At 33.4% G+C, this 144179-nt stretch overlaps 1 protein-coding gene and 1 pseudogene across 3 annotated transcripts; one reads left to right on the top strand and one right to left on the bottom strand.

The window, feature by feature from the left end:
- Window positions 1–17048: 17048 nt before the first annotated feature.
- Window positions 17049–19072, bottom strand: LOC308498545 (PC4 and SFRS1-interacting protein-like; annotated as a pseudogene). The gene is made up of 3 exons: window positions 19051–19072; window positions 17339–18585; window positions 17049–17266 (listed from the first exon to the last, which is right to left on the bottom strand). The product of its transcript is annotated as a PC4 and SFRS1-interacting protein-like (transcript).
- Window positions 19073–81655: 62583 nt separating this feature from the next.
- On the top strand, window positions 81656–143724 carry TFPI (tissue factor pathway inhibitor). Of its 2 annotated transcripts, none has more exons than XM_081051307.1 (8): window positions 81656–81969; window positions 110136–110258; window positions 115710–115907; window positions 123203–123244; window positions 125660–125836; window positions 126455–126550; window positions 140413–140592; window positions 141305–143724. In XM_081051307.1, the coding sequence occupies exons 2-8, from the start codon at window positions 110138–110140 to the stop codon at window positions 141400–141402; spliced, it is 912 nt and encodes a 303-aa protein (XP_080907433.1). In that variant the 5' UTR covers window positions 81656–81969; window positions 110136–110137; the 3' UTR covers window positions 141403–143724. The 2 variants fall into 2 exon arrangements, with proteins under 2 accessions (XP_080907433.1, XP_080907434.1); XM_081051308.1 differs by having other exon boundaries at window positions 81734–81969; window positions 140413–140567; window positions 141305–143673.
- The last annotated feature ends 455 nt before the right edge of the window (window positions 143725–144179 follow it).

Here is a 144179-nt window from a genome sequence, read left to right as displayed (position 1 = left end):
CCATGAGCACACTACTTATTTACCTTCCTCGTTCCTAAAGATATTTTACTCATCCACTGTAAACAGGTAACAAGAGAGATTGCTCAATAATTCCCTAAATAGCTGTCACTGCCATTGATTCCCTTTATCTGGTAAAAGACCCTTGGCCAAAGACCCTTGCTGGAACACAGAATTCCAGCACATAAATTGTTTCATACTAGAGCTGGTGAGTCCCTTTCCTCTCTGACAAGGGAGTTTTCAGGATGTAGTTGTCTACGGCCATGTCTCCAATCAAGAAGCCAACAGGTAGAGGGGAGCAAAGATGAGAGACCAGGTAAGTCTTCACAGTGAATAAAAGCTTATTTGCATTGCTACTGACATTCATGACTTTCCTAATTATGAGGGTAACATATTTTATTTTTATTAAGCTAGGCAGAGTTTGTTTTCCGGTAAGTTGCAAAAAAAAAAAAAAAAAAGCATCATTTATTTCTATTCCAAAAGCTTGTTTATTTTTATTTAAAATATACAAATATAAACAAAAAGCATATCTCTTTCAGTGAAATAATTCAGTACCTTTCCTCTTCTGGTTCTTTTATATTTAATCTTAAGAATCATGATCTTTTTCTTTATCTAACACTTTCTTTTATATTCTCCTAGAGAAAAAGAGAGTGCATAAATATAAGAATGTTGGAGGAAACTTTAGAAATTATCCTCTCCACCTTTTTAATTTTAGAGAAGTCTGCTATGATCTGAATTTTTGTGCCCCTGCCAAATTCATGTGTTGAAATTCTAACTCTTTTTTTTTTTTTGAAATTCTAACGCTTAAAGCCTATGGTATTAATAGTAGGTGGTTCCTTTAACAGGTGACTAGGTCATGAGGGTGGAACCCTCATAAATGGGATTAGTGCTCTTCTAAGAGATCCTACAGAGCTCCCTAGCTTCTTCCACCATGTGAGGATATGACAAGAAGACTGTGACCTGGGGGAGGGCCCTCATCTGACCATGATGGCATCCTAATAGTTTCAGACTTTCAGCCTCCAGAACTGCGAGTTGTAAATTTCTGCTGTTAATAAAACACCAGTTTGCAATAGCCTGAATGAACTAAGACAAAGCTCATTTGTTACAGCAGCCTGAATGAACTAAGACAAAGTCACAGAGAGATTCGATGACAAAGCTGTTCATACAGTGTGGTACTGAATACAATTATTATTTTCTTTGTATATTAAATTTCCTTTCATCCCCTTTAATCTCATTTACTCATCTAGTTATTTTGTCTTAACCCTTATTTGGGGTGGGGGTATTTGGTGGTGGTCACTGATGATTGAAATGGAATCATTTATTCATTCTTTAAGAGAGATAATCCCCTTCTCTTATGACTTTACAATAATGATAGCTAACTTTTACTGAGCACTATTATAAGAGCTTTTTTTTTTTTTTAATAGTTGACTTTATTTATTTATTTATTTATTTATTTTTTTGCCTTTGTGTGTGTGTGTGTGTGTGTGTGTGTGTGTTGAGAGCCCACTGGCCCATGTGGGAATCGAACCGGCAGCCTTCGGAGTTAGGAGCACGGAGCTCTAACCGCCTGAGCCACCAGGCCGGCCCCTATAAGAGCTTTTAATGTTGTTGTTTTTTTCCATTTAATCCCTGCCACAACTCAATGATATAGGTACTGATATAATCAACATTTTATAGATTTGGTAGTCTTCCCAAGGTAATTCCCATATATTGTAACCTTATTTTAAAATAGAAAACTGTTTTTTTAGCTTATTTTTATTTTATATATATATTGTAAATCACTGAAAGTACTTTTTATAACCAGGCAGATTTCAATAAATAAAGCATAGATTCCATGAGTTACCCAAGATTACACTGTCTGATGAAGAGCAGATCCAGGACGTGGACTCAGATGGCCTAACCTCAAATCCAGAACTATTCCATAGGGAAGCTTGATATAAAGCAGAAGTGTCTTTAAATTAGCAGTTATGAAATTCTTTAACATTGCATAAGCTTACTGCAGGTTTGTCATTCTGGACACATTATTGATAAATTTAATGCATATCACACTATTAAATACTTTAGTAACTGGTGAGAACTATTCTAGGAGATGGTAGGTAATATTGATGTTTTACTCCTAGAGTTAATGAGACTTGGAAGAAGCCTATTAAAATCTCTGAACTGAGAGTGGTCAGTACATCCAGTTACAACATTTCAGGCTATTTAAAAAGCATTTTCTTAAATGATTTTTGACCTTCATCCCTTGTTACTAAAAAGGAGGGAGAGTGTGTGGAAGATAATCATAAGTTAAATTATTGGAAGCATATTTTAATTCTAGACCAGACAAAAAAAAACATATAAAACCCTTTTCTTCTAAAAAGAAATAGAAAACAAAGCATCATAATATCTATACTATAGTTATTCCATACTTAAAGTTGTAATTGGTTCTCCATTTTCTAAGTTGACCTTGGCAAGAAAAACATTCAGATTATTATTTAATGCAAATTATTGTAACTAAAACTTTTGATATAAGTAAAATACATGTTACTGAATATAGTATTCTACTAGAACTTCTGTCCATTGTGGACATTTATATAAAGCAATTAAGAATAAAGTGGAATATTAGAACCAAAAATTGAGTACCAGATCTTTTTAATCAGATGTCAGTCTTGTTATGTATCTAATAAAATGAGGTTAAATGGTCAAGCTATTCCCAATTACATAAGCCTTTTGTACTTTAGTTCTCTTGTCCTCATCTTAACAAAATATCCCTGATATGGTGTAAATCTGGCCTATGGCATCTAGCAGGTTATATTTCCTGAAAAACAGACTCTAAAGCAAAGGTTTGTGTACAGAATGTTTATCAGGGATTATCACTTGTAAAATGGAAAGGAAGGAAGCAGAACCGTCTAGGAGGAGAAGCAGAGCTGCTATGCAAGTCCAAAAGTTTCATTCAGTCCCACCAGGGAGATCAGAAGCTGAAATGGACTGTCAGAGTTGTCTGGCGTCAATATCAATCAGTCATTGTATCTTGGCCAACACAGGAAGGACTTGACCTGGGGAGAGGCTCTGCTCTACGCCTTTTACTATATAGACTGTGTTTTCTCCCACTGATTTGAAACATTACTTTAAAAATATAGTTACATCTTTGTCCATCATTGGTACGTAAACTCTGATTTGCTTTGGCTGTTTTTATGGTTTTGGCTAAACTCCAGTAAAATGTATAAAAGCTGTGGTAGGAGATACCCTTGCTTTTCTCTTAATTTTAACAGGACTGTTTCCAATATTTCAACATTAAGTAGGGTGTTTGTGATAGGTTTCTGGTAGGAATGATTTATGAAGTTGACACTCCTATTATTAATCTGTTAATACTTTATTATAAATATCTGTTAAATGTTAGCAAATGCTTTTGAAAATTTATTTAGTTGGTCATGTGCTGTACTACTTTCATCTATTAATGTAGACATTTTTCTAATGATGAGGCTCTCTGGCTAATGGAATTAATTGGTAGGAACTTTCAATTCTTTATACTCATACATCCACTCTTCCCATGGCCTCATTTTGGGAGAAGTGTATTTCACCACCTATTGACTTTAGGCTGGGTATGTGACTAGTTTTGATCACTAACAAGTGGGTGAGAGTCATTGTGTACCTTTTTGGAGTCTAACCTTTAAGATGTATTATTTTCATTTGTCTTCATGTATTTCTACTTCTGCTGTGAGAGAAACATTCTGTCTAACCTCATGGCCCGAAGAGAATGAGAATACGAGATATAGGGAGAAGAATTAAAATCACATATGATTTTTGTTTTTATATTCAGAAATAAAATTGGTCTACACTTTCTTTGTTCTATGATTGTCTGTTTTGGTATCAGGGAATAATAACCTTATCAAATGACAATATATCACATGCAGTTTTGTATGGCCTATGACAGTTTACACAATATTACCAATCATTTGGCTATATCAACCATTTTTCATAACTTTTATTAATTATATTTATCTGTATTATCTTCCTTCTAGTCTTTTGAGTTTGTTTTTCAACTTTGGTTATTATTTTTAAGATTCTTGAATTTAAGAATATATTGTTCTTTGAGAACTGTATTGGCCTATTGTATCATTTTGCTATTTAATATATTGTAAATCAATTTTAAACAATTTATTATTCTATTTATTCCTCTTTAACTGAAGATATAGGTAGAAATATATTCTTTCATTTCCAATGGAAAATAAACTGACTATATACATTTAATCTATTTCTTTTTATTGACTTTTGCAAGAAAATATGTGGCATTCAATATTTTTAATTTATTGAGATTTATTTTGCTGACTTCTACATGCTAAATATTATAAATATATTTGAAAGTAATATGTATATTATGTATTCTATTTCTTAGATTCATAATTCTATATGTGTTTGTGTTGGTGTGTGTATAGACCCTCATAAATTCATTAAAGGAGCTTTTAAATCATGACATTGGTATTCTCTATATTTCTTCATTAGTTTTTTAATCACTAGAATTAGATTCAGAGAGAGATACTATAAATATCTATCTATTTTCAATATGTAGGATCTATTATTTGTAATATATATGTTTAATTGATAAAAATATATGAAGAATTTAAGTTTATGCACTTTAATCCTGATAACAAATATTAATATTTTTATAAAATATTAAAAAGTAAGATAAAATTACTCAGTGACCCTCCATGCATTAACAATATAATCTAATTATACTAAGGAGAAGAATTATAGATGATGGAAGTTGTAATTTGACTCTTTGTTGGCACATCTGTTATATTTTTTGTCAAGTTTAATCCAGACTGGCCTACGTATGATGAGCATCGAGTAATGCATGTGTCCTTGTCAGTACAAAAATAGACATTGTGGAAGAAAAGGAATAATTATCTGAGTGCTGTCGCATCAGATGAAATACTTAATTTAAACAATTTCAAAACTCTTTGCTTCTGAGTTTATGTTCCTGTCAAACATGGGACCTTGACACTGTCAAAAGAGAAGAGACAAATACTTTCATCCTCAAACTTCTATTTTCCTCATCAACATTAAATGCATTGGGTTTTAGTTTATAAGCCAGTCTCTTTAATGTGTAGGTTGTGTGAAGCATCTAATCATCTCTTTAAAAATTGACCAAAACCTTTAAGAAACAGATCTCACAGAGGTGCCAATCATCTGGTACCTCTTGGCCTCCTCTCTAATCCCACCTTAACTGCAGATTTATCCATGTTTAGTAATACAATTCTAATTCATGGGACTCACCACACAGAAAAAAAGAGTTACAGACCTGTTGCAGAGCAAAAAATATGATTGGCAGTAACGGATGTCCACAAAGACTGTCAGTAAAGTGTGATATGTACAAGGAATGCAGTTCACTCTTGATTAGTCATGTTAATTGAGATCAAAAATAACATAATCTGTTTGAACCTAAAAATAAATTCTTAATGTTTCATTATGCAAATAACTCAACTCTCTTTCCCAACCTAACCTTTTAATGGAGATTCTAGAGAGTTTTACATTTTTTACGTTTAGTAATTTGGAATGCACTTCAACTTTCTGCCCCTATCAACCTTTTGGTGGAAGCCTAAAATCAGTTATAAGACCAGGAGCCACCAGATGCCAGATAAAAAATCTTTATACTTTCTCTAATAACTCATGGTGATAAAAAAAAAAAAAAGATAAATGTGCACCTTTCTCAGGTGAATTTTGTAACTAGACATAATTTGACTAACCTGTTCCACTTAGGATCTCATTGTTTCTCATAGACTGTGTGGTATGACACTTCGGTCTTCCACGCTGTCCACTTGATGTTCCATTACACCTTTGTAATTGTTCCATTTGGAGAACAGAGACAATGGCAACTAGAGGAATAGAAGTAGAGAGAATGTGCACATGTGAATAAAATACTGCAGAGGAGAAAAGATGTCAATATATATCTGGTTTAATGATTGTTTGTCCATAATTGTCTCAGAAAGTTCACTATAATTTCAGAGAATGATATGTCCAAGGTCTGACAATGAAGTTCGTGAACTTGTTGCACCAATGTTGCTAACCTTTTTTTTTTTTTATATATTAGAGGAATTATTTATTATGAGTTTGCACCAACTGGACAAACAGTTAACCAAGTTTACCATTTGGAAGTGCTGAAAAGGCTGCATGAAAAAGTTAGACAAAAACAACCTGAACTTTTCGCCAGCAATTCATGGCTCTTACATCACGACATGCACCAGCTCATACAGCACTGTCTGTGAGGGAGTTTTTAGCCAGTAAACAAATAACTGTATTGGAACACCCTCCCTATTCAGCTAATCTTGTCCCCAATGACCTCTTTCCTTACCCAAAGATAAAGGAAATATTGAAAGGAAGACATTTTGACAAAATTCAGGACATCAAGGGTAATACAACGACAGCTCTGATGGTCATTCCAGAAAAAGAGTTCCAAAGTTGCTTTGAAGGGTAAACTAGGTGCTGGTGTTGGTGCGTAGATTTCCAAGGGGAGTACTTCAAAGGTGATGTAGTGCTATTCAGCAATGAAGTATGTAGCACTTTTTCTAGGATGAGTTCACAAAATAAATTGTCTGACCTCCTATAAGCAGGAAATCACCCTCCCTACAGTATAGACTTGTATAGCTATAAAGGCATTCCTATGGACTCACCTCAAAGCGCTTGGTTTTAAATATCATATCCACAAAGTTCCTTCTGGCTTTTGGCCTTTTTATTTGTTGTCTCTTTTTCTGGAAAATTCCTACTCTCCTATTCTTCACTTTCCTGTTCCCTGTCCAATATTCTGGTTCAAACCAAATATATGCCACTCAGAAAGCCACAATCATATCTAATAGAGCTCCTCAATAGCCCAATAGCCTCGAGTCTTATCAAAGACAGATGTAACTGTCTTAAAAGCAGTTATCACGATGTGAAATTATCTCACCTAGTTATTCATATTATATCTTGCTATACTGACATGTAAGAGCTTGTCCACTGGGAAACTCTTTTTACTAGAACAGTGTCTGGCACCAAACTGATGCCTTTAAATGTTCACTGAATAAATAAATAAAGGGAACATACCACATGATGACTATAGTTAACTCTACTGAATGGTGTTAAGAGAGTAGATCGTACGAGTTCTCATCACTAGGAAAACATTTTTTCTTTCTTTCCTTCCTTCCTTCCTTCCTTCCTTCCTTCCTTCCTTCCTTCCTTCCTTCCTTCCTTCCTTTCTTCTTTCCTTCCTTCCTTCCTTTCCTTCCTTCCTTCTTTCCTTCCATGTATTACCACCAAATCTTCAACATACCTACCTCTGAACCCATGTCCTCTTCCTTCTCTCTTGGTGCAATTTGATGTATTCCTTCCCCTATCATAATCGAATTCCTCACTTGTTCCCTACATCTCACCTCCTCCTGCCTACTCAAAAGCCCTTCTTTAGTAACTCTCCTTTATCTATTACACCATTAGCTTATCCCTTGATACTGGATCAGTACTACCAGTGCACAAATATGTCTTGAAACCTGCCATCTTAAAAAGTGATAACACTCATTGATTTCTCATTTCTCTCCAGCTACCATCCCATGTCTTATCTCTTCTCGATCAAATTGTCTAGTGACTGCCTCTGTGTCCTCATTTCCAATATTCCCTCATACCTTCTTTAGCCAAATACTTAAACCCCATTTCCCTATTGAAACTACTCTTGGCAAATTCACCGAGGACCTCCAAGTTGCAAAACTAATGGTTTCCTCCCAACGACCCATACATTTGTTTTGTTTCACTCCTAATCTCTTTCCTGAGTTTCCCCCATGTAAAACACGGTACCTACTAAATATAATGCCCTGATTTCCAGTAGGAATTTCCAACACTGATACTGTTATTTGAATCAATTATGTATACTGAATAATATCTGTTCTGTTTAGAAAACTTGCCTCTCTCATTGACAGGTTCCTACGAGAACATGAGCTATTTCTTTTTCTTTTTTTAATTAAATTTATTGGGGTGATATTGGTTGGTAAAATTGTATAGGTTTCAACTGTACATTTCTATAATACACCATCTATATATTGCATTGTGTTCACCACCCAAAGTCAGTTCTTCTTCCATCACCATACATTTCACTTCCTTTCCCTCTTCTACCACCCCTTCCACCTTTACCCTCTAGTAATCACTAAACTGTTGTCTGTGTCTATGAGTTTTTGTTTCTTTGTCTTGTTCCTTTGTTGCTTTCAGTTTTATATCCCACATACGAGTGAAGTCATATGATTCTTGACTTTTTGTGACTTCTTTCGCTTAGTGTGATAATCTCAAGATCCATCCGTGTTGTCGCAAATGGCAGTATTTCATCTTTTCTTATGCCATCTCAACAACCTGCTCACTTCCATGCTTTCGCTTAACCTGCTCTCCCTATTGCCACGCACACATAGTATGCCACCAAGTCCTGTTGCCTCTCCTGAAACAAGTTCTGAATTCATCCGTTTCTCCCCATATCCTTTGCTATCAATCTAGTCCCCATCACTACCATCTTGTACCTGGACCACTGGAACAGCATCTCCCAAGTCCTTCTCATTGCACTTAGAACTAAAAGCTAAGTTTCTCATTGCAACTTAAAAATCTCAACATGATCTGGGCTCTGCTCTCCTTTGAATTCATCTCTCTCTCTCTTGAACTTTCTTCCCTTCAGACAAAAACACCTGCATTTCAAAAGTCCGAGGAGGTCTGAATTCTCCTCCTGATATTTGCTGTTATAGTTTTTGTCTTTGTTGATGCCTGAAACTTAGGGAGTGTTTCTTTCCCTTTGAAGTTTCATAACATTAAGACATATACTGGGATTGATTAATCCATATTAATTTTATCTGGAATAAAGTATACCTTGCAATCTGTGGATTCAACTCTGCCTTGATTTCAGGAAGACTCTCCTAAATTTCATCTCTGGATATTTTATTTCATTTCTTTTTTTCTCTTCGTCACATACACAAACTACAGATACCTTGTATCTCCTGTTGCTTCCATATCAATGATTTTCCTTTTAATTCTTAAAATTATTTTTTTCAGTCTGTTTTTCAAATACATTTTCCAGCTGTTTTCATCCATATACTTTTTCTTTCTGTAGTTAATATGACCTCACTTTTTCTGATGTTTTGTTTTCCTTCGTCCTTGTTCTTGGGCACCACTAAATCATTTTTCATTCTTTTGTTTTCTTATTTCATCCTTGAATCTTGTTCCTAGAGGTGGTGTATCATTCAGTTCTTTGAAGCCACACGCCACTTTATGGCATGATATTCCTCTGATCCACAGCAGTGTTATTCTGCTGTGTGGTCTTCACACTCCTTTTGGTTGTAGTATGTCTTCCTCCCCTCCTCCCTTGCCTTTCCCATCTCCTTGCCTTCCTCCTCCCCTCCCTTTCTGTGTGTGGCTTGCACTTTAGCCCTGCTCAGCTCTCAAAGACCTCAAATGGCGAGTAGCTTGCACAGCTGCCCCTCTCAGAGCCACATTCAGTTAGCTCGTTGCCAAGGCAGCAGGTCTTTTACGTTTCTTTCACAGCGCGCTTCCAGCCACTTTGCGGCTCAGACAATTTTCAGTTGGTCCTGAAGCAGGTACCCGTGCCCTTGACCTCATTCCTGCCCCGGGGCCAGGCGGTTAGCTCCGAGGAGCACGTTCCCTGCACCATGCGCGCCCTGCTAGTGCCGTCTTTGATCTGCCTGCCATGCATCGTCCTCTCTCCGGCACATACCGTCCCCAAGTCATTTCCTGGGCGCGTGTGGTCCACGTAGTCCGTTAGATCGTCATGTACGAGGAACAACATCTTCTGTCACATCCCCACATAGCACGCTGCCTGTTAGATCCGCACTGTGACGTGTCTGTCAGATTTGCACGTTGGACGTAATGTCCTGTATCTGCATGTCCCACATCCTCAGTCAGTGTTCATTTTGTTGTTATGAAGCATGTCACACAGAAATAACTGAATTAAGATATCGCAATCAACTCTTAAATTTTGTGTCTGGATGTATTAAGTCCTGGAATCTATACTGGTTAATAAAATCCATTATGCCCCTGAACAGTTATATGGAAACTGATTGGGGTAGGGAAGGAGAGAAAAATTATTTCTAATTTAAATGCTGAAAGAGAACATTGTCTACATAAAGAAAATCTGTGATGGATCCTTTAAAAAGTTAAATATACAGTCAGCTCTCCATATCCTTTTTCCACATCCACCAATTCAACCAACCAGAGATAGAAAATGCTTGGGGGAAAATGTTACATTGTTGCTGACATGTACTAGGGAGTTCGGCCTAGGACGGTTGCATCTGCACTGAACACGTACAGACTATTTCTCTTTTCATCATTCCCTAAACAATAGCATAGAACAACTATTTACATAGCATTTACATTGTATTGGGTATTATATGTAATCTAGAGATGATTTAAAGTATATAGGAAGACGTGCACAAGTTATATGTAAATACTACCCCATTATATATGAGACTTGAGCATTGGTGGATTTTGGTATTGGGGCTGGTATCCTAGAACACCTTCCCTCCACCACCTGCCCCACCCCCAGCCAAAGGATGACTATATCTTAGTTTGCAAGTTGATAATTTTCAAATCACATTTTCATAAACTGAGATAGACTGAATATACAGAGAGCACTTGAATTGCTTTATGAATATAATTCACGGCACTTCAAGAGGACAATATGAGAAAGGAGACACAAATCACTACAAGTAATACTAATACCTAACTATAAGACTTTTTACTGGGGCGGACGGTTTGCTCAGTGTTTAGAGCGCAGTGCTCATAACATCAAGGTCACTGGTTTGATTCCCATATGGATCAGTGAGCTGCGCCCTCCACAACCAGACTGAAAACAACAATTTGACCTGGAGCTGAGCTGCACCCTCCACAACTAGATTGAAAACAATGACTTGACATGGAGCTGATGGGTCCTGGAAAAACACACTGTTCCTCAATATTCCCCAATACAATTTTTTTTTTTAAAAAAGACTTTTAATTTTTAATTTATTTTATGAGCTTTCAGAGAAACTGCACCCTGTGATTAGTTTAAGAAATAATGCAAGCCATCCTGACTAATACTGTTGTCCATTATTGTTCAAATCATGTTGCCTGGAAACATTTAAAAAGCAAAAGCATTTTAAACATTTCATACTCGCTATTGATTTCTGGCTGCTGGTTGCCTTTTATTTTTATTCTCTGGCTTATAAATTCCTGCTCTAAACATTAGAGAAATAAAAGCAATATTTCACCATTAGTCAAAGATACACAGTAAAACTTAAGATTAAAGTAACCATTATTTTTGTTACAAAAACTATTCTTCACTTGAGATTATAAATACAGTTATACTCATTTGAAAAATATAGAATATTATATTATAATTCTAGTCAAAGTATGGCATAATTTTGTAATATGTCATGGCATTATTATATGAAATTTACAAATTTTCCAATAGGAATATTAATTTCATTTAATATGACTTTCATTTCTCAATTTCTCTGAGCCTCCATCCCCCCAAAAAAATAAGTATGTTATATAGTAAATAAAATATAGTGGTTCATTAAACAGATATATTCTAATGGAAATGATATTTTGTAATACATTTTTTAAAAATCTAGATATAAATGCCTATTGTAAATATTAAGACTTCTTAATGGAATGTCTGTCAACACTGATCAAATGATTCATGCATTTTTAAAATCATAAATATGGAAGATACCTAAGGGAACAAGAAATTCAGAAACCTCTTTGATTTATTTTAATTGCTTTATAAAATTTGGGTTGAATTATTTAAAAGAAATGTGTTAACATTAAGATCAGGGAAAGAAGCTCAAAGGCTAACTTATCCAGTATCTTGTCTCAAACGCCTTATTTTTCAGTGATTTCAATATATTACTTTATTTTCAGCTAGCCATTTATTTGTTTTTTAATCATAAAATATCTTAGTCCCATAAATACTACCTTCATTAAACATTTAATCCTTCAGGACATAGATGAGATCAACCCTCTTATTTTCCTCAAAAAACAATAAATTTAAGATAGGTGCACGAACATAAAACTTTAAAAGAATGAAAGATAAATGATAACATACAAAGTTACAAAACAATTGTAGAAAATAAAAACTTTCTCTGTAAATCTTCCAACATAGTAAAAGATAATTCTACTAAATGATGTTTAAGTTAAAATTAAAATATTCTCAGGAAGATTATAATTCTAATCTGTTAGGTTCAAGATTTTATTTTTCAGGGTTGTGGGAATTTGCAAGTACTGCCAGCACTTGTAAAGCACTGACTATGTACCCAAGACCTAAAGGGCTTTGCCTCTACACATAGTATCATCCTCATAACAACCTTGTGACATAAATATCATTATTATTTTCATTAAAAAAATAAAAAAGAATAAGTCCAGAGTGGTTAAATATCTTGGCAGTAATGGTTTCCTTCCACATAAGTAAATAGCCAAGCCAGAATTTAAACCCTTAGATCTAATTCCAAAACTTCTTTACTGAACCGCTGTGTTATGGTATCAATTCACATGAATTGGACTCACATGCCCAAATTTTAGGAAATCTGAGATACTTTCATGCTGGTTCTTCTCTCATCTGGGTAAATACATTCATTTAGCTATTGATTACCTCTGTTTAAAATGTCTTAGAATGGCAATATATAACAGATGTACACAAACTATATCTGTGTCCATCACAACATCGTAACCAAACTGCAAAAATATATCTGTGCAAACATTTCCCCACAAAAAGTTTCACTAGTCAAATTCATACTAGTTGATAATGACCTTTGAGACCAATAAGATGTCTGAGTTGCCAATAATGTAGATTCTGTTTGCCAAGTGTAATACAATTATGATAAAATCATAACCCGATTTTATAAGAAACAAAATAAATTTCCAGACTTTGGCATGGTAGAACAATGTCAATTTGGATAATGCCTTCATACTGTAGTCTTTAAAATACCTCTGAGAAGGCTGGACATTAATGAATGCCAACTATAATTTTCTGTGTATAATGTGATGGCTCAGTGTGAGGTCGGGGTGGTGGTGGATGGGGGGAGGGGAGTTCACGGTGTGAGGGATGTAAAAATAAAATAAAATAAAATAAAACTATTAAAAAAATTGTAAGCATTAAATATATACAGTTTTTTGTATATCAATTATACCTCAATAAAGCTGTAAAATAAAAAATAAAATAAAATAAAAAATAAAATAAAATACCTCTGAGAAAGGGGCAACTTATTATGATATACCTCATACAAAGAAAATGATAGGATTGTCTTTTGACAACACACAGGTGAAGAAAACTTGAATCATCACTCTACAACAGATCCGATTATATTTTCTTATAAATATACACATCACCATTTTGAATTATTTGGATACAAGAAGACACTGAAATACAGTTTAACAATTAATCTGTAAGCAAAAAGTTAAATCAGACACAAAAACTATTCCCTAGTTTTTCAGGACCAAGACAAAAATAATACCCCATTTGGTGTCTAAAGTACTGTTTATTGACCAATTTTTACAAATGTATTGATCACCAGTTTTTTTAACACTAGAAATTACATGAGTTGGCTGATACTTCAGTGGTCATAAATACATGTGGTCATATTTTTGGTATCAAAATATTATGTAATGCCGTGATTCTCAAACATTAATATATACTAGAAATATATTCAAAATAGAACTTGTTTAAAGTGATGATTTTCTGTAGAGTCTCAATTCTCCTGTAATTCAGATTCAATAGCTGGCATGAGGTTTGGGGGAATCCACATATTAATAAGCAAACTCACTAATTGTGGTGCTGTTGATGGTAGACCATACTTAAAACAAGACTGTGATAAGCCTATTATTTAAAATTTTAACTTTTTTTTTCATGCAATTAAACGAGAAACTGAAGTAATATGAATAAAGATGTGGAGGTATTTTGGACAGTAAATTTACCTGCAATTGGAGCCCTTCACACAAAATATCTCTCCATTAGATTAATACACTACTGTGTCTTTGCAAAACAAAGTAATGTGTTCATTCTTATGGATTGAAACCCAGTTTGAAAATCATGGGTGATATGGGCTAAGGCTGAGGGTCTCTGCTATAGCAAACAACCCCTAGTATCTGAGAGGCATAAAACAACAAAGATTTCTTTCTTGTTTATGTTCTGTGCTCATCATGGACCTTTGCTATTGCAGTCACTCAGGGATTCAGGATGATGGAGTAGCGGCTGATGCGCATGATGTTGGCCTCTATGTCAGAGGAAAGAGGAAGACTCTAAGAGTGTGTGCTCTTGCAAGTAAATGCCAAGCTTTGGTTTCAGCAATTAAATGCCTATGACTCATTGGCCAAAACTAGGCATCAAGCTGTCTCAAACACAAGAGACAGGAATGCAATCCTACTATGGGACTGAAAGGGAAAGTGCAGCGATAGGGGGTGGGAATATTTAGTGAACAGCAATTATGACTATCACAAGCCACCAAATTCTTTTCCGAGAACTGCGCCTGAAGCCTGATGTCTGAACATCAAGTGAACCACTTAGCTGTTGGTTAAAGACACTTTATGACTCCGGAAAATCTACATGTGAAAAATGCTGCGCTTGAGATGATTAGACATCAACCCTATGTCTACCTCAAACAGATGGCAGAAATGTAAAACCTGTGAAATGGAAGAAAGAAACTTTAATTATTGAAATATGTTCAGCATATTACGGACAGAAAATTTTGTCCTATTGACTCATTTTTTGGGTTTTTTTTTTACTAGACAATGATTTATTTTCTGACCAGTGCAGCTTCACTAGTTTTTCTGTAAACAAAATTCATCATCCCAAACTGCACTTTTTGATTAGTTTAATTAGAATTTCTGCTTCATTGTCACTACACAAGAGAAACTTACGGAGTGGGAAGAGGCCAAAGGTTTGTCTTACCACCAAGTTATTCAACGCAGAATATATAAAATTTGTTCAGAAAGTGGAAGATAACTAATTTTTAAAGCATAATTCCTTTCCTAAACAATACATCTTTCCTCTACAACTATTAATAGACTCAACACTTAAAATTTTGTGATACCCTGTATCTTTTGAAGCAATACTTTCTTCATTTTTTAAAAATAATGCTATTACTTTTATAGTTTTGTTTTATCTATCAAGAAACAACTTTCTCACTATTCAGTGAGGAGTCAGTATAGCAACTATCTGTATTTTCATTACCTTATTAACGTATACACCTGAATCCATTAAGTTCTTGAAAAGAAACCATGGTCACTAAACAATTAAAAAGTCTTTACATTGTGCTTGCAAAACAATTTTAAAATATTTATCTAATTTAAGAGGGGTTTCAGGTTCCTTTTTTTTTTTAATAGAACAATTCTTTAATCAAAACTAGTTTACATGATGACACCTATGGCTTCCTAGACTAAATCTTCCTAGACCAAATTTTAATTGTACTATGGACCAAACAGATATAATAGCAAGAGTTCCCTGAAAACAGTGGGTCCTAGGTTCCATTATAAGACTTCTCAAAAGCAAAGCTCCAAACTATTGAAATAATTCAAACTTTTCATCTATAGGTGAAAGCAATTATCTGAGAGGTCATAACATACAATGCATGTCACATGTAAACACTGAAGTATTCAAAGCCTTTTTCCATGTTCAGTTTCAAAACATGAAAAGTGTCTTTTAGTTACTAAAAGCCACCAACAGACCTAATCAAAATATCTTAGAAATGTTTTTTTAAGTTACCCCTAAACTTTATCTGTTATCCTTGGTTATCCCTACTTTAGTCCACATACATGAATATACAGAATTTCAAAACATACTCCTTTATTTTGCTTACTGCCTCAGAGCACCGTTTCCACTTTTTGCAATCCTGTCACGTGTATGCCACAGAAATAAAAATTCCCTTCTGATATAGCCATGCTTTCAAAAATGTTAGTTCCCTTACATGACATTTACTTTTATGTATTGTGCAGGCATCATGAATTGTTATATATATAATGTGATGGCTCGGTGTGAGGTCAGAGGGATAGTGGATGGGAGAGGGGGGTTCACAGTGTGAGGGATATAAATGATGAAAGTTTAAGTATTACCTTGTCTTGTACACCTGAAACTAATAAATTAAAATACAAATAATAATAATAATAAATAGTAGTTAGTGATATCCTTAATGACTGACTTTTTAAAAAAAATTCAGAAATGTCTTAAAAAGTAACTTTTATTATTTAGTTTTCAGTTGCAGATACTCGTGCCTGTAAAGGATCTTAGATGACTGAACCCTAAAGACAGATCATTCCTATACATACCTATTCTTTGTCTGCAGGAAAGTCATGTGACTTCACTGAATTCCCAGCCACAAAATTAAATTCACTTCAAGAGCTAACATGAGTTTTATACCTTGTAAAAGTATACAAGATATACTTTTACAGTTGGATATCTACTTGTCATACAAAATGGCATACAGACTGCACATTGTTACAACTCAACAGGATAATGTAGCACAATGTAGACTTTGAGATTGACTTCAGACAAAAGAATTGAGTACTTTTACTGAAGTAACATTTTATCCACCATAAACATGCATAACTTCTACAAAACCCACAAACAGTGAAAAGACAGTCTGGTATATCAAAGATTTTTAAAAACTATGTACAAAACCCACCAGTTTGGGTAGAGAGCAAAGCTTTATACAAATAGCAGTTTTAATAATGTAACTTCTTTCTATTATCAATTCACATTAACATATAGACACTAATTGAAAATATGTTACAACTAATGTCTGGAAAAGCAGTTCAACATTTCCTAAATGAATTTTCCCTCACATTTACCATATAATGTAGCTGTTATTACTACACAAGTACAATTAAGCAATGTTTCATTATTTTAAACAAAACAAAGATAAAGAGATTTTCTCCCTCAAAACAAGTTTTAAATGCCAAAACCTATGCTTATGAAACTTTAAAACTTTCAGCAGTCTAAATAGTTCACGTGAAAACTATTACAAACTTCTCAAATGTTCTTTATATTTCAGGTATGTCAACCTATTTATCTAGCGTGTAAGATAACATTAAAGAGATCCTTCTATCTCTCTGTCTTCACAGGATGGCTTTTTCTTACTGCTGGTCTCACCTTTGCTTTCTTCACTGCCATCTCCATTATGTTGTGGTTGTTCACTGTCTTGAGCATCAAATCTCCATTTGGAGTCTTTGAACCTGTCTGTTCCTTTTCTAGCTTTTTCTTTGGCCTCTGCTTCCCTTCATTTTTGGTTTTATTTGCTTCCTCTTGCTGTTTTGTTGTTGTTGTTGTTTTGTGGGTTTTTTGCAAGAGATTTATTCAGCATCTTCATTGACCAAAAACATTTTTATTTTTTTTTGGCAAGAGATTTATTACAGAATCTTCTTCACCCACCCAAACAAGTTCTTAAACTTGTTATAGCACATTGTAGACTTTTCCATGACAATCTGACTCACTTTAAATCACCGTCTTTTTTTCAGCACTGTGATCATCTCTGTGTGTTTCTGAGCTTGTTGTAGTATACCTGAAGTAAGTTTATCCAAGTCCTCAATACACCTGTTCACATCAAGATGATCAGTTTTGAGTGATTTTTTTAAAAAATGTCAGCATGTAGTCTTTGAAATCAAGAATCGATTGCCGTTTCTTGCGTCTCCACTTTCTTAACTTCTGGCTTCTTTCCTGCATCTTTATTATGCTGCTCAGTTTCATTTGTTCCTCTTGCTTGCGTTTCCTATCTGCTGCCTCTTTCTTAGGTTGGCCTTTCAGCATATCCCTTCAGTGAGCGGTCTGAAAGTTTCTTCTACCTTTTCTCTTCTTTTCTCCTTGATCATCGTCTTCCTTTTCAGAATCAGAGGTTGATGTAAACCCCGTTTAAGCTTTTTTTTTTTTCCTTTTTGATTCATCTTCTTCTCACCCCACCCCCCGCCCCTTTTTTGTCTGGCTCTTTTCTTGGCTTATCTTCTTTCTGGCCTTCTTCATGTTTTTTAAGCTGTGTTTTTAAGTTGTTTTTACCTCTTGCCCCCTTTTCTTACTTTTGTCTTCTTCAATTACCATGTCACTCTCAGAAGGACAGGTCTGTTTTATCATTCGGGCTCTGCCTGTTGGTTTTGGAGTCTTGACTTCAAGACTGCAAAGTCATCCTCTTGGAGGACTTGCTTTTAGATTCACAGATACTGTTGCTGTTGTCACTATTCCCGCCTCCTCGGTTTCTACTTGCTTTCCTGCCTTTCTCTTTCTCTCTCTTCTGGCAGCTTTCGGAGTGGCTATGTCTGTCGCTTTAGTCACATCCTCCTCGCTGGTTTTTTCTTCATGGTCAGTATCCACTTTTGAAACATTAGTTTGCTTTTCTTCAACTTGAACATCAGATGATGCATTAGATTGCTTAGATGATGGCTGCTGACTTGAAATTTTCACTTTTGTATTGTTATCTATCTCTCATAAACATTCATTAAAGCCTTTTGTTTATTTGGTTTTTCGTACTTTTCGTTTTTTTTCTGAGTAAGGAACTATATCCTTTGGACCTAAACAAGCAGTCTCATGAGTTCCAAAAAAGAAAATGGGTAGTTTGTTTGTGGGTAGTTTTAGAGTTCCTCAGAAACTTTATCTACACATTATTTGATCTCATTTATTTAAAGGGAAACTAAAAGGTTATAAATGTGAATAAGGTATAATTTTAATAATTATGAGTTAGAACAGATAATTGATGAACTTGAAATTATACCACCGGACTAATGGACAAGTTAGAGTTATGTCTTTTCATGATGATCAAGGCCTAATGTATATTCTGATTTGGTACTGAAAACAAGTTCAGTTTCATGTGGACCAGTTAATTAAATGAAATTATAATACAGTCCTTGTAGACAACAATAAAACAAAGTGTATGGGGATTTTAGTCTCAATCTCATATATCAGTGATATTTTCATAATGCATTCAAGTACACCAAGAAATTCCTTCCAGCATTCACTAATTGTCCTGGGGGTCCTTGAAGCTTGTCCTTATTACTGAGTCTCAAACTTAATGTCCCATGTTTCAGATTTCTATTACAGCAACATACCACTTTTGGTATCAAAATCCATGCCAGTTAGGTATTGCTGCATTAAAAACAAAACAAACTTCAAAAACATTTTATTGTATCACAACTTTGAGATTCAGAAGTTCACATAAATAAAATTGGGACTAGTCTATTTCTATTTCTTAGTGACTATTAAAAATTTTAAATACACAAAATAAGTTTAATAAGATGAAAGAAAAGTAAAAGTAAAATGTTACAATGTCTATGCTTCGAGAAGTGATAAAATACCAATTTATATATTAAATTGGAATAAATCTGGGATATGACATGTAATGTCTAGTGTAACCATTTGAAAGAGTTAGAGAATATTTAGAAATCAAGACAAAGAAAACTGAAATCTAACTTAATTAATACAACAAAGGCAATAAAGGAGGTAAAGAGGAATACAAATCAGATAGATCAGACAGCAAAAATATAAGATGTTTAATTTAAACACAAATATAGTGTTTGTACTACCTACAAGAAAACACAAGTGTTTGTAGTACCTACAAGAAATGCAAGTGAACCAAATACTTCAAATAAAAGACAGATTATCAGATTTAAAAGATTAAATCATATGCTGCTTACAATAGACATACCTTAAATACAAAAATATAGGAATATTTAAAATAAAAACTTTGTTAAAAAGCATGCAACTATCAACCAAAAGAAGGATGATATCGCTACATTAATATCACATAAAAATAGGTTTTAAACAAAATAGTGATAAATTAATAGTGATAAAGAAGTATATGTTATAATGACAAAGGGTCTTAAAATATTATGTGCCTAATAACATAATATTAAATGTCTAATGCAGACAAAATGACATAATTTACAAAAAGAAGGAGACAGATCCACAATCCTATTGGAAAAATTAACATTTTTTTTTATTTCTGTATTTGAGGACATAAACTGAATAAAATTAATTAGAATACAAAAGATTTCAGGAGCAAAATCAATCACATTGACCTAATTGACGTACATAGACCATTACACCAAGCAACTGCCGAATGCCTATTCTTTTCAGGAGCACTGAAAGGAATAGTTACCAAAATTGATCAAATGCTGAGCTAAAATACAAGCTTCAACAGATATTAAATAAATTGTATAGAGTATGATTTCTTACCAAAATTGTATTAAGTTTGAACTCAGAAACAAAATATAACAAGAAAATACCAAAAAAGCTCTAAGTTACATACTTTGAAACAAAAGCCATGAGTCAACAAGAAAATCATAATGGAAAATGGAAAGTATTTTTAAAAGAATGATGGTTAAAATGGAACACATTAAAACAGAAGGGTCAGCTCTAATGTAGGGTTAAAGGAAATTGTGTAATCTTTACTGACTACATGAGAACAAAGAAAACTGAAATCTAATCTAATCATCTGTTTGAAAAACAGAGAAAAGCAAATATTAAACATTATGAAATAGAAGGGAGGCAATAATAAAAATAAAAGATGAAATTAATGAATGCCAAATAAATGTACAACAGAAAAAAAATAACAATACCAAAAGTTTGATCTTTTTTGGTTGCGCTATAGCAAAACTGACCTAAGATAAATATAAATTTCTGAAAAACGTTTGTTTTAAACACTTCTGCTCTGCCTCACCTCCACTTGATTGACCTTTTATAGGCTCCCAAGTATAAACAACTTAGAAATGTAAGTTTGAGGAAGTTAACATCTCCTGGGGTAACCCTTGGCCAATGTTGCCTATTAGCTAATGAAGAAACATTTTTCATTTTCAGGACTAGGACAGACAATTCTGAGGAACAGCCTTCACACCTACTTACTGGATTCTAGGGAATCCAACACCAATGTACTCAGAGTAGTTAACAGCTTGATTAGCAAATCTACCCTGACTTTCCTGCTCTCTCTTATTTCCTCACTCCTGTTTTATGGTGTAATTACCTTCATCTAAGTCTTTGAATCAGGATCTGTTTTTATATGTTTATTTTTCTTTTTCAACACAGGGAAAAACAGTCCAATGTCATTTCACATAATTTGGATCTGTAAAGTAAAACCTCTCACAAAAAGCCTCAGGCCATATGGTGTCATAAGCAGATGCTACTAATCATATACAAATTCTCCTAGAGAACAGGAAAAGAGGGAAAACTTCCAAACTCATTGTATAAGGTGAGCATAACCTTGACTTCAAAGCCTGACAAAAGAAAAAGCAGGCCAGTCTCTCTCACAAACATAGACAGGAGAAATTCTAAACAAAAAAATTAGCAAGTTGACTGTAGTAATACATAAAGGAGGATAACGGGTCACAAACCGTTGGGATTATTGCAGTAATATAAATGTAATATAAATGTAATATAAATATAAATATAAATGCATTTGTAAACTCCATCAATATTATTTACCATATCTACAGAATGAAGGAAAAGAATCATGGACTCAATACATGCAAAAGTATTTGAAAAATCCAATATCCTTTCATGATAAAAATGCTTAGCATGCTATAAATTGGGTGAAAATTTCATAATATTATAAAGGTATCAAATTATGTAGGTGCACATATACTGGTACTAGAGCAAATACCATACATAATGATGAAATATTGAAAACTTTCCCTGTCGATTGGAGAATAAGGCAAGGGTGCCTGTACTCATCTAAACAAAATCATTAAAAATAGGAAAAAATCAGAATCATGTGCCAACTGATGGTATGCAATGGGAACACAGCATCACTTTTGGAATATTCCTGCCAAGATAAATAACCTAATCTAATTATGAGGACACATCAGACAAACACCAATAGAGGGATCTTCCACAAAGGAAGTGCCTTGTAATCTTCAAACACTTCACGGTCAAAGCAGTCAAGGAAAGACTGAGGAATCAAGAGACCAAGAAAGACTAAAGAGACATGACAGTTTAAATCAATTTGTGATTCTGAACTAGGAGTTTTTGGCTTTAAAAGACATTATTGTGACATTGTTGAAACCTGAATAAGATGATTTTTAGAAGATAGTAATGCATCAGTATTAATTCCTTGCTCCTCATGGTTGTAATATGATAATTTATGAAAATGTCCTTATTTGCAAGAAAGTATTTCAGGCTGAGAGGGCTTTGGCTCTGCAATTTACTCTCAAATTGTTTAAAGGGGAAACAAGTCCTCTGTATGGCATGTGCAACTTTTCTGTCAGTTTAAGATCATTTGTTTTAATTCCTACAATTTATAAGGGCAACCTACGTTGTTAAGGTGATTTTACCTTTTTAATTATTTAAATAATTCAGTGATTTCAAATCTGGCTTCTTTAAAAGGAATCAGAGTTTACACAGAAGATCCTTCCCAGAGCTATAATTAGGGCAAATCTGTCATTGTGTTGGAATCAGCTCCTTTGCAGGCATAAAGAAAAGAATGGGTGTTTACTTTTTCATTGTACTTCTTATTCTTAATACTAAGGATGAACATATTTTTAAAAAAGCATTTTGAAAAACAATCATTTTGGTCTTTTGCGTTATGTTCTAAACCTCCATTACATGTATTAAATATGCTCATAAACCTGTATTGGTATAATATAACTTGATACCATGCAAGAGGAAAACATAAACAGTGCCTGAAAGACTACACTGTTTGTATTTAATAAACTGTTTCTGAAGATGTATGCTTAGTTATAATGACTATGTGGGTTTTAAGGTGCTATGTTTGATGTCTTGACTTATGGTTTCAACAAAGGTAGACTTTATTTCACATTTTTTATTGCTAAAAGTGAGGAGAAAGTGGTGGACTGTACTGCATATTACTAAACTACTTTGGTTTTCTGATAAAAGAAAGGTGTTGATGTTTATCAGACTTTACAGACAGACCGTTAATTCTTGACAAAGCAATCTACTGTGAAATTTCCCCAAATGGTATTCTACTTGTGTATTTGCTAATTAGAAATAAGAGTTTTGCCTGATTAATAAAATTATGAGTATATTATGTGAAATAGAAGCTAATTTTTTCATTAGAGTAATAGTGGTATTAAAGTTAAGCAATTTAGACAACTGAACTTTGAATGATCAGTAGAATTAGTATTGTCATGGTTATAATTACTTCCACAAAACATCATTTCCACTTTTAATATGCATTTTGTGTGAATGACATGACTTATGATTATCATGAAATTGTTTTGGTCATCATAACAACCACTGAAGAATTTTTGCAGTTAAGCAACACATGAATTGCCATTAATTCATAAAGTGTGTATTTATCAAATGCTTAGTATTTTCCACATATGGCACACAAGAGGTATTTAGGTTGAAATAAAAATGCTGTTAAGATTTGAGTGTTTTCTTATGATGCTAAACAAATTCTATTATCTCTTTAAAAAACCCAAAACTAAAAATAATTTTAATTTTAAACTTAAAGTAATTAAATATCTATTGAGTATCCATTATTTACAATTCTTGAGCTCTGTATGAGGTATCAAGGTAGATGAAGAATAGCAGTAGAGTCATAGAATACAGTATAATAAAATAGGGGAAACAATGTAACATTAATACAGTTTGAATCTGATAATTTTAATAGGAATGAAGCAAAGCCAACTGACATAACATCAGGTTAGGGTTAGATCATAAAGGAGATATAGAGCCTTGAGTAAATTTGTGGGTGACTTACTTGAGTTTTGTTTCTAACTCTGTGAGAGGGCTGTTGATGCTGCTTTCTTCTTAGCCCTTTCCATGGACTTCCCTGTCATGTTTTATGTCCAAGTAATACTTTAAAAAATATTTTGAAAATATGTACTCATGTAAAGTGACTTTCTTTTGTATAATAATTGAAGGGTTTTTTTGAAATTTAGTAGGGAGATATTTGTATACAAAATAATACAGGTGTCCAACACACGTAGCACAAAAAAATCATGAAAGTGTTATGCAGTGGTACATGGTCACATCAAATACTAAGATGATGCCATCTAAATGAATGAAATTTGAGTGTCAAAGGGAGTAAACAGATGGAGATTAAGATTTGATGGAAGAGAAACCAGGCAAAGAAGGAAGAGCATTTCAGTGTGAGGGTATATCGTGAGCAAAGACCCAAGGTCAGGCATAGATACGGAGTGCTTGGTTAGAAAGAAGGACAGTGCAGATAGCCTGAAGATATGTAGCAGGGTGGAAGAGGAGACTGGACATAAAAGTAAGGATTGGTTTTTGTGGCACCGTCCAGGCCTTATGAAGAGTCTTGCTATTTATCATAAGTGTAGTGGAAAAAACAAGCATTTTAAATGAAGAGGTGATGTGTATACATTTGTAATTTGAAAGGATTACCTTCTTTAAAGCAAAGAATTACTAGAAAGAAACCAGAACGAATGTGGTAGAAGAGATAATAATTTCAGTCACACAATACTGCCATTTTTTTTTATATTTTAGAAACATAAAATAGTTGAAAACAGTTAAAAAAAAAAACTTTATTCTGGTTAAATGTTTGCTCTTTGGTCTTTTTGTTTTTCCCCTCCCTCAACTTCTCTCCAAAAGGTATCTGGGTTCAAGCAACCACACTGCCCTTGGAGTCCCCACTGGTCTCTGTGGCAGGATGGTTTCTCTCACAGGTTCCTGACCTAGTAGCTACTGAGATACAAATGATTCTATTGTGCTGTAAACCACTTATCCAACTCTGACCAGACTGACCTGAATATCATGGCCCCTAATTCCAATTGCAGCCTTCGTTAGATCCACAGATATTCTTAGCAGTTCCAGGTCCCATCCCTAACAATACTCCCATTCCATTATTGCCACCCGGGGAAATGAGAATGCATCCTGATCCTCTATAGAACATGTGTAACCCATAGAGGCCATTTATGTCACCTAAGATTCTTCTCTGTAGCCACTGCCTCCACCCATATGTACTATTGTAGAATATGGCATAAGGCCAAATGGAGCCCTTCATGGGTTTCTTCCAGGGAATTGGGTCACTAGTTTCAGTGTTCTCCTCTTACCCTTCTGGAAGTTTCTACTGAATATCCACGAATACAATCATGTCCATCCACCATGAGCACAAATATGCACACATAACACTGAGTTTCCTCATACAGAGGTGTAGGATAAGGACACTGATGTTGAATTCTTTGCCCTTCACCTTCTTCTGAGGACAGGATTCGCCCCAAACCACCCCATCCCCCACCACATGATATTCTAAGATCTCTTGCGGACAGGGAAACAGGTATTCAGGGGCACTAGTACTATCTCATAATTTGTTAATAAGAGGTTGATAAATTTAGAAAACCTTCCAACTTGACACTATTATATTGCTAGGGAATTTTTTCTTTACATTTTTTCATTGGCCATAAAAGCTAAGCATTGGTTTTGATTTTTTTTTCTACTCTTGCATTTCTACCACAACAGTTCTAATTCTTACCTCTCATTCTGTTTCTACCTCAAAGCATATATATGACATTAGTTAACCAAGCATAAGTCAAATGCAGTGACATTCAAAATGAAATAATTTATTTCAAAAGAGATTGCATCATTACATGAGGAAGGCAAGCATCTACAGCAGTGATCTAGAAGGGAGAGGATTAGACTAGGTTGATGGTGATAGAAATGACAAAAAGTGAACGGATTTAAAAAATAAATCTGTCCCATCACCTATTTATGTAAATAAAATTTTCTTGTAACACAGTCACATTCATTCATCTGTGTGCTCTCTGTGATTGCTTTGTATTATAACAACAAAATTCAGTTGTCAACAAAGATCATACAATCTTCAAAGCCTAAAATATTTACTACCTTGTCCTTCACAGGAAATTTTCAATAGCATAGATAGAAATTCTAAGCATTACATGTTCTAATTGTTTATTAAGGTTATCAACAAGGCTATTCTTACTTATTGTGAACAATTTATTTTGATTTTTATTTTTTACTTTATTTTCTAGAGGCAGAATTGGAGTAAATATTATTTAACTTTATATGGAAGGAAACTTGAAGATGGTATTCACATTCAATTTTTAAAACTGATAATAATTGTTTTGTGATTACTCTTTTTTTAGAATTCTTCTTAAAATTCATTTATGGAAAATTTCAAGCACATAAAAGTAGGGGGATAACGATGAACTTTCATCTGCATATATTTCCTAGTTTGAGCAATTATAAATTCATCATTTTTTATACTTCTATAGTTCTTTACTGTTGCTGATTTTGAAATTAATTCAATACATATATTCTTTTTTCTGTAAATATTTCAGTTTATAGGTATAAACTATAAGTACTCTTTTGTAATATAACAATACATTTATCACACAAAAAATGACCGTATTTGTTTAATAATAGACTGTTGCATAATTTTATAGCATGTTCCAATCACTCTCCAGTGAAATCTATAATACATACTGCAATTGGATAATGTGACTCTTGGGTCTTTAGATCTATAGGTTTCCCTCTATTTGTTGTTTTCCACACAATTCATTTACTGGATTACCACATTCTAGATTTTGCTGGTTGAAACCTTGTGATGTAATTTAATGTGTCTCTAACTCCAGTACTACCCATAAAATTCACACTTATGTCTAGAATCAGATTTACATTTTGGCAAAAATACTTTGTATATGGTCTTAAGGAGGCACATAATGACTTGTTGCTTCTCTTTTGTATTTCTATCCATTGGTGATTATTGTCTAGATTCATTACTTCACTAGGGTTTGCAAAATTGTGCTATTTTAATTCTATAATTACACCTTTTATTAGTTAAAATATGTCTATAAAAATAAACATCTCTAACCAATTATCCTAAGGCACAGTTCATATAAGAAAAGCAATAAAAAAATCAATAAAAAAGCAAAAAAAAAAAAAAACCAGTCAATACTTTCAAAATAATGAAGTGGTTTCCTAGCATTTTCAATGGTGACCATTGAGGATGTTTTTATTATAAACTCATGGATTGAAATGAATGTATTTGATGTGTTTCAGTTAATTGCAGTTATTATTCTTAAGGTGTTCAAATTGTCCCAAATTTAGCTGTAGGGAACCTCTTCAAGTTAGCTCCTGGAGTCCTTTTATTTTATTTGTTTTATCAGTTTCAGGTTTATGAAACAACATAGTGATTACATATTTATAGCCCTCATAAAGTGACACCCCAGTAAGTCTATTGCTCATCTGACACTGATAATTATTACAATATTATTGACTATATTCCCTATGCTGTATTATATATCCCCATGACTATTTTTTAAATTATAGTTGGCATTCAATATTATTTTATATTAGTTTCAGGTGTAAAATGTAATGATTAGACATTTATGTAATTTATGAAGTGATACCCCTAATAAGTCTAGTACCCATCTGACCCTATGCATAGTTTTTACAATATTATTGACTATATTCCTTATGCTGTACTTTACATCTCCATTACTCTTTTATAACTACCAATTTGTACTTCTTAATCCCTTCACTTTTCTCATTCAGCCCCCCAAGCTTCCTTACACTAGTAACCACCAGTTTGTTCTCTGTATCTATGCGTCTGTTTCTCTTTTGTTTGTTCATCTGTTTTGTTCCTTAGATTCCACATATAAGTGAGATCACACAGTATTGGTCTTTCTTAATCTGACTTATTTTACTTAGCATATACCCTCTAGGTCCATCCACGGTGTTGCAAATGATAAGATTTCATTCTTTTTATGGCAGAGTAATATTTCATTGTGTATACACATAAATATTGGTATACGACAATTTCTTTATCCAATTGCCTATTGGTGGGTATTTCAGTTGTTTCCATATCTTGGCTATTGTAAATAGTGCTGCAGTGAACACAGCATCCTTTTAATAGTAACCTTTTATAACTTCCTCACGAATCCATTTGATATGACTAGTTCAGTTTCTCCATTTTCTGTTGCAGACCTGGAATCAGCTATTTCTCCAGGGAGAGCTATATTTTTTTTAATGAGAAATGACAGTGAGCACAATCTTGATACTAGGAATGCTCATTGTTATTGGGTTGATCACTATATTTGCATTTTTTTTTTTTTTTTAGAAAACAGAACTAGAGAACACACTTTAGTTTTAAGATAACTATACTGATGCTTCTAATTCACTACCAGAATTATTCTTACTTAATCTCAATTATTTTACCACTGTATCTCCTCCATTCGAAGTTAAACATCTTTGTTCTCAGTGACACCAACATATTCATTTGCTTATTCTGTGTAAGAAATATATTATAGTCTCAGATAATAAAACCTACAGTACCACCCATAACATGATTACAAAAAACAGTATGTTTTTAGTATACCTGAAAGTTTCCTTAAGGTCAAATTTACTTCTAATTACTCAGTATATTTTAGTAATTACTTTATAAATGATTTGATGGTTTTAGTGTATTTCCATTAAATTTGTCCCCAGTTCTGGAAATTGTTATAAGATTTTGAAGTTGAGCTAAGTAAGATAAACACATAATTACTTGATAAAATAATTTGGAAAGTGCCATAATTCTTAGTTATCTGTGTTTTGTTTTAGAAAATCTTTAATCCATCTCTCCAAGAATTTCAAATCTCTTTCCTTCTTACTACTTCTACTTCTTCTATCCAAATTTAATTAGAACATTTCTTTAAATAATAGGACTAAAAACTATGATAAAGAGGAAAATAAATATTATACCACATTTGTTTAAGCACTATTCTTTCAAACAAAAAACCATTGAATTATTTTTGCCCAAACTATTCTTGAAATATAATATCAAATGCTACCTTTAGGAAAAAAGAATCTATGCACATATAATAAGGTTTATAAATATATATTCATATGTATTTTAAACAGGACCTAGTCTTGTCTCTATGGATTATAATGTTTAAATAACATTAAAATGCACTTTATTTCTTTAATATCCCTCAATCATCCCTTTTTCAGTAATAACTTATCCTTTTTGTGGTTAGACATGTTGAAAAGTACAACATACACTATGTATGTGATGAGAACTTTTTTTTTTTCTTAAATATGGATTTGGAAATATGATGAAAGCTTAATGGTTACTTAAATATGGATTTGGACATGTCACAATTAAAAATGTTATGTATCATGAGTATTTCCTCTAGAGGGCTTTGAAAATGTGTCCTTACTGATTGTAATGTAAAATCCATAGCCAGCTGCAAGCTACTCATGACCATATGGCTAAGTATAAGTGTTTCAACTATGAGTCAACTTCTTATGAATATAGAAAAATGCCTGTATCACACAATCATATTTCAAGAGTAATTCAATCATAGCCTTTTTCAAAATCAAGAGACAATATTCTGAGTATGCCAGGTTATTTACAATAGCTGTCTCTCAGCTTCATATAAAAATAGACGATGAACACAGTTCCTCATATGTAAAATTTGAGTTTTTATAAGTTGTAAATTTGTAAGGTTGTCTTTATTGTAACTTATTATTTATCTAAAATGTTTATATTCATAATCACTAATTTAATATACTTCTGAATTCTGTGAATGTTTAGACCACTGCTGTAAATGACACTGAAATTTTTATTTAAATTATGAGAAATCTTTCATATAAGAAAATTAAGTAGCAAGACCAAGATCACAGATAGAAATTTGTGATAAAACACCAATTTCCATCTGATGATAGCTATATAGTTCATTTTATCTACACTAAACACAAACTTATACTAAAATTAAAAAAAAAAACAGTTTTCACTGAGGGAAAAAACTGAATTTAGGTACTTAAAACACATATGACTAAATGACAACCAAAGCATTTATAATTTTTAATTTTTTCTTTTCAATGTTATTATCTTGGATCTTCAGTTATGGTTTTCCACCATTCTTGACCTTATTTTTACCTATTATTGATGTGTAATTCCATGTGAAACATGAGGGTTTTGTTTGATTTCATTTTTAATGCAGGAGTGGTTTTCATTAAATTTATTGGGGTGACATTGGTTCATAAAATTATATAGGTTTCACGTGTACATTTCTATAATACATCACCATATATTTGACCCTCTTTTCCCTTTTCTATCATACCCCTTCTCCCCTTACACTCTGGTAACCACTAAACTATTGTCTGTGTCTATGAGTTTATTTGTTTGTCTTGTTCCTTTGTTACTTTCAGTTTTATAACTTACATAGCAGGAGTAGAATTTTAAAAATATGATTTAGAATTAAATTTCTTTTAAAAAATTCACATTTATCACAGACAATAATTTAGTGGTTACCAGAGGGTAAGGGGGTGGGGGGTGGGTGATGAGGGTAAAGGGGATCAAATATATGGTGATGGAAGGAGAACTGACTCTGGGTGGTGAACACACAATGGGATTTATAGACGATGTAATACAGAATTGTACACCTGAAATCTATGTAAATTTACTAACAATTGTCACCCCAATAAATTTAATTTTAAAAAAATTCACATTTATAAACAGTATGCCAGACAGAACTTAAAGCCAATCAAAATTTCCCTCTGTCCTTTTTTTAGTACCTCTCATCCTACACCAAGGTTTTTATCCAGGTATCATCAGGTTTTAAAGAACTTGAAGGAAGGAGAAATCACAACAGGTTATTACAGAGCTTAGAGAATACACTCTGAAGTGGATGAAAGGTTCTACCGCTTGTCATATAGATAGTGATGAAATCTAAGTGCCCATTGTTTACATATAACACTCAAGTTTTTTGAATAGCTGATCATCAAATCACTGAAATTTAATTCTTTAACGATGATTTGGTCGCTCCAGAATTTTCTACCAAGTAAGGTGATGACAAATTCTTTAATTTGTTCTTGAATCAACATGAATTTATTGGTCAGAACTGATTTTACACAGTAATAACCAAGAAATATAATGTTGAATTACAGTTAATTATATCTTATAACAATAAGAAGCACAGGAGGAAAAGGAAGAGGAAGACAAAGAAGAGAGGTAAATGGAATTATTCCTCACACAAACACTTAAGCAGAGTATACAGGACAAAGAGGAATGCATTGATTGCTGTTCAGGATTCTGCCTATCTGTGAAGGGTAAGTGAATCTCCCTTTACTTTGCAAATTATCATCAGGAAGGAGCTAGTCTGACCCACTGTCTGTGGAGGAATCAGAAGTGCAGCTCACAGTTCTCTGTGACATGCAGGAAAAACCATGCCTCCTCTTTTAGGAGCATCTTGGTCTTGGTCTTGTTTGTGCAATATGCAATTCAGACTAATTGAGTTTTGCAATAGGTTTTAATATATACATGGACTTTTTGGGAGAAATAAATTTGACATTTAAATATGGTAGGAATTTCCTATATTGTCATTATTAGTTTCAAAAATTCTCCTCTCTTATAATCTTTACTTATACGCATTTTCTCTTCTTCCTTTTCTTTTACTTTAAAAAGTACTTCATGTGCTTTGGGTATGCAATAGTTTGAAATGTCAATTAATAAGCCATGCATTATATTTTGAAGTAAGTTTTCAAGAAGAGTTAACAAAACTATAAAGACGTGTCCTTAAAGGTCTTGTTTTACATCTCTCCTTTGTTCTGAATAAATTCCTATTAATTTACTCCCAAAATTATTTTTAGATACTCTTATTCTTATATATACTCATTGTGATCAGTTTAAATTTAACATATTTTGAGGGTATGAAAACAATTTTAGGACTTCTTTAGTGTGATGTTACATACAAGTTTGCATAGAGCTATTTAAATTAAATATAAATCAGATATTAGAATAAAGTTAAATTGGTAGACTTGAACCAATTTTACAGCAGTAAATATGTTCCCTATTGAATTCATTATTAGGCCAAATCATTATTTGAACTTTTTCATAAAGTTTTGTGAAGTCCTTCTTTTTTTATCATATTGGTAATTCAAAGGTACACATTTTTAGACTGACTCTTTAAATATATCCCGAATGAATTCATTTATAGGAGTTATTTTTTGGAATTATCACTACCACTAGTTGTTTCAGTTTTAAGTTTTATATGATTCAAACTTCCAAATTAACATAATTTTCCAATCAGAAATCTACAGGTTCTGGTTTCTGATATTAATATAGATGCCTTAGCACAGCAAAGGTGATTGATTCTAGACATCTTTAAGAAGTCATGAGTTGTACAGTAGTGGACTTAAAAGAGCAAAGTCTTTTGTTTAGTTTTTTTCCTATTCTGACTAGTTTTAAGAAAAATATGATTTCTTTTTTTTCTCCATAGGCTTAATGCGCTAGTAAAGTTCATCTAATAAAAGTAATCTTAAGATCTCAAGATTAGATAGAGTCACCGATTTAGAAAAGGCGACATAAAGGCATCTAAGTGGGTAGGAATTTGGGATGACGAAAGCACCATTAATGTATGCTCCATGTACATAGAGCATAATAGCAAAAGGAAACCATCATCACACAACAGAGAAGATATGCATAAGATGCCTCATAACCAAGAAGATTGATATATACTCAGCAAGCATTGGTCCCGTAGGCATATCCTGCTAATTAATGAGCCTCAACAGCAGAGCCCTCCAGGGATCTCACTGAGCCCAATTTCAAATAATCAATCTCACTGTAATGAATAAACCATGCTGACAAGCTAGTACAACATCCCTTAGTACAAATCTCTGTAGAACCATGATCACAATACAAAACTTAGTATGTTTCATACCTTGAACAGAGGGCACTGTCACACATGTGTTTCGTTTTTTTTTGTTTGTTTGTTTTTCAGGAGGAGAGCTAAGGCTAATCCTGGGTCTTCTGAAATTAATTCACACAGCATATTCAACCTGCCTATTAATAGTCAAGGCATTCCTATGACAAAATGCTCATTCTTAATTTGTCATCAAGACTTGCCTTATCACATCATGTAGTCAGATAGGTAATCAAAAGCTACATACAGATTCCAAACACTTGTAATACCCACATGTTTGGGTCTTGTATAGAATTAAAGAGCTAAACCATCCAATAATACCAGAATAAACTTTTTCATATTTTTGTGCTAACTATTGTTTTCACTTCCATGATATATAGCTTTATGGTATACATCTGCAGAATGACTAAAGAAACATCGCTCTACCATTAATAAATCTAAGTCTTCTTCAGGCCAATTCTCCTCCTATGGGGCATCAATTCAGTCTCCCAGTACATATCGCAAAGATTTTCCAAATTTAAATTGAAAAGATTAACCATATTCCACACAGCCTACTCATGTAGGGCTACTATTTAAAGGCAAATGAAAGAAAAGAGAATACAGGCGAGAATAAGGGTTCCAAATAGATCCCATGAGCAAGTTCCCAGGAGTATTTATTCACTCATGGTGACCTTGCTGTGTATCCAGCTTAAACCGCCAAGATCTATCTGTACAAAGAATCTTAGCTTTGGGAGACCTCAAAGCAGAAGTCCCAAGCAGGGTTGTGTGCCTCTCTGGCTCCATAATCAGCCCAGCTGGCTTAACTGATTAGGCTGGTTACAAACCATCTGTAAAAAAATTAAGTTTATGGGATTTCCAGGGGGAGTTTAGAAATATAAATAAATCATCATAAATCTCACTGCCTAAGACTCAAAACCAGACACTCAAGGAGTCCCCAGAATACAGTGTTTCTGTTGTCATGCAGCAGCCTAACAGTCTGTCCCTCGTGCCTATCCCTAAAGAAAGAAGAGTCTGTGAGACTGATCCTTTCAGGGACTTTGCTTCACCTTTGTGCTTACACCTTGTCTCCCTGTTTGGCCCCAAAAGATGGCTGGATAGCCAATGACGGGTAAGATTCCCCACGGAGGGAATGACGTAAGCCAGGCACAGTCACGTGGGGACCACCTGGAGAACTCACAGGGTCGACAGAGGTGGGCACAGCCCCAGACCTTCCTTTGTCTAAGGAGAGCTTCTGCCTTTGTGGCTATATTCCTTCCCACAACCTGCTTGGGAAGTGATTAAATGATGTGATAACATCAGTTCTCCTTCTATTCTTATCAATAAGTTTCAGCACAAAGGTTTTGTCCCTGGGGAGGCACATACCACAATTATTAAGACATCATGGGACTTTTAATTCCACCTGCTTGCAGGCAAGGGTGATTGGTTTGAATCAATTTTCTGGTATGATGTATGAGATGCACAGATGGTGGAGAAAACAATGCTACTTCCTTGTGTGTACATCAGTAAAAGCCACAAATTCGGGGCTCTCAGTCCTTTGAGGCTGTGAGACTTTTGGCCCCTATTGCATAAATTTCTTGACTTCTGTTTCTTTCTTAACCCTTCGCTGCCCCTTCTCATTCCCTCACTGCCCGTGTTGCACTGGATGAGCAAACCACCTTTTACTGACATCTGTCTCATAATTTATGATAATACATATCATGATTACAATACATATATATATATAGTACCAGTATTTTAATAGTGCAAACTAATAAGTAGAAGAGAGGACATCATAAATAGAGAACTGAGGATAGGTTAAAAATCCAGCTTACAGAGACAAAGATGCTAAACAGTGGGGAAAAAATACTGCAAGGACTAAGTATGAGGGGAAAAAAAACATACAAAACCTCTGAGGCATTAGGTATGTGCTTTGAAGCAGGCACTAAGGAGAAATTACTCAAACAGGGGCTAGGAAAGAGAAGAACCAAATACAAATTGACTCACAATCTTGACATTAAATTATTTACCTAAAATTATTTGAATTGTTCTTCATTTTGGAGTCTGTTTTTTTGTTTGTTTGTTTGTTTGTGTTTTATCTAAGAGCCAGGAATGTAAACAATTTTATACGTGTGTTAACTGAGTACAAGATATTTCATAATTATGCTGTGGATACCTGATCATGGCATTGGACACCAGAGGCTGGACATTAATGAATGCCAACTATAATTTTATATATATAATGTGATGGTTCGGTGTGGGGTCGGAGGGATGGTGGATGGGGGGAAGGGGGTTCACAGTGTGAGGGATATGGATGATGAACGTCTAAGTATTACCTTGTTTTGTACACCTGAAACTAATAAATAAATAAATTTATGAAAAAAAAAAAAGATATTTCATAATTACACACACACACACAGAAACACGCACACTCAACTATACTTGTTGTAGCCAATGATAGTTTGGAACCATCTGAAATATAGAAGTAGGAGGTCAAATTATCAGAGTTAAAAATGCAGAGAGCTGATTGGTGAGAGCAGCTTTACTCCCAGACCAAATGGGCTTGCTAATCCTCTTCTCCCCAAATTAAACGTTATAACTGTGGTCTTCCCTTATAGGGATAGAGCTGGTTCAGGATCATTTTTCACATATCTGAGGAAAGAACATGGGCTTCTGAAAACCAGGATTTCCTAAAGAAAAAAACCAGAAGGGTTAATTTACAAATGCCTAATCTTAAACCAAGATCCCACTATTCAAATAAGACATTACTTTCTGAGAAGTGTGGGGATGGTGAGAAATAGGATGTAGCGTGTCATCATATTCTCTAACATTTTCCACTTTATAGCAGCAAGTTTCCTTTTTTATCTGAAACATGAAGTTGGGGGTAAGCACTTCCTCCAACAGAGTCAATGAGTCAGAACATAACGACACTACTGCTGATATATATTTGCAGAGAAAAAATATTTTTCGAGAAATCTGCTTCAACACTAGATATTTAAATTAGACTAAACTTCTTACAATTCCTTCATTATTGAAATGTTTCCAGGATTATTACATATTTTTCTCATCTAGAAAGTACAGTTTTATATGATTTTTCCAAATCATATTAAATATTAGATATTGAAATTAAATTGATATTCCATATATGTGTATATATATATATATATATTTTATATATAATATAAGTTAAATCAAAATATTCCATATTTTAAATAATTAGGTGTTGCCACACAGCAACCTACCCATCTGTACCTGCCCCTAAAGAAAAAACAGTCTGTGAGATGGATCCTTTCAGGGACTTTGCTTCACCTTTGTGCTTACACCTTATGTCTCCCTGTTTGGCCCCAAAATATGGCTGGCTAGTCAAAGATGGGTATGACTCCCCATGGGGGGCGGAGGGGCAACCCAAGCCAGACACAGGATGTGGGGACCATCTGGGGAATGATAGAGGTGGGCACATCCCCCCAACTTCCCCTGGCTAAGGAGATCCTCTGCCTCTGTGGCTGCATTCCTTCCCACAACCTGCTAGGGAAGTGACTCAATGATGTGCTCTCCATCTATTTATATGCATAAAGGTTTTATCCCTCGGTGAAGTACTTATTCTGGGACTTATGGTTTAGCTGCCTGCAGACAAGGGTGATTGGCTTAAGTCAGTTTCCTATTGTAATGTATGGGATTCACAGATCTTGAGATTGACAAGCTTTACTTCTTTTACTTCCACACCTAACTAATAAAAGCCATGCCGAGATTCAGGGCTCAGTCCTTGAGGCTGCAGTCCCTTGGCCCTGCTTGCACTCTCCTCTTGTCTACTGTCTTTTCTTAACCCTGCGCTGCCCTCCTCGCTCCCCACAACCTTCATCGAATGGGATACTGCAATTAGGTAGGACTCAATTCTAACCATCTACCAGATTAGCAGTAAGCAATTGTTGGAATTACACTATAGTTTGGTGTTCTTCACATTCTGTTCCTTTAATAAAGATCCATTCTAAAATTCTTCCTAATTACATTGATTTTTTCTGCTCAAGTGTAGCATGTATATATAATGAACTGGTTTTCCTTCCCCATTCTTTTAACTCATAGATTAAAAATAGAATATACCTTAGAGATGACTTATAAAGACTATAGCCATAATTTTATATACTGTGGTATCTCAAAACTAGGGTATATAAATTAATTACATAGGTTTCTTTTTGTTTGTTTTTGTTCCTGTTGTTTTTATTTTACACAGTCACAAAATTAACAATAAAACCTAAGTCTTCTGAATTGCACTCCATTACACCCTGATACCTTGCAACTTTTTGGAGCTTGAAAGTTATATCTCATTTATGAAATGGATATTCTATATAGCATGCAAAGAGAACAGTTGCGATATCCTAAAAATGGCATATATATAAAATTTATGATGTGAATATTTAGCTCTAGTATCATCTATATTTATCTATAAATCAAAGTTAAATACCATTTAAAAGTAACATATATTTCAATAAATATACTATTGACATGTCTTAATTATTTTAGTTATATGTATCTGTTCCATATTCTTTTTCATTTTACATTATATTTTGTCACTTAATATAATCTTTTATGCAAAAACAGAACACTTTTTTTTCAAAAGTTGGACAATCCCATTTAAAAAAAAATTGTATCTTCTATGTTACAAAGATTGAGCTCATTATATCGCTTGAAATCATCTAGCATTTGCTTAAATGAAGCCATCTATGTTTTGTTTACTTTTTATATTTATTAAAGACAATTTGTCTGTCTCTGAAACTCTACGAAAGCTTCCTATGGCTTTCTATATTAAAACCTGTAAATCTTCTTCATTTTTAAATATCAGTGTTTTCCTGAGTTAGAATTCCTTCTGTCCTCCACCAACAGGAAACAAAAATTACATGAACATGATTTATATTTAAATTATAATAATTTTGTATCTTATGAATTGTTCAGAGGTTCATACCAATGGCACCTTATAAGAATAACAAATTACTCAATTTGCAGGTGTGTAAAACTACAGTAAGAAATGTCTTTACAATAATGTTTTATCCTAATGCATTTATTTGACAGATTTTCATTCTCATCTAAACAAGCTACTGAAATTATTTTCTGTTTTCAATAAAGCATATTTTTGGGAAATATTGTTTAAATATAAATATAAGTATAATATAAATTTGTATTATAAATTTAATGTAAATGATTAATTAAAGCCAAAATTTTGTCAACTTATGCCACATGATTCATATATGAGGTGTGATCAAACAATATGTTGAATGTTTAAATTTAAAAAAAAAAAAGTGTTACAGTAAAAGACACATTGCCATTAATCACCCTCAAAATACTCCCTCTCATTTTGAACACATTTATTCTTGCCATTTTCTGAAGTCCTCTTTCATGAATGTCTTTAGTTGTGTTTTCATGGCTGCCTGCATGTCCTGAATCAATTTGCAACATTTACCTTTCATGGTCATTTTGACTTTGGGGAAGAGCCAGAAGTTTCATGGAGCCAGATCTAGCAAATAAGGTGGATGAGGACACACCGTAATGTTTTTATTTGACAGATATTGCCGTACCAAAAGCAATGTGTGAAGTGGAGCCTTTCCCATTGTGATCACAGAATATGGTGAATGCTGCTGCCGAGTGCCATCCAATGGAAAGGCAGGGATCTTAAATACAGGAAGCAGCACATCGAACATTAGTAACAATATGTGACTAGTTTAGCTTGTTCAGTTAGTCAGTCGGGTATGAGCTACTGTTGAGAGAAGATGTATTTTAAAGTGTGCCATAAATCATCCTCCATCATGACATCGTTCCATGTCACACATTACTTCTGGTATAAGGCAATTTCTGTCAAATAAAAACATTACCATGTGTCATCATCTAACTTATTTACCAGATCTGGCACTGTGCAACTTCTGGCTCTTCCCCAAAGTCAAAATGATTCAGGATATGCAGGCAGCCACGACAGCACAACTAAAGACACTCATGAAAGAGGACTTCCAGAACTGCTTCAGAAAGTGGAAAGAACAATGGGATACTAGTGTTCGAAGCAAGGGGGAGAACTTGAGGGGGATTCATGACAATGTGTCTTTTATTGTAATAATTTTTAAAATTTAATTATTCACCATATTTTGTGATATACCTAGTCTATTATCTGTGTTTGAAGTAGGGAGATAAAAATCTCTCCTACCAAAAAACAATTTTCAATCATGACCTGTTTGAACTGAATTCAGACATTAGATGTGAAATTGAGATCACTGAGTGACAGGCATCTTAATCTAGAATGATTTGGTCATTAAGATTCTCAAGGACAACTTATAATTCACAATGTATTAGTAAAGAACTATCTTTGAGAAAGGTAGAAATGAGAAACAAAGCCAGAGTATGATACAGTTAATGCAAATAATTACATCACTATATTTTATAATGTAAGAAGTATTTATCAAAATTATTTAAGGTACTTTGCTAGTTTAAAAATAGATAGCCTAATTTAAAAATATCCCATTTCAAAATAATATGCACTGGCAAAAAGAAAAAAAAATTAAGAAACAAATCTTAAAATGTTTTCTCTAAATATTTAAATGTTTGACATGAGACAAACATGTCAAACAATTACATTATTATTTGAAATTCTGATTAATTTTGGATAGGTTTCTACAATATGAGTTTATTTAGATTTTGATATGCATAATAGAGTAAGAAAGAGGCCATAAATGTGTACCTTGAGGAGAGCCAAAGCCAATTTAGTTATAGACCTATGGCCCATAATTTTAAAGTTCAGAGACAAAAAAAATATATATATATGTATGTATATGTGTGTATATATACACAAACACACACACACATATATATATATATATATATATATATATATATATATATATATATATATATATATCAAATTTTCCTTCTAGGAATATAGCAGCTCCTGCTGCTTCTTTGCAGTTACTCTTGTTGGATTACTGGGAAAAAAGCAGAACCTAAAGCTGATGACCTAAGATGCCAAAGTGTTCAATTAATTGGTCTACTCACATCAAATAGAGTTCTCCTTATCCAAGAATGAGTAAGGAGAAAAACATTGATCTAAAGGTGTAGTTAGAGAATGTGCCACAAGGATATGAACAAAGGATAAAACAGCAACAAAAAAATATGAACATCAAATACAAGAAGTAAAAAATACATATATATCCATGAATTTTGGAAAGGTATTACTGCAGAAATTAATGTTTTTCTTCTAGGATAATTATGTCACTGTTATTTTTAAAAATGGAAACAACTAAGATGCTCCAACATATTAAGGAAACTGAAATGTCCACACAATGAAATACGGTACAATCTTTAAAATTGGTGATGGAAGAAATGACCATAAGTGATATTGAAAAATCAAGTTAAAAATATAGTATTATAAAAAATTCATGTAGTGTATAGAAAATATCTTATTGAAAGATAAAACAAGATGATAGTGATTCTCCATGGGTAGTACATTTGTGGTTTATTTTTTACATACTTTTTCATAGACTTTACATTTTTAAAATTCCTTTACAATAAATATTATATAATCAAAAATATTTTAAAGGAGACTTAAATGAAAATAGTGGAACAAAAAGCATGAAAAGGTAGCCCATGATGGGAATAGAATGATAGTTTACTATTAAAAGATAATAATAAGGAAAGCTCCTTAGTTCATTTTTCCAAATAGGAAAGAAGAAAATTAGTATTACATTACCAGCACATTGAGAGGCCAGGAGTTATAGGGAACAATAATAAAACAATATAAAACAAACTGTTTTTTTTTTTTCTTGACTGCCCCTGAAATCTTACTGCATGAGACCATTTTGTCTCTTTCTAGGATAAAATCTGGGCAGACCTTATAGCTATTCACTTTTAGTTAATACAACTCCCCAACTCAGTTTAGTGCTGAAACAGTCTCATACTGTAGTTAATGTATCCAACCAGGTATAGTAATCAAACTCTCAAATAAATTCAAAATTAAAATTATTCTGTATTCCAGCTAGACCAGCTTCTCCTCCTAACCTTTCTACCACCTCCAGGGTTGGAGAGCTATGGAGGAGAAGATATAAGTGATAAATGGGTTGTTTCTTAACTTCCCTCATCTCCAGTTCCAACATAAAGGAGATACAAGACCTGCCTGGACGTTTATGACTCCCCTTTAGCTTCTGGTTCAAATCGATTCTCTTAATTGGACCTTCTCTTTCTCCTCTCTCCTTCCCTAATAGTCCATGATAAATCCAGGCTTTTGACGAGTCATTAGTGGGAGTTCTTTTCCAAACCACCCAGACCACTACTTCGCTGCCACACACACTTTTATCTTTGCTAATCAAGGAAACACAAGTTCATTTTGTTCCCCAAACTTCCAAACTTCAACAACACCCATCAAACTCTCAAAGTAGTCTTATTTAAGTCTTTATCACTGTATTTGAGGTAAGGTGGAGCATGATTCCCTCACAGCAAATTTATACCTCTTTCTTGAAGAGCTTTTATATCCTAGGCGGACAAGCACCTCACTTGTTTTACTATTTCAGACAGAATGAAGATTAGGGGATGGGATGATCAGGTCCCTTTGACTTCAGTAGAAGTTTCTCCTTCTTCCCCCAAGTATAACTCCTGTGTATGGACCTGGTTTATGCCTTCTACAGAATAGCTCAGCACCATCTGCCTTTAGGGCTTCTCCTCATTGAGCTGTTTCCCACAGTAGCCTCACAGAGCAGTTCTCACAGTCCCCACAGTCTTAAAGCCACAGTCTGATAACCCATACCATTGTCTCAGCCTGTGTTACGGAAAAGGAACCGGCTCCCATTAGCAACATCACTGAGGGAGCCATAGGAACTCCAGGGCCAAAACAAACCAATGATGGTTCTGTCTTCCTCCAGATGCTGTTAAGAGGAGATAGTCAATACTGCTCAGAAGTGTGGAGGATATAACACTATCAAGGATGGACTTTTTCTAAAGAGGGACAAGAAATAGGGTCATTCAGTGAGGAGTGGTTTTAAACTGCCTCTCAAGGTATTCTTCATTACTGAGCCAACATCTGGGTTTTCTTGGGAACTGGAAATGCTTGTATTTACTTTTCCTCCTTCTTGCCTCATTCCCTATCCCCCCAGGTGTTCTTCATGTGAAGGACATTCACCAATTAGTGTGAAGGTTTGCCTCAGGCTCTGTTTTCTAGGGAGACTAAGCTAATGCACCTTGAGAGAAAAGTAATTTACTGAAAAAAATTCAGGAGATTATTGTGAAAGGAACATTGTCAAGAAATTACAAATGCCAGTGACATCATGTAATAGCTATTAATATCCTATAGAAGTACATTCTGAGGAGCACACTTCATTTAACTTTGGACCAATTGTCTATTTCAAATCTAACGTTTTATGATTCCTTACTTTATTATAGATCTAATACATTCAGAGGTGTTGTAAATCCACTCATTCAAGTCATTCAACCTATGAAAATTCCAACAGGTCATGATTCTGACTTTGAAAAGGTATATATTAAGCAGCAATAGAATTAACAACTTTTTTGCACAAAGATTTGTGTGTGCAGCAAAAATCATCCACAGTGACTTCCATTTATTGTGACCTCATATCACCAGAGCACTGAGCCAGTAACAGCTCAATGTCAGAAAGATGAGCTGACCCAGAGGAAACTAAGCACTAACATTGACATCCAAATTGTTATGTATTGAAACATCATCTCAGCTTGCACCTGGCACGTTGGTTCTACTTGCTGACACTGAAACTGGAAACTGACACATGGCGTTATCTATCAAAGTCCAGAAGGATAAAGATTCAACATAAAATGTATTGCATTCAGGGTCAGCCTGTAATTAAGAGGACAATTCTCTGAATTCACGTTGACACTGAAATGACAGTTCCTGAATTCATTCAGTAACAACACCCTAAGAATTTTGCAGTAAATATTAAAATGATTTATTTGCATTAATAACATAAATTTACTGAACTTAAAATTTTGGAGCAACATCTAATTATACCTCAACTGATGTAAGAAGAAAAATATCATAATTACAAATGTGTCATAAACACAATAAAACTCTGAATGTGTTGTCCTATTATTGTCACCGAATAAGCAAAATAATTGGAATATTCATAATAGGAATAATAACTTTTGCATATGCTTCTGCTGTGCTAGGAATTGTTCTGAGTGCTTTATGCATTACATTTCCTTCATTCCCATGTGGTAGCCAGCCTCCAAGAGGGCTGTCAGTGGTTCCCACATCCTTGGTATTCACACTTTTGTGCAATGCCCTTCCACATTGTCCTAAGTTTGTTTTGTGTGACCAATAGCATGCAGGAGTTATGGTATATCATTAGATTGTAAAAAGCTAAGGCTTCCATTTTGGTCTCTCTCTCTCTCTCTCTCTCTCTCTCTCTCTCTCTCTCTCTGTCTCTTTCTCTCATCATTCACTCAGGATAAGCAGGCTTTAGTGTTGTGAACATCCCTATGGAAATGCCTGTAAGAAAAAGAACTAAAGCCTCCAGTCAATAGCCAGAATGGTGGGGGCCTGCCAATGATCACGTGAGTTATATTGAAAGTGGGTCATCCAGCCCTGCTTGAGCTGTGAGATGTTTATAGCCCTGGCTAACAACTTGACTATAACTTTGTGAGCAACCCTGAGCCAGAGGACCAGATGTTGTATGTTTTGATATTTAAGCTGCCAAATTTTGGGCTAAATTGTTACACAAAAATAGATAAATAACCATCCACCACAACTCTGAAAGGTGGGTGCTATTATGTCTTCAATATCACTTATTGAAAAGAGGTTTTTTTCCCCATTAAATTTTCTTAACACCCTCATTGCAAATCCACTGATAATACATGTACGTGTCTATATCTAGAGTCTCTATTCTGTTCCACTGATTCATTTTGGCCAATAATTAGCAGTCTAGATTAATGTAGTTTTCAGTAAGTTAAATTTGGTATAGCAAGTTTTCCAGCTTTATTCCTTTTCAAAGCTGTTTTGGTTACTCTAGTTCTTTAGCTTTTTCATAAAATTTTGCAGTTAGCTTATAAATTTCTATACACAAACCTGTCAGAATTTCAATTGGAATTGCACTGAATCTATACATCAATTTATGTATAGAAATGACATGTTAAGAACATCAAGACTTTTAATCCCTGAACTTCTTGTATCTCTTCATTTACTTAGGTCTTTTGAATTTTTCTCAGTGGTGTTTTTGCTATTTTCAGTTTAGGAGTCTTACACATCTTTTATCGGATTTATTCTTAGTAAATTCTAGTTTTAGAACATATCCTTCACTAAGGTACCCAATCTTCATTACTGCTATTACATACTATGCTTTCCCCTGCCTTCATATATTTCATATTATTCACTGTTACTTAAAAGTAACATTGTTGAGAGACATGTATAATGTTCAGTTATCAACTTATACTAATGAAATACATAGCTTTTTATATTTTAATAAATAAAACTAAAGAGCCATAAAACTGAACCATACAACATAATCTTTTAAAAACTCATCTCTTAATTTCCTGTATCCTTAGGCTGTTCATAAGCTTATTTTTTTATTACATGTAATGCATCTAAAATATAATAGTAATTTTATTTCTTAAAACATTTTGTAATCTAACATTTAAGAATTATTTACTAACTCATTAAGCATAAATTTAATAAATTGGAATTATTTGCATATCTGGATATTGCTATTGATCATTAAGTAGGAGCTGCATAATATTAATTTGTGGTATGATACTAAAGAATTCATCCTTCTAGGTAAATGCTAAAGGACATAAAAAGAATTGAAGCCAAAGGTTAGGGAGTGGCGAAATGGCCCATAGTTACAAACCAATAACCATCACATTGATGGATGGCAGTGGATTAAAAGTAGTGCAAAGCAATGTTACAAAGTCAGAAGGATTACTGTACCAGCAACAACATACCAGAAAAAAAATAGCTTAAAATAAAAAACTTAGTGATCAAAATCAATGTTGCCCTTTGGTATGTGACAGTGCTAATAATGTACCTTCTAAAGGACATGTGCATTTACATTTGCGACCCCCTCTCCTTTATGCTTTTCTTCATTAAGCTTATACTCAAAATGTCCCAGGAACCCCTTTCAAAATGCATTTGAATACGATCAACCCACAATGCAAATAGATCTTGTGAGTCCCAGGCATATGTGTATTTTAACAAAGGCTGCCAAATGCTGAACCCTAGCTAAAGGCTATTGCATTTGTTATTTTATTTAACCCACACAGAACCCTGAGAGATGGGTTTTATGAACCTCACTTTTCAAAAGAGGGAAAATGAGACTCAAAGAAGTAATTAATAAGGAAAACCACCTAGTTATTGTTCTTATAACCATTATGCTCTTCTCTGCTCGTTAGTCACTAGTAGTTTATGTGAAGTCAACTAATGTTCTCCATCACTGTCGTTTCACAAGCAGACAAATGGAGTGCCACTGGAGCACTTGCAACAGGAATGACAGAATTCCATAGGAAGTAAATGGTCACATCTGAACAGCAGACATCTCGCAAGTAGGCCACTGACCTATTCCCATGTGTTCAAGCTATACTCATATCACCTCCTCTCCCATGTCTGTCCTCCTGTCACCATGGGTGTGTGACTCCAACAGACCTAAGCACAGATGGGTGGGTGTCTGCTCTTGCCTAACCCCTTCCCTGTCTTCACGATTTTGTGCAACTCTGTGAGAATCAACTTTCCCTTAAAATGGGGAAACTATGATTTACTTTATATTGTAAAACCCTCTTCTTCGGATGTTTGCTCCAGGAACAGATGCAAAAATATTACAGTTGTACCCTCAGGTTTTAGGGGGCAAATCTGAAATACATAGCCAGCAGTATGCAAAAAGTGCTTTCTGTTTGCAAAAAAGATGGCCTTAATTGGTTTTATTCTGATTTGAAAAGAAGTCCATTTCTGTCCATCTTAGCTACTCAGCTTAACTTTTAATTTCACACTATATTGCTTTTATTTTTGCTGTTCTCATCCCTTGAACTCTTTAGTTATCTTTGTTATGCTTGGTTAATAGCTGTTTACTTTGGCAAGACAGTCTTTGCTTCAAACAGCTCTCCTTCCTGATTTAGTAAATATGGGCTACATTACTTAATATTCCAATAAGAAGTAATATGAGGAACTAGAAATAAAATAATTCATATATCAAAAATTTGCCCTTATAATTATTGACTATGATTTTGAACACATGAGAACAATTTAGGCATCCTCAAACACTTTTAATGGCAAAGTGCATTTTTCATTAGATGACAGAATATATCAATATATGACAGAATATTAGTCATTGATTAAGCAATAATCAATAATTATCTAAAATTAAAAAGGAAAACTGGGTAGCTGATTAACTTGTTAAAACTTGCTTTTATTAAATTTCCGTATGTTGTATTCCCATGACCACATCGTAAGTCTCTAGCAGGGGTTCCCAGACCATAAATATTACAATACAGAAATTTTAATTTTGTCTCAGAAATTTTAGTAAAATGTAGTATGCCCAGAGTTCAATACCACAGAAATACATTACTCAACGTTTTGTGCTTTCAACTGAACTTCAAAAACAATAATTTCACTTTTGAGACCAAAAAAACTTGCCCTCTCAAGCAATACATTTTTATGGTGTGTACACTCAGAGTAGTGAGGCCGTATTCCTAGGATCCTGAGAACCTGACCAATTAAGGGTTACTTTGGTCATTTTGGAAATTCCCTGTAGAGAATAACAACTGAAATTCTCCCTTGAGTTTGCCCAGCAGTCAAGGAAAAAGTAAATTAAATGGAAACATAAAATAACTTATCTTCCTCTCCAAGTGGTGTTTCTAAGAGTAGTAGAAACTTCTAGTGGTTGGAGAGGGATATATATCCCTCTCCACAATTATGGAGAGGGATATACACAATTATAGAAAAGTACCTCTGAAGTTACAGAAATTTTTGTCATTTATATTTTTAGACAGTGACAATGATGATGATGACAAGAGCAACAGCAAACATTTATCAAGTGCTCACTGCGTGCCACAGTATATGTTAGGTATTATGTACGATGCTAAGGAATTAGTAATGAGGGAAAGCATACAGTCTCTGAAATCAATGACATCACAACTTTATAAATCACTAAAGTACTCTCATCAGATATAATAATTCACAGACAGCTAAAGTTTCTCAAGTTTCTTACGTAGTCTTAAGAGTTCACTTGTGAGATTTCTGGTCCAGATGGAGGAATAGGTAAATACTGTGCTTACAACCATATTAAAATTACAACTAAACTACAAAACAACCATCATTGAGAATTGCCTGAAGTCTAGCTGAACCAAATCCCTACACTGCAAACATACAGAAGAAGCCACTTTGACACTGGTAGGAGGGTCAGAGATGGATGGTCCCACACCCATGGGTAACCATTAAAACCTAGGAGGGATGTCTCGGCTGTGAAGATCCCCCCATCAAGGACCGAGGGGTCCCAGCCCCTCCTTAGCCCAGGGTTTCTGTGCTAGGGAGAGAAGTCCCCAAAATGTCTGGCTGTGAGAACCAGTGGAAATTGTGACTGAGTGAGACAGAGGATGGCTGCACTCCCAGGTGCTCCGCTTAAAAAGACCATGCATGCACTTACTGTCAGACGCACTTGCTCTGAGCTCCAGCACTGGGACAGCAGCTCAAAAGGCATCAGGGACATATGGAGAGGAAACCAATTGTCTAGCTTCAAGGTGAGGGCTGTAGGGGCAGCTTTCTCCCAGACAGAAGAGCTGGCAGAAGTTTTTGTTTCTTTGTTGCCCTCCATCTTCCCAGAATGAAGTCACAGGCATATGCAATATCTGAGTCTCCATCAAGCTGACTGATGCCATTGGTTTGTCATGCCGTGGTGACCCGAGACCCTGCCATTGCAAATTTTGGGCACATCCAAGCTGCTTCCAGTGTCTTTTCCATCTAAACAACCTTCCTTGGCTCATGCTGCAGACTTTCCTAAAGTCTCTCAAGGGTTCACAAAACCCAAACAAGCAGCATCTGGCTTGAGCATGAACCTTACCTCTCGCTGAGTAGCCCTAAGCCTGGCAATACTGGCAGCCAGCCTTGGTTTGCAGCTTGGCCTCCCAAGGTACCTCCAAGCCCAGCACGGGCAGTGGCCATCTGCAGATTGCTTTGTGGCTCATGCCAGGTGACCCTGGGCAGGGCACAGGTTGTAGCTAAACTTGGCCTGCAATGAGTTCACTCCCAAGTGGACCTGGGGCTGGCACACCCAGTGACCATCTTCGAACTGACTGGAGCATCCCCTGGCTGCCGCCAAGGATGACACACTAAAAAGGGCAGAATGGAAAGGCAAAAAAGCCCTGCAAAAGTGAATATTGCTTCATGGGGTCAGCCCCTGCATAACAGCTTCTCCACTGTAATCATAGCCAGTCTTCACAACCAATAAGCCCGAGGGTCAATCTCTCCCATAAATATGCAAACAACAAATAATACTCAAACAACAGAACAAACACAACCCACACAAAGGACATAACTGGAGTACCCGGCTCTGGTGAACAGGGAGACTACTTCACTGGGTCCCACAGAACACCAACTACATAAGCACACTCTACTAAGACCAGGAGACATAGAAGCCGTACCTAATATATAGAAATAAACACAGGGAGGTAGTCAAAATGGGGAGAGAAAGACACATGTTCCAAATAAAAGAACAGAACGAAGCTCCAGAAAAAGAACTAAACAAAATGGAGACAAGCAATCTACCAGACAGAGTTCCAAACACTGGTTATAAGGATGTTCAATATCAGGAAGACTTCAATAAAGAGATAGGAAACATAAAAATGGAGAAATAAAACATTAAAAAGAACCAGGCAGAAAGAAAGAATACAATAATGGAAATGAAGAATGTATTACAGAGAATCAACAATAGATTAGATGAAACAGAGATTTGAATCAGTGATGTAGAAAGTAGCAGAAAATTCCCAAACAAAATGGCAGAAAGAAGAAAGAATCAAAACCATGAGGACAGCTTAATGGGCCTCTGGGACAACATCAAAAGTACCAACATTTGTATCATAGAGTTACCAGAGGAGAAGATGGAGAGCAAGGAATTGAAACCTATTTGAAGTAATAATGATGGAAAACATCCCTAATCTGGTGAAGAAAATGGATATTCAAAGATGGAAAGTCACAGACAAGATGAACCCAAATAGGCTCACATCAAGACACATCATAATTAAAATGCCAAAGGTTAAAGACAAAGAGAGAATCTTAAAAGCTTCAAGAGAAAAACAGTTAGTTACCTACAAGAAATCTCCCATAAGACTGTCAGCTGATTTCTCAACAGAAACTTTGCAGTCCAGAAGGGCCTGGCAGGAAACATTCAAAGTGATGAAAAGCAAGGACCTACAACCAAGATTATTCTACTCAGCAAAGCTCTCATTTAGAATCCAAGGACAGGTAAAGAGCTTCACAGACAAAAAAAGAAAAAAGCTAAAGGAAATTATCACCACCAAACCAATATTACAAGAAATCTTAGAAGGACTTCTTTAAAATTAAATTAATAAATAATAAATAAATAAATAAACAACATGTCAATAACTACATATCTATCAACAATTACTTTAAATGTAAATAGATTAAATACTCCAATCAAAAAACATAGGGTGGCTGAGTGAATAAGAAGACCCATACATGTGCTGCCTGCAAGAGACACACTTCAGATCAATAGACACACACAGAGTGAAAGTAAAGAGATGGAAAAAGTTATTTTATGTAAATGTAAATTAATTAATTAAATAAATAAATATATACTGGTGTAGGAATACTAATACCAGACAAAATAGGCTTTAAAACAAAGGCTATAACAAGACAAATAAGGACCTAGTAATCACACTTCTGGGTATTTATCCAAAACAAATCCAAAACGCTACTTTGAGGGGATGTTCATCTGTACGTCCATTGCAGCATTACTTACAATAGCCAAGATATAGAGGCATCCTGGGTGTTTCTGAATGAATGAATGAATTGACAAAGAAGAAGCAGAACATATATACAGTGGAGTATTACTCAGCCATTAAAAAGAATGAAATCTTGGCATCTGCAAGAACATGAATGGACCTAGAAAGTATTTTGCTGAGTGTAGTAAGTCAGACAGTGAAAGATAAATATCATGTGATTTCACTTATAAGTGGAATCTAAAGAACAAAATAAACAAACAAATGTAACAGAAACAAATTCATATATTCAGAGAACATTTTGATGGTTGCCGGATGCGAGGAGGGTAGAGGATGGTTGAAAAAGGGGAAGGAATTAAGAAGTACAAATTGGTTGTTATATAATAGTCATAGGGATGTAGGGTATAGCATAAGGAATATAGTCAATGATATTGTAATAACTATGTATTGTGTCAGATGGGTACTAGATCCAAGGGGTGACAGATGGGAGGAGGTTGGGGGTCAGGGTGAAAAAGTTGAAAGGATTAAGAAACACAAATTGGTAGTTACAAGTCAGTGAGATGTAAAGCACAGAGAATATAATCAATAATAGAATAATAACTATGTATAGTACCATGTGTGTACTAGACTAGTTAGGGGATAACTTCTTAAATTATAACTTCTTAAATCACTATGCTGTACACCTGAAAGTAATATAAAATAATATTGAATGTCAACTGTAACTGAAAAATTTATAAAGGGGGAGGGGGAGGCAATGAGGGAAAGAGATGATTCACCTATTCTGATAAATTGTGTCAGGAAGCTACTAAGAGCTTACTGATACAAGAGTTATTACTCTAACTAGAGTAAGTATTAAGGATATTATGTGAATAAATTCCACAGAAACCTTTCAGCTTCTGACTGCTGCCCCACATAATATTCAGAAATTTCATTTCTCACTTTGGTATAATAATAACTCATTAAATATAGTTAGCCTATTTTTCAGTTATCTTTTGAGATATCAATGGCTTGCTAGCTAGCAAGATATAAATATACTGAAGTTTCTCTTAAATACTTAACATTAGAGAAAGAAGTTGGCTGTCTAACTGTGTAAATAACTTTTGCTTTATTTAATCTCTTTTCTAATCCTGAAGGTGTCTCTACCATTAAATAGTTAAACTCTGAACCATATAACATACAGGGACTATTTGGCCAGAATTTACTGACTAAATAAAAAATAAATATCTAACACAATCTTACTTCTTATTCCTCTCAGCACGTACCTGTGATTTCTAGAAAACAACTTAATCTTTTCTCTTTCATGATGATCCATTAAGGCTATCCACTCGAAGTTACAAGATTTTCTGTGTGTGTGTGTGTGTGTGTGTGTGTGTGTGTGTGTGTGTGTGTTTTGCTTTAGACCATTTGTATACTGAGCAGGTTAAATACTGATACAATACCCATAAATAGGAGAGTTCTTCAACAACCTGTGGTAAACAGAGATGTAAAGTCCAGTGACAAATCTAAGTGTTGCCTTATGTGTAGAGACATAGAGCAACTGGGACATACTAGGAACACAAGTAATATAAACAAAAAGATATCTTGAATAATTTCTGTGTAGCATTAAGACTCACAAAATAAATCCTCTCAGAAATTACTAAAAACAAAATATTATTTTCAAATTGTAAACACCTATCTTTTTGTTGTAATATAATTGGAGAAATGTTCATACAATATTGATATTAATATAGACATTAATATTAATACATTTGTTGATACACAGAGATATAGTATTTCCTTAGGGGATTCATATTTTTATGTAATTCATTATCATGTTTGAAAATATACTAACATGGATAATATGTAAATTTGATCCATTATTTATTACATAAACCAAAATTAATTCTATGATCACTAGGGGTATGGCTCATACACTCATACATTATATCATCAAACACACACGTCACAGACACTATACAAAGAAAAGGCACAAATAAGGTAAACAAATATAAGTTAACAGCTTATTTTTAGAGAAATTTAAAAATAAAACATTATTAATGCTCTGTGATTTTGCCACTTGATTTTCATTCTGTCCATTGTGTCTCGTATCTTCTAAAGTGCCATTTACCGAAAGAAGAGAGTAATCTGTAGAACCCCAGGAAATGTTTGAGGCCACAAATAAAATGATTTTCTTCTTCCTCTTAAAAGGCATTGTTGGGAGATTACCACTTGTCTGTTAGGCCTATTCCATCAGGCATGTTGGTTGTTGGTGAGGATACTAAAAGTAGTTTACTTGTTAGTCATTTCTGAGCATTCTCAGGGTAATTAAAAGCCAGTGGATAAGATGTAGAGGAGAAATCTGGTTGCTGAACATAAAAATAAAAAATTAATTTGCTCTACTCCACATACTCTGCAGATAATTATTGCACAAATTCTTATTTGTGGAAGTTAAAAAAATGTGGGGGATGAAAAGTGCTAATATCTCCCCATAACTCAACTCTGTACGTTACCAAATAAAATTCCCTTTATTAACAGAAATTCTGCATAAATATTTTACACAATGTGCTGTAAGATAACCCATGAATAGTTATGGAATACCACACAGCTGGATGCTCCTTGCAGATCTGCTAAAGCACGCTTCCTTTTGTCAAGGGCATTTGGATCTTCCTTTAGAAACTGTGCAGTGATTTAAAGAATTTGACCATAACAATTACCAAGCTCACACATCACACAGTTTTATTAAAGATCCTTTCACTGCTAATTTATATAAGCCAGACATGACATAGGAATTCTCTATGATTACTTTGAGGAATTTTCTTTTTCATTCTATGTGTTTCAAGTAGATTATGCTGTCTAAGATTATTGTACAGTTTTGACGCTGTCTTCTATATTAACAATGGGGGACCCAAATGAACTTGGGTATTCATAAACATGGAATTATTTAAATTAACTATGTGACATCATATGAGATAACCTTCACTTCAGTATAAGATGCCTTTTACTTTCCGAGTGGAATTCATTCTAGACTCACGGTTTCATAACGTTTTGACTATAAGGGAAAGCCATGATATTTTTCATTCATCCCAGACAGATTATTAACTTTTCTAAGCAACAATATTTTAACAGCAATCGTTGTCATATGAGACTTACTTTCCACTGCTTTTTATACCACAGATAATTTATGATCCCAGAATGTGTTTTATAGTTATTATTCACACAGATTGAAAGCTGTCATAAAGACTTTCTTTCTGATTGACAAATGTCCAATCAGTACTGGGTTTGCAAATCTGATCTCTATGACAAAATTGTTTACTGGAAGCTAAAGGCCATGGTTTAGACTCAAGTAGACAGAATCCTTCGTGCGAGAAAGTTTTCACTGTCTTTCTAGGACTCTAGAAGAGGGCAGGGCATCCACAAATACCATCCAAATGAAAATGAATTAACACCTGAAAAGGAAATCAGAGTTGCCGAAGAAAGGGGAACTGACTGCTGAGTAGACAAAATAGCAAAAGATGATGGACACTTTATAACTAAATTGATATGTCTATCTGATATGTTTATACTTTTAGGTTCTCCATAAACATGAAGAGCCTATATAGATTAGTGCTATAATAATATAGACGCTAGAGTCAGACAGACCTGCATTCACATTCTAGCCCTATCTCTTCAAGCTGTAGAATTTTGAGCATATTTCTAATTTATGTTTTGTTAATCTCACAGAGATCACCATGAAGATTAAAAAATAAATATAAATTCAAAAGTAGTCAGCATGGCCTAATTACTATTACTACTATTAACTACTATTATTATCAGCAACAGTTACTGAGTAACTTGGCATTAAGTAAGCACTCAATATGTGCTAGCTATAATGTCAGTGAAAGTCACCATTAATATTTTCATTGGCCAACAAAATATATACTGGCTCATCAAAAGGATTATTTTACAAATGAAGAGTTAACTGGACTAGGAACTTTTTTTTATAAATAACTAAGGCATCATAAATTACCGATTCAAACATAGTATAATCAGGGAGGATAAGATGACTGCCTTTTTAGAATAACAATAATAATTGCTAATATTATTATTAAAGCTACCTTTAATTGAGGACCTACTTTGATCCAATCTAAACACAACACATAATGCCATATAATCTGGAAAGATAACAGTAATTATGGAACATGATAACAACATTAACCCTTCCCAAGGAAGTGTGCAGAAGAGAATCCAAATTTTGGGGGGCCTGAAAACTTTAATTTGGGAGACCAAAAAAACAATATAAAATTATGAATGTATAGTTAGGTACAAGATATTGGAAGGTTTCTTTATAAGCCACTTGGTTAGGAATCTGCCTCCAGAAGGAGTTATTATCAATACTGCCATTTTACAGATAAGAAACCTGAGTCACAGAGTGTTGAGATAGCATGACCAGAATCACACAGCTAGTGAAACATTAGAACTAGGCATCAATCCTGATATTATGGTTTCATTTTACTGATGAGAATCCTCAATCTCAATGAGTTTATGTAACTTGCCAGAGGTCCCAGAATTATTGAGTGATAGAGGCAAGATTAAAACTCAGATCTGTCAAACTCTAAAGATAATACTCTCCAGAATAAGATTTGGTGCCAACTTGTGAAGAATTCTTGCACAGGATATTGAATTTCTTTTCTTTTTTTCAGATTTTCATTGTTTTTGATCAGACAATCAAAAGAATGAGAGTTATCCTGAAGGAAATAAAGCTAATTTCAAAGATGAGATTGCTATTTCTGATGGCATCCTAGCAGGGGTAATTTGATGTGTTTTAAATCAGGTATCTACATCTCTTATTTGCAACACAGTTTTATATCCACCACTCATTTATTATGTCATAGAGCATTTTATATTTCTCACTAAAAGTTCCGTATTAATTTTCATCCTAAGGCTTTCTGAGTTTTAAGTTAAAAACCCATCATAATGTAAATAATCTAGTCTTTGAAGATATAGACAAGCTTTCTTTTAATTTTAAAATTTAAGTAATTGCTCATTTTGTTTAATTTCTTCACTATAATCTTCTATAGAGTATCCTATTCCCCTCATATTATTGCAAATGTAAATTAAGTAAAATTGATGGTTCTCACCTGAAAAACATAAATGTAAAAACAAGTTTATGCCACGTGTATCTTTCTATATTATACTGAAACCAGTAGTAATGTGACTATTTCCACTAAACTTATTTCCACAGTGTCTATAGTTATTTGAAAATTTTATATAACTTGACCAGCTAAAAAAAGGTACAATAATAACAAAGTATTCCTTTATGTTCTTGTGTCATTAGAATATATATCAGATAATGTCTGATATAGTGTCTGTAATACTTGGGATTCTTTACAGTGTCTGTAATACTTTAACAGGGATTCTTTTACAGTGAATCCCTTTTACAGTGAATACTTTTACAGTGTCTGTAATACTTGGGATTCTTTAACAGGTCTTAGTAATACTATCTATTATTCTATTTCTCTATTTCTCTCAACAAAAATATATACTATACTCATAACCATAATATTAATCAGTAATGTCCCTGAACTATTTTTTCCAGGAGGCATATTTATGACAAAGCAATTATAGCAACAAGCTCATACTTTTCAAATAAATTCTTAGTGTTATTTGAAGCATGTTCATAAGTTCAGAAGAAACTTACATCTCGTAAATTAAAAGGCAAAATGCTTCCCTAATTCTTGATATCCTATGTAGATGGGACAGAAATCTAATTGACACATACTTAAGATGTAATTTGCTTCTTTTAATAAACTGCTTATTTAGAAAATATTCTAAATCATTGATTTTATGGTTAAAACAGTCATATTTCGTAAAGCAACAGTGACATCCAGTGACAACTAACATTTATTCAAGGAAAATTATTTAGATTTGCCATATAAGCAAAAGAAAGAATTATTAAATATTAATATTTAATTATTAGTAATTTTTGCTTGTTTCAAATGTTCTAAGAATGTATCCATACAAAGAACATCATTGGATAAATATGAAAATCAGTCAATCATTTAGAAAATGAAAAGATAAGCCACAGAATGAGAGAGAATATTTACAAAACATATGTAAATATTTACAAAACTCAGGTCTGTCAAATTCCAGAGACAATACTCTCCACACTAAGATTTTGTGCCAACTTGTGAAGAATTCTTGCACAGGATATTGAATAATTTTTTTCAGATTTTTCACTGTTTTTAATCAGACAATCAAAATAAATGAGAGTAATCCTGCAGGAAATAAAGCTAATTTCAAAGAGGAGATTGCTATTTTACCCAAAAGGACTTGTATCCAAACTATACAAGAACTCTTAAAACTTAATATCATATGTCAGAAGGGAATTGCAAATTAAAACAAAAATGATACACATCTATCTGAATGGCTAAAATCCAAAAAGCTGACTACTAAATGCTGAGAAGGATACAGAGCAACAGACATTCTCATTCATTGCTGGTGGGAATACCAAATGTTACAGCCTCTTTGTTGGCAAATTTTGACAGTTTTCTTACAGACCTAAACAGTTCCAGCATATGATCCAGCAATTGCACTCCTTGGTTTTTGCCCATATAAGTTGAAAACTTGTGTCTACACAAAACCCTGTACACAAAAATTTACAGCAGCTTTATTCATGATCACCTGAAAAAGAAGTGATGGACTTCCTTTGAAATGTCTTTCAATGGGTGAGTGGATTAAGAAATTGTGGTATATTCATACAACAGAGTGTTATCTAGTCATAAACAGAAATGAGCGATCAAGCCACAAAAAGTCACAGAGGAAAGTTCAATGCCTATTTTCAAGAAGAGGAAGCCAGTCTATAAACACTATGTACTGTATGATTCTAATTATATGATGGTCTGGAAAAGATAAACTATAGAGAGATTAAAAAGTAAAGTGGCTATTTTATTTATTGGGGTGGTTGGGGAATGGAGGGATGAATAGTTGAAGCACTGAGGATTTTTAGGGCAGTGAAACTATTCTGTATGAAACTAATGATGGATATATGACATTACACATTTGTCAAAACCCACAGAACTGTACAATTGTGAAACTTAATGTAAACTACAGATTTTAGTAATAATGCATCAATATTGAGTTTTCAAACATGACAAATAGAAACTGCTTGGGCGGGGTAATATGGAAACTGTATGTACTATCTTCTCATGTTTTCTGTAAACCTGGTGATTCCCTGAGTTGTTGCCCCACACAACTTTGGGGCAAACCCAAGCTTCCAGTGGCTTTTCTGTATACCCTGTATGCTGCAGACTTTCATAAAACCTCTAAAATGCTCACAAAACCAAGACAAGCAGACTCTAGCTTCAGCGTGCCCAGTACCACTTGCGGAGAGACAGCCAGCCTCGGTTCATGGCTGGGCCTCTTGAGGCACCTCCAACTACAGCACAGCTGACAGTCTTCTGTGGATTGTTTTGTGGTTCATGCCTGCTGGCCCCAGGCAGAGCACAGGCTACAGCTGAACTTGGCCAGCAGACATTTTCAGAATAATTTCTCTAATGTGTGTGTTATTAAATCTTCATTATTTCCCATTTTGTTTCCCATTCTGTAAAAATTTCAATCAGACAATGTGACTAGTAGAGCGTCTACTTTTGAAAAAAATATATTAAGATTTCCTCCTTGGAAAAATATTCAATGAACTTCATCACTATTCCATTTACTTAAAATAATTGATATTGGTCTGTAGCTTCTGGCAGACAGGGAGCTATCTCTCCATAATATAAGAGTGTAAAACTGATTGAAACCCTCCAATTGCTGTAACTTTTGATCAATGGGGCATTCCAGGATGATTTTAACAGTAAGAGTGTTGTGAGTGTAGAATCCTAGAACAGGGACATTTCAGCCCAATTAGGATTCTTTAAACAGGCAGCCTTTGCTCGGGTATTCCCCCATCAACCTACTGGATAATTTTCTCAGAATTGTGCTGCAACCTGAGACTCTGCTTTCTCTTTTTCCACAAGTCTTAGACCTGTCTCAGGCTCTAAATGCTCTCCTTGCCTCCTCCTTATCGCTTCCACTTATCCTTCACTGCTATTACCCCCATTGACTCATTTGTATGTCTATTCTTAGAATTGTGCTTCTCAGAAGACTCTGACTGATTCATGAGTACCCAGTCTTATATGAAGATTTTGATTTACGACTTGAACTTATACGTTGCTTGGTGCGTAAAGATTTACATATGTAATCAATTATTTGTGTATTGTTACTATGACCTGGAATCTGTCAGGTGTCCTCGCAGGTGAGCTAAAGACGTTCTGAAGCACATATGGATTCAGATTGCAGGGAGACAGGGTCTCCTACCTAGGAACATAGCTTATACTGGTTCCCTGATTCAGAAACAGAAAGCAGTAAAATAAATTTAGTAATAACTTAAAAAACAAGCTGAGCAAGTCGCAGTTGGCAAATTCCTAGGTATGTGCAAAGGACAAGAGGAAATCATCCAGGCAAGAGCAAATAAATAGCCAAGCTTCATTCAGTGATGTGTCACAGGAATTTCACAAGTAAGCAAGTTACTTAAGCATATAAGCAGGACTACTGAATGTGGAAACCACGAAATAATCATTCTATTATATGAAGTACATGTTCTATGTACATTTGTGGTTTGTAAAAATAAGATGGAAAAGAAGACAATCATTTGAATGTTCCATGAAGCAAACGGATTAAATAGTATGTAAAATACTAGAAAATTAACCCAGTGATAGAGGATTAAGTGATATGGATTTAATCTCACTGTTAAAGATCCTGCACAAGATTGGATAATGGTTTGAAATACATGAAAGCTTTTCCCAAATAGAACGGTGACTGTTTTACTTCTAAAGAAAATAGTGAACAAAGGCTAAAGGATTTATGTTATATTTAAGGAGTACTTTTCTGGAAAAATTGATAAAACATAAGAATGCATGGATGCTAGAAACTGTAGATTTCCTCTTGTCCAGTTATGCTGAAAAGGATAGGCGGCTGTACATGCAAAGTAAATTAATACAGCTGTAGTTCTCATTCAATGCTATAGAGTAAATACACAAGTTAGCTAATATATGAGCCAAGGGCACCTTTGTCCTAATGTGGGTCTTAGGGGACATGAATCAGATTCCAAGTTCCAATCCTATAATAAGCTGAGCCCTCGAAAAGTGACAAGCCTGCACAGTATTAATACATAGGAACTCGGGCATAAGATTTGGGCAGAGTGAACTGAGTCATAACTCAGCTCTCTAGCAGGTGAAAGACATCTATATCTGTAACTAGATAGTCTAAGGTCTCCGAGAGTGGTCTCAGAAGGCTTCCTGAAGAGTAAAACCTGAGCTGACAGGTAGAGCTGAAACAGTATTCATTTTAAGCACAAGAGAAGTATATGCAAAAAAGGGGCATGCAGTCAGTTTGTTTGTTTGTTTGTTTGTTTGTTTTTAGAACTATAAAATACTTAGCATACCTAGAATATAGGAAACAATTTGGGATTATGAGACAATGCAAGAAAAGGCAATTCCTAGTTGATGAAGTACTTTAAGAAAATATTGGGAATCTATATTTTATTCTGAAGGGATTTGAGCTAATGTCTTAACAAGGTCAGGACAGTGCAAGGGGCCTGCATGGATATAGGCAGTAATTGAATGCATTTCTCTAGAAAACCTAGAAATAATAAAATTAACTTAGTCTTTTCTTTATTATGCACCAACAATTCTAAACAATGTCAGTGACAAAATACTCCTCCCAGAGAAAAATATTTTGTTGGTCTAATTCTAAACAATTTCTGCAGTTATTGCTGAATTTTAATAACATATATGCCACTTCAGCAAATTGTATATTTCAAAAAAACAACTATAGTGATATTTCTAGTCCCATGTGCTCTTCCAGAATTTTGAAATTCTCCCATCAAGAGTGGAATTGTTTGTTATTGTTGTTGTTGTTGTTTAACCTCCTGCTTGCGTTTGTGTGAACTTTTGTGACTGCTTAAATAGAATGCAGCAGAAGTGATGCTCTTCAAAATTTTGTGACGTTAGGACATAAATTACTCTTTATTTTAATGCTTGCATTGGGAGCCCAGCCACAATTACTGTTGAGGAAGCCAAGCAGTCACTTTTCAGAGGTTACATGTTTTTATTCCTGATGACACTTGACCAAGATGGCCTTAACGTTCCCCTCAGCTGACTAAACTATAGACAGGTTTCTCCCTGAATACAGGCCCCAACATTCCTCTTTTTAGAGCATTTACTTTAGAAAACTTGCAATTGTCAATTCCTTCTCTGCCCCTTTGACAGTTGTAAACTGGTATCTTCTCCCAGCCTCTCACCAGTTTTACAGTCCAGGAAAGTCTTTTTCAAAGTCTTGGGATCCAGTTCTTTGGAATTCAATTATTAACAAAAATAGCGCCCCTATTTCCCAGTGCCTGTGGAAGGACAGGAGCCATATTTTGATAAGCGCATACTAGACAACCCAGATGGCCTAATCCCATTGACCAAATTCCCCCCTCATGTCCTGCCATACTTTTCCACTGGCTCACTCCAGCACTTATATCTCTCCTGTCTTTTGTTTCAGGGAAGTTGAGTTCAATCTGTCTCTCTATTGCAAGTATTAACCTCTGTTGCAAGGGAATAAAGTCTCCCTTGTCGGTTTAACTTCATCCAATGCAATTCTTCTTTGATTCACTCTCTGGTGAAGTTCCAGGTGAAAGCAATCTACTTACTATTGGAAACAAATTTACATAAAAACTTATTTTATAAGACTGTACCAAAGTATCTCAGGCCAAACTGTTAAGTAAATATAAGAGCTATTGTATAAAATATTGTGCTTATTTTTAATTCTCATGGAAATTTGGAGAAACTTTTAATCAATTGCAGTATTTTGCCATAACCAGTGACTGGTTTGTAATTATTCTAAATTTCAAAAAGAAAATTGAATGTGACACTGGTACCAACACAAAACAATTAAAAAACAGCTTTTACTTGAAATATTTCACTGATAACCACTATATCATATCAGAAATAAGTGGGGAAACCCTTTCAGTTTCCCCATTAGAGTCAGTGAGTTGAAAGTTCCTTTCTTTATTTTCCACAAGTTAAGTCTTAACTAAATCATCCTCTTACAATCCTCCCATCCATGGAAGAAGCTGTGAGGTTGGTCTAGCCTGCTTTCTTTCCAGTGGTTTGCTGTCCTCCCTAGAACTGATTACTGTCATTCCCACCAAACTTCTCTTATCAACCAGTAGAACTCAACAAGGAATCTATCAATCAATCAATCAAGCAATCCAGAAAGCAATTGCAGCACTGTCTGAATCTATTTTGAAATGTCTGACGTCTCTAGCGTTATGTAGAATTTAACTTCATGATCATTTAAAAATAATTTTGTCATGTAAGGGGGGAGGATATTAAATAACCATTCACCCCAAGTGTCATATACTAGGTAGACCACAGGAATAATTATTTTACATTATAAAATGTGAGACAACTGGAACTATGCCTGTCTTGCATTGTACTTGGAACATAGCAAGTGGTAAATAAATATTTGTAAAGTTAGTGCATCAAATATTTACATAGGAAGTGACATGATCAGAGCTTTATTTGTAAAGGATCACATTGACATCAATTTGGAAACTATATTAGAGGTGGCTAAACTGCAGTTAAGGAGACCAATATAGCAATAGTTGATTAAGACATGAAGAACCCAGGTGGTAGCTGTGGGAATGGAGGAGATAAAAAAGATCAAAATATTATTTAGCAGCTATAATCCACAGGACACAAGGGAGAACGGGGAGTTAAGAAAAACTTCTAGGGTATCAAGAAGGATAATTTAGGAAATCAATGTCAGCTTTATACATGATGTTTTAGAAATGTCTCTGGAATATCCAAGTGGATATATTTATTAGGTAATTATATATACAACCTTTATGTTTAAAAGATAATTACTAGAAAGAGAAAAATATTTAGGATTCAATACATACATGATATTTGTAATACCAAGGATATGACGATGATAACTGAGGGGCAGGCAGTCTTTAGATTAGAAAAAATATAATGTATAACAATTTGTGGAAAATCAGTAATTAGTCAAAGAGGAGCACAGGATATCATTGAGGCAGAGATTTATAAAACCATTTGGAAATTTCTAGAAAGAAACAGTGAATCCTCTCAAGTCATGTATAGAGGTCAAGATCTAGAGGTCAAGATATTCATTGAAAAGTGTCCTCTTAGCAAATAGGGGTTCCTTGCAATACTTAGAGGGCCTTCACTGGAACAGTGTGAGTAGATAGAAGTTTGCTATGACTGGACTAGAGACCGGGAGATTCAGAAGTGCAAACAACAACTATTGACTATTTCCAAGAGTCTTTTCTCTAAATGCTAGGAGAGAGTGTAAAGTACCAAACAGAATGCAAATTTAAGAGTCACTTTCCTTTTAAGATGGATGAAACTTGATTATGTTATTGAGGTACAGGGCTAATGGGGAGAGAAACAGATAGGGGTAAATAATGTAAGGTATTTGAGGACATGAAAGGAAATAAGCTCCAAATCCAAATAAAATCTTCTGGGGAAGATATTGAGGATTTACTCGTTCAATATTTATTCTGGCTTCCTTTTATTATTGCTTTCTATACTGCAGAGACAGGAAAGTTGAAAACAAACTCCAGATTATTTCACAGCTAGAACACCAAATGTGTTTTAGGATCCATGATCAAATGCTCCCACAAGACTTGAATCAGAACTGAGATAATTGAAGAGGGAAGCATAGTGCAAGGTTCTTTAATTGGTGGCACGTTTTGTGGAAGAGGCAGTATGGTTCTGAAATCAGCAGGTGTAATAGTATTTGTGTTTGTGTATGTGCTGGCATTTGTGTGGAAATAGCAACTATAGAGACAACTCATCCAAGCTACAGACAAATTCCTCCCAATGGAAGGAGCTGCTGGTGTGTTGGCAGTGATTCTGCTACTGGAAATTTGCATTAGAGTCTTTTTACAGCTCTCTCAATGATTTATGACCCATTTAGAACACTGTAACAAGTTTTTTTTTCCCTTTTAAACCACTTAATTGTAGCATGATTGACATACAAAAAGCTATTTAATGTATACAACTTGATGAGTTTGAATATATACATCCATGAAATCATCACCCCAATCTATGCCATAAACATATCGATCACCTCCAAAAATTTCCTCTCACCTTCTTTAATATTATTATATTATTTTGTGTGATAAGAATATTTAACATAAGACCCACTCTCTTAAAATTGTAGGTATATAATACGGTATTGATTACTATAGGCACTATGCTCTATAGATTTTAGATTCTCTTAACCTTAACTCAACCATGACCCATACAATTTAGAATAAAGGTATGGATAGAGAAAAGATTGTTGGTGGTGAATAGGAAATTTGATGACACACTATCTGGCAGTCTCCTTTTTCTCCCCATACAAAGTAAGATTTTCTATTGAGAATAAAGAGTAAACTGTTAGAGTAAGGACCTGAGGAATAATATAAATGTTTTAACTTTAAGTTGGTATTCAAAATCTCACCTTTGTCCTTATGGTTGAAACCTCTTGTTTTGAAGGGAAAAATGTAAATTCCTGAATTAACGGTTTTCAATTAAAATATTCTGATTGAGGTAGTATGATAGAATAAGTTAATACAAACCCTTTCTGCTACAAATGCCTCAAACTGCTGAATAAAAATATAACTTTTCTCATAAAATGTTTTGCTGTGTTTATAGGAAAGAATGAGAATACCCCAGAAATGGAGAGGGTTAGAGTGGAAGAGGCAAGCAAGGAAAGAAATAAAATTAGTGAGCTGATCTCATGGCTGTAGTTGGACATTGAGTTCGTTTTTATATACCCATGGGGACAAGAAATAAGTTCCGAGTCCATATGAGACAGGAAGCTAGAACTGAGGCATCTGCGAAGAACTTAGACTATCCAAAGTGTTACACAATTACTGAAAAGGAAGACTAGGGAAATATCCATCTCACAAGGAGATCTTAAGAGTATTCTGCTGGGATTCAGATCAGGAAAACAAGTGTCTCTTGATAACTTAGAGCAATAAACATGCTCCTTGAGTGAGTTTCAGGTAAAATTTGAATGAAAAAAATGAAATGAATGGAAAAAAAAGCAGCTTAAAAATAAATTCCCTTAAAACTTAAGCATAGGTGAAACGAGTACTCTCATAGATTTTTTTTTTTTTTTTTTTTTTTTTTGCAGGCTTTGCACTACACAGTGGTGCAGCTCTCAGGGGGAGTGAGCAGATCCTTAACATCATAGATTACATATTTTCTATAACAACTTACAGTAATGGCAGTAAGTTGTTTTGTTCTAAAAAACCTCGATACATTTTGACAATTTTATGAAATAAAATGCCTGTGGAAAGGTTGACAAAAAGCTTCCAGGTGGGAAAAGAGCAGTTATTTGGGATACTTGATATATGCAAATGTACAACCTCTCTGAAAAGAGACACAGTCCAAGATGATTCTCACAAATAAACTCACTTTGAAAGTGAGTACATTTCCCAAATTATTAGCATCATAAGTGATCACCTGTGAACATAGCCAACAGGTTGATTAGAGTTCCAAACACTTCAAAAAATAGAAGAAAAAAAAAAACAGAAAAAAAAAAGAGCAGAAAATATGTGTAAAGTTATTAAAGACAAAACAAGAAACTGAAAGCATAAAGCAAAAACACCAAATTATGAGAAAATGTAAGGTTGAAAGAAATGCAAGTAGGACTTCTAAAATTAAAATACAGTCACTGCAATTGAAAACTAATGAATCAGTCAAACAGCAGATTAGGCACAAGGAGAATTAGTGAATTGAGTATGAGACCTTGAGGTATAACCTAGAATGCACCACAGAGAGATAAATTACCTTTACTTCCTACTTCATAGAGAAAATAAAAACCAAGAGAAGAGAACTTCATATACACTCACAACACCATCTGCCCATGATTTGCAGCTATACCCATATACTCTCTAGAATGAGCTACATAATTTGGGTCGATCAGTACAAAATGAAATGTGGACCACTTTATCAAGCTGGTGGTAACAGCAGAATATTAAACCAAACACAAACCTTCTCAGCACAGTGCTGTGTGTGATAGCACCATAGCACCAGCACCAATCATATAACAAATAAAGCCAGCCTTTAACTCAGCCTTTACTTCTTTTTTTTCTTTTTTTTTTTTTGAGGGGTATATTTGTTGTTTTACTGTTAGTTTGACCTTTTTACTTCTATTTTTAATGAAAGAGCTGCCTGTCTCCTAGCTAAGGTCAGTACATCCACCAAGTAACTAAATTCCAGCTCTTAACCATTCAAGCTTATTCTTCCCAAATTAATTTATTAATCAAGTGCAATACCAGTCAATAATATTTTTTTTCAAAGAAATTGCCACACCAGTATTAAACTTTGAATGGAAGATGTAAAGGGCAAAAAATAAAATAAAAAATAAATAAATAAATAAAATAAAAAAAAATAGCTAACAGAACTTTGAAATGTTTGACATAGACAAAGATGAAGATTTCAAAGGCAAAGATATAAAAGTAAGATTTTAGATGAAAATGTAGAATAATATATTTATCAGACCATTAGAAGTAGACTTTTAAAAATAAGTTTAAAAGCATAAACCACTACAGAAAAGATTGATGTATTTACCTACCTCAATATTAATCTTTACGTGACAAAAAAGAAAACACTCTACACCAACTTAAAAGACAAGACATATTTGGAGAAGGTATCTGAAACCACAATAACCAGTAGATGATTTCTTCCAGAATATTTAAAAAACATCTATTGTTTAAACAAGAATAAGATAGAACAGAAAACCAAATACTTTACATGGTCAAAGGATATGAACATGTATTTCTCAGAAGAGTAAACCAATAAACATGAACACTTCCTCACGAGAAATGTGAGAAATAAAATCAAGTCAACAATAAAACATCATTTCTTAATTATCAGTTTGGCAGAAATGAAAAATTCTGACAACACTTTTTGGCAAGGATGTGAGGAAATAAGTACTCATGTAATGCTATGGTGAGACTTTGTAGAGCAGTTTAACTATACCTTGTATAATTAAAAAGCTGCTTATGCTACAACTCAGCAATTCCATTCTTAACATATCTACCCTGAAAATATGTTTGCATTAAAACAAGGTGTCATGTGTAAGAATATTCACTGAAGCAAAAAACAAGTGCAAGCAAACTAATTGCTCAAACTAACTGCTCCTCAGTAGAGGAATGGAAAAAATTAATTGCATTTTTTTAATAAATAGAATACTATACCACAACTAAAGTGAAAGAAGTAGACCCACACATATAAAGAGCATAAATATTTCAGAAACATAATGATGTGTGCAAAAAAGAAAGCTTCAAAAGAATGAGTATAATACTACTTATGCACATTAAAAAAACAATTGTATAAATTATTTGTTTAAATATAGCAATGTGCAACACCAATAATGGGAAAGCTAATCTCAACTTCTGGATACTGACTACTTCTAAAGAACAAGAGAGATTATGGAGTGGACTGGAGTTGTTGTTTCAGTCAGAGTAAAATAAACCTGGTCCTTATTGATTATGAGTGGTAAATGCTGTTCACAAAGGATAAACAGAACAAGTATTGGAAAAAGTGTTCCAGGATGGAAAATAGTTCCCTAACCCATGTGATATAAAAAAATGTCAATACTGAAGATTATTTCTATTCTTAGTGATATATAGGTAATTGAGCCTGAAATATCATGCTAAAGTAAATGCATTACTCAGTTGTCCATTTTTGTGAAAGGTACACTCCCTGACTTTAAGATAAACATGAAAAATCTGCATTGATCTTGACATTTATTTATTTCATTACTTAAATCTTTATGAGAGAATGAAAACTAGTATTGCATTTATGCATTCATTGTTTAGTCTGACTTTGGTTATAATGAATGTCACCTGGATTCTGAATGACTTCCACATTGAAGGAGAGAAAAATGACTATTGTCACAGAAGTAGAAATGGATATCCTTCTTGGTCCAGGTGTTTTTTTTGGCAGCACCCCACTTTCTAAGCCATCTTATGAATCACAAATGTATGGATCTGTCACAATCCTAATAGAACTCAGAAAAAAGAATCATGAAAATGAAATCATGCCATGAAAATACCCTTTCTTGAATTGGTTTTGCTGTTAATGGAACTGAATTTGCAAGTACAATACTTCTAATTAACCTTGCTTTTCAGGGTGAGCAAAATGGGCAGCAGCTGTTTATGACTGTTTCCATGGGGATATAGAGGATGTGGTTTTATGATTGCTTGTTACATGTTGCAGTACCAATAATCAAGCTTATTCTGATTGCTTTCTAGAATACCACTCTAACCTGACACACAACTCAATTTAAATTTATATTTCCTTTTTCTTCTTTCAATTCTACTCATTAAATTTTGAGGACACTATTGGCTCCATTGATATTTTCCTATTACTCTTCTTTTGCCTTCTAAACATTTTGCCCTGTAAACATTTGGCCAGGTCTTTTCTCCAAGTGTTCCAATACACTTGTCTGCAATTATGACTTCATTCTACCAAAACCACATGTTAATTCAGTCAAAATTTGTCATGCCTATGAGGAAAACTGCAACAGGGTGTGTGCCATTACATGGACAAAAGCTATGTCACATGCTAAAATGTATCCCCTAATCCCTATGATGAAAATGTACTAAAATGTAAGTTCCAAGAAAACAGGTATGCTCATCTGGTTTGTTTACTGGTAGTACTCCAGGTGGTCAATAGTTGGTAAATGGGTGATTCAGAAAATTCTTTACTTGAATTTTAATAAAGTGGGAGGCAGCAGGGCATTATGATGGCCACATTTAATCAAGTCATTAATCAAGTTAGCAAATTACAACACAAAATATTATCTATCTTACTTAGACACATATATTTCATAAAGATTAATTTGTAAGATGTTATAAAGCTATAGTTTTCATATGGCTGAAAGTTGACAAAATACCAAGACATCCCAGCTGAGTTTTATTGTGCATATTTTGGCTATTTGGTTAATTGGAGAGTAATACTTCAATGAGTAATAAACTAAATACATACATTAATTCATAAATATTTATGTATTTATTACATACCACTGGTCTTTCCTTCTTTTATTTCATCAAAGTTAATAAAAATTAATAATTAATAATTGTTATAATCAAGATTGTCACATAATTTTATTCTACTTCAAGTGTATGCTGTTTGTAATATTTTGTCCAAAATGTAAATTAAATCTACATTTAAAAATTTTACATTTTTGAAGTTTTTTATTCTAAAGCATTTAAAACTATATATTAAAATATAAATTCAAAGTGCAAATTTTTAATAAAAATCATAATTTAAAATAAAAAATGACGACCAAAATTTTAATATAATTTTTGAAAATCTAACTGTCTTATTAAATGATTAAATGTTTTAAGAAAATAAACCTGTCAGCACTTCTGGTGTTCAGTGTTCATCTCTTTGCCAATGAAAAGAGTTATTATTGCACTTCACATTACATATAGCCCTACAAATATAACAACTTTCAGAGTTATATGAATTGTTTCATATACCAAACCATTCCTCACACTCTATGAGCAACTGTTACAACTACCTTACTAATTTGTGTATTTCTCCAAAAAAAGGAATGGAAATTAAATGAGAAGCCAGAAAAATGAACACTCAGCACTATTGGGGAAATAATTAGCATCTCAAATCTATTACATTCTTGCTACCTGAAAGAAAGGATTTGACAAGGTATTTATTTTCATTTAGTAGGTGAGCTGAGCACTTCTGCCACTAAAATTCTCGTTGTGCACATAAGCAGAAAAGTGGGATAGCTTACAATGCAGAAGTCAGCAGACAACACCTTGCTCAAGCGATCAAAATGAATATCCATCATCAGTAATGAGGCAAATGAAAATTATGCGCTCCCTGGTGGAATGAAATGAGAACAAAAGAGCCTCACTCTGTAACAGTCCAAGAAGAGATACACAAGCTAAATTAATTAGGCGAATACATCAGGCAAACCTAAATTGGGGACCTTCTAAACTTGCCTGTGATCCTCAAAAGTGTCAATAAAAGAAAGCCATTATGTAAAAATAAGTTCTATCTCTGTATACTAATATGGAATAAACTCTAAAATATATGTTTTAAATTTTTTAAAATTTGGAGAACAGTACTTCAATTTTGAAAAAAAATAAATACATATAAATATATGTAATTTTTAGAATGAGAAAGAAAAAGTGAAAAGTGGCAAACTCTGGGAATGGAATCAGTTGGAGAGTGAAAGATGTTTCTTGACCTCTTCTCCCTTTTTTTGTACTATATGATTTATTTTTAACCTAAACAAATATTTAATTTAATTTAAAAAATAAGTTTTTGAATTCCTTTGACCATTGCAAATTTTGGTTTTGAGTCTCAGAAAATAGAAAATATTGTTAGGAAAAAATATATGATGTTTTTAATTTAATCAACACAAGATTTATATCTTGACACCTGAGGTCTCATCCTGTCCTTGTCGTTAACTAGCTATGGCTGTTGGGGCAAGGCACTTCAATTCCCTGAGATTTAATTACTTATCTTTATACATGAGATTTCTTCTAACCCTAACCTTGAATACTCCTAAAATATAAATTAAGACTTACATACTATGTTGTCAACAGAGGGCAGTAATTAACCACAAATAGTTCCATGTTGTCCATGAGCAAAATTGAAACATTTTTATAGAATGTGAAGGAAAATAATATTCAAAGTACTACTGTATTCCTCTAGATTTCTGAAAATTTTGATCACACTCCAATTTTGTCCCTTTCAAACAAACACTTCAACCGACCAACACTTCTTTGTCTCAAACAACTTTAGTCCTTTGAGTTCGGAAGATAAAACCCGATAAAAGAGGGGAGTTTTGTGATAACAGGCCTTGTCAGTGGGAATCAGAACGCCATTTCCTTTCTTCCTTCTTATCATTTGCATGTGGGTGTTAATGCAAGAATCTCCACTAGAAATATTACAGACCAGGGATTACTACAGATCTGGTGCAGGTAGTTACTATCTGTAAGTGCTAAATAATGCCCAATTAAGATTTTCAGTATTCATAATCTTTCACATTTAAAATAGTGACAATAGCTACTTTAGAGGATTAAGGATTAAAATTATTTGTAAAAGGTATCACCGAACAGTAGGTATGCAAACAGGTGTTTAATAATGTTCATTATCATCATTGTTATTACTGTTACTATTATCACAGATTTTTTTGTTTTAATACAACTGAGTCTAATTATAGAAGAAATATTGCATTTTATCCTTAAATGGATGGATGAATATAAACATATCATATATATATACATATATATATATATATATATACATCATGATTACTTCTTATATATATGTATGTATGATATGTTTATATTCCTTGAATAAAAATGACTAACATTTTGTGTTCTTGAACCAAATTTTGGAAATGTTGTACATGTTTTAATTAAAAATAAACGTCAGTTTAGCTTTCATCTCAATTTTAAGCTTCTCAAAAAAGAAAAACCTCGGTTTCTAAATGAGAACTCTTGCAAGTCAATAAAAAATACACACATCAAAATGTAAAAATGTGCAAAGAACATAAGTAGCAATTCTCAAAAGAAAAACCAAATACGATTAATTTTAAAAAATGAACATTCAATTTCACTATTACTCAATGGACACCAAATTAAAATTTTTGCCATGTAAAACTAACTGAGAAAAAAAAAACCTAGAAAGTGTCACTGAGGGAGGTGATATATGGAGTTGTACTATTATAAACTGAAATTCAAGTGGTTGGAAACTGATGTAACAATATAAGTTTTAACCATGAAATTCTATTCTAAAATTATTAAGAAAATAATCAAGATGTGAAATGAAAAAAAAATCATCTTCACATTTCAGATATTGAATAATCAGTGAAAATGTCTAAGATACATTAATACACTTTTTTAGTGAGTTAGTGGGAAGAGACTTTGACATGCCTGGAATAACTTTTTTTCTAAACAGCTTAAAAATAAATGTTTTGAAAGGTGAGGCATTCTTTCTTTTGTTTGTTGCTACCCTGGTTCACTGAGTAAGAACTGTGACCGTTAGTAGCATTCTGTTTATGGCATAAAATGAAAAGTTCCAAGAAGAAGAGTTTTATCTGTGCTATTCCTGGCTGCTTCCTTTGATCCTAGAACAGTGTTTGTAATATCGTTGGTGGTCAATATTTATTTATTTTTATTTATATTAATATTTATTTTTATTTATATTTATATGCAGTATATTTATGTGCTATTTTATTTTACACTAATTTTTCATAAGAAATTTGTAAGTAAAAATGTTTTAATAAAATGTACAAAGTTATGAAAAACAACTTTTACATTTTTTTTTAATTTCTAAAACAAAGTTTATCTGTTGGCAATAGATTTATGATTCCTACCAAAAATCTAGTCAACTCTGCCTGCCAACTATTCTTGCTTCTGCAGCTCTGTCTTGTATCACTAGACAAAGGGAGATAATCATAAAATCACCATAGTAGTGAACCATTTTTCTTCAGAATCCCAAATGACTCTGTACAATATGATTTTTCTGGTCTTCCTTAAAAATGATTAGTGAAAACACAAATAAATTTGAAGAGATATAAAAATAAAATAAATATTTTGAATGAAAAATTATTATTCAGACTGAGGAAAGAATGAGGATGGCAGCTGGTGTCTGATACTCTGAAATTCAGGAGCACATTATCAGTCAGTGAGGCTCTCTGAGGGCACTATCTATCCAGGTATTAGCACCCTGCCTACAGCCTAAAACAACAGGAGATATAAGGATAATCCTTTTTGAGGCCAAACTTCTCTTAGCATTCTTAATCAATCTGAGAGACAATTTATGGTATAAGTAATTATCCCTCAACCCCAATCAGTAAAGAGATGTAAATTAATATGGTAGTGGAGACTGGAATAAAACTGACCTATGCAATGTTCCAGGGAGATTCAGAATAAAATAGTTTGTGGTGGAGAACAGAGACTTCTCATGCAATTTGCCAGTATTTGTTCTGGTAGTACAAAATCCTGTGGTTGGAAATAATTTCTGTCTAGGGGCCTTTCAAATTATTCAGTATGGTGATCTTAGAGTTACTGAGTCTCATTTTGGTTAAGGAAACAATAGTCTATACCATGGGACTAGAGGGCTTGCTGCTATATTAACTTGAAATAAATAAAGATGTAACTTTCCAAGTTTACACCCATCCATATTCACATATGGGCATCATACATTATGTATACATTAATATAGTACTTCTAATAATATTGAAGATAAACACTATAAAATGACTGTTAAAATAGCACTAAAAGTAATAAAACTAGTTAAATGTTAGAGAACGGATAAACCATGCAAGTAATATGAATTAGAATGATTAAGAAAAACAGTATTACAAAAATAACTAAAATGAAAGGGACAGAAAATTAGAAGCCTAAAACCAGCTTTAAGTACAGAAGATAAACAGAAGCACAGCAATTAAAGCCTAGAAGATTAAAGAATAAAACACAAAATTGTTAAAAGTATAAATTTAAGCCTTAACATTTCAAATCCAACGCAGAAGCAAGCCGGGTCCTAAGAGATGCGAAAATCCTAAACATCACGATTACTCGTTTCCATTGTCTTCTGAGATATGACTTTCTTTGAAAGGGTCTCTAGGCAGATATCTAAAGAGGGTATTGAAACTCAGGTAAACTCAGCATTGCCCCTCAGGAACAGCACTGTGCATTTACTCTCAGCGTTGTTGCTTCTCCCTTCCATAACCTTTTCTTTCTTTGTGTTCCACCCAAGATTTTATATATTTCTATAATTATCCTATCCGTACTATAATGAAAAACGGATCCACCTTAGTCTTTAAAAAAATGTAGTGAGACAACAATTATGAATGACAAAACTGTTAAGTTCAGGGAGTCTAGAGTTGAATTTACTTAAATAACTTACTTGTAATTTATTTAAACACTGTTACAAAAATCAAAGTGGTTCATTCAGTTAAAATCTTTGACTTAGATGAATTTTTGTTCAGAATGGCTTCATCATTCTGTGTTATACATAATGTTACTTCTCCGAACAAACCTTGAATTTTAAAAGAACATATGGTGAGCAGACAAATGAATTCTTTATTGTTGGGTGCATTTCATGCATGGCAGAACCTGGGACAGCAGCTTGGGTAAATGTTAGAGAATTTTCTCATTGCTAATCAAATTGCATCTCACTGGAGGCTACCTTTTTCTATCTGGACTTTTTTTTCTCTCAAGAAAGTTCCAGAAAGGATGAAAAAACAAGCTGGCCAACAGGCCCCTGTCCTGATGGTGCTCTTCCACATAGAGTTGGGGAGACACAGAAAGAAACAAGAGATTTTTGTCTGCTGGACACCTCAAATCCATATCAATTCTTTACAGAAGAGGGGAAAGCACACACACACAAAAGGAAAAAATATGTACATTTTGTGTGGGTGCTTTTCTCTTGTGCCGCATAATATTTGATCTAAGATTTATCCTGATGTTGCAAGACTTAAAGTGTTGTCGGGATTACACATCAAGGGCGCTATCATAGCTTTCAATTTATTTAGTCAGATACTTCACATTAAACAGAGCTGATGTGACTGCTTTAAAGAGTAAAGTAAAGTTTATTTGTCTGTTTTCTCCACAAAAAAAGAAAATGGAGACAAAAGAAGCTCCCTCTGAGAGTGAAATTCTGAAGACATTTGTTACCATGCATGCCTGGGACAGACAGCCAAAGAGAGCAGTATGTTAAAATTCACACATCTTGCCAAGAATGATCACCCCTTACGTGAGAAAGCTTATTAAAAAGAAAAGTCAGTATATTTAGGGAGAAAAGTGCTTTTAGTTTTTCATAGTAAGAGTTATTAACACTTACTGGTTATTGATTCTATAAAGCTGATAATGACGTGAGACAGGAAAGACATTTTTTGCTTTCATGCACATTGCCTTTCAAAACATTATTGTAAAGAGAACAGACTCATTTTATAAAAGCGAAAGACTACCTGCTCTTTACTGATATTGTGATAAAAATGATTAAATATAATAATGTTTCATGAACTTATTCGTTTTTTTTTAATATTGACTTGATGCCAAACTATTATTCTCCTTTCAGCTAACCTAGTTTTAGAACTTTAAAAATTAAACATTTTGGAGAAAATAAACAGTGAATATATTCTCTCTCTGGTGTTTTTTATATTGTTATATATTTTAATTTATTTTTAATTTAAATATTTGGAACAAGTAAAAGGACAAGAAATAAAATACCAAAATTCAAGTAATGATCGTCTGCACCAAATGCTAACATTTCCATTATACTTTCTATGTATTTTATATAAGTGTTTATATTATACTACACAGTATTTTAAATAAAATATAGTATTTTGTATGATTTTTATACAAAATATTATAAATACAGATGAAGGCTGATGAAGGTAAATCCTTACAGCCTTTACCAGATTTATTCATCTCCTTTCCTCTCCAGATCAACCAACTAACATAAATATGTATCCTTTCACTACATATGTATCTTTATTTAATATACAATATTACTTTTTGTATATTTTCAAACTTAGGTAAATGACATTGCTCATTTTGCATTTTTTAACAACATTTATTTTTTAGTTCTGGCCATTTCATACATATTCATGAATACATACTTTTCCAAATAGTATTCTACCTAATATTCAGAGCACAATGTATTTATATGTTCCATGCTCAATTGATTTTTAAATTGTTTTCAATTTTACATTTTAACAAAAATATTGCAGTTGATATCATTGAAAATATCCCCGGTACACAAATATAGTGTGTACTTTTTTTTAAAGAATAATATAAGTAGAATATTTGGGTTATAGATTGTACATAATTGCAAAATTACTGGATATGGCCTTGGGAATTTTTTTCTTATTTCACTAAGAAGGACAACAAATATTATTGTTATGGGTATGGGATCATATAAAAGGTAATGTGGCATAATAGTTAAGACTAATGCTCAAAATTGAAATTATTCCAATTCAAATCCCATTCTTATTTATTAGCTGTTTGAAGTGAACAGTGACTGAACCATTTAACTTCATCTCTAAATAGGAAATTATATTACCTACCTCATGATGCTTAAAAATATAACACTTAGAATAATGTCTGACACTAAGTAAGACTTCAATAAACATTAACTACTGTTGCTATGTTTGCTATTTGTAACACTGTTGTTATATGTGTAGTTATATTATTCTTACTATTAATCAGGGGGTGAGAAGATTTTGAACATTGGAGGTAATTGTCCAGGTCTTTCAGTCCAGTTTTCTCATCCAATGTCAGGGTGTCTTCTGAACAGCTTCAATATATCATCACTCTCCCTCCCACATTACTTCTAGGAATGGGCATGCTATAGTAGAATGGGCATCCTTATAGTAGAACAACTCATCCCATCTTTTAAACTATAATTGGTAGCAAAGTTTTCCTGATTTTAAGCTAAAAATCGGTGTCCCCAATATTTTCATCCACCTAATTATTCTCTCTGGGAAAAAAAAAAAACAGCAGTTTATATTTACTCTCTTTTTCACATAACTGTCTTCTAAATACTTTAAGATAATATACACCAAGTCTCTCCGCATACTCCCAGCTTTTTCTTCCTAAAATTAAATATCCTTAGTTGCTTCAACATTTTTTGAGATATGTATTTTTAATTTATCTAACTACGCATAACATAACATAGTTTTATCTCATTACTCTGAACACATACTGCTTTGATTTTGCTCTCCTAAAATTTGTGCCAGATATGAAAGCAAAATAATACAAAGTGCAGTGGAAATAATACTTTCCTTATGCTATGTGATGCAGAGAAATTATTGTGACCTAAGATTGTATGACACTTTTTTAACGGAGGTGTTACTAGCATAGGACTTATTTCACAGAAGTAGATGTATAAGAAATCCCTATTACTAATCAGTGAAAAGCAAAAGGCTTTACATCTTTATTCATGTATTAGAGATAGAGATATATGCTACAGATTCTCACAAAAGGAGTTAGAAAAATAAATTAATGAAGAATGGGAAAAAAACATATAATGAAAGTGAAGGTTCTAAGTAATCTCAGCATGCTATCTGATAAAATATCTGAGTCTAGAAATCTATAAGGAAATAGCTAAGAATTCAATTTATTTTATTTTTCCTCTTGGATATTACATTTAAAAAATATATCTATATATTTACATATATCAATAAGTATAGCAATAATTAATAGTCATGTACCATATAATGACGTTTTGGTCAATGATGGACTCCATATATAATGGTGGTCCCATATGACTACAATAGAGTTGAAAAATTGTTATCACCTAACATCATAGGACAACAAATTACTCACGTGTTTGTAGTGATGCTGGTGTTCAGTATTGTAAAGTCTACAATGGTGTACAATAATATCATATGCCTTCACATGCACTCACCATTCACTTACTGACTTAGCCGGAGCAACTTCTTGTCCTGCAAGTTCAATTTATGGTAGACAGGTGAACTATGTTTTATCTTTTGAATCGTAATTTCACTATACCTTTTCTATGTTTAGATACATAAATATTCACAAGTGTATTACAACTGTCTGCAGTTTCAGTACAGTGACATGCTGTACAGGTTTGTAGCCTAGGAGCAATGGGCTATACCATAGAGCCCAGGCGCGTCGTAAGCTATACCATCTAGGTTTGTGTAAATACACTCATCATGTGATGCTCGCATGATGATATCATCAAATGACACATTTCTCATAACAACCCTGTTGTTAACTGACACATGACTATATTGTGAAATGCATTGGGTAAACACAGATGATACAAAGATTAGCTTTCCCTATTTTCTTAGTTATGTTCTGCCTGAAGGAGGAAAATCACTTGTTCAGGATGTCTGCCTGTCAATATTTCTGTGGACTAAGAGTTCTATGGAGAATTCTCAAGAGGGCTAAATAACCTTCAACCATGACTAGACCCTCACAATTCCACATGTTACCACCATTCTCATTTTAAAATTCACAAGAACTATCTTTTTTAGTAAGAAATATGAACTAGATAAAAAAACAAATAACACATGATTCCAGTACTCCAGTTTGCATGTATGTATTAACTTTGATTCAAACTAATTTGAGAATTTGTTTTCCTACAGTTGGAGTCAACTTGCTTGGGACACAAAATTTCTGAAAACACTGTATTTACTATTATATGGCTTAAAAAGATCTTACTTTACTTTGCAACATGTTTCAAATCAATTATCAATTTTGTTTATACTGCTGCTTACCATCCGTAAATGTCCTGAAAGCACCCCCCCAAAAATACTTCTTATCCTACAATGAAGTACATAGGAAGAAAAAGAAGATAAGGTACCAGGGAGACAGTAGGCAGGGGGCACAAGGATCCAATCAGTTCAGTGTCCAGTGTTAGGTAATTTCATAATATGGATGCAGTCAAGATAACATTTTTGAGGGAAGAAGGTATGTGGGTAGGGAGTATAATATTCATTTCTGCCTAAGTTGTGGTTGATAGCAAACTACTCCAACATCTACAGGGTTTTTACGAAGATAGGGTTTATTTTCCATCACCTTAGTGGGTCATCTTTGTTGGTGCATCATTTTTCTTTATTGTGATCCAACTTGAAAAAAATAACGCTTACGTGTAACATGAGAGTCATATGGCAGAGAAAATGGAAAAAAAATTGTAAGACAATAAAACTCATAAATTTCCCATAAAACTCATAGAAACCGACTTAGATGTCGCTTATTTATTTTTTATTCTGCTCCTTCTGTTGGCTGAAGCTAGTAAGGTAGCAAAACCTGATGACAACGTGGAGAGAAATATACTCCTCTCACAGGTTAGGAAGGTGGAACCCAGAGGGAAGAGTAGCAAATACGTTTGAGCAAATATTCCAATTCAAAACAGAGAAGAGTAGGAAAAGAAGTGAAATATTCCAATCTCCCTGACTTATATTTGTGCCTGTGTTCTTTATGAGATAGATTGCGCTTGGAAATATTCATTTAGAAATTAAGAAAATTGAGACACTTTAATGGTTAAAAAAAAGCTATCCAAATAAAAATTAATCATGCAGATACTCTGATTGCAAACTCATACTTAATACCATATGTGCGTATATGCATTTCAATTGTAGTTAGAATGAGCATGACACTAAATTTGGCTAAAAATGTGCAACTGAACTGTAGCTGGCAGTATTGTGATTTGCAACTACGTGATATGGTATGTCCATTTATTTTCGTCTTTATTCTTTACCCGGGGCAGATAAAGCTAAGAGCACAGAGGAGAGGCTTCATGTGACTTGCTGAATGGATGTCTCTACTCACAAGAGAGAAGATATTCTCAAAAGCTATGGCTTTAAATTGTGAGAACTAGGATCTAAAGCAAGAACGTGTTTTTAATTCTAAAATTTCAGCCATACTGGAACAGACATGACTAGGCTCAACGAGCTCTCAGCAGAGACCAGTCAGGACAGAGAATAGCAAGGGGGCCAGATGCTGTTCCCAAACACCTCCAAGGAGTCTGTGCCCTAGGGAACAGAGAACAAGTAGGGCCATAGACATTGCCTGGGTTTACCTGAAAGTGTCTAAGTTTTAACTAGCAATTTAGTCAATAGTAAACTACCTAGAATAGGCAAGGTTGCATTTTTTACATCAACAAAAATAGGGCCTTGAGAGCTAAATTAATTTTGTTAATGACGAAATAAGTACAGAGGCAATTTTACACCTGTGTTTGTATATGTCATCCCTATTACACCAAATTTCAGTGAATACAATTTGATAAAGCCTAGATGCCATTCATTTTACATTTGAAACTTGAAAATGTGGATTGTTTCCATTTGTTTATTAGTTTTTAGAAATTTACTTTCAGAAAAGTGAACCACAAGCAGTATATGGTTTAGATTCTGGAAAAGAAAATGAAGACTTGAGACAAAGAGTGAAGCTCAAGGATTCATTCCTCACCTAATACAATTACTATACTCACACTTCCTGTGAAAGGCAATTAATTGAAATATGAAATAATGAAATATCTAATTCTTCACATACAGAAATGAATAAAATGAGTGTTTGACATAAAAAAATTTAATTTTGTAAAAAAAAAAGTACAAATTGGTAGTTACAAAATAGTCATGGGAATGTAGAGTGAAGTATAGGAAATACAGTCAATAATATGATAATAAGTATGTGTAGTGCCAGGTGGGTACTAGACTAGTCAGGGGCGGAGTGGGGGGTCACTTCTTAAATTCTATAAATGTCTAACCACTACGCTATACACCTGAAATTCATATAAAATAATACTGAATGCCAACTGTAATTGAAAAATTGAAAAGGGGGGGAAGGAGAAGGAGAATAAAAGATTCTAATTTCTAGGTATAAAACAAATAGGTCATGGAGGTGTAATGTACAGAGGGAATGTAGTCAATAATATTGTGATAGTGTGCTATGGTGTTAGATGGTTGCTGGACTTACAGTGATCACTTCTTTAGGCATATAAATGTTGCATAACTATGGTGTAAACCTGAAACTAATATAATATTCCACGTTAGCTATATTTTAACAAAAATCTTTAAAAAATAAAATCCATTTAAAAATTTAATCTTGTTTTAGAGATTTATCAAAACTTCTGTATAATTTGGTTTTTAACATTCTTTTAATTATGATGTTCTCTATCCTGCAACCATGCATACTCTTCTCACATTGCCATTAAGTAACCAACTTCTTACCAGATTTATCTCAGTCATATAGCATTACCTAAATTTGTTGAAACATTCAATGTATTTTAATAGATGAGATTCTTAATGGATAAAATTAAGATACATAGGGCAAGTAAAGAAAGTAAAGAAGATACATAGGGAAAGTAAAGAAGATACATAGGGCAAGTAAAGAAAAAAAGACTATTTTTATTCCTTGGACAAGAAATAAACAAGCTCATAGTAAGAGTCTGGAGTGTTATTCAAATTTTGTGAGAGGAAAAAAAAATTAACAGAGAATGGTGAGGAACGAAAAGGAGAGTATCTAGTATTAGGTTAGTACTTGGAACATCCAGATATTGATTAATACAAAGAAGTTTAAGATACAATGACCCATAGGCACACTGTTGGTGAGGAAAAAAAAAAGAAAAATTAATCCAAATAATTTAGGCTGAGTTGTACACATTGGAATGGCAAACTGGTAATAAGACCTCACAAAGGAACTCATGCAAGCTTCAGGGAGAGAAAAGCTAAGTCCCCAGAGCCATAAGTAAGTGAGTGTCCGGCTGTCATATCTTAACAATAATTTACCGTAATTCCCATGTTCTCTTCAGTACAAGAATACCCATGTGTATGCTACATGGAAAGAAAATGGTAAAAAGTTTGCATCAATGCCAAATGAAGCTTACATATAAAATCAATAACCTTTAAGATAATTTCAGTTCAGTGGTAGCTCTTCTTCATGGGTTCTTTCCATAATAGAAAAAGAAGATATCTTAAATGACTTTAGGGGGAAAAGGTTTTTATTACAAGTCGGTATGTTCTTGAATTCTCAGGGAAACTTGAACTCGGCCTAAGGAGAGTGTTACTAATAGAGCTCTCTCATCTCTCCTGCTCTTAGGCTAGCTCTTGTTCTATGTGTTCTTTCCCTATTTCTTCTTTCAGGGATTACACATTCTCTTTGATTTATTCTTTTTGTCATTCCCTCCATAGAATCATCTTGTACACATCATGAGGGCTGCCAGCCCTTTCTCTATCTCTTCATTTTATTTAAGCACCTGGCATTTACTGTATACTTCTTTCTATAGCTCTTTAGTTCAAGTTTCCAAAAAGAAAATCTGATTGGTTGAGCTTACTTCTTTCGACCTGAAAAGAACCTATAGATTGGCAAAAAATTTAATCTCCCTTTCAGTCCCAAAACAGTCCACTTTTCTCAACAACCTGAGCAAGAAGGGAACATTGAATGTGCTTGAGTTACAGGGTGTAAGATAATAATTATGCAGCAAAAATGTGCTGTTAATATGATACGAAATCCAGAATATAGGCGAGAAAGAAGCATAGAGGAGTATTTGAGCACCTGCACTCTGAAATCAAACTACAGGATTTGAATGACAGCTCCACAAACTACATTCATCCTTTGTAAACCTGTCAAATGGGCACAGAGAGGGGACCTTTTCATAAGCTCATTATGAGAATTAAATGAGATAATTTATGTGCCAGACATCTAATAATTATTCAATAAATATTTTAAAAACACAAGAGAAAAGTCAAAGAAAAGAAGCAAGAAAAATTGAAGTCGCAAAGATAAGCTGAGGAAAAAAAACAAGAAACGAATGAATTTTCTAATCAAATGACTTTAGCCTTCATGACAAAGTAGATTATACCATCTGATGTAATCTCCAGAGATCTTAGTCTGATATGGCCATAATTCCATATGGAAATACTAAGGGTTAATCTCAGTGATAGCAACCTATGCAGAGCAAGGTTGAGTGACATCTTTAAATATTTACACACTTTATAAAATAATAATAATATAACACAAACAACAGCAATGAACACAATAGTTAACATTTATTGAAGGCTCGCTGTGTGTGGAGGACTATCTTAAGTGTTTTTTATATATTTATATGTTGTATATGTTTGTTGTATATGTTTGTATATGTATGTTGAGTACGTTTATACACACACATATAAATCCATTTACTACTTATATCAATCCTAGAAATTTTTATTATCACTATTTAGGAAAACAGAAACTATGACACTGAGAGATTAAATAATTGACCAAAGTTGCAAAGCTAGCAAGTAGCTAAGACAGGGTTCACAGTCTGACATTCTGCAATAGACAATACAATATATTGCTTCTCTAATCAGACGGAACTTCAATAGTTCTCAGATTTTTTCATATACTATGTACTGATCATGTGGATGAAATAATTTGAAGAAGACAGAAACAAAGTGCACAAAAAGTTCATTTTCTTAAGTAATAATGTAATAATAACTATACAATGTTTTAAAAATATTAACTGGAAGAGTATTTTTTTTAACTGATGATTTAAAAAGAATCCTTTAAAGCAAAAGAAATACTCATTCGAAAACAGTAATTGTGAAATCTTAGTGTAAACTGTTTCCTTTGTCTGCTTCCTGCATAATAGAAAAGGCTTTTGGAGAGTTTGGTGAAACTAGCCTACAGAGAGTTGGAGTGACCTAAACAGGAAGCCTGGTTATTCCCAACTGCCGGCTCTGAGGCTCCCTCCTTTCTGCAACAGCGGGGAGTGACTTTGGGCTGGATAATCGTCAGATTCTTACCTCACCCTTTCACGGCTAACAGGATCAGATTGCATTTCTTTCATTATTCTCCACTCCCGTTTCTTGATCTGTTTAAAAAAAGAAGTAGAAAAGACAAATCCTCTATTCAGTGCCTGGAAGGGAAAACAAAATTACCTTAACTTCGCTTTGAAAAAATCTTTCCAAGAACTTTCTTCAGAGATTTTACACGTGAGTACTTGGCAGTATATTTTTCTAGCCCATGAAAAGTAACCTTTATTTTTTTGGGTGGGGGGCAGGAAGCAGGGTATTGAGAGGTAAAGAGGGGTAGGGGAGGACTATTGTCTGTAACTCTAAAATGAAAATCGACTCTTCTCTGTAAACAAAGTAAACTCATATTGCAATGAAAAATTAGGTACTCAGCACTGTGCTTTTAGTTATTAAGCAAATTATATATATATATATATATATATATATATATATATGTGTGTGTGTGTGTGTGTATACATATATATATATATATGCAATATGTTTGTGCATTTAAGATTATAAACAGTTTTGTAAGAAGTTGGTCAGATGTATCCTTTCTTATAATTTTAAGTTTGTAGTAGCAATTCTTTACTAATTGTGTCTGTTAAATTGGAATTTTCTAAAGATATGGTTTTCCTTTAAATATTATTTAGTAATGTGTAAAGAAATACAATAAACTACCTGAGAGCCTTATGTTTAAACAAGCTTCTTTCATTGCTATTAATTAGTGATATTTAAAATGAGATATAAACATTAGAATTCTTGTAATCTAAGTTAAATTTCATGCTAGCATTAATAAATCTTTCTATGGAAATATTTTATAAGTCGCCAAAGACCAAAGCTCATATTCTAAGATATTTAAATAAGAACATATATGATCAAGTCTATATGTAGTATAATTATGGAAATTAAAGCCATAGATTATATACCTATACTATGTACTGTCACTTTCTTTTTGGTTATGAAATGATATTAAACTTTGCTTCTGGTAGTGAAGGAAAACACATAATATAGAAATCCAGAACTATAATGAAATAAACACTAAATTAAGGAAAAAACTCATTTGTGTGAGAGTATTACCAAAAAATGAGTACCGAAAGCAGTTCCATGTAGAAAAAAAAACAAAGATAAGCAACAGCCACACTGTGACTCAGAGCTCTGGAAATTAGTCACAACATGACTTTGTGTAATATATGATAACATAAACACAAAGGGCAGAACCCAAGCAGGAAACATACAGCCCCAAGAGTCATATTTTATGTGTAAAAGCATAATATTTACGTCAGAAGGGGAAAGTTGTGTTGATTTAGAATTACTGCAGGTTTGATCCTAACAAAATCCTTTCATAAAACATTTCTAGGATTATTTTTAATTCATCATTCTAGTACATGATTATTTCAAGACATGTTATCTATATCTCATCTAGTCCTTAAACTAAAGGGTAAGTAATCTCTGAAAATTTATTGGAGTATGAAAATTTAATTTGGGGCCTATTGATTAATAAAATGATATAAAATATTCATGGGGATCAACAGATTAAAATATTAATGTAAATACAAAACATTATCTAATTACACTATAGAAGTAAGAGTAAAATTTTTAAATAGCTACATTTAACAATTTTAATAGTTATATTGGGAAACCAATATTGGGAAACCAAATTTGTCTTCCTCAGGTGATCATCAAATCTTCTTGGAGAACTTTAATGACATTTATACTGCTATTTATAGCATACCTCTCTATTAGGTGTGCTGAACTGGACAAGTATTCCTTTTTTAAATACAGCCTGATATTTGTATGCATCTGTTTTACCTCCAATGATTAGATTAAAAAAGCCCTTTGGGAAATGTGGCTCCTGTTCAAATGGATTCTGCCATCAGCTGGTGCTTGCTAGTCTGATTGTGCATCTCGAGGCTTTGTTTGTTGGTTGCACAACTATTTTGACTAGAATTGTCTATTGTTGCTCAATTTAAAAATAATAATAACCTATAAAGTGGAAAATTGTTCTTATAGTAAACAATACTTTTCAAAACACTAATTTACTCCTTCCTTAAAAATTAATTTCCTGATTTTAGCTATATACATTATTCAAATTCAAAAGGTAACTCAACAGGATGACAAACTACTGGAGGAAAAATGCTAAGCTCAAAAGGCTTTATTTATTCCCAGAACACCTACTAGCAATCTAACAAACTAGTAAATGTACTATAGATTCTTTGGGAATGGGTGGTTTATTAAAATCAGTGTCACAAACTTTCAAGACAGACTTCAACTGATACCTCTACCTAACAGAAGAAAAATAAAAGCAAAGTAAACATCCAAAAAATAAAAACAAATAAACAAAAGTGTGAGAAACAACATAAAAAGGGAAGGGAAACACGCAGGGGTGTTTTAAAAATCTCATTTATTACTATAAATTAAATAAGTTAAATGATAATATTGATTAAAATGTGTTAATTATATCACCAATTTGTATTTGTTATGTAGACAGGATTTAACAACCCAACTCATCCATTCTCAAGAAAGCCTATCTCCAGGTACCCTTTTCTTGTTTAGCATCTAAAACATTTAACTTGGGGAATTTAATTTGCAGAGTTACCTTTTTAAAAACAAAAATATTATTGATCTTTCACCCCTTTTAAATTTCAATTAGAGTTGACATTCAATATTATTTTATATTAGTTTCAAGTGTGCAGCACATAGTAGTGAGACATTTATATAATTTAGTAAGTGGTCCCCCTGACTAGTACCACCTGGCACTATACATAGTTTTCACCATAGTTGCTAGACTTACCATGGTGATCCCTTCTTTAGCATAGGGAATAAAATCAATCATGTGGGATTAACACTGTATAGAACTAGGTGGGTACCGTTGAATAACTACGATGTACACCTGAAACTAATATAATATTGCATGTTAGCTGTATTTAAATAAAAAAATCTTGAAGAAGAAGAAGAAGGAGGAGGAGGAGGAGGAGGAGGAGGAGGAGATAACTATATGCAAGCCAGAAACAGAGCTCTCATCAGAAACCAAATTGGCTGTTTTGGGAACTCACAACCTCCAGAACTGGGAGAAAATAAATTTCCATTATTTAAGCCTATAAATAATGAGAGAGAGAGAGAGAGAGAGAGAAGCAATAAATGGTGAGTTATTGCTTAATGAATAAAGTTTCTGTTTGGGATGATGAAGAATTTTGGAAATAGTGGTGGTGATTTCACAACATTGTGAATATAATGAATATATGTATATGTATATATAGATATATATCTACAGCTATGTATATATACATATATAGGTATGTATATGTGTGTGTATATATATATATGTGTATATATATATATATATATATATATATATATATGCATTATACCTTTTATAGAAATATACCAGTACTATCATTCTTTCTGATTGGTACCATGTGCATTAGAAGAAATCTGAATTCAGGACATACAGTCACTATTGAAGTCCTTGTTTCTGGATATTAAACCTCACTGAAATGGAAACAAGGTGCAGGTTATCCTAGAGAGTTATTTTTATGCTAAATCATCTTTCTTGGGTCTCTGAGGTACTCAGTGATTGCTTTCTTGGATATGTCATCTCCAGGAGCCCAGTCTTCCCACTACCCTTCTCTCCCTGTCTTTACTTTTGTAAGAGGCAGGTGCCATGAGGAATCAAAGCCTCAGATTCAACTACCAAACAGCTGAGGGCAACCTAATCATTTCCACTTTTCTTCTTTCCACAAGCAATGACAAAAAGCACTGGATCCATATCCAATCTGTTATGTCCATCTCTCTTTGGGATTCTGTGTTCTCTCTCAGTTGCAACAACTACATTTCAAACTACTTTAAAAACAAGAGTAGATGGACATCGTGGTCCATACTTGTAGTGCAAGTCCCAATGGTGCAATATTTTTATCCCAACTGTTCCATCTGGTGGACCACAGATCCCTGGGGAGACATGGACATTGCAAGGAACTCCCCAGTAAAAATGCGATGGTAGTATTCTCTCTAGACTGAACAAGTATCATATGTTGTTGATTAGATTATTTCAACATCAGAAAAATGAAAGGATCCAACAATATGGCACTGATAACATGTAGTGTTTTTAAATTACTAAGCAAAGTGTGCCACTGATACCCTTCATCTCTATCACCACTCTGCTGCCAACCTCATTCAATATCTCCTCTTCATGATTCTTATCAACATCTATCCCATCTTTGAATTCCATAATAACCCATCTGTAAGCATTCCTCATTTCAAAAGGCTTAGAAATGGAGTAGATCTCAGAAAAGAGGTGAATCTCCAGAATAGCAGTGTGCGTTGCAAATTTTTCATAATATTTTTCAAAAGTATGTTGGAAACTTCATGTAAAGTCCCCAAGAATGAATGAAAATAATTATATCAAATATCATATGCTCGCTCTTGCTCTTTATTTTTGCAATTGATTTCAAATATACGTGAATACAAAATGAATGAACGTCTATGATGCACGCTACATAAATGAATCTTAAGAACATTATGGTAATTGAAATAAACCAGACAAAATAAAGCAAATAGTGTATAATTTTACTTATATGGGGTATCTAGAACAGGCAAATTCATAAAGACAGAAAGTAGATTAGAGGTCACCTGAGCCTAGAGGAAGCAATAATGGTGAGTTATTGCTTAATGAATAAAGTTTCTGTTTGGGGTGATGAAGAATTTTGGAAATAGTGGTGGTGATTTCACAACATTGTGAATATAATGAACGCCACTGAATCATATACTTAAAAGTGGTTAAAGTAGCAAATTTCATGCTATAGCTATTTTAACATAATAAAAAAGTAAAAGAAAACTATTAAATGATTAAAAACTAATTTTTAAAAATTAAAACAGGATTATCCTATTTGTTTCCTAATGGAAATTGGAACATATTTTTACCTGATATTGCTGTACTGGAAGCTAATGTTTTTTATTCATAATTTATTTTTTTGGTGGGGATGAGGGTTATCCAGGCCTTACAGAGGGTATTCAGGCCTTACAGAATAAGATGCCAAGTATCTCCTTCTTTCTGTTAAATTTTCTGGAAAATTATTTTCCAAAAGTTAATGTAAAATTGATATTATTTCTCCTTTAAATGTTTGGTAAAATTCACCAGGGAAACCATTTGGGGCTTAAGTTTTCTTGATGGGAATGTCTGTAATTATAAAATTCAACTTAAAAAATTATAGGGCTATTTAGTTTATCTATTTCTCCTTTAATGTGCTTTGGCAGCTTGTGACTTTCAAGAAATTGGTCCATTACATCTAAGTTGTCAAATTTGTTGGCACAAAGTTCTTAATATTTCCTTATACTAGAATCTGTAATGATATGAAACCTCTAGCTTTTAACATTGGTGATTTGTGAATCTTCTCTTTTTTTTCCTTTTCAGTCTATATCGAGGGTTATCAATTTTATGTATTTTGTAACAGATCCAGTCTTTGGTTTCGTTTACTTTCTCTATTGTTTTTCTATTTTTATTTCATTGATATTCACTCTAATTTTAAAATTTTTCTCTAAATATTACTTTGGCTGTTTCTTGAGATGCTGTGTTTTCATTTTTATTCAGTTCAAAATATTCTCTAATTCCCCTGTGATTTCAACATTGACCCATGGGTTTTTTTTAGAAGAATGTTAGTTTCCAAATATTTGAGATTCCCAAATATCTTTAGTTTCCAAATATCTTTCTCTTACTTTTTCTTTGTATGTTCATATATAAAGTGGGTTTTTTGTTCAAAGGCAAAAAATAGTTGGGTCTTCCTATTTTATTCAATCAGACAATATTTGCCTTTGAATTGAAGCGTTAGGAACATTTACATTGGATGCGATAATTGATATGCTTTAGTTTAAGTCTACCACCTTGCTGCTGTTCTGTTGGCCCTATCCGTTTTTGTTTCTTTTTTTTACTTCTTTGGAGTCTTCTTTTGGACATAATATTATGCATGAGATAGTATTTGATCTCTTTCTTTGGTTTATTTGCTATTATTTCATTTTGTTATTTTAGTGGTTGCTTTGGAGCTTAGAGTATACATCTTCGATTTACCCCAGGCTACCTGCAAGTGATAACCCATTCATCCAACAGTATAAGAAACTTCAAACAGTATGCTACTATTTTCCCTGCTGGGGCTTTGAGCTATTGTTGTCGTACATTTTGTTCCTACATATGTTATAAATAACACACTACAATGTCATTATTTTGGTTTCAAACAGCTGGTTATCTATTTTAAACAAACTTTTTACTTAGATCACATTTAGATTTACAGAAAAAATGGTGATTTACAGAAAATTTTTAACTTAGAAAGAATAACTATATACCCTCGACTCATCTTATTAACATCTTATATTAATTAGTATGGCATATTTGTCCAAATTGTTGAAGTAATTATCTTTTGAAGAGATTTAAATGTTTAAAAAAAAAAGCCTTTTATATTTGCCCATGTAGTTATTTGCTTTGGCATCTTCATGCCTCTGCATAGATCCACAATTCCACCTGGTGCCATTTTCCTCCTTCAGGCACTCTCCTCTCTTTCCAGGACTCCAACCACATGTATAGAAATCACGATGCTTAAAGTGAACTTCACAGCACACTCGTACTCTATTCATGGTATTGAGTCATTTTTTATTTCCTGTTTCAATTTACATAGCTTCTATCAGTATCTCTTTCTCTCTTTTTTTATTCTTAAGCAATGTCTAATCTGTTTATAATCACATATAGCGAATTTTTCACCTCAGATATTGTCATTTTTATTTCTAAAAATTCATTTGGGGTCTCTATCTTATTTCTGTACTTAACACACAATCTATTTTCTAGTTTCTTGAACATATATGCAATGCAGTTAAAATTACAGTTTTAATATTCTTGTCTGCTAATTCTATTTTCTGTGTCTTTTTGACTCTTCTCATTATGACTTATATTTTGTTGTTATTTGCATGCCTTGTGATTTTTATTTGAATGCCTGATGTTGTGAATTTTATCTTGGGTTCTGAAAATGTTGTATCTTGAATTCTAATCTGGGATGCAGTTTAATTACTTGGAAACAATTTGGTAGTTTGTTATCTTGCTGTTACGCTTTGTTAGGCAAATCAGAGAAAGTCTATGGTTAAATTTTCCCCAGGACTGATGAAAACAACCTTTTGAATGCTCTACTTGATGTTCCATAAATTTAGACTTTTACAGTTTAGAACAAGAAATATTTCTGGCTTTATATGTGTTCTAAGTGTTATCCCCTCGAGCCCTTTCAGGTAGTTGTTTACCCAAACTTGGGTACTTTCCTCTCATGCATGCACTGATCAGTATTAAGCTGAAGACTTAAGGACCTTCTGAAGACCCCCAGATCTCTGTTGCTCTCTGGCTCTTTACTTTTTGGTACTCTGTCCTGCAAACTCCAACCACCTTGGCCTCTCCAGACTCCCTGCTTTGTCACTTTAACTCAGGGATATCACCTGGAAATTCCAGAGCTCCCCCCTCCCTGAACTACAGTGTGGAAACTTTCTTCAGTCAGTACACTGAAGCAAATGTCAGAATGTAGGGCTGAACTCTTATTCACCATACTTAGGGAATTACTGTTCTTCACTGGCCAATATTGAATTAGTTGAAAACCATAATTTCACTATTTTGACAGTTTTATATTTTTAAGGTGTTTCAGGTGGGAGGATAAATCTGGTCTGCTTTAATCCATTGTGTCTGGAAGTAGAAGGGCTATTTTTATGTACTGTATACCTGAAGCTGAACAATAATGAATGCCAACTATAATTTTATATATATAATGTGATGGCTTGGTGCGATGTCGAGGGATAGTGGAAGGGGGGATGGGGGAGAGGGAGTCCACAGTGTGAGGCATATAAATGATGAACGTCTAAGTATTACCTTGTCTTGTGCACCTGAAACTAATAAAAAAAAACAAAATAAAATCTGCTCATGCCAAAAAAAAAATATATATATATATATATATAATTTTAAAGATATCCTATAAATTAAAAAAATCACCATAAATATTATAGAAAGAGAAAATCTAAAGGCATATGAATTGTAATTCATTAGTTTGCCTGGATAATATAAACACATTTTTGCCTGCTGTATGCCAGAAACTATGTTAGATGAGTAAATACATTTACATATTTGTACAATGCAAAGAAATTCACTATTTCTACAGAATAATTATTTTATTTCAGATAAGTAGTTTGTTTCATTATTTTTTCTGATAATAGTAGTATTTGGAGCAGTTAATATCTTACTCTCTTCTATTTTAGATGACAAATGAACCCTACAAGCTCAAAACCTATCAAGTTGTCACTTGTTCAACAGACATTTTCAAAACTATGAGTTCTTAGTGTTATTTACCTAGAGTCTCTAGAGTTTATAATGAAGATTGCCCTTCCTGATATAGTTTCTTATCACAATTTCTCATAATTATCTTTCCTCCCCTCCTTCCTGGCTACTTCCATATATTGAAAGCTGGGGAAAGTTAACTGATAGCGCAAATTAAAACTTTCTCTTTAATGAAAGGAATCTTAGTTCCAGGTGCTTCCTGTTCAATTATTTATACCAATTAAGGCAAACTCATAATCCCAAGTGGCAAATATTGCAGACAAAATCTGTATTTAGTGTTAGAATTTAGTTTATAATTATGTGAGAGTATGTACATTATGCCAGCTTCTATGCATCTTATTTAAGTTCTGTAGTTTCAATCTCATTTAGCATAGTTGTACAGAGTAGGAGGAAAAGAAACAGATACACAATAAATAAAACATTTGTCTTTCTATATGTGGTCAAACTCTAAATGAAACTCTCAAAACCACTGTAAGTTTGTATTCATTAATTATAGCCCTTACAAAAGTAAGAGGTTCCTGAGGTACCAGTGCTCACCATTATCACTATTATGTCAACATTGTTCTCCCACTGACACTTGCCTGAAGACTCACCTGAAAGGACATAAGTGAGTGGGCATCCATGGATAGTCTTCAAAAATGTGTGCGAAAAAATATATGTGCATGTGTGTATTTGCACTTTAGAGGAAGTCTATAGTTTTTCTCAGATCTCTCAGGAGCTAATATATCACCACAAAAGATGTATCTGAGGCATGATTAAATATCTAAGGAAAACAGCGTATATAGAGTTAGAATCAAAAAGAGTATGTCCTAAAGAGGCAAAATAAAGGTTTCAAAGGTTTCAGATAAACTCGACATGGATGGGGAAAGGTTGAGGGGGTTGGAGGGGTACAGAGATAAGTTATCCTATGGATAAGAAATCTTAGAGAAAAGATCATTTGAGAAGCAAAGCCAAGAAAAGATTGAATTATTTTAGGATGTCTTTTAGTTCTATCATTACACCTAAATAAGTAGATTACATTTTTAATATTTTCAAAGATGAGTATTAACTACATAGTTTTTATACACAAAGATACAAAAAGTATGTGATAAATTTTATCATATGAACAATGTAATAAATCTTAATCATTTATAAATTAACCTAATTATGTTTGAAGTAGCTTATGAAAAAATTGAAACTGATCTCTATTTTCAGAAAACTACAATTAAGGAAATTTAATTTAAGTGAGACATTTAACAAGAAAATATTATCTGATTCCTGATTATCTGATTATGTGCTAAGTAGAGTTTGGATAGGAGAAAAAGGAATGGCAATTTTGAAAAACTAATTGGTCCTTATAAAAATGTAAAATAATGAGCATCCAAAGTGAGGAACCAAGAGAAGAAGACAACTAATTCCTGGATTCTATGAATAGTAAAGGAAGTGACACCAATTGCCTTTCATTCTCTGGGCCAATAGTTATTTTTTCATGGGTACGCCATTTTACAGTCTGAATGCAAGTGGCTGAAGATCAACATTTAATGGTTCCTGGAGGACTGTGACTCAGCTCCTGGGGCTGGCTCCCTGGTCCTTTATAGTAATGATTCAGACAAGTTGAACTCACAATGTCATCTAAACGTGTGTAGAGTCACCAACAGCTGCAGTTCCAATCTTGAAGTAGGTTCAGACCCCTCCCCAGATACTTTTCATTAGAGCACATTAGAAATTTCAAGGGTTTTCACATTAGGACTTATTTCTGCAGGAGAATTACTCTCACTGTGGAACGAGAAAATTAATCATAATTGGTTCATCGTGTTTATGATACTTTATATTTGGAACCATAACTTTTTTCTAGTCAGAAGAAAAAAGTTACATATTTTATCATGTATCAGACACCAAAATGTTCTCAATATCTAGTCTCGGGTATGTTGAGTCCATATTTCGTTTCTCTTTTCCTAATGGAAAAAATATAGTAATATTTTGTGAGAATTTCCGGTACATGAGCTAACATTTTGCTTTCCTTTTCTCACCCAAGCTGAGATAATCAGAAGCAGAAAGTTAAGAAGTCTCCAATAGATTTGTTTAAGCAGAGACAAAATCTGGGATTGCAACAGATTGAGGGGAAATGAGAAAACTGCCCTGACTTTAGCTATTGATCCTTGAAATTAAAAAGGTAATATCAACCTGAATTATATAAGCTATGAATCAAAGTTCTAATTTGAACCGTTAGGAAGATTTCAACTGTCTGTTTTTCCGTTTCTTTCCAAAGTACATATACTCCCTGCCCATAGATATGATACTCAATGTGAGTTAACAGATTAATTAGAATAAATTGTATACCCAAGAGATAGAGAGACAAATAATTAGAGAAGCAATGGCCCTGAAATACCATTTTTCTATCTTACTCAGTAATGGGTACCTAAAAAAGCAGATACAAAAAGCAGGAAAAAGAGAAGCAGTCATAGGTATGTCTATATCGTTCTCTCTCAACATGGATACTAACAGTAATAGAGAAAGACATGGTTAATATATTCAATTATTTTCTCTCTCTCCTCACATCAAAATGTATTGTATTCATTTGTATTTTTTTTCCCCATTTCCTTCCATTTGGAGCTATTGGCATTAGTACTTGAGCAAAACTGTATTCTCAGAAACCTACATTTTGGTTTAGGCATATAATTCCAATATTTATTTATTTATTTATTTATTTATTTATTTATTTATTTATTTATTTATTTATTTTTTCCTCCTTAAAGAAATGGAAACAGCATGCTGTGAAGAGCTTTGCTTTTAAACAAACTGGGTTAGCATGGAAATTAGAGTTACTGTGATGAGGAAAGGTAAAATCATTCAAAGAAACAAATGCCACCTTTTTTTGAAAAACAAACAAAAAAACGTCTTACAACTTTAACTATAAAATCCAGACAAAAGAATTCCACACAACTTTTTCTAAAAGAGTTTTAGTATTTATGGGCAACTATATAAGAAATAATATTTGAAATTATTTCCTTTATTATGTGCTTCTATTTTATTTCCCTTTGTTCACTGTAATTTTAGCACATATCAAATTCTTTTTTGGACTTCACTTATAAATTTTTAGAAAGATGTCTACGTATTTACATTTTCCTATTCTTAACTTCCAAATTATCTCTTTATATTGCTCCTTAATTTTTATTCTCTATATCCCAGTCCTCCACTCTTCTCTCTTAATTAACAATAAGAATTAATATTCTCTGCTATTATTTAAAAGGAGATTATTTTTCCTCTTCAAAAATACAAACATAGAAATTTGAAAAACAGTTGTTTTTTTTGATGAGTTTCTTTACTTATTTAACTTATAGGACTTTGGACCAAAACAGAGAAGAAAAATTCCCCTAGTTATGATTTGATGAAATCCTAATTTCTAGAGATTGTAAACAATCTGAAATTCACTTTAGGAATAAGAGAGAGAGAGAGAGAGAGAGAGAGAGAGAGAGAGAGAGAGAGAGAGAGAGAGAGAGAGAGAAGATATTTGTGAGAATAGTGGGTCTTTCTAAGGCATGAAGTTGCCCTTTCCTTGAATAGTCACAATTCCTATGCTTGAGGTGAAGCTCAGCAAACAAGCAAATGAAAAGATTTTGGGGAAAAAATTCTAATTCTGGATTTCATTTTCCTCATTAAAAAAACTACGATATTCCAGATACTTACCTCTATAGTTTCTTTTATCTCTAGCAGCATATAATTGTAAACCTTGTCCTCCATTTCAGCTTTTGTATTTTTTTTTAATAAATGTAGTTTATACATGTTGTATGCTATTTGGTGTTAACATGAAGACACCCACTCTTTCTTTCTCCCTGTATTACCATTTCCTCCCTATGGGATTGTTTTTTACTGTTATTTCTCATATTGTGAATGACAAGAAGTTAGACCTACACAGTGAACAACTTTTAACATATTGTATTCTTAGAGGAAACTCTCCTGCTTTATAAAAGTATACCTGGCAACTACTACTGTATCTAAAACAAAGAGAATAATAACCGGTTTTAATCAATGAAATTGTCACAAACTGAAATACAGATAAGTGTTAAGATTTAACCTATTGGCTAACATTAGGAAATTTCATATTGCTTAATTCTCCAGAAGTATGACTTCCTGCACCAAAAGCGAAATCCAACAGATGATTCCCTAGTGGATTGGCCAATCTTTTAGTAAACATGATTAGAGTCAATAGTTTGTGATTATTTGGGGAGCTTCGTTTTTTTGTTGTTGTTTTGGTTTTATTTTTAAATCAGTCTGGTTCTAATATTAGTTTACTTATCAGGTATAGAATGATACGTTTTGCTTCAGTGTTTCTCACATTTTATCTTTAGGCATAATTTTAAAATATAATTTGAAAATTTGACTCTTTTATAGTAAAACTTCAGACATTATTTTAATGTCAAAACAGTTTTAATGAGTAAAAAGGGGATTCTAACCTGGGCTTTGTAGTACTGATGCTATTTTCTCATCCTCCAAGTATCCTTGAATTAAAATGTTGAAAAACATTGGTTAATAACCAGTTTAAGTTAAAATAACAAAATAACTCTTAGTTGGGTTACATTTGGCTGCTGGTAGAACAAAACCATAGCATAAGTAGCTTAAATAGTGAGACCATTTAACTCACATCATACAAAGTACAGAGGTAAGATACTTTAACACTATTTAATTCAGCATAAATCCAGTTTTTCTCCATTATTTTATTTTCATCATTCATAGAATGTCATCTTTATCTCAAGGTAGTTCTCCTTAAAAAGGATTTTTTTCAAAAGTACCCTGTCCCGTCTTGGAAGATAGCATACTTTCTCTCTCATCTCAGTGACCATTTATCATGTAGAAGCATCTAAGCCAATCATTGTAAGTAAAATGGAATCACTATGATTATGCGGATCAATGAAGAGTGTATTAATTACAAATGTATACCATAGCTGGGCATAGGCTCTCCTTCCCTGAGAACTGGATTATGAACGTATTCAACTCACCTGCTATCAGTGAAAAGTGGCACGGAATGGTTGTCTCATAAGCAAACAAACAAGATGATTGAAACAACTTCAAAAGTTAAAAACAATGACAAAAATACATCCATGATCGCACTGACCTAATGTATTTTCCTTTATTAAAACATATTTTTCTGCATGAATACCAATTAATGCTTAGTTGACCTTAAAATATACATGTATTTTTGTATACAGTTTTATATTTCATGTTACCGTGATTACTCCCCACTTTATCTTATAGTCATTATCATTACCAATTTAACTTTGTGTAATATTATTATGTCTGGCATATGGATATACTACCATATCTAATAACTGTCAAAATGGTGCACACCTACATTGCTTAAAACTTTGTGCAGTGACAGTATCATAACCAATGAGGTTTATCCGAGGTGCTATTATTGCTAATTAAAACTATAGTGTTATTTTCTCTGCTAAAATAAACATGAATGTGCACTTAGAGATTTTCATAATTTTACATTCCCAAGTGTAGTATCATTAGCTTAAAGTATCACCTACAGTTTTGAACAAAGAATGTAGACATGTAGGAAAAGTATTAATTGATAAATATAATAAACCACTTATCTATTTCCTTGTACCAATATTCCCCAGTGTCCGGCCCTTTTTGTGTTTTATCTCTGTCCAATTGATAAAATCTTAATCTGAATTCTTTAAAAGTGTAATTTTTGTATATGGAGGGAAGCAGCACTGAATTTTGAAGAACAAATTATTAATACTATAACTTTATAATGTAGGCTTCCAGCAGGACAGAAATCTTTTAATAAGAAATTTCCACTACCACATTTTATTTTCCCTAGAGAAAAATGTCAAACACTCATAGCTTCTTGAAATTTTAAACAGATAATCTCAACCTCTTCTTTACGTAGAAAATTGAATCACAGCAAGAAAACCTTCATCTTTCTGTCTACTCTTCAACAACTGCCACACAAAACACGTACATACATACATGTACACACACACACACACACACCTAAAAATGTACCACATGTCACCCGCCCTGATACCCACTGAAGAAAATCTCTCATTTTAATGGAAGATTTTTTCCATTCTTTTCCATTCTTTAATGGAAGAGACCCTTTTCTTCAGGCCAGAGTTAGACCCTCTTTCTTTACTTGTGCCCAAGATCTCATCCTCTATTCATTTTATCTTTCCTTAAGCTTTTGTCTCTCCCTGTCTAGTAACAGAAACATATAAAACTTTACCTTCCACAGAAGTTTCCCTTTAAATGCTCTCTTACTTTTCAGCATACTATATTTATAAAATGATATTCTAAATTGCTGTTTCACAGCTTCTCTTCCAGTTCCTCAGCTCACCTTCTGCTGCGCCCACCACTGTACCAAATCATATTCGCAAGTTGGCAAGGGTACTGATGAGGCCATTGTAACTAAACCCCAGGCATGCGTTTCAGCTCTTGCCTTATTTGAACTCTCTGTGCTTTAGACATTGTCGACTTAAAACAATTTCTGGAAGTACTTCCTTCCTTCAGCATCTGTGTCACTATAGCCTCCCAGTTTCTTCTGCTTCTCTGGCTATTTGTGTCTTCTCAGACCTACTCTCCTCATCCTTGTTGTTCAGCATTCACTGCTAGGATATTCCTTCCCAACCTTCACAGTCACCTCATAGAGTCACTATGAGGATTACATGAATTGGTATTTGTAAAGTATTGAGAAGAATACCTGCTCCATATCAAATGTTACATAACTATTTGTTAAACATATTAATATCACCCACTCCACAGAACTAATTATCACTTATGTATTTATTCTCACATTTCTGTCTCCAGCAGAGTAGTCTACACTGAGCTCTATATGTACATATTGGGCTTCTTACTTCAAGGCCCCAATGAATGTCTCACAAACACTTCACACTCAAACTGCCTCACACTGAATTCATCACCTTCCTAACGCGACATGTTCTTTTTCTTAGGTTCCCCACCTCATTGCTGGGAACCATCCATTGACCTATTTTTTGTTTTTTAAGTCAGAAACTGTAGCTGTCCTTGATTTTTCTCTCTTCTCACCTTCAGCAAAATTATTTAAATTACCAAATTCTCTTAAATTTAATTTTTAATTTCCTCACAAATTTGGCTACCTCTCTCCAAACCCACTTCCAATATTACATTACATGTCATAGGCACCTCTCATCTCAAAACATTATCCAGAAGTTTCTGATTTTCTGATATTCCAGAATATACTTCAAATTACAACATAAAAACTTACAAGTATATATGTTCGCAGAGATTTTAGTTTTACTTTTTTTTTGTATGGGTACTAAATATCTGTGATGCTCTGACATGAAATATGGAAGATTTACAAGGTCTGCCAAGTAACATTCATGAACTTGCCACCATGTGCTTACATTGGTAACACTGTACAAACAGCTTGGTAAGGTATACCAGTGTCTCACAGCTATGTTCTTGTGAGATGTGGTGGTGTCTTGCTGAGTGGCATTCATTCTTGTTGCGTGTTTTTGTGTGCTGTCGCAAGAATGTCTGAGCTTGAATTATGGCAACGAACACTAAATTTCTTGTTAAACTTGGCAAGAGTGGAAGTGAAATCAGGGACATGGTAGTCCAAGTTTATGGGGATATGCCATTAAAAAATGGCAGTGTACAGATTAAACGTTTTTCTGAGGGGAGAGAACATGTCACTGGTGAGGTCAGGGCAGCCAGTAATGAGCAGAACTGAAGAAAACATTGCAAAAATGTGTCAAATTGTGCAACAAAATTGTCGGCTGACTATGAGAAGCATAGCAAATCAAGTAAAAATCAATAGAGAAACAGTTAGGAACATCTAAACTGAAAATCTTGGCATGAGAAAGGTGTGTGGAAAAATGGTCCCAAAGGAGCTGATCGATGAACAAAATCAAAAAAGAGCCGAAGTTTGCCAAGACCTTTTGGAGAGGCAAGAGGATGTTTTACGCCCTGTTATCACTGTTGATGAAACATGAGTGTACCAATACAACCCTGAAACAAAGCGTCAAAGTGCACAATGGAAGTCATCCAATTCTCCGACCAAAAATGTCCCATCAGCCCAAATCAAGAGTCAAAACAATGTTGCTAACCTTTTTTTGATATCAGAGAGATTATTCATTATGAATTTTTACCGACTGGACAAACAGTTAACCAAGTTTACTATATGGAAGTGCTGAAAAGGTTCCGTGAAAGTTGGACAAAAACGACCCGAACTTTTCGCCAACAATTCATGGCTCTTGCATCATGACAATGCACCAGCTCACATGGCACTGTCTGTGAGGGAGTTTTTAGTCAGTAAACAAATAACTGTATTGGAACACCCTCCCTGATCTGGCCCCAATGACTTCACTCTTTACCTGAGATAAAGGAAATGTTGAAAGGAAAACATTTTGATGACATTCAGGACATCAAGGATAATATGATGACAGCTCTGATGGCCATTCCAGAAAAAGAGTTCCAAAATTGCTTTGAAGGGTGAACTAGGCGCTGGTGTCAGTGCATAGCTTCCCAAGGGGAGTACTTCAAAGGTGATCTTAGTGATATTCAACAATGAGGTATGTAGCACTTTTTCTAGGATAAGTTAGTGAACTTAATGTCAGACCTCCTGTGTGTGTGTGTGTGTGTGTGTGTGTTCAAAGAAATAAACATTTTATATGTTCCTAAAAATGTGAATATTGGCTTTAGTCACTGAATGACAAGTTTCAGTACATATCAATATTCTTAAAAATGTACAAATTTTTGTCCCAGTAATTTCTGTTGTGTGAATTTACTACAAAGAAATACTGATGGAAATTTTGAAACATTAAACAAACATATTTATTGCATTGATGTTTGTAATTTCAAACATAGAAACAGTTAATTTTCCAGTTGACAAAATAAAGTGCAAAACATTCAAAAAATAAAACATTCTGTACCATTAAATGAGATTATGCAGGCCTTTTTGGAGAGATATCTATATCCTACGTTCAATGACAAAGGAGGTGACCAAGCTTCACATGTGTTGTGATTATTCACATATGCTCATATAAATATTATCACACTCATATTCACATACACATGAAATCATATGCAGCAAGTTTTTCTGAATGGGTAGGTTGTTGTCTATTCTATAATTTCTTCTCCTCTAGGTTTTATGATTTCTTACAAATATACATGTATTACTTTTTCAATTTAAGAAAACTATTATAATTTTTTAAAATATTAAAGCAATAGCACCATAAATACATGGCTAAGTAACAAATGAAATTCAGTCTCTGTGAAATTTAATTTAAAAAATAACAGCCGTTGGTCAGAAAATCATTAATCCATCAGACTTTTCTCCACTTTGGGATGAAAATATTTATTTAAATCTATTATAACTGGTAATATTAGTCATGGTAAAGTTTTGCCTGACTCTGACCCATATTATTTCAACAATACCAAGGACAGTGCTTCCTTTGTTTTTTTAAATTTTTATTGAGATATGGTTGACATATAACATTATGAAGTTTAAGCTATGCAATGTGTTGATTTGATACATTTTTAAATTGTAATATTACCACGGTAGTGTTAGCTAATATCTCTATTATGTCACAATTATCATTTCTGTTTTGGGATGAGAACAATTAAGATCTAATCTCTTAGCAAACTGTGGAGTTTATAATACAGTATGTTGTCTTATAATCATTACCCTGTGCATTAAATCTCAAGGACTTACGTATGTACTAGTTGCAAGTTTGTACCATTTAATAACATCTACCCCATTTTCCTACCTCCAGCCCCTGGTAACCACTATAGAATGCTTACTTTAGATTTATACAAATGTAAAACTTAGACGAAAACTAAGCTACGTTATTTTTTTCCTAAATAGCATCCAACACAAAAGAAATAGACAATTTCTAGATGGTTTATTGATAAAAATTTTGCATTTTTCCCATTGCAGAGATTAGGAAAAATGAAATTTCCGTTGACTTAAAACACATTAGCTCATTATAGTACTGGAAGTTATATTGAAAGAGCAATACACTACACATATTTTTAAATGAAAAATTAAATTGGTATTATGAAAATTATTTATAATCAAATGGTTGCAAAATACACATTGGAAAAAAATTCTGCAACTACATTTACCTTTCTGTTATTGACATTTTTTGTAACAATTATAAAAAGAAACTGACCATGGTGTCAGTTAAAGTGATGATAACATAAATCACATATTAATCACAGGACAAGATTAATTTAGGTGCACTAAACAACACATATAATAGGACCACAAGGGCACGATTTGGAATTCCCTGATATGGAGTGTAGACTATGGAGCATTTTAGAGAACATACAGTCATGAGTTAAGCCAGAGACTGGAATGCAAACAACTAAGGTCCCCATTGCAGCCTCTCTAGTGAACTCTTGTTATTTAGCCCTCTGGAAGTCTGCACCACACCTCTTTCTGTAGACCAGCAACTGACCTGTCTCTATCAGGTATGTGCTCCTGTCAAGTTGGGAAACTCAGCAATAGCCTGATGCCAGTGTGACTCAGTTATTGTCCACTTGATAGGAATTTTGAAAGCAGATGTTATGAGTAGAGAATATGAGCAGGTTATCTGAGAAGGGAAGATAGAGGAAAGGAATAAATAATCAGTTAAATAATTATTGTATTCTCTAATAGAGGATTAATTTATAAATGAGGTCTATTATGTTCACTTTCAGTCATGCAGTTTCAAATAATTTTAGTGCATACATTTGTTTTAAATTTCTCCAGTGATTCTTTACTTTTCTGTAAAAATGTACTTTTTTTTTTTTTACAGATTCTTTCATTCATTAATTTGTTCCACAATCATTTATTGGGCTCCTGTTAGGCATCAGACAGAACAGAGATAATTCCTGCATTTAAGGACAGAGAAGATAGACAGTAAGCAAGTAAATATATGTGTTATGTAGGGGTAAGTGCAGTGATTTAAAAAAATAAAATAAAAGCATGAGGGAAAGGAACCTAATCATGGAGCTATTTTGTATCGTATGCTCAAAGAAGGATGCGGTGAAAAAACCATTTGACCAGAGATTTGATATAGAAGCAATATTTCCATAACAATTACAAGACTGAGTCAGAGCCTAATTCCAGGAATGGAAAGGTAAGGAGTACCCCTTAAGGCATTTACCACAGAAGTCCCTCCATAATAGTGTTAATAACGCTTCATTTTCCTAAAATAATGTGGCAAATGTTACACACTTAGCTTCTGGGGGCTTAGAATCTTTTTTTTTTATAAACTTTATTATGCAAAATTATGAAAAATATCTCCAATTTTAAAATAAAACCTTGAGCAATTTCATAGTTAGCCCACACAACACTCTAACTGAGAGAAAATTATGTCCTAATTTTAAGTACAAGAATTGACGTACAGGGCAGTGCCTTCTGCTCTTTAACGTATGATTTGTAATTAGGGTAGAGAAGAGGTCAGGCAGTAAGGGCCTGTTTTACCTGCCATGTCTTTCCTTCTTGTTGGGAACTTACAAAGGCACTTTATTTTTAGAAGAGACTTATAGAAAACAATTATTTTCTCAGAACAGATGTCCTCTCTTAGGAGACAACAACAAAAAAATCAAGAAAAATACTTAATTTGGGAGACCTGTGTGTCCTTATATAGGTGATTTCTACATTTCCTGTAGGAATCTATGGCCAGTCCTGCCTCAGGCTTAACTATACAGCAAGAAATAGAACATGGAAGTAGAAAATGAGGATAACAACATTATCTTAGGGTGAGTGTAAGATACAAATGAGAAAAAAATAATAATGGAGTTTCATTAATGGAAACTTCTATTTGCGTTATGATTTATTATTATTAGAATTACAAGCTGTAATTTAACCACCTCATGGTTTTAAAAAAATGCCTTAAAAGCAGGTATCTAGAGAGAATATCTAAACAAAGACTTAACCCTACAATATGAAAATTAAATTCATATAATTCAAGAGCTGGCTATAATGACATGTTTGAAATGGGGTTTTAATAAAATAGGAATTTGCTCTTTTTAACTTTGGTCCTTAGCCAAGGTTTTTGTTTTTTAATGCGTATATATGTGGTTTCTGTTTCCTCTAATGTTTGAGAGAAAAGAAATACTTAGATTTTCAAGTACCTCTTTTAAAGATATGCCCTTATGTAGGCTTGTTTCAATCTGTTTATTCAAGCTTTAACTGATGGGTAAACTTCTGTGTCATAAACCCAGGTGTAAGGGGCAAAGCCCCAGATTTTTTTTTCTTCTTTTTAAAGTTTATTGGTGTGACAATGGTTAGTGCCATTTGAGACAACAGGGATGGATCTTGAGATTGTTATGCTAAGCGAAATAAGTCAGATAGAAAAAGTAAAGAACCATATGATTTCACTGATACATGGGATATAAAACTGAAAACAACAAAGGAACAAGAAAAACAATCAAAGAAACAAAAACTCATAGACATGGACAACAGTTTCACCCCAGATTTTCTAATGCTTATAATGTATGCCCTTCTCTAATGTGGTTAGCTAAGGCTTGGGCCAAAAACTAACTTCCCATATATATAGAAAGAGTGATGTAGAAATATTTAAGTGGTAATAAATATAATCACTAATGAAGTATATAGAGTTTAAGCCAGGAATAGAAAACTTTTAGGCAACTCACTGAATCAAAAATTATAATGATCATATCAATAGATGCAGAAAAAGCATTTGATAAAATACAGCAACCTTTTATGATAAAAACCCTTAAGAAAGTGGGAATAGAGGGATCATATCTTAACATAATAAAGGCCATATATGACAAACCCACAGCTAACATCATACTCAATGGGGAAAAGCTAAAACCATTCCCCCTAAGATCAGGAACAAGACAAGGTTGCCCACTTTCTCCACTTCTATTCAACATAGTACTGGAAGTTCTAGCCACAGCAATCAGACAAGAGAAAGAAATAAAAGGCATCCAAATTGGTAAGGAGGAAGTAAAATTATCATTATATGCAGATGATATGATACTATATATAGAGAACCCTAAAGACTCCACCAAGAAACTATTAGAACTGATAGATGAATTTAGTAAAGTAGCAGGATATAAAATTAATATTCGGAAATCAGTTGCATTTGTATATACCAATGATAAAATAGCAGAAGGAGAAATTAAAAAAACAATTCCATTTACAATTGCTCCAAAGACTATAAAATATCTGGGAATAAATCTAACCAAAGATGTAAAGGATCTGTACTCAGAAAATTATACAACACTGAAGAAAGAAATGAAAGAAGACATAAATAGATGGAAACACATTCCATGTTCATGGATAGGAAGAATTAATATAGTTAAAATGTCCATACTGCCTAAGGCAATATACATATTCAACGCAATTCCTATCAAACTACCAACGACGTTTTTCACAGAAATAGAACATATAATCCTAAAATTTATATGGGACCATAAAAGACCCCGGATAGCCTCAGCAATCTTGAGAAATAAGAACAAAGTGGGAGGTATAACGATACCTGATTTCAAACTATACTACAAGGCTACAGTAATCAAAACAACATGGTACTGGCATAAAAATAGATACATAGATCAATGGAACAGAATAGAGAGTCCAGACATAAATCCATGCCTATATGCCCATCTAATCTACGACAATGGAAGCAAGAATGTACGATGGGGTAAAGACAGTCTGTTCAATAAGTGGTGTTGGGAAACCTGGACAGACACATGCAAGAAAATGAAGCTGGACCACCTCCTTACACCATATATAAAAACAAATTCAAAATGGCTTAAAGACTTAAATGTAAGATCTGAAACCATAAAATACCTAGAAGAAAATATAGGAAGAAACTTCATGGACATTACCCAGAGTAAGATTTTCACTGATATATCCCCTCGAGCGAGCGAAGTAAGAGAAAAAATAAACATGTGGGATTACATCAAACTAAAAAGTTTTTTCACAGCAAAGGAAACCATCAATAAAACAAAAAGGGATCCAACTGTATGGGAAAAGATATTTGCCAATGATATATCTGATAAGGGATTAATATCACAAATCTATAAAAAACTTACTCAACTCAACTCCAAAAAAACAAACAACCCAATTAAAAAATGGGCAGAGGACTTGGGGAGACATTTCTCTAAAAAGGACATACAGAAGGCAAGAAGACATATGAAGAAATGCTCAACCTCACTAACCATCAGAGAAATGCAAATAAAAACCACAATGAGATACCACCTCACTCCAGTCAAAATGGCTATTATCAATAAATCAACAAACAACAAATGCTGGCGCGGATGTGGAGAAAAGGGAACGTTAGTGCACTGTTGGTGGGACTGCAGATTAGTGCAGCCACTATGGAAAACAGTATGGAGGTATCTCAGGAATCTGAAAATGGAACTACCCTATGATCCAGTAATTCCACTCCTAGGCATCTACCCGGAGAAATCCAAAACTCCAATTCAAAAATCTGTATGCACTCCTATGTTTATTGCAGCACTTTACACAATAGCCAAGATATGGAAACAACCGAAATGCCCATCGGTAGATGACTGGATTAAGAAGCTGTGGTACATTTATACAATGGAGTATTACACAGCCATAAAGAAGAAAGAAATCTTATCATTTGCAGCAACATGGATGGATCTAGAGAACATTATGTTAAGTGAAATAAGTCAGAAAGAGAAAGACAAGTACCATATGATCTCACTTATATATGGAATCTAAAGAAAAGACTATGTGAATGAACTAATCAGAGACAGTTTTGGGGACGCAGAGAAAAAACGAGAGTGGTTAGATGGGTGTGTGGGAGGGGGTTGGGGATAAGGGGAAAGGTGAAGGGATTTGGAAGCAGCTGGTAACCACAAGATGGCCTCAGGGGTTTTTGAAAATTAATTTGGGGAAGGTATTCTATAATGTTGTAAAGATTTTGTTGGGTATCCGATGGACATGCGTCCTATTTGGGAGACCACCTCAGGGATACTGTGGATACCAGATCATGGCATTGTACACCAGAAGCTAAACATTAATGAATGCCAACTATAATTTTATATATATAATGTGATGGTTCAGTGTGAGGTCGAAGGGATAGTGGATGGGGGGAGGGGGGTTCACAGTATGAGGGATATAAATGATGAACGTCTAAGTATTACCTTGTTTTGTACACCTGAAACTAATAAATAAATTAATTAATTAAAAAAAATTATAATGATCATATTAAAGTTATATTAGTTAATGAGTTGTACTTGTAGGATTAGCCAACCAGAGAAACCAATTTTTATCCTGTAGTTCCTTTGGTGATATTGACTAATCATCTTCTTTAAGTCACAATAAAGGTACTATTTCAAAGAAATAAATATGGAAAGACATAAGTAATTAATATATTTAATTATATTTTCCTGAATTGGATTTGATCTCTAGTCCATAAATATTCTTTATTTTAAGGATGCTTTGGGAAAGTTCAGGATGTCTTCCTGCCTGTCACTTAGTAGGCATCTAATTATATAATGTTGGAATAAAAACTATGTATCTCTAACATCAATTCAATTTACCTGCCTGATTGGCTATGCAGCATTATTGTCAAGACACAGTAACCTAATAGATAAGTAACCACTTCTAAAAATAATGTCATTACAAAAAATGATGTTTTATAATGATAAATCTTTGCAAGTGCTATATAATTTCTTAAAATAAATGTGGTGTATATACTATAAAGTCATGATATTTGATCTTAATGTTAATGTTATATTCTAGATATATATTCCTATTGCCAAAATAATGCTTAGAGTGATGACTGCATGTCCCAGGAATGTGGTACCCAGGGGAGAAATGAATAAAGAGATACAGAAAGCTCCGTACTGACTTGTTAGAATTTGGTATGTGGCAAACTTGCAGTTACACAGCCTTTGACTTCTCTTGGGAAACTGCCCAAACATTTGCATTCCCACAGTATATTTATTCAGAAAATATTCTTTTTCTAAAAAAAATTGGGCTCTCAAACCTCTCACTGAAATTATGCAAGTTCAGTAACTCTCCATCCAGGAACAATGGTTGGAAGTCTAGTAACAAATATTTTTAACAAAAATCTATTTCCAAACCCTAGTCATTATGAATATTTGGAAATTTTCATGTGAAAATGCTATTTATAAAAAGTAAACTTCAAAACATAAAATAAAAATAGAAAACTACTAGAATCCCTATAGGTTTTTTTTTGTCTCCATCCTCCCACCACAGTTTTATTTGAATATTTCCTTTCTTCATTCATTATCCTTGGTATTAGTGTGCTGCAAACTCACCCAGAATGAGAAACAGCCAAGAAAGCACATAGGTGAAAGATAAAAATAAGCTCTAGTTTTTAGTGGGCAGAAGGGTAGGCACCCTGGGGATGAACCAAATTGAGTAGATGGAAGTAATAAACACCAAAAGAGTAATATTAGTCACTGCTGAGCAGAAAATTTGAATTATTCTTCAAGTTACTTTTTCCCCAATTTTTCTGGAAGTCTGATTTTGTCTCTTCTGTCTTTCATTGGTACACCATAAATGAAGCATCCAAAATGACATTTCTTTCTTTTAAAGATGGGAAAATACTCATTTTGCTTAGAGATTAATAGTAAAACTTTAAAAAAGAAAAGATTCAAACACATGTGATAAAGAAAATCTGAACTAGGAAGTTTAAATTATATAAGCACCATACTGATAATATCGGGGGTGCCAAAAAAATGTATACAAGTATACTCAAGATGTATACTTATATACTCAAGCAGTAGTTCGCCGTAATCAGAAGTGTCTGGATGCTGATGGTAACCACAATTGCATAAGTCAAACATGACTTGTATTCATCTTTTGTTATTGGTATATATTGAGTATTAAAATTTTAATAACAGTTTTCCTTCCTTAAAATGTGTAGACATTTTTGGACACACTCTGTATATACATTAACACAGTATGTGATTTTTCCAGCTTAATTTAAAGATGAAAAAGTAATGAGAATGTATTCCAAAACTAATGATAGAATAGATCAATAACTGTTTACTAGTTTTACCATGCCTTATCCAAAGTGATGTACTAGAAACCTAGTGCTATAGTTCTTGCCTATTTGTCTCCTCCATTCTCCGAGCTTTTTGCTCTTTAAATTCTGCTACAAGTTCTCATCCACATCAATATCCATTGCCATTCAGTTGTTCTCTTCCAGTCACCAAAGTCAAATTACCAAAATATGTCTAGCTCCAATGAACTTGGTTGGATCCCCTTTCCATTTACGGTTCCTGACTTTCTAGATTCATACAGACCACTTCTTCTTCACATATTCTCCTGAGAATATTAATATTATAAACAAATGATGAAACAGCAAATAATTTTTTAAAGTAAATTCCTTAAAAATGCTTGTCATGCATATAAGAGGCTACCTTCATTTTAAGTTCTGGGGGCCTATGATTGGCCGATTTTCGTTATTTCCATCTTTCATTACCATTTACACAGACCAAAACACCCGTCTTACTAGAAAAGGAAATTAGCTACTTTGAAACATGAAAAACAGGCAAAAGTATATAAATGTGAGTAATCATCATTGTGAGCATAGTGAGTCCTACGGAACTGTGTGAATAGGTGATTTGCCTCTGTTATGCCTTCCTCTTTCTTGGTTTCACAATTATCTCAACATTTTCAGATCATTAACTCTTCCAAATACAAATTAGAGAAAAACAACTCTCCTAACTGACAAATACTTTTCCTAACCCCAGCTCCAGGCTCAAAACTACAGAATTTTCTAGATGAAATTAATCTTTTTGTTTTGTTTTGTCTATAAACTGTATTCCAAATTCTTCCTAACCTCTACCTATCCATAAGTTCCACTAAATGTATATTTAAAAAAATAAATTTATATCCCCTTCACTCATTTTGCCTACCGCCAACGCCCGTCCTCTGGCAACCACCTGTCAATTCTCTATATCTATGAACTTGATTACTTTTCTGATTCTATATATAAGTGATATTAGATGGAATTTGTCTTTGTCTATCTGACTTATTTCATTTAGCATAACGTCCTCAAGGTCTATCGATGTTGTCACAAATGTCAACGTTTCATTCTTTTTTATCGCTGAATAATACTATACATATATAATATATATTATATTATACATAATAGTATATAAATATATATTTTAATTTACAAATAATATTATATAAATATATTGTGTTATATGTGTAAAATATTATATATATATATATATACACATATATATATATATATGAAGTTGGACAATTAAGTTCTCGAACTCATCCTAGAAAAAGTGCTCCATACCTCACTGCTGAATATCACTATGGTCACCTTTGAAGTACTCCCCTTGGGAAGCTATGTACTGATGCCAGCGCCTAGTCTACACTTCAAAGCAATTTTGGAATTCTTTTTCTGGAATGGCTATCAAAGCTCTTGTCATATTACCCTCGATTTCCTGAATGCCATCTAAATGTCTTCCTTTCAACATTTTCTTTATCTTTGGGTAAAGAAAGAGGTCATTAGGGTCTAGATCAGGTGAGTAGGGAGGGTGTTCCAATACAGTTACTTGTTTACTGGCTAAAAACACCCTCACAGACAGTGCCGTGTGAGCTTGTGCATTGTCGTGATGCAAGAGCCATGAATTGTTGGTAAAAAGTTCATGTCAACTTCTTCATTCAGTCATTTCAGCACTTCCAAATAGTAAACTTGCTTAACTGTTTGTTCAGTTGGTACAAATTCATTGTGAATAATCCCTCTGATATCAAAAAAGGTTATCAGCATCATTGCAACAAGTTCGTGAACTTAATCGTCAGACCTCGCATGTGTGTGTGTATAAACACACGCATACATATATTTGTGGATTCAAGTAGGTTATGATATGGTTCAGAAGGTATTTAAAATACTGCTGCAAAATATTAAATATGCATTAATATTTCCAAACTGTTGCAAAAAAATAGGTTATACATTTCATTAGCGATTTAATGACGCTTGAAGCAAAATGGCATTTATTACTTTATTATTTATTATAAGGTTATCAACACCTTAATGGTGTGCATTGCTGTAGGTCCATAAACAAAGAATTCTCTGACTTATTTTTGGTGAAATACCTGTTCCCACTCTGTGAATGTTTACTGATAAGGTTTCTCTTTCCTTCCTGACTGCAATGGCATTAGTGGCTGAATGCCAGTGTGCACATGTTCCTTTCTTTTCCTCTTCCCATGAAGCAATATGAATGTTACACATTTCCTTCCACTTTTGAATCCAAAGGAAAAATGGCCTTTTAAAAAAAAAAGCTTAAATGTGCTTTTCCATTATTTTTGCTATGGATCTTTAAATCATTTTGAAACAGGAAATATCACTCTCCTTCTGAAATCTGTTTCCCTTAGACTGTAAAAGTGTTGGATTATCACTTAACGTCACTTTTCTGTGAGACTCTTTTGAATCAGATAACTCTCTAACTTGAGGGTGGAAGAACTGGGGTAAAGGACTAGCTGTACATTTAGACATTTCTTTTTTTCAGCAGTTCTGTTTGCTATTTCATAGTAAACCTGGTTAGGAAATTGGTTATGAAAACAGAAATATATTTAAAAGGAAACAAATGAAAATTTGGAACAGATGTTTCTTTTTTAAAAGAAGGTCCAGAGCAAAGAGAAAGACAAATCAGGAATTGAAAATTGCATTAATGAAATAATAGAAAAATGCAAGAAAAAATAAAATATAACTAGCAGTGACATAGTAAAAAGAATAGCTATGAGAAAGATGTGGCAAATAGAATCGCCCACAAAAATGGGTCTTAATACATACTTAGGCAGGTTGATCAATTACACTTGTCTCTAAATTATTGCCATTTTAATTTGTATTTTCAAGGTTGGAATATGACCTGTGGATTTGAATATTGTTAGATATATTCACTGAATATGTGTGCCATTGAATGTGTGAGCAGAATTTATGGAATGAGAACATCTATTAAAGGTCATACAAATTTACATTTGGAGGCATGCATATGATGCCTACTAGTCTATAGAAAATTCCACATTAACACTATTTATTAACTATGTCTGGGTTTTGTATTTTAGAGATGGTTTATACAATGAAGAAAGAACAGATTTTGGGGGCGTCTCTATGTCTGCTGCTTAGTTGTGCTTCTGTCCCCCTGAATGCAGTTCCTGAGGAAGATGAAGATCATATAAACATTACAGGTAAAATGTTAGAAGCATTCATCTTTTTAAGCTATTCAAAGCTGTCAATTTTAATCCAAAAATTTAATGTAGTTTTCTACACTGTGTAGGAAGATTGGTTTTTATTAAGGTGACATTTTTCTTAGGTAATGTCTTACATATAATGTGACATGTAAAACAAACAAACAACAACAACAACAACAACAACAACAACAAAAAAAAACCTCTTAGTCCAAAGGAGTCACATTAGCAAGGAAGACTTTACTCTCTCTTTCTTTTTTTTCCCGGCTATAAATATTAAACACTGAAGAACTCTGAAAAATTTTGAGAAGCCCTAGGTATAGAAAAAACTCTCTATGAACCTCAATGCCACCCTTTGGCTGGGAAAAGTGTGAGAAGGAAAAAGAAACCACAGACATCTGAGGTTTCAGCTATTCTCTCTTTTTTGCCCTTATTACCAAAAAAAGAACTTTCCAGACAAGTCCAATGTGAAAATCTAGTCAAGCGGGACACCAAGAGATCTGGGTAATAGAAACCAGTTCTAATCCCATAAAGCTCTGTGTCCAAAAATAAAATATTAACAATAAAACAATAGAACAGGTAGAAGACTGTACAGTGATTATTATTACAGATTTCTTTCTTTCTTAAAAGTAATAATTTGTGGAAAATTAGTAAATTATTGAAACATCAAGTCATTGGTAATAGTGGAGGATATGCACACAGTGATAGCTTCTATTTGTATGTATGTTTCTAAGGTACCATAGATTTCCATAAACACATTCTTATTTCATATCATTAATAGCTCTTTAAAGTGATTTTGATCAGTATACGTCCCTTTGATAAAGACTGAAAAAATGCATCGTATGTGTCTGAAAAAGTGCTAAAGAAGTAGTGATGACTGACTCTGGGTTTTCAAGAATCTCACTTGCACATGGGAGACTGAAGTGTAGTTCAGTATAACGTAGTTATTTCAGTAGAATGTAGTAAATGAAGTGACAGTGGTGTGCCTAAGGTGCTGCTATTGATGCAAAGAGGAAGGGGACTCATCTAAGCTTGGCCATCTAAGAGCTGGGCATGGGAAGTGACCAAGTGGTACATGCTACATCACTTCAGCCTGCAGACAAAAATGAGACACTTTGAGCAGATCTGAAGGTCTGCCCCAACGGCACCCACAGCCGGAAGCCGAGCCACCCATGCCCGCCCAGCTTGTATGAGGCCCAACTAACGAGTGGACAAGAAGCGAATCCAGCTAGAGTCATATCCTACCTATAGTGAAAAATAAAGGCTTGTTGTTATATGTCATCAAAAAATATATAGTTACAACATTTTTTAAGATGAAACATTATTTAATAAAGTAAAAACCAGAATGTGCCTTATAAAGATATTTGGGCATTATGAGTTAAGCTCCAATTCTTCATTTGGTTCACTGATCAAAAGGGCTAAAGATCTAATATTCTGGAGGGTGGGTAGGAAAGGGAGGTAGAGAATAAATTAAGTTCCAACAGGGAAAAAAGCATGCAACCCCATTTTGAGTATTGGAAGGAGAAAGGGTACAAGTGTTCCCAAATTCACCCAGTCCACTCTCCCTCAATTAGGCTAAGAAAATGCATGCCAGTTAACCAGGAGGTTCCTGAAATTGTTGCTGCTGCCACAGACAGCCAAGAAAACAGAATTAACCTATCACTAACTAAGCCAGAGTTAAAAATCTCTGGATAAATCCAGACTAAACCAAGCTGAATAAGAAAAAAAAAAATGGATTTTAAAGCTAGATGTGAAGACCACTTAGCTAACTGAGCTGTGAAGTCTTACCCAGTTTTGGCTTTGCTTCATTTTTAATTAATCTTAACATACCATCATACCATATCAATTCAATTTTGGAGATACCGTTTATCACATTAGGCCAAAGCCATGCCATCATTTTATAGAATTACACCATTTCATTGAAATAATATACTATCATTTTATAGAAAAATATACAAGATTTTATTGCTTCTCTCACAAGTCGATAGACCTCATAAGAATCAGTCCAACCTGAAGGGAGGATGAAATAGAATAAACTTCTTGAAAAGACAAAATGATAACAATAAAAATAGTGGTGATAAACTTTTTGAAAAAGTTCCTTTGGACTGGGAGAGAGATTAGCAGGGAGCATTTAGAGAAAGGCAAGTATCTTTTCTATGATGTAGAATAGGCCAGATCTAAGCTTGCATGTGTGGTTTGCCACACAGTAGCTTTGCGAAATCAGATGTGTTATGTAAACATGCTGATTGTCAGTGTCCTCATCTATAGGTAAGTAATGTAAGCAACTATGTTCGTATGGTTGTTGTATCAACATCTGACGCATCTGATGTATTTTCTGACACAGAAAAGACAAAGAGTACATGTCTGTGTTCCTCCCTTCCAGAGAAATCCAACCTTTTAGTCAGATAGTGAAGCAACATGGAGACTCGTAGGTAGTAAGTTGCCGGAAAGCTCTAGGTTCCCTAATAAGTTCCAGGAGAAAGAGGATTCTAGTAGGCAAGGACATAACATGTCCCCAAATATTATCATGAGTCTTCCATCCAATATCTCAGCACAGGGGCAGGGGAGAGTGAGACTGTAGTCTTCAGACTATAAGACATAAAATACAAGAAATCGATTGCAAAAATGGTTAAATGTAAACTATACTCCTATTCATGTGGCTGCACCACATTAAATCCCTGTTACATTCCCCTGTATGTTTTCCAGTTTCATGGCTTTAGATCATACCTTGTCATGGTAAACACTTCCTTTAAAACAGGAAAATTATCCCCATCCCCTCAGACAACCTTAAATGTCTCATTAGACATGTGCACAGCAACCTGAGGTCCTTGAATATTTATATAAGAGGGGGGACGGCTGCCACCTAATATACTACCATCCTTGCTGTGACAGCAGTGCCTGCTGCATGTTCAACACCCAATTGCTGACTTTCCAAAAGGTTTACCCAAAGTAAGAAATGAAAACAAGACAGACTTCCATCCCTTTTGGGTGGAATGGCATGGCACTGTGTGCAGTAGGGCCCACCTGATCACTCCCACACCTGAGAGATGCTGTTCACGTGTGGGTCCCAAGCTCACTGTACAAAATTCAGGAATCATGGAAGAAATGCATGAATATGTGAATGGTAAAGATGAACAATTAGTAGTTAATAAAATAGAGTTAATTGACAGTGTTTTCCTTGGGAAATTGGTGGAAAATCATCACCCACTCTCTTCATTGAAAACTGTTAGTTTTTATCAAGTAAATTTTAGAAAAAAAAATTTTTGAGTGGAAATTATATTTTTAAGTCTATGTGCTTCACCTAAGTGCCAATTTAGAAATCTCAGGCACACATATCTGTGACAATATCACTCAGTTATTAAGAATGTGTGAGATATACGCTGTAAAACAACGAGGCGTCAATTCTAAAGTCATTACTGATGGTGTGAATTAAGTCATTACTGATTAATTTATGAAATGCTGTTTTATAATTTGCAAAATGGAGATAGTAAATCCTAATTCAGACGGTTGTTGTGATAATTAAATGATAATGTTACAAAATGTTTGAAGTATAGTAATTACTCACTAAACGTTAGCTGTTATTACTAGTACAACCATAACTATGGTGTACTCTTTCATTTTTTGTGGTGCACTGCTACCACCTGGTGGCATAACTAATAAATAGCAAAGGGAACTTGGGGTGAGTATATCCTTAATACAGAAAATGTAAGATAAGAGATTTGGCATGATGGCAAGGACTATCAAGTATACTTAGAGTAAAAAGTAGAGGGATTATCAGTGAAAAAGAATATAATATAAATTATTGATTTATAAGAAATACTTTTCCTGAACATGTATGGCAACTCAGTCTTGATGCTCTGCTGTCTTCTGTAGGTAAAGATACATGTATTACAATACATCTGTTATATTTTGTTCTGCCTTATCAAATTTTAAGTTGGAAAGTTTGCTGTTTTTTAATTTCTGTTGGCTCAATTTATTTCAATTAAAAAGATAGTCAATTCAGTTATGAAAGAAACCAAAACAATGACATGATAATATGTCAGCATAATAATACCAATTTATGTATAGATAGCCATATTTTTAACCATTCCAAGATTGAAGGCCTACTTATCACTTTATGACTCATAAACAAAATTAAAAATAACACTTCAACTATTGTGTTACAAAGAGTTTTAACATTACTGAAATATGGCTAATACTTGATATTAATTCAATAGATCATTAGGATAACACATTATGAAGGTCAAACGAGGCTTGATAAAATTTTCTAATCCACCTTTTATAATACATATTTCTTTACTTTCAAAAAATACATGGAAGTTTTGAAGCTATAGGAAATTTAAAATTGATTTTCCTTCTAGGTGATTATATACTCAAACGTATATTTTATTTCATGTTTTAAAAATGTTTTATGTAAAAATATTAAAGTGACATCCGTTCATGTTTCTTTTTTCAAATTAAATTATTTTATAGTACATTAAAAAACTTTTTTTGAAGATATTTATATTTACCAGTTTTAATTGAATAGAATGCTGCTGCCCCCTAAAGGGCAAATTGGTTTAAGGCATTTTAAGGTTTCAATATCCCCCATGAAGGATTGTAGTGAATACCAAAAGACATAGACAATGCTCAAGCAGTATCATATGGTATTTTTTGGTCATTTTCATTTTTGTTGTAAGAATCACAATTTTCAGAGTCTACCTTACTGGCAGATTATGTAATTTATTTCAATGTAATTTATTTAAAATTAGGCCTCTATTATTAAACTTGATAAAAATCAAATTTCTGTATGTACATGATAGGAAATTCTTCTGTGACTAAAATAAGTGACTGAATATTTAGAAAAATACCATGAGATAGATAAATAGATTGATCAAACTCCTAAATGTTTATAATTAGGGAATGCTTTAGTATAGCGTGATATATAATAAATGGATATGAATGCACTATTACCTTTAATGAGTTATTTTATGTGTAACAAGTGACACAATTGTGCATTAGGGAGGGGAACTCAAAGAACTGTCCTTTAACATCTGCCCTTAAAAACTGCTAAATTGAAAAAGAAAAGAGCTCTCTACCTATTTATAATGTCAACAGATCGGTTACCTTACAACTACTACTCAGTTCCATAACAGTCAACAGGTACAAGTTTAAGAAATATCTATTAACAAGAATCTAGAACAATTATTCTACATTTCCCTTTAATAGTTGATTAATAATCAATTATTATTGTTTAGTAGTTGATAAGACGTCTCATTTGGTGAGTTTATAAACTTTATCTACCTTTTTGATAGCTTTGAATAACTTCTTATGGTTTCTTATATCAGCCTGGTTTATTTTTTATTTATTGTACTTTATCTTCAAGTGAGGATGCATTAAAAAGGAAATAAAGAACATTATTACTATGTTGATGAAGAATTATATGTTATATCTTTTATTTTTATTTTGCAGATGCTGAGTTGCCACCACTGAAACTTGTACATGCATTTTGTGCTTTTAAAGCAGATGATGGCCCATGTAAAGCAATGCTGAAGAGATTTTTTTTCAATGTTCACACTCAACAGTGTGAAGAATTTATATACGGGGGATGTGAAGGAAATCAGAATCGATTTGAAAGTCTGGAAGAGTGCAAAGAAAAATGTATAAGAGGTAGGTTTCTGGGGACACTTATCTCATAGGTACCTTTAAAGCTATTACATCTAATCATAAATTTGATAATTTTAGAAAAAAATAAGTACAAATCATTTTAACATTTCAAGGAATATTTCTTTCACATTTTTTCACATTTTCAGCATTCATGTTCAACTAGCGTTATTTTACTTTTCTATATCAGTTATTATGAAATATAATAAGCCCCATTTATTGTCCTATGCTCTTCTCCATAATAAAGATGTAAGAAAAACCTTTAAGCAGGTTTTAAATCTGCAGTGCAGTAAGTGTAACTCAGCAGTTATGAGGTGACAGGAAAGATATCGTTAGTCACATTGACTTAGACTTTATCAATACAGCGACCACATAGTTATCCCGTCAAGATAATGAATCTGAGAATCCACCTTGAGGCTCTCACTAGCTACTGATTAGAAAATTCTGAGCTGCATCAGAGAGCAGCAGAAATATATATAGTGTGTGTATATATACATATATATACACACACACGCATATATAGTATATATAGTATATACATATATATGCACACTGTGTATATATACACTATCTATACACACTGTATATATACACTATATATATGCAGTGTATATATATATACGTTATATATACAGTGTGTATATATATATACGTTATATATACATATATATACTATGTGTGTGTGTGTGTGTATGTAAAATCATTCTCTTTCGAATCTTGGAACACTGTAGAAAAGAAATATGCTGATCCATGTAAACTTCACCGAACCCAAATTTCCTTTTCATATTGTTACTAAGTTATAAGGTTTAAAAGTACATCATATTATATTGTTATTAAACTTTCTTGAACACTTTATTCTGCTTTAATCCTATTAAGACAACGTTTTGTGAAAATTTTACATATTGCTATAGTGTAGGTAGTTTTATCTCTTCTCACTGAAATAAATTCCAAATAATTACAGGTCACAATTTTGAAGGCTTTTTATTTCAGTTTTATTCTTCTGAATTGTGAGCTCCTTGACGAATGGAAGAACCCGAGTTGTCTTTGTTTCCCCAGTTTCTACCCCCAAATTTCCCCTTAGCATAGCATGTATTTTGAGCTAGTTGAAATGAACTGTAGTACTATAGAGGTGGTATTCTCAGTTAGTCACACTAGGTGTCTCGTTTTATTGAAAAGCAGGCAGCCTTCATTCTCACTCTGATAATGATTTCTGAAGCAGCTTTCACAAAACAGCCTTGGCATCATGATGCTCTAGACCTGTGGGGAAATCTCAATGTGGGAAAAGAGAGAAGTCCTCTCCTCTGTGATTCTGTGAGGTTCTTCGTGGTACGCTCCACATCTGACAGAAAAGAATCGATGTGAGTGTATTTCTTTGACCTCAGAGCACTTATTTACCTATATCCTCCCCATACATGTGCTACAAATGTTCCTAACACGGATTAGGCATTTCAGTGGTCTTCTGTGATGCTTTTAGTTTTTGTGATGCCTGGTCAGTTTCAATTCATCACCGATTTCTATAAGGCATTCTCTTTCCATTACTGGGCCAAGTATCCTTTTGTGCTGAGTTGAATATCACTCAGGTTCAGTACCTTGGCTAGAGGACTGAGCGCCTCAATCTTTGTAATCTTTCCCACACAGCAGCCTACTTATTTTGATCAACTTGTCTCTTCCCTGAAATACATAACTGTCTTGTTGTTGTTTTTTAATAATTTACAAATCTTTTATTTCAACATTGTGCAATAGTTAACCTTTCTTTTGTTGTTCAGTGACTGCCCTACTTATAATATCTTCTAAACCATCATTACTGCCTAGCATATAAATATAAGTCTCATGTCCTCATCTTCTCATTACCTCTCCAAAAACCACTTGATATTCATTGTTTGAATATCTGAGTATTTTATATAATAAGCTGCTGTTAAGAATATAGCTGGCGTGGAGAAAAAAAATATGGCTAGGCTATTTTTTTTTTTAATCTCCTAAAGATAGAACTCCATCTTCAACAAGGAATAACTGAACTGAACTCTCTCTCCCAATATAAATAACTATAAAACTGGACAAAATACATGAATCAACTGTTTTCAGACATTGACCAAAAGGCAATGCAGAATTTTGATCTCTGAGAGAAGGGAAACACGTGAGGTAAGCTCTGTAATCTCCCGAACTTTCTGCATGCTAGCGCTTCTGGACAACAGTTAAGAGAGAAAAACCAAAGCACAGCATAGGGGTCTCCCTGGTGGATGACCTGGAAATACGAGATAAGGAGGCTGAAGTACCTGAAGTTTCAGGAACAACATGTGGGAGAGAATGGACTTATGTAGGAGAGAATTAAGAAAAGCTGGATAGCAATCTCTTTGAGTTTGTCACTGAATAATAAAACTGCACGCATCTGGTGAAATTCTATGAGTCTGAGAAAGTAATTATCAGAGATTTGTAACTGAAACAATTCCCAGAGCTCTCACACAACTGAGAGATAGTTAGCATTTAATTTAGTAGTAGGACTAAATTAGACCTAAACATTTACTTTAGATTTGCCTTAATAAAGCTTCAAACCTTACAAGATCCAGCTGATCCACAAGTATCTTCACTACCTGCCCAAAGACACTTCATCATTCTTCAAAGGAAGACAATAAAATCCACAGCCAACAGCATGACATTTAAAAATATTCACAATCCCCTCAAAATACTAAACATTCAAAGCATAAGTAAATTGTGATTCATAACTAGGAGAAAAATTACTCACTTCAAACAGACATATAAATGAGAGAGGTGATGAAATTAGTATACAAGAACTTTTAAATAGCTGCTATGAAAATGCTAAAGGATTAAAAGGAAAAACGAACATATTAATAAAAAATTCGAATATATGAAAGAGAAGTAAATGGAAATTATAACCCTGAAAAATACAATACATAAGAAATTCACCAGACGTACTTAAGAACAGAGCATACATTACAGTAGAAAGATCAGTAAACTTACAGACAGAGCAACAGAAACTTCAAAATGAAGCATTGTGGGGGGAAAAAGAAAAGACTAAAAAAGCAAACAAACAAAAAAGAATATATCCCAGTAACCTATGATCAATCAAAATGTGTAATTGGTATTTGGGGGTAGGGGTATAAGAAATACGTGAAAAAATAACTGCAAAACTCATCCATATTTGATGAAAACTGTAATTTGTAGAACCAAGAGCCTTGACAAATTCAAAAAAGAATAAACACACACACACACAAATATGAAAACTACACAAATGAATATAATGATCAAATTGCTGAAAATCAGGGATAAAAAGTAAATCTTAAAGATCTAGGAAAAAGATACATTAGGTGTAAGGGAACAAAGATCAAAAGAATCACAAACTTCTCATCAAGAAATAATTCACAAGAAGAAAATGGAATATCTTATTTAAAGAACTGAAGGAAGAAATAAACAGTCAATTAATAATCCAGATCTATTAAAAATACCCTTAAAATGGAGATAAACACATTTTCAGATCAACAATATCTGACAAAATTTATTGGTAACAGACCTGCACTGGAAGTAATATTAAAGCACTTAAAACTAAAGCATATAGGAAAAGGGGGGGAATACAAGATTGCTGTGCAAAGTTCTAGATACTATGGGTGAAAATGGTAAAAATTACTTGAAGATAGGTTGTCATGAATTAAAGAAGCATATTATAAGCCCAGAACACCCACTAGGAAAGAGAAAAATAAAAGATATAGCAAATACACCAATAATGAAGATAAAATTCTCGTTAAGATATTTAAATAAGACAGAGAAAGAGGAAACAGGGACGAGTAGATGAAAACCAGAAAACAAATAGCTACAGAGTTATACTGACCTGTAATAATTACATTCAAATTTAATGGTGTAATCACTCCAATTAAAAGTCAGGTATTAAAAAAAAAAGCCAGGTATTAGACTTACTACAAAAAACAAATCAAGAACTAACTACATGTTGTCTACAGGAAAGACATTTTTAAAATAAATATACAAAGATGTTAAATGTGAAGGGATGAAAAAAAGTATACCATGCATCACTAATAATAAGAATGGTTGGAAAAGTAGACTATAGGACAAAAAAATACTAGCTAGAGAAAGGAAAAATATTTTATAAGAATGAAGGCCAATTAATCAAAAAGACAAAATAATCCTCCATGTCTAAGTATACGAGGCTGGACAATTAAGTTCACAAACTCATCCTAGAAACTTGTACATACCTCAATGCTGAATATCACTATGGTCAACTTTGAAGTACTCCCCTTGGGAAGCTACACACCAACGCCAGCACCTAGTCCACCCTTCAAAGCAATTTTGGAACTTTTTCTGGAATGGCCATCAGAGCTGTCATCATATTATCCTTGATGTCCTGAATGTCATCAAAATGTCTTCCTTTCAATATTTCCTTTATCTCCGGGTAAAGAAAGAGTCATTGGGGGCCAGATCAGGTGAATAGGGAGGGTGTTCCAATACAGTTATTTATTTACTGGCTAAAAACTCCCTTATAGTCAACACCATGTGAGCTGGTACATTGTTGTGATGCCAGATCCATGAATTGTTGGCGAAAAGTTCAGGTCGTCTAACTTTTTCATGCAGCCTTTTTAGCACTTCCAAATAGTAAACTTGGTTAACTGTTTGTCCAGTTGGTACAAATTCATAATGAATAATCTTTCTGATATCAAAAAGGTTAGTAACATCAGTGCAACATATTCGTGAATTTAATTGCCAGACCATGTGTGTGCGTGAGTGTGTGTGTGTGTGTGTGTGTGTGCATGTGTGTCAACTGCTCTTTTGTATGTAAACTTGTTTTATTAATTGTTTCCAAATACTTATAATTTTTTTGGTGTATTTACCTATATAATAACAAAGGCACGGTAACAAGATTAATAAGTTAAAGAATAAGTTTGTAAAATGACTTCCAGATATACGGCTTTCAAAATGTTTGTCTTTTGGTTTAGTGGCTTTTTTCCCTGTAGCCTAACCAACAACATGATCTTTTATTGTTATTTTATGAAAAATAGGCATAAAGTAGTACGGGAAATTAAAGAATTAGATGAAAAATATCAAACTCCCACTTGGCTTTCTAGCCAATCAGCCTCTACAGCAAGGTTAAAAACATCACATATAAATTCATGGAGCATCAATTTCTGAAATATCTTTAAAGGATCTAGAAAGTATGCCTTTTCTATTAATTACTCTTTTATTAGTTGGGCTAATTGTGACTTGTGACTTTTCATAGAGCTTCACACAGGAATTTCCTCCACAAAGAATTAAAGAACATGTAAATAACTTGTCTACTCTCTTTATTTTTAGTTTTGTCATTTTGTGTTTTATTTGTTTGGAATTATGAAGACTTAGTTAGTAACAAAAGTCTTCTTCCCATAGAATCAATTTCCCACCTACTTAGATTATTTTCTAGGCTGATTTCAATAATAAAAACATTGAAAGTTAGCTTTCAGATTTTACCCTCCCCTTCTCCAACAAAAGAGAAAAAAATGAAGAAAGAATGGGGAGGAAATTATAATTACTAAAATGTATCAGATAATTATGCATTAATTTGTTGTATACTAATTGCGTTTAAATATTCATAATGAAATATGTAATATGTGAATTCAGTAAGTTGAAGTACAAGGAATTACTAAAATAGAAATTACTAAAATGTATCATCATTATTCTTTGAGACATCAATAAATATTATGTTCTGTATAAATCTAGGGAAATATGATAATTTTAATAATTTGCTGTAAATCTTCTGTATATATATTTTTCCGGACTGTAATTGGCATAAAATTCAGTTAAATGAGGTGTCCATGTTTGTTATTTTCAGAATCCTCAAAGGTAATCATTGGTAATACACATACATCTAAAATTCCAACGTGCTAAAACACATTATTTGAGTTAATTCACATGTATACCAGCTGAGTTACTCCTACTTGGAATGAAACCAGAAACAAACAAAATAATTATCTCTTTTAATACTGCATGAACATTGAAATCAAACATTTCTATGTTCCCATCCTATGGCTGTTGTCAGTAGGTAAAACTGAAAATGACTATTTAGCACTCTAGTTTTATATACTGATTATATGTATATATTATTTCATTGCTCTCATAAATTAAAACTGCAACATATTTGTTTTATATTAAAATATTTTAATGTAAGCTTTTATGATAATCTACTATTTAATTATAAAACATCAATTGAGTTTGGTTATTTACAATGCTAAAAAAAGCACATCAGGTTTCCTTAATATTTAAAATACAATTAGAAAAAATTAGTCTTTTCAAAAAGACTATTGAATAAAACATGGTAAAAAGGAGACAGGCCCCATTATCTTATGACTCATAGATGGTTTACTCTCTGAAGAATAACCTGATTGATCATTGGCTGAAACATCCATATAACCCAACACATTTCTTTCTCTCTCTCTCTCTCTCTCTCACACTCTTGACCTCCACCTCCCCCCCCCCCCCCCCCCCGCGCCGCACCTCCCCATTTCCCACCCAGCCCCAACTCTCTCTTTTCCTTTCTGTCACTCTGGCCATACAACTAATTCTAAGTTGCCTTGACCAAAGCTTTTATTTATAAAACAAATTATTACACAAAAAATAAGTATCACTCAGCTTTGCTAATGTTTATATGAAAATATTAAAACTTTGCATATTATATCAACTTGAATTTCAGTATCTATCATTTAAATTAAAACTGAGAACCCATACTTGAAATATAATGGGCCAAAGTAACATTCTAGTTCTTGAGTGGAGTAATTCCATTAAATCTACGAGGTTAAACCCAAAAATATGCCTCAGATACCTTTTGCTTTATTTCTCCTCTGTACTTGCAAGTAATAATGAAACTTTTAATTAGGTTGAAACAATGAGTTAGGGGAAGAGAAACAGGAAAGGAGATAATTCTGATTCTTTCCACCCCCATTCTCAATCCTCTATAGAAGTTACCTGTTTTTATATGCAAAGCAAGCTATTTGAGTTACTTTCATATTTCACATTATTTTATAAATAACTATTTAATCACAAATATTTTGAATAACTTAGTACACCATGAATTCTTATTTTTGTAAATGTGTTAGAACTTTTAACAGTTTTTGAGATATGCTAAAATAAGATGGCTGCATGGTTGTAATAACATAAATAATATAATATTTAGAGAAAATAAATTTACTTATTGACATTTTGTATAAGAATAATTTTAATGATAATACATTACGCTAGTGGGTCAAATAGAAATTCATAACATTCTTTTATAAATTGTGGTAATTGATACACATTTTTTTTCCTTGCAGATTTTCCGAAGACTGTAAAGGAAAAGACAACATTGAAAAAAGGTGAACATTCATTTTTGTGCTCATTAGTACAATTTACGTACGGCACTTGCAAATTCAATTCTTAGCATTCTCTGATACAGAATTCATCATAAGTCTACGTGATCTTGGAAATGGTGTTCTGTTTCAGAAGATATAATGAAAAATTAGAAATAACATGCATAATACGTGGTAGGGAAGGCTTCAAACACTATACTTGTATTCAGTCACTCTAATGCAGCGTGGTATTTAGTATTAGATCAGTAACAATCCAGAGACACACACATGCTATTTTAACATCTCCCAAATAGTGACTTAGATGGTGCTAGTCTTACTTTAGTTCTCTGATCTCTAATCCTTTGATCATCTCAGCATTGTGGGGCTTTAGCAAATTTCATCCAATATCACACTGAATGGATCTATGTCTTAAGTCAACAAGCATAAGCAAAAGGAGTAGAGATATATAACAATAAACGATTACTCTTCTCAATATGATTTAGTGTTTGTATACAGATTCACTATGAGTGTTACTTTATCTGAGGAACACGGGGGATGAGTTTTTTGAAAGAAAATTTAGTTTAAGACAATTGTCAATTATGCAGCCTCAAACAAAAGTTAACAGTGAAAAATCATATGCTTGTGGAAATTGGTATATAGCTTAACGTATGTATTCTATGTTACTCAGTTTTAACTGAGCATCAATTTAGAACAAAGATTGTGTATGCAGATTCAATATGAATGTTACTTTATTTATCTGAGGGATATGAGACATGAATTTCTTGATTTGTAATAATAAGTAGTTTAAACTGTAGGCCTAAGCAGAAATATTTTACAAGTGTTCAACTTTGTTCTAAAATAAATTTATGTCCTAGAACAGGGTCTCATATAAATAATAGCAACTTCCAGATGTGGAAGTTCTTAATTATACTTTTCAGCATAATTTGTTACTGTTTTCTGCTGTTTATATGCAATATTTTTGCCTACTCCTTTTTGTTGAACATAGAATTCTTATACCAGTTAAGATTATTTAAAATTTCATACTAAGACCAAAGAAAATCAAAACGATAGTAATTGAAGGTATTTTTTCTTTTTCATATAAAAAAATTATACAAATTAAAGAATTATTTTTTTTCTTGTCCCAGATATTAAGCTAAATTCCAAATTGTTACTATGGGAATAATAGTAACATTCATTTGAGACACAATAGGCAATAAATAGTAAAATAACTTTCAAATTGGTACTTAGAGAAGTTATAGATATTTGACAGTTTACACTATATTAAAATACACTATATTAAAATAATTTAATAACAATTTTTTTCATAGGAGATTGGTTTTTCTACAGATTGGCAAGTGTTTCAGAAATCATTAACATTATTAAATACACACTGTTTTTATAGTAAAACACTCATGAGCATTGTTTCCTAACAGAAGAGCCAATTGCTTTCAGATGTAAAAAGATACTACAGTTCAGTCTCACCACTATGGTGCTACAGTTGCAGAGGAAAAAAATGCGGAAATTGAAGTTTTTCCCTAAAAAAACCCAAGCTCCATATGTCTTAAGATCATAATAATTTAAAAATAAGTTCGATTCTCTTATTTACATAGTATGCATGTAGACGAAGCTTGTAATCTGGATCACAGTGGCACAACTTCTGTGACAGCTGTGTGTTTATCCTACTTTGGAACACTAACAAAGAATGGGTATTAGATTTTTTCGAAAGCCTCTCCAATTCCTGAACATGTATTTCCTTTCTGCCTTTGCACTGTTGGAGTCATTCCAAAGACTGGAAGAAGAAAAATAAGAAACACAGTGGTAGAAGATATCATACCTAATACAGAAATTAATTCTGGCTTAAGAATTCAGGAACTTCTAAAAGTAGCAATGAAAATCTTCCATAACCTTCAAAGCTTCTTCTCTAGTTTTTTTTTTTTTTCTGTTTATTGAATTCATTTTTATTGAAGCAACACATTACACTTTTTCCCTCATGAGTCCCCATACCTAAAAGGTATGAAATATCTGTAGATCTCTGTTAAATGTCACCACACATAAGGTTAATAAAAATGATTAAACCAAATTTTTGCCAAAATATGTTCTACTTCCAAACTGAGGGTAAAAATAACCCAATATTTTCTATTATCACAAATCATGAATAGTTGATAGTTAACGTCCTACTAATTTACTCTGAGAAATTTAGAACTTCAAATTCCATAGCAACAGTGTGTGATAGTTGCATCTTCCTTATTCTGAATGTTATAATAGGTAATTTTAATATTGTACAGTTGTGGATAAAGTTACATTTTTACCTATTATTTTTAACATTTTATGTTTACTCCTTAAATAACTTTAGTATAACCAGCTATTTATATATTTAATAAAAAATAATGAAATTATTCACACAAAAAGAATATTGCTTTCTGACATTTTTATAATTGCTAGAAAAGCCAGATTTCTGCTTTTTGGAAGAAGATGCTGGAATCTGTCGAGGTTATATTACCAGGTACTTTTATAGCAATCAGTCAAGGCAGTGTGAACATTTCAAGTACGGCGGATGCCTTGGTAATCTAAACAACTTTGAATCATTGGAAGAGTGCCAGAACACCTGTGAGGATACATGTAAGTTAATTTCTCATCTCATTGTAGTTCATTAATAGGCATTTTTTTTAAAAGGGTACCTTATAGGATGTTCAAGTTTACCCAGATTTTGTTTTAACCATACAAATAAAGATAGATTTATATTTATTAAATGTGATAGAAATTAATCACTGTTATTTTCTTTAAAAAAATAAAGCACAGACATTTAAGAAATCTAACTATAGTGAAAATTATTTCCATAGAACTGACCTTGTATTTTTTTAGGTTCCATTATTTAATTTCCCTTCCTGAGAATACTGTAGTATAATTTAGGCACAAGACTAAGACTGCTGAAGTTCTTAAGTTTGTCACAATTTGAAGGTAAATGGTTCTTTGGATCCCACTACCTAAAATCAGTCAGTTTTATCTGACCATAAAATTTATTAAAGTAGTAACTTAAACATTAACTGTTATACTTTCTTTGACTAAGAATCACAAAGTTACTCATATATGATTAAGATTCACTGTTCACTAATATAACATTAGTATTCCTAGAAGTCTACTTTTCTTAACAAAATTGCTGTGCATTGCTTTTGTATATAATTATGAGCTTGTGACAATGTCTCATTTTTTTTTTTTTATTGGCTATATATTTTCCAGTGAATGGTTTCCAGGTGGATGATCAGAGAACCCAGCTTGATCCTGTGAATAATGACTCCTTGACTCCCCAGCCTACCAAGGTTCCCAGCTTTTTGGGTAAGAATCACATTTTTTTTAAAAATTGCTGCCAGAAAAATATTACCTTGGTAACAATAGAAGTAGACTGTATATTAGCACTATACTTTTAAAGAAATTATACTTGTTTTGCAGTTTACTAATAGGTGTGTTGAAACACTGAGATTCAAAATGTGTAAGACATTTAATTCCAAAAAAGTCATAATTTTCCTAATCTGTTTTAAAATATGCTTTGAAGTGGGCTTTTGAGTACATATCACATGAAAACTTTCATATGATATTTAACTCCATGCCAAATTCAAACTATAAAATAATGCTAGGAATCATCAGCCTCGGTGTCTGATGGTAAACCATTATCACCACAGCAATGTGTCAGAGGTGGGCTAAAATAGTCTAAAACTAAGCAGAGTATTGGGCAGGTCTCTGGTGACAGTCACAGGACAGGTTAGGCACCTGTTGACAACCCTCCCCACAGGTTATGTCACTATGAAGGGAATTCCTTTTTAGACTTCTACAGAACTCTTTTCTGGACTCTACCCTGTCAACACATTATTCACATTTAAACAATCATATAAGAAATATGCCCACAAAATTGAATAGCTGGGAAAATAGTGAAAACATAATGAGAAACCACAAACATATGGGCAGTTAGAAACAACCTAAAAAGCTGAAAGTTACCAGGATAAATGTAAGGTCCTACCTAAACTTTTAAGATCACATTCAGAAATTGGAGATTGTGCTTAGGAGTCCATGTGAAAGCTCATACATAAACTTGGCACCAGTTGAAAGCATTCTGTGGCTATTAAAATTGCAACCAGAGAGTGAAAAGAGACACAGTGTCTGGGCCATGTATCAGAATCAGGTGGGGCTCAGAATCAGAAGTCTTTGAGCATCTCTCTTTACAACAAATAAGCAAGCAAGCAAACAAACCAAAAGCAAATAAAACTTCTGCCCACATGCAGAAGGACTGCAAATGCTGACTATGACTTGTCTGCAATGAGGGGTGCAGATGTGCAGACCTGATCATGTTGGTGGGGCTTGCTTCAGCCCTGTATGCCATACCAACTGTCACAAAGACAACTGGAGACATGTTTATAGAAGGGCTGGAAAGTGTAAGGAGACATTACATCCAACAGGGAACACTAAATATGCTCTCAGTACTTGAAACACTATCATGTGAAAGGAGAATTAAGTCCTGTACATGTCTCACCTTCAGTCCACTGCATTTCAATCCCCCCACATACACACGCACATCTCCTCCCTTCCATATCTCCCCCAACCCAGCCTAAGAATCAGGAGTAATGCATGAAATCTAAAGTATAAATTTCTTTCTGTAAAGTGTGTTTTTTTTTTAATGTGAGCTCTTCAAAAATGAATGGGTGCCTCAGGAATTAAATTGTAGGTATTTTAGTAGAGTTCTATTAGCACTTGAGATGTCATCAAGGACATGCAAAATTTCAGTGGGAGTTAGACAATATGGTATATTCAAAATCCTTTGAGGTCATTAGATTCTATAATGAGGAAGTGAATTCAACGCCAGGTGAATTTGAGTCTAATTTTCAAACACTACTTTGTATGTAATAATTACAAGTATCTTTGTAGTTCTGATTTTTTTATCTCTAAAATTAAGTAATTTCATTGTTTTGTTTCTTTGTGTCCTTCCAGCTCTGTGTCTGTCAATGACATTTTGTTCTATTCAGTTAAATGTCACATGTTGAAAAGCATGCTAAATCTTGTTGGATGCGAAAGATTTGAAAGTTTAGAATGGCAAACATATTAATGGGTTTAAAGGTACATGTGATACCATACATCTACAAATAAAAAAAATGTATGAAATCAGTTTTCAATATGTTTCAATGTTTTATTTGGGTTACTTTACTAATTCAAATGCAGGGCTTCCGTGTTCATCATTAAAATGTATAGAGCAGGTTAGGGGATGGTTTTGCCTTGACGTTTTATGAAGTACTGTATAAAAATCATGATTTTTGGCAGGTAAACTACCAAAATAGAGAAGGGGAAATAAAGAAAATAAGTATGAGAAACTAAATGAGTTTTAAATACCACGTGATAAATGTCCTCTCTACATTTTTATATAGATGCACAGTAAAACGTGTAATAATGTTTTAAGAGTAAATAATTAAATAATAAATAAAGAAGCAGTAAGAAATTCACAACATGAATTTAAAAGAAAACAACATTAAGAGGGTTTTTGTTTAAAATAATAGACATTTAAGGCATGATTCATAGTAATGCCATTTAAAATTAGGGCACATTGCCTTCTTTATTTGTCTAGAACTACTTTATTTTTTATTGTATTTCCTTCAAAATCTAAATTCCTCTTGCCAATTTGACCCCTTTTCTTCTTTTCTATAAGCATAATATATTTTCTTTTTATTTTATTTTGTAACCTTTCTAATTTAAATCATGAAATAATGTTGCAATAACTTCAATGGGAAGTTTGGTTTGAAGAGTAGCTTAACGGGTAATGTCTCTGTCTCCACTCTTCCTAAGACCTGCATGATCCCTTGTCTGCCCAATCCAACATGCAAAGGTGGGAATGAAGCTGTCCCTCTCTGCTAAGACCTACGTAATTCTTTCTCTACCCAATCCAAGTGGCAGAGTGTAGGAAAGAAATTATAACTCCATCCTTTCTATGCCTAGATTATTCCTTCCCCAGTCCATCAAAGATCTTTGCTGAGGTCTATAAAGATACTTTTGATATTCCAGCACCAAAATGCTTACACCTGTCACTGCTTGCAATTATATTAATATTCTATTAAAATTTTTAAATATACAGCTCTATGTTTATGTAAAACTTTGTTCCAAGTTTTAATTAAATGTGTAAGTTTCTCTGTGTGTATTAGGTTTTTTTGAAATGATAGAAATACTTTAAGGTTTTGATTCTGTTTACAGAAATAACATGACCCACCATATACATAGAATAGCATTCATTTTAAATTCTTTCTATTAAATAATAATCCTTACATCGAGTATTTGAATATTCCAAAAAAGTAGCTAGATTGTGTTATTGTTATTAAGTGAAATATGTGTAAATATAATTTTAATGCTTCTCTTCATGATGATACCAGGAAAGCATTTCAGAAGTTCTGTTCCATGATACTAGAAAATGGTTTGGCAATTCTTTTTTAATTGCTATTTATTCTTAACTATCATAATATTGCAAATGAGCTTGAGAATATATTTCTTCAGTGAGCCCTCTTGACTCAAGATAGTTGAATTCTTATTAAGCACAACTGAAGTTTATTTTTTTTAAATTTCCTCTTTTATTTCCTTATTTCGATATTAATGGGCTACTTAGGTGATCTCAAAGATTGACGCTTACTCTTTCTTAAAGAATCTTTTTATAAAATGTTTTATAAGCATGTCCCTGTGTACAAGTGAAAGCAAATTATTAGAGTTGAGAATATTGGCATGCAGAAATATCATGGGGATTAAAGCCAAATAAATTTTATTTGTATAATTTTTTTTTATCTTTTTCAATATTTCCAGGTTTCCAAACTTTCAGAATTCTGTCATCATTTTTTCCAATTATTCTCGAAGAGCACTTGGTAATCTCATTGATCACTTCTAGTCTTCTAGTCAGTCATTAAAGCCTATTGCTTTTCCCAATGAAATGTCTATTCCTATCTCTTCCAATTTTACTCTTACCTGTTTTGTTCAGACCATCAATCCTTTGTGTGTAGATTACCTCAACAATCATATAATACAAGCTGGGACATTAATGAAAATGAAAAGGGGATGCCAAAAAATACTAACTTATTTATTTTAAATATGTATAGACAGAAAATTTGGTTTGTCAAATTTTGTAAAAACTTGGATATGTAAATTCGTTTCTTTTAAAAAAGTATTTTAATTTTTTTAAATCATATATATGTTGGGACATGACACACCGAAAAATAAGCATGAACTAATACCGGCACAGGAAAACCTGGTGGCATAAACAATAGACAGATAGGGATGGATAATTAAGAGACCAGATATAACCACTAGCAGTGTGAAATATTCTGAAGAGCCCCACTTCATCAATAACCCACTTCCACAGTCTCAAAGAAGTATCCTGTTTTTCCTAACATGTTCTCAGACCAAAAAGCATAGAAACTTCCCTTATAATCTAAATATGCCTGCATGGTCAATCAGGTACTTCATATGCTCATTTTCTGACAAAATGCCTTTCCAAAAATAGATAATAACTTATGTAGAGGATCCATCAGATCTTCTACTTCCTGGCAAGAGAGCAGGTGAGCAACAAAAATATAGCACTTCACCTCTGCCAAGATTGCTGCCATCCAAATGCAGTCACCCTAGATGACCACTGACTACTTGTGTTAATCCCTTTCTTCCTGGACCATGTCTGCGTTTAACAACTATAAAATGTTTGCCCCAGTCATAGGATTCTTCCAGAGAAGTGTTTTTAAGACTCAAATATTATAAATAAACCATTAAAAAAGAAAAAAAAATCATAGACTTCAATGTGTAAACCAAGTTAATTTGAATGACACTAATTCTATATGAACATGTACAATAGTAGGAATAATCTCTGACTTACCATTACACATTACACAACTATAAATGAAATTACCATTACACAACTATAAATGAAAACTCATCCACAAATGAATACAACACAAACTACAAACTAATAAATTAATGATACATGTTGGATGGGAAAGATCTGGTACATGTGTTCACTAAAAGAAAAATCCCTATTACGAATCCCATAATACGAATTTGATATTGGCTATTCTACAAGGCAGGTTAGGAATGAGGTAGAAATAAGTTAGAAAAACCTGTGCTACTCTTATGTTGTGTGTAATTCTATGACTGCCCTTTTCCTTCTTGAACACTGGACAATCTTTGAAAGAATAAATTTGAGAAGCATTAATATAAAGTACATTGATTAGGAAAATCCCAACTCTACCTTTTCTAGGGACACAACAGAAAGAGCTTTCTATTTTTCTGTCACATCTTACTGCCATTAAATCGATCTGAATGGCCAGAGAAACTATGATCACAGAATGCATAAAAGCCAGGAACTTTTTATCTTTTAATTCTAGAATCAGTCCAGGTTGAACATGCTAACCCAATAATTTTTGCCTTCAAATGTTTGAGCTCCCTGAATACAATTTGGCTTAGTACTGTTACTCCTAAGACTTGTTTCCAGCCTCATTGTTTGAGGAACTATTTTGATATCTTTCACCTGTTCAAAATTGATAAATTCCAACTTTATGCTGGCAAATAAGGGTAAGAAGAATCTAAGGCATTCTGAACACGAGCTTCAAAGAAGAAAAAATGGGGGAATCAGATATAAAAGGAACTTGTGAAAACTTTCCCTTTATCTGATAATTATTAAAATATCTTTGCTCAGTTATTTTTATTTTCTAGGTAGTTTTCAGATGGCATGTCATAGTGTTAAGAGCATTGGGTTTATGGACAGAAAGATGTGGGTTTAAATGTCAGTTCAGCTATTTGCTGACTCTCTCTGTGGCCTTGAAAAAAAATTACACGACTCGGTTTCAGGTTCCTCATTTGTTATATGTGGAGAGCAATATCTCATGAAAGTTTTGTGAAGATTGTGATGACATATATAAAATTTTAACTCAGTGTTTAGAACACAGTAAAGCTCAAAAATATTAATATTTGAGGCTTTCTATGAAGATGATGGTGATTGCCCAGTGTCAATGGAGTTTTATAGCAGGAAAAAAATAATCAGGAGTATTATTTGTATACATTTTATTAGTGATGATTTTTAATATAACTAAAACCTGTGACCTTGATCTAAAGTACCTTCATTTAATTACTTAATAGTATAATCATGTGAAATAACAAGAAGCTTTTGTAAAATTCAAACGTAATTATAAAATATCAATAAATGTTTTGTGTCTCTGAATCTAATCAGAGGACTTGCAAACCTGTGTTTCCAACTTTGTCTTATGATCTGAGGTAGAGATGTTATACTTGTTCATTTCAGTTCAGTTCAATAAATGTTGAATGCCTCCTACATGACAGGAATTGTCATGGGGACTGGGAGTCTGAGAATAATAAATAAAGGGTGGTTTTGTCTTTAGCAGCATGCCTGTGAAATGAAGGAACGACATAGATACATAGATGACTTCAATGCCTATGTTACATGCTAAGTCAGAGACCTTCACTAGTGGTATGGGAAGACAGTCATGATATCATACTTCTGCTGAAGTCCATATTAAACTTTTCTGTCTTCTCAAAACCTGGGTTCTATCTTCTATCTAACATCTTGGAATTGTTTACCTGGATGCTGGCTAATCCATTGGCATAGTTCACAATTCCATCTTTATTCAGGGTTTTTTGGTGTTTTTGTTTGTTTGTTGGTTTTGTACGTAAAGCCGATAAGAAGTAATACAATTATTGGGACTATATTTTATACTTTAATTATGTTTCATAATACATTAGCAAAATATTCCATCTTTTAAGCCAGCCAGGCTAGAAAAGTGGAATCATCTTCCCTCTAGCTCTCTCCATTTCCCATATTCAATCTTAATTGTAGCTACTCCCACAGTAACTGCTTTAGTCGGGGTCATCTTATATTCTTCTCCATTATAACTCACCTTCTAGATTCATCCTTGCCCATGCCTGGTTGAGTTTACTTCATGTATCAAGAATTGCTTCATATCTCTTTCATCCTCCAATAATTTCAGTGGTTCATTAATGTCTACGCCATAAAATCCAAACATAGTAGTATTCAAGGATCTTAATATTGTCTAAATCTACTTTTCCAGCTTTGTATTCACTGTACTCTCCATATACTTTTTTCTTCAAATAGCCTGGAGATTGCAAAGAACCCCAAACAAACCTGGAATATTCTGACGTTTCTGCTTTCCTTCACCCATATTCACTTCTGTCTACTGTTTATTAAAATCTCATTCTTGCTTAAAAGCTAATTAAGGGACTAAATAAACCATTTACTAAAAACTTATAGGGTTCTCAATGTTGCAGATATGACATGAAGAGAAGTTTTTCTAAAGTATTATAAGATATAGTCATCTTAAAATAAATTATTCTCATAAATTTTATAATTTGTAATTTTACCATGGCTTTCTTTCATTGTGGATTCATTTAGAAAAAAAAAAAATCCCTGAATGAAGATAACTGTGAACTCTCCCCATGGATTAGGCAATATTTAGACAAAGAAATCCATCCCAATACCTATCTACCCACTTTTTAAATTAAATATATTGGGGTAACATTTGTTAATAAAAATTATACTGGTTTCAAGTGTACAACCCCATAATACATCTATATATTGTATTGTATGGTCACCACTCAAAGTCAAATCTTTCATCACAATATATTTGATCCCATTTACCCTAGTCTACCACCCCCTTCCTTTCTTACCCTCTGGTAACCGAGGTGGTATATATGTTCAATAGAACATTGTACTACTTCAACCCATTTTTTTCTTCTTCCTTTTCAATATGTAGAGGCATCCTAGAAGGTTTCTTACAGTCTATTACCCTAAGATCTTTCAGTTTCAAATGCCACAAAAGCCTACCTTCTACATTTCATACTCAACCGATATACAGAAAACAAAGAAACAAAGTGGCCCTATGCACAGAAAACAAACAATGAAAAAAAGTTCTGCACTAATCATTTTCTCATTCCGTGCCCTCTCTTCTCTTCTAAGTGGAATGTTAGTTTCTGCCCATGTAACACCACTTCTCCCTTGTTAATGAATGGAGATACATGTTTTTCCTGCAGTACAGATTTACTACATGTAAATAGTAAATGTACAGGTGATAGGATTGCTCTCCATTCCTAATCAGACAGATTCCAATCTCCAGACTTTTCTTTATGATGCCAGTACATTAGAAACACTCTAAAAATACTTTTATTATAACGATTATTTCTAATATATTTGTGTAATATATTTTATTATATAATATGAGTGTTATAATTGCATCCAACTTGAAAAAAATAGAAAAGGAAAAAGAAGAAAATCAGCCACACTTCCATTATATAGAGACAACACTATCAAAGTCTAGCATATTCTTTCAATATTTCTTTGCTAATTTTTTCCAACTCATCACAAAGTAAATAAAATTCAAGACTGGAAGTAGCTCTGGAGAATCCCCAAAAGTACAGAATAAGCTCACCATAAAAGAATCTATTTTGTAGAATTGTAACCTAGCAAACTGTTAAACTTGCTACCTGCTAGAAAGTCTGTATAGTAATCATCCTTCCCTCTGATTGCATTCCCCCTCAGTGTTTGGCTCAAAGGATAGCATATATCATTTCCTTTCTCATCTGTGTGTATCTTTGTATACGTGTGTATGCATGCATTTAAACTTGGTGTGGTTATACAAAAAGATAAATTATCATATTTTATTTATTTAAGATGAATATTTTTCCACATTTTAACATTGCTTAAATCATGATGAAGCTTACAACTGATAGTGTGTAGTAGTACAATTTGTGTGTTTTTCTTTACAAACAGTACATAAAATAACAGTGCAGCTTAAAATCAGTGGCATCTTATATTCTCATTAATTATATTTTGTAAAACATTTGAAGAGCTACGAGCAATTACTAGTTTACATAGTACCCTTCTATTTTCACGGGTGTGAGACGAGAAAAAAAGAAATTAATCATAAATGGATGCATTGCAGTAAGGTCCACATTTTGTTAAATAATGTTTAGGTACTGTTAAACATCACTGGAGAAATATAAATTTATATGAACTTTCAGTGGAAAATTCTGCCCCATCTACCAAATTGCAAACTGAATATAGCTTTATGCACAATTCTGACTTTAGAAATATCTCCTCTAGAAATATCTTAACCCATATACAATAATATTCATGAACCAATGTCTGGAATTGAAAAAAAATAGATATACTCTACGAGTATATATATGTGAGTAATAGATTGATTAAATATATTGTAGTCAAGTCAAAAAATAAAATATTGTGCTTACATTAAAAAGAATAAGGTATACATATGAACAAATGTGGAAACATATCCACAAAATAGTATCAAGTATAATAATAAGACAATGAGCAGTATACGAGTTCTGACAATTAAGTTTGTGAACTTACTGCAACAATGTTGTTAACATTTTTAGATATCAGAGGGATTATTAATCATGAATTTGTACCAACTGGACAAACAGTTAATCAAGTTTACTATTTGGAAGTGCTGAAAAGGCGGTGTGAAAAAGTTAGACCACCAGAACTTTTTGCCAACAATTCACGGCTCTTGCCTCACGACAATGCACCAGCTCACATGGCACTGTCTGTGAGGGAGTTTTTAGCCAGTAAACAAATAACTGTATTGGAACACCCTCCCTACTCACCTGATTTGGCCCCCAATGACTTCTTTCTTTACCCTAAGATAAAGGAAGTATTGAAAGGAAGACATTTTGATGACATTCAGGATATCAAGAGTCATATGACAACAACTCTGATGGCCATTCCAGGAAATGAGTTCCAAAATTTATTTGAAGGGTGGGCTAGGCTCTGGAATTGGTGCATAGCTTCCCAAGGGGAGTACTTCAAAGGTGACCATAGTGATATTCAGCAATGAGGTATGCAAGTACTTTTTCTAAGATGAGTTCATGAACTTAATTGTCAGAGACAAAGCATAGGTATATATGCAGGGAGATAGGCATGAAACCATTCACAGTAAAGGACAGGGGTCAAATTATGGAGCACTTTTGTATTTGTTTTACTTTTATGTTATTTGAGCAATTTATAATGATAATTTGTAATTAGAAAATACAAATCTTTATATTTTTCTTTACTACAAAATTATGGGGAAAAAGAAAGAATTTGGTATTCAAAGGAAGGATTTATTAGTCAATTCCCTGAAACAGTCTTAGAGACAAAAAATAATTTACTTAACAAGTCATTAGTTAATTCATAAAGCTTAATTTGATTGGTAAAATAAAAACCTAAATAGACATGTAAAATGGGAACAATAAGGAAGACACCACAGTAAGGATTCAAAGTGAGTATAAGACTCAACATGTATTGTAGATGTTTTAAAGAAATTTTACATAAACTGTTTTACACATAAAACTGACTTTGAAGCTCCACCTTACAATTTAGCAGCCATACTAGATGATGGCAGTTCCTGGCAGAAAATAAATGGATCCTGAATTCTGAAACCTATCATAGACCCTCTAAAGAAGCTTGTTATTAAGGGCAAGATCGAGACAGAATGCTTTTGGTTATTAACGTCCCTTTGGAGAGTTAACAGAAGTCAGGTTAGTGTCTTATTCTATCTTAAATTTCTGCAAATAATTTTAATCTAGACCCCCCAAAAATCACATTGTGCATCTACTTCAAAACCTTTATATTTTCTTTCATTGTAGATATCCAAGTCTGGATTTTGAATAGGTGAGTTGCCTATGTTTACCTAGAATAAATATGGTGATTGAAAACAGTCAAGCTTATCTCTTCATGGGGCACATATTTTTTTTTTTTTTTTATTTCCTCACCTTTGGAGATTGAACCAGACTCAAAATTGAATCAAGGACTCAAACAATTTTAGAATTAAAATGTCATTAAGAAACCATCTGCTTCATTATTCTAATTCTGCTGTTGTTTATGCTAGTGTAACCCAATAACAGTCTTCCTACTTAGAGTTAAAATGATTTGAGGAGAAATGAATTATATATCAGGTATAATTCATATTTCAAAGAGCAATGGCCTTAAAAAGACTCTCCAACTGATGATAACTTGTTGCTTTATTAAAAATTTTTAAATGTTAATTATATGTAATACAACGTCCTTAATGCATTTCAAAGTTTAACCCACTACCAAAATATTCTTATTTCTAGTGTTAGGAACCTCAGTATTGATCTAGGTCAATGGTGAGTTGTGTCTGATGATCTGTGCAGGTAGTGATTAAAATCAAAGCAGACATAGTAAGACAGACAACTGTCATCAAGCCAGTTGTGAATAGACACTCTGAGTGGAACAGGTATGTGGTAAGAGGGACAATACATGTCTGCACACTGGATTCCCTGCTTTTAGAAGCAGCATGCCAGACACTCTGATTCAGAAGTCACAAAAGGAGTTTTAGGTAAAAGCAATCTAATGCCTTAGACAATTTAGTTGGTCATAAAATTCTCTCTGATGGCATCTGTGCTGGTCAATTGTCTGTTTGCTCTCAAATCAATCCGCTGACTTCTTCTTTCCCTGTCCCATTATAGAGAACCCATTCCCTTGGCTTCTGAGTAGACCTGTCCAGTGGCAGACATTGTTGGAATGGTTAATGGAAGACAGAATCTAGGGTATATCTCCCTACCAAACCTGTGGTGTATCTGCCATGGTTTCAGATCCCACTGAAATGATATGATTTATGTATCTAAGAGGCTCATTTTGATTCTAGCTTTTACCTGGTGTTCCAGGCTCCTGGCCTATATAACAGAGGCTCCTCCCTTGTTACTTCCAATCAAGGAACTGTAGCTGCAGATGTACCAGGTTAGCTTGCCCTCACTTTGAAATGGCCTTGATTTTGTAATGGGGCCAGGTTTACTGTAGGTTTCATGTTACAGGAAAAGAAGAATGAGTTTGCTTCCTGTCATAAGAAAACTCCCTCTGTCCAGGAATAAGGAACTTTAGGAAGGTCACTGCTTTTAAGACATACCATGTTCCCGAAAAATAAGACCAGGTACTTATATTAATTTTTGCTCCAAAAGATGCATTAGGGCTTATGTTCAGGGGATGTCATCCTGAAAAATCATGCCAGGGCTTATTTTCTGGTCAGGTCTTATTTTCAGGGAAACACGGTAAAAACTAACATTTGTAAAGAAGTGTATAACTTATAAGGACATCCACATATATTATCTGCAACTTACTATAGGCTAATATATCTTGTGTACAAAATGCTAAAGTGAAATAAATACATAAATCATATCATTTCATCATACACATCTGCTATGAAACATCTGTGTGTACTTGCTGAGAATAAAGAAAAAGGAATAGCAATTTCCTCTGTTTTCTATTTCTCAAATCAGGCTAATTGCTTATAGGGTATTTTGTTTTTGTTTTTGTTTTTTTGGAACATAGTTGATGACCTTGGAAGCTCATGGAAATAAAAGAGGTGACAACTGATAACCATCTTACATTCTAGGCTGTAGGTTGAGGAGAATCCATAGCACAAACATTGGAAAAGTTTGCACAATAATAGGGCTCAGTTACAATATGTCTCTCCTAGACAGTTAGAAAATTCCTCATACATCAATCACTGTTGGTAACAGGAGATTTTGACGTTTTGTAGAAAGTTAAGCATACCTTCTCACTAAATACATCTTAGTTTTGATTTATAATAGCAATAATCATGTATTATAACACCCAAGTAGGATGAAGTAAAACATAAATTAGACTACGTGATCTTGGATAATGTTTTAGTTTTACAAATACTGAGTTTCTTAAAAATCACAGCGTTTATAGACCTGGTGAAAGACCTAAATAAAATTTAATATTCTTTATGTGATTACGGTTCTTGAATTTTGACACAGAATATCACCTTTCTAAAATGTCTTCTCATATATTCTTCCCACAGTATTCCCACTCCTCTTAAAATTTCCCGAATTTCTCTATTATATGAGTCATTGTGTCAAGATGCTCTCATCTGTATTTAAATATCTAGAACACAGGAGGGAATAAAAAATGTACATATCAATTTAAGAAGTTTTTTCATTTTTTTTCTCCAATTGTTTCATTTTACTTATTTTTTTCTTTTATGGTCTATTCATCTGGGGATCACTTGCCATAAGATCGCTTCTTGCTTTCTGCACAACCTATTTGCTTTTATTGGCTACAGGATTCTTCAAAATTCTATTTTCTGTCATTGCTGAACTTTTAGCAAATCCTCTTTGCCTGCCTTTGCTGTCCCACATTTCACCTTGTGGCAAAGCTGCTAATGTTTTCTTACATGGATTCCCCACCACCTACCAATGTACCTGCAATATTGGTTTATATCAAGCCATTTAGCTCTGCACCTAAAGAATACCTACCAGCTTCCCTTCTCTGACAGGAATTCCCAAAGGAGATAAATACTACCATTGGGCTAAATCTATTTCGCTGCTTTGCCTTAAGGAAATAAGTGTTTCTTTTATTATCCTTGTTGCATTTTTATCTTCTGTTTTTTTTTAAGTGCTTCACACTGTTGAGAGACCAGCCTGTCTGGTTTAAACATGTTTTATTTTCTGGCTTTAGCAATATTCCTTGTTTTGCAAAACCATCTAACTCATCTAGAACTCATGCTTCAATTTATGAGAAAACTTTATGACTAAGTCAAACCATCTCTTCTGGGCTCCTTCTCTGAAGCTTAAAGTTAGAATTTTCTATACCTGAATTCCTACACTTTAAATTGTGATTATGTTACATCATTCAGCATTCTTTTAGTCAAGAGAATTCTGACTAAACTCTTCCTGAACTTCAGTGCTTACATCAGACAATAAGAATTTTGCTCATCAGAACTTTTTAAAATGTTGAACATTCGTGAACAAATGATACATAAACATTAATAGTTTTTTAAAAAAATATATATTAACAGCTTTGCAGAAGTTAAATTGTTGAATAGTTGTTTTTATTATGTACAACTAGTTTTTTTCATATAAAGAGTAATCATAGCACTTTCCTTTAGCAAATGTATCTGCTCTTTTATTTATTGGTGAAAAGTCTCAGTATACACGGACACTTGGAGATTGGTTAAGCATTTTCATGGAATTGAAATACATGAATTTTACAATGTATTACTTTTACTCATTCAGATTACTGTTTTAAGTAGACATTCCATAAAACTAATCTATAAACAATAACATGAAAATCTCAGATTAACTATCATATCTGACTTACCCTATTTTCTTCATATTCTTAGAATTTTACGGCCCCTCCTGGTGTCTGACCCCAGCAGATAGAGGATTGTGTCATGCCAATGAGACCAGATTCTACTACAACGGAATTATTGGGAAATGCCGCCCATTTAAGTACAGTGGATGTGGAGGGAACGAGAACAATTTCACTTCTAAAAAGGCATGTCTTAGAGCTTGTCAAAAAGGTATAGAAGACATTCTTCACAATAATTCATTTAAGAAAGCAATTGTACTGAAATTGTGAATTAATTTTAATCTATGAAAAACATCATTAAATTAGTTATATTTGTTATAAGAAACAAAGTGTTATGATTTAGCTAATAAATGTCTCCTTATCAACTTTAATATATTTAGATAATATTGCTGAATATATTAGCTGTAATTCCTCATAATTTGTCTTCATAGAAAAACAATTAATTTGAAACAAATTTTATTCGTTTGATATTTACATACTAAACTTTAGTTTTAAATGATTACACCAAAATATATTTAAGCTTTTTTATAATGCACAAAATTGTATATTAGTTTTCTTCTGACTATAAAAGTGATATATGTTTATGGAATAGTGTTAATATGTAAATAATAATTTATAATTCCACCAATCATATACAGCCACGTGTTCACGTTTTCAATAAACTGACCCTGAATTTCTAACTGAAAATAAATAAAAATCAATAACATGTTTATCCATTTTTGCTAACTCGTATATGTAAAGTGACTTCTGTAGAAATAGATTATTCTATACAAAGACATAGACAAATTAAAGGCTTTTAAACTAATAACATTTTTTTTGGTTTTATACATTAAAAGATAATTTGAGGAAATTTTAGACACAATAAACACAATAAACAATAAAACATTTTATCATGCATAAATTTGTTTCTCTTCCTTTTGTAGGTTTCATCCAAAGAATATCAAAAAAAGGGTTAATTAAAACAAAAAGAAAAAGAAAGAAGCAGCCAGTGAAAATAGTATACGAAAAAAATTTTTGTTAAAAAGATAAATTTGTTATATGATTACATTAATTCTACTAAATATTTTAGATGAAGCTTTTCACTATGATTCCTATTTCTTCTTTCCTAAAATTCTTTTAACTAATATTTTTATGAATTTTCTATGCATATATTACCTGCTATTAATACATTTGTGTTAGTGTTTCCTGATCTAGTCAAATTGCATATTCTAGGGCTATAATTTATTAACTGACTTTACTTGTTCGACTTTACTTATTCTCTTGATCCTTTTCTAACTATTTACCATTTGACTACAAATTATCAGGCTGATGGCCACATCAAATCAGTCTGTTTTTCCATTTGGTAATCATTTATTTGATAACACATTGTCACTTATTTGTTTTGATCACCTATATGATGATCTTTTTTATAGCTCATGCCCAGATTAAAAAATACAGTTATTATTAAAATAAAAGCACTTGGGGGTTTCACATCTAAAATGGAGATAAGCACCTTCTTTTCATAAAGATCCCTCAATTGTGCATCTGGAAAGAGCTCTAGAATTGTATCATGTGCTCCCCTTCCTAGGTATACTTGATTTTCTTTGCACTACTAACCAAAACCTCCATGGATCTTGAGCCAAATTGTATTTGAACACAGAAGAGTCAATTCTGTGTCATGTGCCTGCCTCATTTTGTTTGATTTCATTTTTTTTGTTCGTTTGTTTGCAAATAGTTCATTATATCAATTACCATGGTTGAATAATGGTGTGCTAAATGCAGATCATGATAAGAAGAGACTTGGTGGGAAAGGGAAGTTTTTAATAGCAATCTAAAGGAAATTCTGTTTATGTACTTCCTCATTTCATTGTTTGACAACATTTTCTCTTACTAAAAATAGCAAGAATATTTAAACCTCCTCAGACCTATTTATTCCTTTATCATTAGGCTTTACACACAATGGAACCAGTTATTCATGCTTAAAAAAAATAAAAGGCATGTTATCTTTGTAGAAGAGGAAAATAAAATTATCAGAAAGAAAGAATATTCTAGAAAATTCATGCACTATTCATTCTCAGGGTTTTAACAACATTTCTTTGGAGTTAATTCACTGTATCCAGATCTGTACCTTTCTTTCTCTGCTGAGCCTTGTGCAGTCTGGCATCACAACAGCCTTCTAGATGTTTCAGTGTCTATACTGTTCATCTCAAATTTCACATTTAAATTTGAACTTGTCATCTAGAAACAACTAACCACTTCAGTTAGCTTAGCTTAATAACTACTACTTTCTAACAACAGTGTTATAATTCTACCTGTTCCTCAGGCTTGAAAGTTTGAACCCAATTTTGATTTCTTATTTTCCCTCATATACTGTATCTAATCAGTCTCCAAACATAAAGTTCATCCAACTTCCAGGTGTTTTACCTCTACTGCATTCTTCTCTTCAGTATTGATAATTCCTAAGAATTAATTTAGTATATTTCGCCACCCCTCAAAGTCTTTTAAGGACTCACTTTTTGGTACTTAACCCCACCTACTTCCCACAATTTAATTTTGATATATATATACTTTTGGACTTACCTACAGTACTCTCTTTCATGACTTCTTCAATTTAGCTAAAGGGTATTCACAATTCACTGAATGCATCTTTTATTACTCAGTTTATTCATGCTGTTTTCCTTTATAAAAAGCTGATCCCCTCTAAACCACTCATTCATCTGAAGTCAGGGTCCAGATGATGTGAGCAATAAAATCACTATGTTCTAAGACAGAATATGAAAAGTCCAGACATACAACTACACATCATTTTCATCAATTTGTTCACTTAAGAAAAATTTTATATCTTGACTTCAAATATTCAGTCATAAGTAACTGCCTTAAATTGGGTCTACGCTGTGGAATTTGAGACTTTGGAATTTGAGACTTTTGAAAATCAAAATCCCTTGTGAACTATGTTCTGTTGTTATTTATACTTGGATAGATTTAAATAAAGGTTCAAGTCTCCTTAGACCAAGTAGAAAGTTGCTACCAAGGACATATAAACAGCACATTGATGAGTTGACTGTTTTCTCAAAGAATCATTCAAGTGTTCATTACTTAAATTAAGATACACTGAGAGGGTTTACAATGTTTAATGCATGTGAATATTATGTTTACTGTGTTTTTAAATAAGAAGCCTTCTGGTGGTATTGTCTTGCTTTGTTTTACATAATCAAATGCATCTAAGTGTAATTGTTTTACATTATACGGCATGTACATGTATTTACCTACTTTGCTTATTTTCTGTTCAAAATTAAAGGTCATGCTGAAAACTACTCAAATGATTTTATTTTTTACATTCTAAGAAATAAAATATATAATCTTGAATAATAAAGTATGATTGTTGTGAGACAGGTTAGTTAGCATGTCGTTAGGTAGACAGGAAGGTCCCTGGTGGAATAAACAAAAAAAAAACAGCCATAACCTGAAACTCCAGGTTCTGGAATGTCTCCTTCACTCCAGGACAACAATATCAAAATATGCCTTGAGGTTAATAAATTATCGCAAATCCCTTTTGGGCAGACAAAGGAGCAGATCTGATAGACAGGAATGGATTATATCATTAATCCCTTCAGGATGGGCAAACAGGACAAACCTGATAGATGAATTCAATTAGAAGGCTCCAGCCCCTTCCCCAAACAGGCAAGGGAAGGTATAAAAGTAAGAGCTTTTGCCTCAGTCACTGGGCACCCCCATTCAAGACCCCCTCCCGCTCAGGAGCTGCAACTTCTTCTCCTGCTTCTAATAAACTATCTTCCTTTACAACTCTTTGCCTCTCCC

Source organism: Rhinolophus hipposideros (genome assembly GCF_964194185.1).
Source record: "Rhinolophus hipposideros genome assembly, chromosome: 6".
Taxonomy (NCBI): Eukaryota; Metazoa; Chordata; class Mammalia; order Chiroptera; family Rhinolophidae; genus Rhinolophus; species Rhinolophus hipposideros.
The sequence above is the reverse complement of the archived record's forward strand: the minus strand, read 5'-3'. Positions and strand labels throughout refer to the sequence as shown.

Excerpts from the sequence above, each read along its gene's own strand:
- TFPI (XM_081051307.1), top strand. The coding sequence starts at position 110,138 with ATGGTTTATACAATGAAGAAAGAACAGATTTTGGGGGCGTCTCTATGT. Across the intron at positions 123,245-125,659 it reads AAAGACAACATTGAAAAAAG|AAAAGCCAGATTTCTGCTTT; the intron begins GTGAACATTCAT and ends TATAATTGCTAG. Across the intron at positions 126,551-140,412 it reads CAAGGTTCCCAGCTTTTTGG|AATTTTACGGCCCCTCCTGG; the intron begins GTAAGAATCACA and ends TCATATTCTTAG.